The sequence below is a fragment of the Coffea arabica genome, chromosome 3c (assembly GCF_036785885.1).
Source record: "Coffea arabica cultivar ET-39 chromosome 3c, Coffea Arabica ET-39 HiFi, whole genome shotgun sequence".
Taxonomy (NCBI): Eukaryota; Viridiplantae; Streptophyta; class Magnoliopsida; order Gentianales; family Rubiaceae; genus Coffea; species Coffea arabica.
In genome coordinates, this window is record NC_092314.1 from 9,462,080 (window position 1) to 9,604,288 (window position 142,209).

A 142,209-nucleotide genomic window follows, 5' to 3' on the forward strand; every position below is an offset into this window, starting at 1 on the left:
AAATATATTAGATTTAATACTTAACAATTCAATAATTTAATGAATTTCAATTTCAATTTTGTCAAACGCACCTAACATTGAATATACACAAAGTGGACAAATCATGACATATACATGATCCAAGGACATTGGTTTAGGAAGTTTGTGCTCAGGAGAGGCTTGACTGTCGAAATAATCCTTGAAACGTATTTGAATAACCGGTCAAGTGTTTTTCGTTTTTCAAATTTGGACCAGCATTGTACATCTAAAATGCAGCATCAACTTGTCTTGTTCTTCGTTTGTGTTGGGGGCAATCTGGGTATGAATGAAGGTTTGAACTGATTAGATATACCTAAATAAGGTGTCTTGATCATCGGACTACAATCAAAATGGCAAAACCTTATGTTGCATGCAAACATCTGTAGAAGTTTTTATTCACATAAAATCGTTATACAATTTCTTAGTTTTATATCTGATAACGAGTTTTGTTGCTTCTCAATTTTAAAAGCAAAAGTTTTATCAGACCATATGGATCCTTTCTTTTAGGGAAAAAAATGCAATCCCATTTGGATGATCCTCAAATTTACTTACTAAGCATATCCATGATCATTTAAAAAAGATAAGCGATTAGAAGTTAACTTAGAATGTCAACAGATGTACAAAACAATTTTGAACAATTACTATATTTTTTATTCAGTCAAGAAGTATATTATTCGATAGCGAATCCATTATATTCATAAATTCATTTCATGATGCTATTTTCTAAATTTTTTATTAGGTTAAGAAATCATAATTTCATCTTAATTAGCCTTATCTGTTATTCTCCACCTTCCCTAAATTGTACACCAGTCCAAGGACTGCTCGACAAATGCACCACATCCTAAATTGTAATTTCATCTCCTCAACCTTGGACCCATATGTACTACAACACCCATTTCTTGTCTTTCTAAACTCCAATTCCCCAGTTCCCAACAACCCTTTATTTTCCCCCTTCTAAAAACTAAACCCTTTTTGATTTTTTTTTAATTTTTTCTCTGAATTTTCTAAATGCAATAGGTCACCGAAGGATTAACTTTCTGAGGAGAAGGCCTTGATTCAGTCTTGATTGATATTATGGGGAATTTGGCTTCATTGGTGAGATTTTGGGTATAAGTTCGATTCTTTTTGGGGAAAATTTTAATTGATTCCCTAGTACATTTATGATTTGTCTCTTTTTAGGTTGGAAATTTAGTGTAATCCATAATTTTTTTGTTAGGAGATAGAAAATCTTGAACTTTTTCAAAACAAACGTCCTTTGACCAAACCAAATATCCTTGCATGTTCAAATCCCTATAGAGTTTAACGTGAACGTGCACAACTTGTGCCATGCCGATTAGTCAATTGAAAATTAATTGGTACAAAACTAGCTAATGCAATTTTTTGCTTAAGTGCATAGCAATTAGGACATGACAACCAAAAGGGGAGATCAAGGAAAACAGACCTTTAAATTGGTTGAGATTGATATACAGGAGATCCATTTTGAATTTTTCTCTCACATATAGTGCAAAGGAATAAAGTTGGGTCAAGTTGCTATGAACGCGGGTTTAAGGTCCACGGGGTCTTGTTCTGTCACCAATTGGTTGAACATGGGTTCTTGGTGGGTCATCCTCTAAATTGCTTTCGAGTCGATTTATCCGTTAACTCCTGTGTTTGTTCTAATTAGATGTGTGTTACTTCCGTTCTTGGAAAAAAAAAAAAAAAGCTATGGTTGCTCGACTCCTAAATACGTTCCAGTGTAGGTCACTAAACTTTCGTACGACACTCACTAGCTAATTGATTTTACACAAGATTAGGGTCGGTATGCAGATATGTCCAAGTGAAGTACCTCTTTCTAAACTATTCGAATATTTAATGGACAATCGATAGCCTCATAGTACTTGAATGGACATTTTCTTCAAAAATTGAAAAGTTAGAGGTCCTTGTTTCTAATTTTTCTGTACCCATGCGGCTTCTTAAACTCCCCCCCCCCCCCCACAATACTAGCAAAATTTTTTTAAAAAAATTAATTATTAAGACCCACTGTTAGTTATTCAATATTTGCATGGGACCCTATCTTAGCTACATGTCATCCACGTGTCACTAATTCTACAGGGATGTGATGAGTTTTTTCGTTACCAATGCCAGCCTTTATTTCTTCCTCATAACTTTTGCGAAACTGCAATAGCATCTAACCTACATAAAGAAAAGCTAAGATTATAAATCCTATAAATAAAAGTCTTATCTCCTCCTGTGCCTGTTGCATTAAGATATATTTCAAACTCATGTTACTATTTCCTTCATGCTGGAATTTCGTGGACGAGAAATTGGAAATCTTAGTGCTTTTAAAAATCCTTTAGCGAATCATATGACAGTAACAGAACAAGAAAATAAAATCCAAAATATTTTGAGTGAGTTTGTTCTGAATGTTTTGTCCACATTTTGCAATCCATAGATATTGAATAATTACTACTCATTCCCAGCTAGTAGATCTAATTTTGAGTTTCTTTTCAACAAAACTCAAATTTGTTTGTACTATTGTTATTTTCTTTTTCATGCTAATCAAAAGTTTAAAAAAAAAAAAAACATTCTGCTACTAAACTGCACACCCAAATTAAACTCAAGAATTACATTAGAAAATCGATAGGAATGCGTGGCTGAGTATTGCTCGGGTGAAAATTCAGTGGACAGGGACAATTTGGTAATTGGACTATAATAGAGTTGATATTTTAAAGCCAAGACAACCTAATCAAATTTTAAAACTAAAACTACACGTGCAGTACACGTGAACCTAAATTTTTCAGAAGAAATATTAACAGAAATTTGTTTCTATTTGTAATGGCAGTTCTCCAGTTGTTTTGGACACAACATTTATAGTGGATTCGTGACAATTCCTGGACTGCGGAAACATGCTATCAAGGATCAATGGGGCAAATTATCTAATACCATTTCTTGTGTTATAACAGATGCACCGGAACAGAAAAACAAACAAGAATAGACAAGAACAATTTGGGGGAAATCAGATTTTATTAGGATTGTAATCAGAATAGTTTACAGACTAAAATAAGGTGTATATATATACAACCAAACAGACTGGACCCAAAAATAAGCCCAAAACAAGACCTGAAATAAAACAAACACGGTGATGATTTATCCCCCGTACAGCTCAGCGAAGGTCGAAAATCTAATTCAAGGCATCTCAATATCTTGAAAATGAAAGAGTAAGAGGAATCAATGATTCGCACGGCAAATTTAACAATTGATCACAGCCCGTGACCAAGAGTATTAGTTTTGGCCTTGAATTGAATGCTAGACAAGTGATGATTTATCATACACTTGGATGGTGAAATTAAGGGTGCATTTGATAAAATTGAAATTAGAAAACTTAAATCTGAAATAGAAAGTTTAAATTAATTAAGTTATTGAATAGTTAAATACTATATTTGATATATTTATGTGTATATCACATTAAGTGATAATTGAATTGCTTATCACTTATTTTTGGGAACAAATTTTGCCTAGAAAATTTAGTGCCGCATAATTAATTCAGATGTTCAATTTTTGGTTATCAAACTCGTCCTAAAATATTAAGATATAAATTTATTAAATTTAAGTGCTAAGTCGGATTATCATACAGAACCTAAGGAATGTCTGTCGATTAAAGGACAAGTTCCTGTAGTTAATTTGGACGCTAAAATTGAGTATCCACTGTTTTTCAAGAAATGGACAAGTCGTGATAGATACATGCTCCAAGGACATGGGTTTACAAAAGTTGTACTTGGCAGACACTTGACTATCAAAATAATCATTGGAATGTGAAATGGAATAGCAGGTCAAGTGTTTTTTTGTTTCACAAATTTGTTCAACTCTTGAACATCGAAAATGTAACATCAAGCAGTGCTTTTTTTTTGTTCCCCTCTTGTATTTTCTTTGGCCCCTGGAGGAGGGCAGGGGAAAGGAGGAGAGGCAGCAATTTTTGAAAGGGAAAGGGGCGTTTAGGTTTGAATCCGTAGGTTCTTTTTTTCCAGGTGGGTGGGGTTGGAGGTGTTAGAGGATGAAAGAAGGCTTGAGTCTATAGACATACTAGAAGGATGTAATGTTTTGATCATTCGACTATAGTGCAAGTGATAAAAGATGACGTTATCAAATATATGATGAATGTATGCATCTAAATAAAGTTGTAGAAAAATGTCACAGTTATTATATGCGTTCTATTGCTTCTCTATTGATCGTAGCCAGATAACAATAAAATTGCATGAATCACAACATTTGCTATCAGCATTTTAAATTGAGCAATTAAGAGTTCTTAAATATATGCTTGAAGCTGTAGATATGATTTTGTAAATTCTATTGCAAAGGAGCACTAATATATAATAATCTTGTATAAAAACTGATAGCATTTGCTAAAACTTCATTAAAACCTTAAGGAATTTCAAATATTTTTATCCTATTTCAGGTCATCAACTGTCTAAACAATTACTAAAAAAAATCCATATCCTATGGCTTTATAATGAGGATATAGATTCTTGAGGTAAAGCTTTCTTAAACAGATTAAAAAGAAATGAAAAACTTTAAAGTAGGTGGTGTTATACATCATATAGTACCAGAGGGTTGAATTGATAAAAGGCACAAGTTTTGGGTTGAAATTCCATGATATTGGTTGTCATTATTTATTTTCAATTGAGGGATGAAAATGTTGATATTAGGATGCAGGGAGAATAATAGCTTAACAATGTTTTAATATTTTAATGACCAGAAGTCACCATTAAATTAGTAAGACGTGCGTGCATGGTTGTTCCGAATTTGAAGATAGCTTAGTTTTCAAGTAAATGTTCTTACTTTGTATTCAAACACGAGCTCCAATTTACTTGTAGAGGTTTGATTAGATTGGAGAGGATAAAATGGCTTATTTGCCCATATATAATTAAGTAGCTGTTAAGGTCATATTTCGACTAATTGTGTGACAGGTCATCGAGCCTGTGCAATAATAATAATAAAATCCTAAATACCACTAAAAGCAGTCAATAATTAATCCTAAGTACTGGAGCAGGGACTCTAGGTGTGCAATGGGTTACTTGATTCACCCTGTTCCCGAAGAGTTTGCTTAATCCGATATACCAGAATTAATTAGGTGACAAAAATTACTGAAAAGTAGACAGTGGCAAGTAAGGTCGTCTCCTCAGGAACTGGAAATATTTGTGTCTTTTAAATTCCAATGGGTAGGGGGGATTTCACCAAAATAAAACTCAAAAACAATTAAACAACTCAACTAAAAATAAATAATTAACTAGCACGAATATAGCAGGAATTAAACCAAGAATAAATAAATTCTACCCAATGATACAACTACTCAGACACAGTCCATTTATCCGATCATTGATGCAAGAGAGGTTCACTTAATTTATTAATAGGCTAGTTATAGTCGCCGATGAACTCTAACGACCAATTTTTCCTTAATTTATTGATAACCAAGGTACGACCATTGATCACCCCTAACCAGAAAATACTCCTAGGTACGGCCGTAGGAATTAATTTTCCAATTGCATTAATAACTAGAAAAACCTAACCCTAATCAATAACACACTACGAGGGTTATTTAAATTAGATTGCACGTTCCCCTAATGTGTAAACACACCAGTTGCCACTAATATTAATCAATCAAACAATTACGGATTTAATTGACTAAATTGGCACGAGATTAATAATCACATTGAACATCGGGCCCTTGACATTCAACTAATAAAATAATCCCATGAAAATGCAAGCAGACAACGTGCAAATATTAATAAATTGAGAAACGCGTGAAAACTAATTAGATCTCACAGATTTTCAGGATTGCGCCATCGAGTTGACCCTTGACTAGATGGAAGGTTTAGCCACGCTGCATAATTAAATCACCACACGAATGAATGAATTGCAAAAACATTGCGGTTGCTACTAGAAAGCAAAGGATAAAAGGTGTTTTTCCCGTTAGGGAATATTGTCGAACACCTGGCGTGTGTCAGAGGCCAGTCAAAAGAAAGAAAAACTAGAACTAAAACTAAAAGCTAAAACTAAAGCCGTCCTTTGCTTCTGTACGTTGTCCTCTTTTAAAGCACCAAAAGAAAGATGACTAAAAGCTATCTAGGTGGTCCCCATACATGTGAACAAAGCCTCCAAATTACTTCTTCTTCCAAGTCTCTCTGCGTTGCCTTCTTTGAAGAGCCCAAATGACTAAATATCTTTCACTAGTTTTGTGGTCCCCCACCAATTCAAGGGCCCAAGGATTGAAGCCCTTAGAAGTCTCCATATTCTCCATAAAGTCCCTCCTTTTTGGTAGTTTTCTGTTTCATTCCTGAAATTAAGTCATGGTACCAAATATAAGTAGATATCAACAATTAACACAATATTTGGCAGGGATACAAGAGGAAATTAATAATAAAATTACTAACAAATGATACCCTATCATCGTGTAATTCTTTTACTAGTAAAAACTAAGGATTCATGACAAAAACCTAAAAACCTCAAGGCTAAAAAAAAAAAAAGAAAGAAAAAAATTAGTCTCTTTGCTAATTACTTCCTCCGTCCCATCAAATTTGTCATGCTTGTCACTTTTTCTTGTTCTAAATTAATTGTTATTTTAAAAAAGTCAATTCAACTTTTTTAATGAAATTTTATCTTTACCCTTCATTTGGCTCACCAATTATTTCCCACAATTATCAATACATCAAATAAAAAATGACTCATCACTGAAAATATTAGAGAAAAAAAATTCTCTTTTCTACTAATATCTGTATACATAAATTGCACGTTCTCCTAATAACGGCGAAGTCCTCCGCCTGTTTGTTCACCGTGCAAGGCTTTTGCAGCCCTTTTGCTGTGTCATTTTCTTTCCCTTCCAATACATTTATGTAACATTACATCACTTTTCTACAAAACAGCATGAATTTTACCTACACTTGATTCTCACATGGGAATAGCTGCACTTTCGTTAATAGCTCTCATGGGAAAACTCAAGGCTTCATGATACAAAACAGCATGAATTTTGCGTACACTTGATTCTCTCTTTAGACGTAATCCTATACAAATAGCTAAGATTGCATTTCCAAAACTGCTTCCTTTTTTTGGGTCTAGAAACAGACTGCCCAGTCTTTTGTTTGTTCCCTGTAAACTGCAATAGTAAGAATGTCACGCTTAAAATTAGTAATAATTTCCAAATGGGCATTCAGTCAAATAAATTTTTTGGACAGTTGTCCGTCCAAATTTAACAAATATTTTTTAAATTTTTTTGTAAATAGTCATTATTACAGTAATTAATTCACAAATTCTAATTTGATTTTGCTTCTTTCTTAGTAAGATAGACCGAGTATCTACAGTTTGACCTTGCTTCTAACATATTTCACCATAAAGTTTAAAAGTGCCAAACAATTTAAGAATAAAAACATTTCAATACATAAATTTGCCACAACTAGTTAGTTACCAGTTTCTAGTTTAGGTTATGTTGTTTTCTAAACTTCATCAAAATCGAAATTTCTATTGTATGGAAAGTTGTGCCTACATATAGTCAATCAGTTAGGTTCCACCTCATTGGTCATTCTAACATAGTTACATACAAAAAATTACTACTAATTACGTCAATTGGTATAGCATTTTCATGCAACTTAACTTTTTCTAGTTCTTTTATGACTCGAATATTGGCTAACATTGTTCATTTTGGCATTTTTATTCTATCAAAAAAATTCCCCCCCTGACAGGTGCCGAACCTGTGCAATAATAATTACTAAAAAGTCCTAATTACCACCTCAATTAAATAATTATAGAACAAATTCAAGTACTGGAGCAGGGACCCTAGGTGTGCAATGGGTTACTTGATTCACCCTGTTCCCGAAGAGTTTACTTGATCTGATATACCGGATTTGTCTATAAAAATATTAATTTTGCGTACAATGGCAAGTAGGGTCGATTCCACAGGGAGCGGGTAGGAAATTATTTCTTTCCAAATTGGGAGATTTTCAATGGGAGATAAATAAATAAAATAAAAGTAAAATAAAAATAAAGCGAACTAAATTCAAAACTAACTCACAAAGCACAATTCACTAAAAATAGCAATTAATAAGATTCCACCCAAAGGATCAACTGCTCAGGCACGGTCCAATTAAATGATCATCGACGCAAAGATATTTCATCCATTCATCACTAGGTTGGTTATAGCTATCAATAAGCTCTGACAACCAGTTCTTCCTTACTTTTTCGACAGTCAAGGTACGACCATTGACTGTTTCCCTAACCAGATAACAACTCTAGGTACGACCGTAGGAATTTAATTACCCAATTGCATTAAAATTAGAAGAACCCAACTCTAACCAATAAACACGCTAAGAGGGTTTATTTAAATTAGATCTTGTGTTTCCCCATCATAAAGCCAATTATGGTGATTGCCTCGGGGTGTTAACTAAATGAACAATTACGGATTCTATTTAATTAACGTGACAGTAGGCTATTAAATTAAATCAAATACTCGGCCATTGATATTCAATTAATAAAATACCCATGAACAATTAATTCAGGAAACGCACGAATAGCAATAATTTGAAAAAAATAACGAAGATTCGATTAGATCTCACAGATATTATGGACCGCGCCCTCGCGTCAACCTTTGGGTAGAGGAGAAGATTAGCCGCTCCTCATCATGCCAATCCCATGTGATTTAATTGAAAACATCCGCGCAAACATCACAGAATTTGGAACGATGAAGCACTGAAGAAAGAAAAAGGAAAAAGTCTTCCTTGTCTTTGCGTTGATGTTTGTACTGAAGCCCAAAAGCATAACGCAAAAGCCAACGAAAATTGTACAGAGCCAAAGTAAAAGCAATGGAGTCAAAAGCCTCCCAGCCAAAGGCAAAACGAAAGTTTTCGACGTCTGACGGCTAGGGAAAAAAACAAACTAAAGCTAATCTATTGCTTCTTAGTGCCGCGGGTCCCTTTGCTTGTTTTCTTATATAATGCCGCAGGAGAAGTCCACCCAGGAGCAAAGCTCTTGTTTAAAGGTTCTGATCCAGTGCTTCGAGTTCACGTGGACCGGCATCCTTAGTTGGTTTTTCTGCAATTAATCCCGCGGGTCCGTCCTTTTGATGTACCTCTTCCTTTCTCTGGCGTGGTCACGCCATGAAATAGAGAGTTTTCTGGAATTTTGCCTCAAAAGATCATTTTTAATGCTGACCACCTACAATTCACACAAATATCGAATATGAGTGAAATTTCAATTCTTAGCACCGTGAATAGCCGAAATTAGGACAAAATAACAGTGCAAAATGCGCCAAATAACTGCTCTATCAAATCCCCCCACACCTAGACAATGCTTGTGCTCAAGTATTTTGGAGCTCAGAAGTACAATCAAGAGAGCAAAGGTCATGGAATAGTCTATACTAACACAAGCATCTCAGGTCCCTGACAATATCGCTAAAATTAGAACACCGGACAGGTTGTAATTCAAAGAAAATATAGGAACACTAGGAACGCTCAAATCAACATCACGGAATGCCATTACCATAGGCTTGCACATTTATCACATCTCCACCACTCAAAAGTGAACTAAATACAAAAATCAAAGGGACTTTAATAGGGTTGTAATGGGATTCAGGTAAAAAGCGGGATAAGAAGGTAAAAATAGGGTGTAATGTGTCAAGAGAATGTCCAATATCCACTACAAAACTACAATGCTTTACCGGGGCAATTTCTCAAGTAGGGCATTTCCATTTGCTGTTTTCATTGTGCAAGTGTCGAAAATTGTTCCTCTTTTTTTTTTTTTTTTGGAGAGGACGTCTAGCAAGGCATAGGCACGCCCTGAAAGACAGAGTCTTCTGCTCACCAGCTTTTTGCCGATTTTTCCCCTTTTTTTTTCTTCTTTTCTTTATTTTTTTTCTTGGCTTTTCTTTCGATCTCAGATGTACAGAAACAGCACCATACAGCATCTTTTTGACAACACTTGCGCCCATAGATTTATTTGCCTTGCACAAGTAATGAATTTTAGACATCTCTTAATGACACAAGGTTGAACAAAAAAGTCTAAAAAGGTCATGGGTTATCAAACACGGCTAACAAGCAAAAGTAAAGGATAAAAGCTCAAGTTGGTTCACTATTGAGAAATGAGATGAATGCATGATTTGTAGAAAATTAAAGAATGTCAAATCTTAAATGCCCTTATCATTTCAAATGCATCCAGTTCAACAAAATGTGGTCTCAACATGTATAAAATAGCAAATTCTAGAATGCCGATACCATGTGTGATACCCACTCAATCAAACAAAAATAGAGCAAACAAGAATAATGTGCTCATACATGGCTCGAAAGCTCCCAAAAGTTTCAAGAATGGGTCAAATCCAGCGTATTCAACACTCAACAACACTGCCAAGGGAAAACAAAATGCATAACTAGTATATTTACCCACATACTCATGCACCTTGATTGTGTCATTCATCACAGCAACATGCTCCAGCATTAACAAGCATAGAAATAAACAAAAAACCGACTAACTACAATGTTTCCATTTTTTTTCATTTTTTTCATTTTTTCTTTTTTTTTTGTTTTTTTTTAGAGTAACAAAGCAAAAAGAAATAATGGAAGCCACTCCTCCACATCTAAAACCTACATTGTCCTCAATGTAGAAAAGACAAATAAAGTATTAGAAGAAAAGAAGAGAAACTTCCCTGACCACCGGGAAGGAAAAGCGAGACACTAAACCGGATGAGGGTGAGGCGGCTGCGTGCACAAGGTGATTTGGTGGTGGCGGACGCAAGGTGGAGTGGCGGCGATGGACGCAACACGAACAGGAAGGAGAAGACGTCAATTCCAAAACTTCATTCCTTAGGTGTGACGACCTAGCGTGGATATGTCTAACTGCCAGCTTCCTGCCACAAAATAACAACCCACTAAATGACACTAACACTTCACAAATACTTCAAAAATATAAGAAAACTAAAACAAAAGAAGCTTTAGGTTGCCTCCCAAGCAGCGCCTTTTTTTAATGTCTTTGGCTAGATATCGTCATATTTATTCACGGAGGATAAAATCGTGTAGCTCGTTTCAGTGCTTCATCTTCTATGTAATCCTGATAGCCCTCGTAAATAGAGTAATTCTTGAGTCCATGAGCTACGGTCTTTCATGGATTAATAGATGGCGCCAAACAAACAAGTAATGACCTTAACTCTTCACTCACTCCTCTATCACGAGCACTTATTGGTTCGAGATATTATGCCATCGCAACTCTTAACTTATTCCTGTCATGAAATTTAAAATCTTCTGGTATAATAAAATCAATTTCACTAATAGGAATTGAAGAATAAGAGTTAGAAAAATGTTGATTAAAGAATGGAGGAGATGTCACCGCATTTGGAGATTGTTCACTAGATTCAATCATTTGAACAATTTGATATTGGGGTCTCATGTCTTGTACTTCAACTTTCTTTTCAACTGTATCTTTAGATCCTTCTTCTTGAGAGCCTCGCAGTACCATGTCATTTGTCAGGATAATTGCATTCTCATCTTTCTCATGGTCGATAATAGTTGGTGAGGACAATTCTTCATAAACTGGAGAAATCAATTTGCTCATTTTAGATGCCCATTCACGCCTTCCTTCTTTCATTTCTTTACTCATCCTTTGTGTCTCCTGTTGTAGTTGATGTACCTCCTGTTGGATTTGATATGTGTTAGTAGCTATTAATTCAACTATTTCTTCAAGAGACATACCTGACATGGATGACGGTTCTTGAGACTCTAACTGTTGAAAATCTATTGGTCTTTGTTGATAATTAAAATTGGAATCATCCCACCATTCTTGCTCATACCTGTTTGAATAAGGGTCATACCACGTTTGATATTGAGGTGAAAAATCTCCAAAAATATCGATTGGAGCACTTAGACTATCTTGAAATGTATGGCATACGTCGATTGAATGATCTGAGACAAAATAAGTTTCACAATTTGCAGCAACCCATTGATCATTAGAAAAAGCATGAGTCTCATAACCCCCTTATAGAAATAAAATCCAGTCTATCGTCAAAATACGGAATGTTAGCAGTCATAAACTATATATATAAAAATAATAATAATAATAAGAGAAAAATAAAAAAAATGAAAACAAGATGAAATAAAAAAGAAACAAATTAATCAGGCACCAGTCCCCGGCAACGGCGCCAAAAATTGACAGATGCCGAACCTGTGGAATAATAATTACTAAAAAGTCCTAATTACCACCTCAATTAAATAATTATAGAACAAATCCAAGTACTGGAGTAGGGACCCTAGGTGTACAATGGGTTACTTGATTCACCCTGTTCCCGAAGAGTTTGCTTGATCTGATATACCGGATTTGTCTATAAAAATATTAATTTTGCGTACAATGGCAAGTAGGGTCGATTCCACAGGGAGCGGGTAGAAAATTATTTCTTTCCAAATTAGTAGAACAAAATTGGGGGATTTTCAATGGGAGATAAATAAATAAAATAAAAGTAAAATAAAAATAAAGCGAACTAAATTCAAAACTAACTCACAAAGCACAATTCACTAAAAATAGCAATTAATAAGATTTCACCCAAAGGATCAACTGCTCAGGCACGGTCCAATTAAATGATCATCGATGCAAAGATATTTTATCCATTCATCACTAGGTTGGTTATAGCTATCAATAAGCTCTGACAACCAGTTCTTCCTTACTTTTTCGACAGTCAAGGTACGACCATTGACTGCTTCCCTAACCAGATAACAACCCTAAGTACGACCGTAGGAATTTAATTACCCAATTGCATTAAAACTAGAACAACCCAACCCTAACTAATAAACACGCTAAGAGGGTTTATTTAAATTAGATCTTGCGTTTCCCCATCATAAAGCTAATTATGGTGGTTGCCTCGGGGTGTTAACTAAATGAACAATTACGGATTCTATTTAATTAACGTGACAGTAGGCTATTAAATTAAATCAAATACCCGGCCGTTGATATTCAATTAATAAAATACCCATGAACAATTAATTCAGGAAACATGCGAATAGCAATAATTTGGAAGAAATAACGAAGATTCGATTAGATCTCACAGATATTTTGGACCGCGCTCTCGCGTCAACCTTTGGGTAGAGGAGAAGATTAGCCGCTCCTCATCATGCCAATCCCATGTGATTTAATTGAAAACATCCGCGCAAACATCACAGAATTTGGAACGATGAAGCACTGAAGAAAGAAAAAGGAAAAAGTCTTCCTTGTCTTTGCGTTGATGTTTGTACTGAAGCCCAAAAGCATAACGCAAAAGCCAACGAAAATTGTACAGAGCCAAAGTAAAAGCAATGGAGTCAAAAGCCTCCCCGCCAAAAGCAAAACGAAAGTTTTCGAGGTCTGACGGCTAGGGGAAAAAAAAACTAAAGCTAATCTATTGCTGAGAAATTTCTAAAAATATGATGAAATTTTAAAAAATTCTACAAAGGGGGCGTTTTGTGTATCGTTTTCTATGTTGGGGATCTTCGCATTTAGTGAGCTCGCATTTGGTAAATGCGAAGTTGACATGAATTTTGAGCCAACCGAAATAAAATAAAAAAAAAGAAGCGTACCTCGCATTTAGTAAATGCGAGGTCATCTATACCTCGCATTTGCTAAATGCGAGGTCTACAACCACTCATTTTCTTAATTCTTTTTGACGTTTGATTAATACGTATTTGGACTTCTTAACTTTAGTAAATATTTAAAAGTCACTACCCCTAAATATGTCACAGTTATGATTTCTTGGCTGTAAAGTTGTGTGAATTTCATTTCACTCGACAACAGTGAGACTAACAATAATCATTTTTTGCATTTAAAATAGCGATTGGTGGATTCAAAAAATTTATGAGTTTTGTAGCTTATTTGGAATTAGTCGGAAAAGGGAGAAAATGTTTGGAAAATTGCAGTTGGTGTAATTAGTGCAGAATTGTGATGATCCGAGCTCGTATCCTATAAAACCCAGAAGGATCCGACCGCGGATGGTTTGAAGCGCAAAAAATTAAAACAGGAGATCCGAGCTCGGATCATTCAAGTTCCAGTTGGATCCGAGACCTCGGATAAACTTCAGCAGTTGTGGATCCGAGCCATGTAGGATTCGAGGACTACAAGAACAGATACGACCTCGGATCTTTTCGCGGATAAAGCAGAAACGAGGGTTCGTTTCTGCACTTTTCAAATATTTCTTCCCTCTTCTCACCGAAACCCTACCCCCTTTTCTCCAATCTTCTATTTAGTCTATCAAATCTCCAATCCTTCACCATAAACACCTCCCTAACCCTTGTATGATCATAAACCGTAAGCTATTTCACTACAAAACATCATCAAAAGTGGATTTTGATATTAAAAAGGCAATTTTGGGCCGCACGGAATTTGTTTTATTTGTGGGTAAAATTGGACTTGTTTCTCCCTCATTTTTCATCATTATCATCCTCCAGCATCCTCCTTTACATTTGAGGTAATAATTTGCAATTTCTTTTGAGATTTTATAATTCCTATTTTTGCATAATTTTTTTAGTTTTTGAGTAATTGTGATAAAAGCTTATTTGTTGAAATTTCTTGATACAATTGTGTTACATTGTGATAATATATACATTTAGTTATGGTTGTTAGCTTAGATTTGAGAAATTTGTTAATATGGTGAGAAATTTTATAATTTTTCTCATGAAAGCACACTAGACTTTTGTTTGCAATTTCTTGTTTTCGTGTATAATTTGCATTTGTTTGCTTGAAATAAGTGCATCTTTATGCAAATTGATGATAAATTGTGGTAAGTATAGTGGGTAGTTATGTATTGGTTTGAAGGAAAGTGCCAAAAGTTGAGAATTGTTTGAATTGAAGATGTTTTTCGTAGGCCTGATGTAAGACGCTGCGATGAATTGATGTTTGAAACTTAATGTTATAGCATAGTGTCATTGATAGTCTACTTGACTTTCAAATTTTATTCCAATCTTACAAATGGTTTTAATTGTCAAAGTATTGGAAGTATTTAGCGTATCATGACAACCTTGTTGGTAATATTCATTCTCAATGTGAGAATTGTATTTGTGAGGTCTTACGTAGATTTTTTGCTTGAATTTTTGGTAAATGTTGGCAGGTAGTTTAGCCCCTTTTCAAGGGGAAACTCTGCCGAAATTTTTTTAAATTCTTATTTAATACGTGCGAGCAAGTTTCTACGATTTCTAATGAACGTTCATCTTGCTTTTGGTATAGGTATTATGGCTCGCACAAGAAGGTCTAGAGCACCGACACCTCCATCTTCGTCGACAGAGGAACACACACCTTCCTTGCATGAGGAGTCACCTGAAGAGGAATCTCCGTCACCAAAGCCGCCACCTCGCTCTCGCCGGAAGACCGCGTCTACTAGCCGTGACGAGCCACCTCCGGACTACGATACCACTCGATTCACCTCACTTGAAAACCAACAATGGTATGAATTTGGCTTAGACAAGGAGATTATCATCAAGAAGCACTTGGCACCGGAAGTGGATGCACACTACCACATCTCCACAGCATTCAAGCGCCTTGGTTGGGAGAACATCTTACAACTTCCCAAGCATTACTACCCAACCTTGGTCCGGGAGTTCTATGCCAACGTGGAAAACAAAGAAAGCCACAGTGGCAATCTCATCGTCTCGTGGGTTCGAGGCAAGAGAGTGGCTCTTACTCGGGATACACTGGGACACTTCGTCAAACTCAAAGACGAAGGACAAGATATCAAATTGACGAAGGAGTTCAAGGCGCGAGACCCTTGGCAGGTGGGAGAGGCGGTTGGACGCCTCAAGGGCCAGTATAGAGAGAGAGGAACTGCGAAGAAGCTTACAGTTTACGCCGATTCATTCAAGCATAGGTACAACCTAATCTTCTACCTGTTTGCCTTCAATGTGGTACCAAAAAAAGTGAAAAACGGGAGCTCCGCAATAGTGATCTCTACTTTTTGGACAAAATGATGCATGGTGTGGGTGCGCAGCTGACCGGCATTCCTCTACCGTATAATCATCACCTAGTTAAAGTTTAACACGTTGAATCTGGAGGAAATGTACCTGAAGCAAAACTAATGGTCCCGCAATTGCCGATCTAGAGGGAGATGTGGCGTTACACAATGATCGATACAGAGTTGCTAATATCGCGCTTCCCCAACTATATTGCCCAACAGTTTCCAAATCTCGTAGTAATGGCATATACAATAGGGGGACTTTGTTATCGGACTTATCTGCTAATAAATGACCGCCTAATAGCAGGAGCAGGTATACACGGGCCCGCTGTATACATTGGACATCCGAAGCATCAGGTGTCAACTCTGTATCTAATACTCTAGCTAAACAGCCTAATTTGAGACGCTGCCCATCAAAATCTGACATCGCTGGATAAAATTCAATCAACTCCCCACATAAATTCCTCCACTCCTCAACACTATGAGATGTATCAATTCCTATAATTGGAGGACCGTCTATGGGTAGACCCCACAGAACCTCCACATCCTGCAAGGTAACCGTAGTCTCTCCGACGGGAAGATGAAATGTATGCGTCTCGGGCCGCCACCGCTCCACCAAACTAGTAATCAAAGCATGATCGAGCATCATATATCCACAGTCAAGCACCCCTTCAAAGCCAGCCAATCGAATATACTGTCGAACGATCTCAGGGATAGGTGTATGCTCCCAAAAGTGCCTATCACATCGCCTGACATCAAGCTGCTCACCTACAATGTGCCCGTGAAATATAGAATGTGCCCGGTGTGCAGTGCCTGCTGAGATAATATCATACACGAATGGCCCCGGATGCAAGACTGCATGTGTAGGAATGTCGGCCATACAGAAAACAATAGCTGCAAATGCATTATGTAACATATAAGGCTACTACACATTTAATTAGTAGACTGGTAGTTGCTAAAACTAATGCAACACTTGAAATATAGGGATGCTAAAAATGACACTGAAATATAACGAGTAAAGTACTGATAAACAGAATGACATAGCATAAATCATATTAATTCCATAATCCAACAAAATGACATAACAAACGTTTAGTACACTGGTTCCCATCCCTAAAACGAATGATGCCAAACTCTAAAATTAGGACAATTTCTTCTATTGTGACCCGACTGATGGCAATTTGTACACCTTCTTGGTTCCTCCGGATCTCTCTCGTCCATCTCATTCCAAATTCTTCTAGCTCGTACCCTCCCCGCCCAACGGGCAACATATTTACTGCGATCTGCCTGTAACTCCCAATCCGGTTGGAGCCAAGTATCCGGATGTGGCAAAGGGTAGAACTTTCCTGAATATTGAACTGTCCATCGCCTTTTTGTAAACTGCGGATCTACCAGCGCCCCCGGATTATCCCTGCGATGCCTGCACACGGCCAACACGTGGGAACAAGGAAATCGGTAGCACTGCCACTTACCACAAGAGCAAGATTTTTCCAAATACTTGATCGTTTGTATATTGCCCCCTTTGCCGTCCACACGGCGGCCTGTCACCACTTTATACACCCCTGCAGAGCCATCGAACTCAACAACCCGGTGGCTTCCCGCTTTCTGATCTGAATTCTTAAACTTTCGCCAAATCTTTGGAGGAAATGGATTACGGCAGTGTCTGGCATCCTCCCTTCTTGTTCTAAACAACTCTATTGTCTGATGAAAAGTCAAATCAATACAAGCCCGGATAGGCAAGTGACGTGCTCCTCTAAGTACATTATTGTAACTTTCGGACATGTTAGTTGTGAGAATACCCCAGCGATGGCCACCGTCATGAGTTAGACACCACTTCTCGGTTCAATGTTAGACAGATAGGTCCATGCATCTGGAAACGTGCTCCTTAATTCTCGTTTGAGTGCCCTCCACTTGCGCAACTGTCTGGCCCTTCCCATTGCCCAACACAACTTTTTTAGGTTCAAACCTTTGAAGTGAGTCATTAGATTACTCCTAACGTGTCGTAGGCAAAACCTATGAAAGGCCAAAGGTTCTTGCCAATAGTCAAAATTTTCCATAGCATGAATAATACCGGGATGCCGATCTGAAATGACACAAATGGGATAACGATCGCGGGCGACGTGGTATCTAAGTTGCTCCATGAACCAAGACCAACTAGAAATGGTCTCCTCGTCAACTATGGCATAAGCTATTGGAATAATGTGGTTGTTGGCATCCTGCGTCACGGTAACAAGTAGTTTGCCCTTATATTCGCCACGCAAATGAGTGCCGTCAACACATATTACCGGCCGAAACATGTGAAATGCATCAATAGCCGGTGAAAAGGCCCAGAACACATACTTAAATGTCTTCACGTGATCCGTACTATCAGAATGGTGTAACCAGCTGATAACGGTTCCCTGATTTGACTTCACAAGCGCGTCAAGATATTTTGGTAGTTCGGCAAAATTTGTTTCCCAAGAACCAAAAACAAGTTCAATAGCTTTGCGTCTGCCGTACCAAGCCTTTTTATAAGAAACATCCACCTTCAGCACCTTTTTAACATCACTGACTATGTTCTTTACTTTGTACCCAGGATCGTCTTCAATGCTATGAACAACGTGTCTAACAATAACCGAAGATGTTAGACTAGCATTGCTATTACTCATCAAATCACCCACACAATTGTGATCGTTCACCCACCTGGTTATTTGCCACAATCCGTGTGTCTTTTTCTTTACTGCTCGGACACACCAGTCGCATGGAGGTTCCGATGAGTCGGCTGCAGTGGTGAAGCTCCTTTCAATTGCGGATTTACATTTGGCAACCCAGGTATTTCTCTTGCTCTCAACAACCCTGAACTCCCTATTATGAGTGATAGACCACATTCTAATAGCCCTGCTCAGCTGTTGTTTGCTCTCAAACCTCATATGCAGCCTTATATTATTATTTTCTTCACTAAATGTCACAATGCGCTCCAACTCATCGTCATCTGTCATATACTCGTCATCATCTATGTTTCCAAGGTTAGAGAAGAATTTCAAATCTCGTGGAGCATACAAGGGGTTGCTAGATGCATCAAAAGGCCGTTGGTTCTCAAAATCCAGGTGGACTCCATGTTGTCCAATTTCGCCATCTGAGTCACTGCCTGACACATCAACCGACTCAGATTCCTCTACATCTTCTACGTCATGCTTCAAATCATCATCTAGGGGGCTGTTGCAATGGCTTGGACCGGCAGTGAAATCCAAGCCAGAACTACCAAGATGATCCGGCGATTCTGGATCTCTAAAACTTTGAATCGAGTCTAGGCACTGAACAGATTCAACATCCGTCCTTAAGCCTGATGTAAGACGTGGCTCTAACGAGTCCCTACCACAATATCCCTGTGCCCATTGTGATACCGATGCCGTCTCAGGTACTGCTGTACTAGAGTTTGGTTGAAATCTTGTCGGATCCATGCATGCATGGACAAGCGACATCATCGGACCTAAATTAGTATTTAGTGAAATGAATGTCCCAGTGACTCGAGGATTTTGGAATTTTTCATCCTTCTCGATATACAGTTCTGCGGTGTATGGAACAATTTCAGTCCATACATCGTACATTATCGCAAGAGTTTCATCATCAACCACTGGGGACACGTTATAAGAGCTCCGGCCACAAGGTTGGCGGAGAAATATATTCAACTTGAACAGCCCCCTATCGACCCCCATATATTCATAGATTCTATCCACCAACTCATCATATCCAATCCTGCATCGTAATGAGAATGTACGGTTGCAGGTACGAGGCAAGTAACAAATTGACCCATCCTCGTAGTGTATTTTACCTCCCCAATAAAGAGACACGCGCAGAGGTCTTTCTATAGACATGCGTGTGGAAAGAATCCCTATTTTGGAATAAAATAAGTTAGCTCATGCGGTACAAGAGTATACATTAGATAACAATCCCTATCCATTGTTACTGTTTCAAGTGTGATACTTAGGACAACTCACCTTAATCATTATGCATGTGCGTTTAAAGTACAAGTTAGTAATCGTGTGCTGTAGTCATCATGTCATTTTCCATGTGTGTTTGTGTCACCCACTGAATTTTCCAAACACATAATTATGTGGTCCAAATTTACCACTGAATTACCCAAGAAAAATGCAACACAATAGCATAGCCCACATTACGTTTTCATCCAAATAGATACACCAAATAGATAAATAAATACTCGGCATTTGTAGTAGTACAAGCAAATGTGATACATGTTTGTCTTGTATACAAATTTTTAGTCAACATTTTAAGTTAATGTTCCCTCTAACCGCCTATACATCATCATCATCCAAATGCCAAAAAGTTATTCAACAACTCCTAATTAAATTGAATAGTAGGTAATATCTCCGAGGATGTCTTGTTTTATTTAACGGAAAGAAGCACCCCCCCTTTTGAGTCCATATTGTCGCCAATTTGTCTTATTATACTCTAAAGGCAATCACTAACCAAAACACCCAAAAAGATTTTAAAAAAAAGTTGACAGAGTCCTCCCTGTAACTAGGCGAAAACTCCCTGCCAACCAACATAGGCACATCGATTTTCAAACAAGACATCAAATATGAGATAATTTACAGCACTACAACTACGGTAGAATAATTTGACATACAATAAGTATCTTATAGAAGACAAGCAAGTGCGAATTTTCCTGAAGCCTGCAATAATAATATAATGTACACAGTAGAATGTGAAACAACAATAATTTCGTATACTCCACTGTCAACCACCATAACATGCAATTAAAAAATATACTATACTACAAGGTCTCACATTATATTCATTAACACATTCAAAATAAAACGAATCCAAGCAAAGTTTTATAAAATAGAACATGTGCAAGTCTACAATTAAATCTACTTGAAAACTACATGACTTACCCAATGATATGCCGAAGATTCTGAAGATGCACTTGTGCAGACAACTTCCTAGCGGTACCAATCAAAGCCTCTTCAAGTCTCATGGCTTGTGTCGAAAACTCGAAGTGCACCTATATGAATATGATGGAGATCACACAGAACCAAGATAAGGTACTGGAGCAGAGGATCTGGGGTGCAATGAGGGATTTGTTCAAATGAACCACCTCGTTCCCGTAGATCTTGCTTGTTCCGATATACCTTTTTGGATCTATTCACCCAAATTCAAAGAAAATATGCGTTGGTAAACTAGATAACATAGGTATAGAAAACATACTTATACAAAATAAAAAAATGTCCACGCAAGGGGGTTACTTTGGTGTCCCATTCCGACAAGGGAGGTGTTCAAGCATTTTAAATGCGACCCCCATATATTCGCATTTCTCAGTTTATGCTCCTTACCAATTCCTTCACACATATTAACAACTTAAGAGTGTATATTTATCTCATTATTTGTTCTTACTTTGTAAAACCCTTTGTTTCCTTTCTGTTGATGCCAAGGACTAAATCTTGATGATTGTCTTTTCTTGTTTTTATCATTTTTTCAACTTTTCTATAAAATGCAGATGAACGCCCAACATTTAATCCAACCATAATGTTTTCACAAAAAATAAAATACCAAAAATCCCAACAAAGGTGAGTCCTCACATTCACCTTTTCTTTTTTAAAAAAGAATTGTGGATGAGTTTTTCTCTTCCCAAAAATGGGGTTTGTTTTTAAGGACTGTCAAGTTAAAACTAAATAATATCCTCCATGATGAAAAATTTGAACGCTAAAATTCCTTATATGAAAGCTTGGTATGATAGAAGAAGAGCTATTGAGCTTGTTTATGGCGTTTCGGTTACCGATTTAGTTGATTTACTCAACTATGTGGAAGCATTTGGCCAATTAAGTAATATTAGTCTATACTTAAAACACCCTTGTCGCATGGAATGTTTTTTAAATTCGTCATCAAATTTGCGAATTTGTCAAACACAAATTACACAAAGGCCTCCGGCTGCTTATTGTTTCTATACGTGAAAAGCATCATAGAGAATCCAATAGCCAATAGAAGTATTAGAATTGCAAAGATCAGACTGGCCGGACTGGTGCAAAAGTTCTATCTTGACATATTAAAAAATTCTGTAGTATGAAATTGGAACCCCCTCACTTTTGATGCCCACTAATTTAACTATGGCTTGAATCTGATATATATAGCATGATTTTCATATCGACAATTGGCAAGTAATGGTTATAGTCAGTCCATTAAAAAGAAAATAAACAAATCAACAGAAACCGCATATGTATAAACATTTTGTCTTATACACAAAAAGCTTTGGATAAAGAAAGAAAAGAACCTTCATGTACAGAAAATCAAATCATGTTTCATCATACAATCTTTGTGTCACGCCACTTTGGTTAATAAAGTTTTCTAATTATAGGATTAAGTGTTTACCTATAACAGCCAAAGATTGAAAGACCGGCAACTATGACAAATGGTAGCCAGAGATTTTTTTTTTTTTTTTACTCAGAATTCAACTTTTATTGATAAATAAATATCACGTTACATCAGCATCTGCCAAACAGAGGTGCAAAAACATCCAAACCAGCAAAAAGAAAGAATTGCTCAACCGGAGAGCAAAAAATAACAGCAGCAATAGCAAAACAACCGTAACAGCAACCACGCTTGAATCTGTGTGGATGAACTAGACCCCATTCCAGAAATCCAAATGATTAGTAAACCCGAAAATTAGGATAACCTAACCTATCCAACTTGAGGTCTCCACGAACCAATCGTGGCAATTCCAACCATGAATCATACACTATGTTGGACTTTAACTCAGTTCCAACCTTAGATAAGCGGTCTGCAGGCAAATTCGCTTGACGATAACAATGAGTGACGGATTGAAAGAAATGCCTAAAAGTGAGCAATTGGTCCAGCTCTCGTTGCAAACCCCATGGACATCTACTAATCCCCTTAACCAGAGATTATTATTGAACGAGTCATGCTTATTATATCTATGTTACCCTGTTATACTAACCTAGCAAGACAAACAAGAAGATGTGTTCAACAACTGAAAAACATGTTTTGGAAGATTCTGTCAAATTCTCACTTCACTTCACCAAGTAACCAATCGTGTCAAAATATCGTCCCAATGAACCAAATGAAAGTACTTGAAGCAAGGGAAACTTTCTACATGCTTCAATATCAGATTATAATATAACTCCACAATGGCATGGTTATCAATTACTGAATTAAGTGACAGAAGGGACCATTAGATAGGCTGTCGAACTTCAAGACCGAGGGCTTTTTTTTTTTTTACTTTACTCCACTTTTTCAGATAATACCAAAACAAAAAGGCTTTTACTTAGGCCTTTGGTGGAATTTAGCAGTGAAGTACTGGAATTTAACTGTTTAGTACCAACACCTAAATAGATCCGAGGTCGTATCTGTTCATAAAGTCCTCGGATCCGACATGGCTCGGATCCACTATAACAGAAGTTTATCCGAGGTCTCGGATCCACCAGGAACTTTAGGATCCGAGCTCGGATCCCCCTTGTTTTAATTTTTGGCGTTTCAATCGATCCGAGGTCGGATCCTTCTGGGTTTTATAGATTCGAGCTCGGATCATACGCCCAAAAATTACAGCAGTACATATTCATTATACAGAGGGCCGATGGGACGGAAGGGCAACCAAAAGCCAGTAATCAACAACTACATAACTTAAACAAACAAAGGGAACAAGGATAAACAAACCTGGTATAATCTGAGCTGGGTAGCAGCTGAGAAATGCAGCGGCGGCGAAGAGTGTGGTGCAGCGGCGAAGATGAAACGAAAATAGACGGACAAAGGGACAACCAAAATCCAGCTGCGACGAATTGATGGGTAGCAGCTGAGAAATGAGATTCGAAATTGTGCTGAAGCGGGAAACCCAAGAGTGTCTTGGAGGCTGAAGCCGGTACAACTGATGCTTCAACAAGTAAGTTTACACAATTGCGGTCAGAATCCAAATTTCGGTCAAAAAAGCTTGAGTACTTCGCATTTCTTAAATGCGAGCTCTTGAGCTCCCAACTGAAGACCGTAGCTTGTTTTTCTTTTTTTTTTAAAGCACCTACCTCGCATTTGTGAAATGCGAGGTACTTGAACTCGCATTTCACAAATGCGAAGATCACATTTGTGGAAGCAGACCAACTAATCACCCCCTTTGTAGTATAACTTTTGTTTTTCATCACAAAATAAGAATTTTCTCTTCTTAGTGCCGCGGGTCCCTTTGCTTGTTTTCTTATATAATGCCGCACGAGAAGTCCGCCCAGGAGCAAAGCTCTTGTTTAAAGGTTCTGATCCAGTGCTTCGGGTTCGCGTGGACCGGCATCCTTAGTTGGTTTTTCTGCAATTAATCCCGCGGGTCCGTCCTTTTGATGTACCTCTTCCTTTCTCTGGCGTGATCACGCCATGAAATAGAGAGTTTTCTGGAATTTTGTCTCAAAAGATCATTTTTAATGCCGACCACCTACAATTCACACAAATATTGAATATGAGTGAAATTTCAATTCTTAGCACCGTGAATAGCAGAAATTAGGACAAAATAACAGTGCAAAATGCGCCAAATAACTGCTCTATCACCCCCCCCCCAAAATTGAACTTGAATATTTTTTATTTTCCCCCAAAAAATTTACGCTTTATACAAACTCCTTCTTGTTCTATCTCAAAAAAAAAAAAAAAAGAAAGAATGATAGAAATTTTTTACATGCTTAGTGTCTACATATTTTGCACGCACGTAGATGTTACCATGCAGAAATTGTGTCAAGCTAATGCAGAAGAGCTAAAAAGTTCATAAAGTTTCGGAAATGGGATTCAAAATCATCAAGAAAATCAGTATTGTAAGTAATAACGGTAAAACAATCCTACAAATATTACAGTTCGGACAAAGAAATAATGAATACTTTATTTGCATCTAATTTTATACTGAGCATCTAATTCTTCCCCAGATTCCTATGTCCCTTTGATGGCATTACGAATCCAGGGGCGCACGCCCACAAGACATGGTCAGTTGGCTTTGGTGGTTTGTTTAGCAGTAAATACCGCATAGGATGCTGATTAAACTTCGCGGTCGTTTTGCTTAGTAACGAAATGATGCAGCATCAGTACGGCCGTAAACTAATGTGGAGATAGAGCTCAGTGAGTAGAATCCGTCTAAAGCTGAGCCTGAAAGTTTTTGGCTAAACCTGCATCAAGGAGGAAACTAGTCCAAATTCCAAAAGAACTTTGGGCACCAGCATCGATGCCGCACCAGTCTTGGCATCTGGCAAGCCCTTTTACCACGTTTCTGCGGCTGGTGGAAGGTCCCCTCCCTCCACAGCGAAGTCCTCCACTTGTTTGTTCACCGTGCAAGGCTGTTGCAGCTATTCCTCTTGCTGCATCATCTTCTTCCCTTCCAATACATTTCTGTAACATTATTCACTTTTCTACAAAGCAGCATGAATTTTACCTACACTTGATTCTCTCATGGGATTAGCTACACTTTAGTTAATAGCTCTCATGGGAAAACTCAAGGCTTCATGATACAAAACAGCGTGAATTTTACCAACACTTCATTCTCTCTTTAGACGTGATCCTATACAAATCGCTAAGATTGCAGTTCCAAAACTGCTTCCTTTTTTTGGGTCTAGAAACAGACTGCCCAGTCTTTTGTTTGTTCCCTGTAAACTACAATGGTAAGAATGTAATGCTTATGTCAGAGTAATAATTTCCAAATGGGCATTCAGTCAAGTAAAATTTTTTGGACAGTTGTCCCCACTGTGGTCCAAATGTATCCAATATTTTTTTTAATTATTATAAATAGTCTTCATTACAGTAATTAATTTACAAATTCTAATTTGACTTTGCTGCTTTCTTAATGAGGTAGACCGAGTATCTACATTTTAACCCTGCTTCTAATACATTTCACCGTTAAGTTTAAATCCTTGATTAAAAGTGCTAAACAGTTTAAGAATAAAAAATTTCCAATGCATGAATTTGCCACAACTAGTTAATTACCCGTTTCTAGTTTAGGTTATGCTGCATTCTGAACTTCGTCAAAATCGAAATTTCTATTGTGTAGAAAGTTGTACCTACATATAATCAATCAGTTAGGCTTCCACGTAATTGGTCATTCAAACATTGTTACATACAAAAAATTACTATTCATTCCACTTAATCTGCTTATATTTTTTCCACCATTACTTTACTGAAACTGCATCTACATCTAGCCTACAAACTGAAGAAACAAGATTAAAGTTCCTCTAAATCATAGTCCATCGCCTCCTATGCCTAATGCCTATGGCATTAAGGTACGTATGACCTCACCTAGCTGAGCATCCTCTAAACTTGATTTCTGCTTTCCACCAAGTGCTTCCAATCTCCCTCGAAAAATATTCACACTATACAAACTCCTCCTTATTCTATATCAACAAAAAAGAAAAGGATAAAAGTTAGAAATTTTAGACATGCTTGATGGTTACGTATATTGCACGCACGTAGATATTACCATGCAAAAATTGTGCCAAGCCAATGAGTCAATTCAAAATTAATCTGTATAGCACCGAGTATAAAACTAGCAAATGCAACATTTAGCTAAGTCAAAGCACAACTAGAAAGGGACGTAAAGGAAAGAAAACACATTTTCTAGTGTGTTTTGCCAACCGTTTAATACTTTATTCTTTGTTCTGGATTTTAATGACCGTGATCCTTATTGATTTTGATTCATTAGAGAGAAGGAGAGATTTTTATGCAAGTATCAAAAATAAAGCTAAAGATAGAAAAGTATGTAAAGTACTCATTGAATAAATTTGAGTAATTTTAACATCACTAGTGTAAAAACTTTTACCAGTAACCAATATAGATACATGATATGTAATTTTCATTAAAGTTCTAATTTTTCTTTTGTACATATGCTGTGTTTTCCAATTTTAAATTTGTTTGCCGGAATTTTTTGTTTGTTATAATTAAGTAAAGAATAAAAAATACGTCAGAATGATCCTAACAACCCTTTGAGTACACCACCAATACTATCTGGCCATGTCATAAAAATTTTCCTTAATCTATATCACAAAGTGAAGGTCATCTCATTAGACGTGTAAACATATTTTTATCTTTTTCCTTGATATTTGTTTAGCTGATTTTCACTCTATTTGAACTAGCTGTATGGACTCCACGCGAGTGGCATCTCTCCTCTCTCTTTTAATCTCGTGTTCTTATTTCAAGGAGCTGTAAGGTTTGTGAAGGAACTTTTGTATTGATATTTTTTCCCTTTTGGTCCCTTATGCTTTTGTGTCAGTATAGTTCTTTTCTTTTAAGGTCTTTTATGTATTATTTACTTCTCTTTCGTTTTTTTTCCCTTCCTGTATTCTGGGGTTGTCGTATATGATCTTTTGTCAACATATATGTCATATGTTCTCTGTTTCCTATAGTTCCTAGTCTCGTCTTTCCAATTTGACAAGGAAGTATATTTCTTGCCTCTTGCAAGTGATTAACCTATCTGCATATGCACATCTAGACAAGATATGTTTGTGTTATCATACAAATATAGATGTCCATATTCCATAGCCTCTGATCAAGGTAGCTGCGGAAGTTTAATAGTTTCAGTTACAATTTTAGCACTTATTTCCAATGATTGATTGGCATGTGCTCCCTGGTATTTGGGGCATCTATAGTGCAGGGTAAGGATCTAAGTGAGTACAATCCCTCTGATTCAAATACAAGCAAGGTAGTAACCTTGCAGCCATCAGTTATGTGAAGGCGGTTCAAGTTGCAAAAGCCCAAAGGATCCATGTCCATATAGAATTAACTATGATACAGCTGATACATCTATACTTCTGGGCTACTTATTGAAGAAATTTTGCATCTCGTTTCAGGAGGCACTGCTGCATCCAACAAGTTTGTGCGAGCTCCAATAATGTTAGGGTGTGTCCTGTATCCCTAGTACTTAGAATTTCAGTAGGAATTTCTGTAAAATTTTCGTTATTTTTCCTCTATCATCCAATAAAGCTATTTCATCTTCTTTACTATTTTAGATTATGTAGTAGCAAGCAAAGTGGTAGCTACCTAAGTGGAGTTGCGCCTGATGGGCTTACGGGTCTTGGACTTGGAAATATTTCAGTTGCAAGTTTTCTTTCAAAAGCAGGGTTCAGTCGGAACACACTACCCCTTTCCTGCCTTCTGATGACATAAAGTACGCAATATATGTCTTATGGCTATTAACATCCCTTCTTTATGTATGTATATACATACATATATATAATATGTATGTATATATATATATATACACATATATATACAAACCATTAGAGAAAGGGGGAATAGACATTAAATATTAAAAACTAGTACAAAGCATCATAGACGATGTCTGATATTACATTTTTCCACAAGAGTTGATATTGTAAAGCCAAGGACAACCTAATTATGAAGCTTAAAATTAAAACTACCCGTGCAATAATCGTGAAAGTAAATCATAAAAAAAAATCATAATACCCGTGCAATAATCGTGAGAGTAATAAATTTTTCTCATGCCTCAACATGCATTCCTCACATTCAGCTTGACAGAAATTAAATTGATTTCAAAAGAAATTATGACTAAACTTATTATACAATATTGACACATCCAGATTATTGTCAAACAATAAACTGCTAGTCGTGTTTTATCTTATTATTGTGGATATCGAAACATAGTTAACCTTTCCCCAAAATTAAATATAGTCCCCTGTTGGCTTTTTGTACCCAAATTTTAAATTGAGAATCTTCATTTTCCATTTGCTCTTTTCCAACAATGAGGAATGTTACCTACTAACACATCTTGGAAACAAAAGAACAAGCTGAATAACAGACTAGGCATAATTTTCTTTTCCTTAAGCCGGAATTTGCGATGAAAAAAAATCTCAGTCTGCAACTGTTGCATTAATTCCCATGATAAATTTGGAAATTAACTAATCACAGCCTGCCGACCAAGAGTATTAGATTGACATTGAATTGAATGCTAGACAAGTGACGCCTTCTCATACACTGGGATATCGAGACTAAAGAATGTATGCTTAGTGGAGAACAAATTTCCGTCACTAAGATTGAATACCCATAATATTACACAAGGTGGACAAATGGTGACATGTACATGATCCAAGGACATTTATCAGACCCCTATGGACAAACCTCTAGATTTATTTCAAAGAGATCTTCAAAAGCAAAAGTTTTATCAGACCCCTATGGATCCTTTCTTTTGGGAAAAAAAAAATGCAATCCCATTTGGATGATCCTCAAATTTACTTACTAATCATATCCATGATCTTTTATAAAAGATAAGCACTTAGACGTTAACTTAGAATGTCAATATATAGATATACAAAACAATTTTGAACAATTAATATTTTTTTATTTAGTCAAGAATTATATTCTTGGATAGCAGATCTATTAGATTCATAAATTCATTTCATGATTCTATTTTCTAAATTTTTTATTAGGTTAAGAAATCATAATTTCATCTTAATTAGCTTTATCTGTTATTCTCCATCTTCCCTTAATTGTACACCAATCCAAGGACTGCTCGACAAATATATGACGTCCTAAATAATAATTTCATCTCCTCAACCTCAGACCCATGTGTACTACAACACCCATTTCTTGTCCTTTTGAACTCGAATTACCCAGTTCCCAACAACCCTTTATTTTCCCCCTTCCAAAAACTAAAACCCTTTTTGATTTTTTAATTTTTTGTCTCTAAATCTTCTACACGTGTTGTCCTTCGATGATCCAAAAACTAAAACCCAACATCCTTCGATGATCCTTTCTACACATGTTGTCCTTCGATGACAACATCCATTTTTTGGTCATCGAAGGATTGACTTTTTCAGGAGAAGGCCTTGATTCAGACTTGATTGATTTTTATGGGGCATTTTGCTTCATTGGTAAGTTTTTGGGTATAAGTTTTCGGCCTTAATGTGAACGTGCACAACTTGTGTCATGCCGATTAGTTCAAAGTATGAGGTGTCATTTTAACAGATTCAATCATCTTTACAATTTAGTTCAAAGTATAAAGTATCACTTATACATTTTGAAATTATTGGGGATTTTTCTATATATTAGGTTTATCACAATGAAGTTTTTTTGTTTTTTACCCTTAGAAAATCAATAGGAATGTGTGGCTGAATGTTGCTCCAGTGAAAATTCAGTGGATAGAGGACAATTTGGTAATTGGTAGTCCTCCAACTGTACATACGTTGGGCAACTAACAGTGGTCTATAAATAGGGGCGGGGCGGGGGGTCCCTCCGCCCCATTGCCTATTAATTACCCCCGTCCCCCGCCCCGTGCCCCATCCCCCGCCCCGTGCCCCATCCTCGACTTCCCCCGCCCCACCCCGCTTCCCCCGCGGGATTAAAAAAAATTTATTATTATTAAATTTGAATAAATAATCAAATACTAAAATATGAACACATCACCAAATTATTATTCATTGTAACTTCATAATTGAAACTCATAAAAATAATCAAACAAAAGTTATTTGAATACAATCTAATATGATAAAAAAATATAACTAAAATAATCAAATTTTTACTTTTGATACAAATACAATCACTAAATTATTATTGTATTTTTTTAGAAAAAAGTGTAATTGTATTAAGTGTAGTTAGGAATTTAATATAAATGTATTAATAAATTTAGGATAAATAATTAATAATTTTTATTAATAAACATGTATAATTAGTAATATAATTGATAATATTATTATATATATAATTATATACATATATATATATACATACATATATATATATATATATTGTTTTGGGTGGTAGGGTGGGGGAATATACCCCCATCCCCCGTCCTGTTTCTAAACGGGGGGAAAAATTCCCCCCGCCCCCGCCCCAATAGTCCTCCACGGGGTGGGTGCCCACCAGTCACCCGCCCCATTGCCACCCCTAACTGTAAACATGCCATCCTCCTTCAATTTTAAAACTAAAACTACACGTGCAGTACACGTGAACCCAAATTGGCGAGAAATTTCCAGAAGAAATATTAACAGAAATTTTTTTTCTAAAGTAGGTTATACAACTGTTCTCGTTGCGATAAAAAAAAATGCACTATGATGGTGAAACTAAAGAACCTATGCCTATTGGAAAGCATCTTCTGGTTATTAATTTGGACAATAAGATTGAATATCCATTGTCTTTCAAGAAGTCGGCAGGTCATGACAGAGAAATAATACAAGGACATGGGTTAAGAAAGTTTGTGCCTAACAGAAATTTGACTGTTAAAATAATCATTAGAATGTGAAATAGAATAGCAGGTGATCAAGAGTCTTTCTTTCTCAAGAATATAACGTTTTTAATCGTTGGACTACAGTGCAACTGACTAAATATTATGTTGCAATCAAATACATGATTAATGTTTATATCTAAATAAAGTTGTAATAACTTAGGCCACCAGCATCGGTGCCCCACCATTCTTGGCATCCGGCCGGCAAGCCTTTCACCACGTTGCTGCCGCAGCTGGAAGGTCCCTGTCCCACCTCCAAAGCAAAGTTCTCTGCCTCTCTGTTCACCGTGCAAGGCTGTTGCAGCTTCTCCTCCCGCTACAATCATCTCTTTTCGCATCCAATCCATTACTGCATTAGTATTTCACATTTGTGAAAAAGTTTTCCTCTTTTCTCTTTGCTTGAGATAGGTTAGTTTGCCTGGTTTGAGGCGTCCGAAATTTTATGGGGATTTAAGAAAACTAGTTAGTTCAAAATTAATTAGTACAGCACCAAGTACAAAACTAGCTAATGTAAACATTTGGCTATGTCAATGCATAACTAGTTAGTTGTGACACAGGAAACCAGACCTTTTATATTGGCTGAGATTGATAAACAGTGAGAGAAAGTGAGCAATAGGCATAACCCCCATGATTCAAAAATCTATACATAAACCCCCTGTAATTTGAGTTGAACTGTCAAATAGACGGAAAGCACCCATCGTGTGACGATTCGTCGGCAAAACGCGCTTGTACTACTGATATCAGTAAAAAACATTCTCATATTACCCCTGACCACTTTCACACACCCAATAAAGCCTAGCTATGTGATTCTCATCTCTTTCCAGCTTCCGAAAGTACTTTGTTGGTGAAGGCTTGCGCATGGATGGTGGTTTATATTTGAGGAAAATGAAAAACATTGAAAAAAGCTTAGGAGTCATGAAGATTTGCATGGGTGTGGGCTAGAAAGTGGGTGTGGGCTAGATTGCCTTATTCACCATAAACAACAAGCAAGAAACAGCAAGATGGATCAGCTCCAAGAATTTCAACTTGCTCCTAAATGATGATAACAGGCAGAAATTTCATCGTTAGATTTTATATGTATGCAGCAGGTTTCACTGTCTTTTTCAGTATTGATCTTTTGGTCTTGTATGTGCATGAAGATTGAAGGGTGCTCAAAAAATGAAGTTTTTTTTGTTTATTTATTTGATATCTATTACCTAGTCCAGCAGTGACATTTATGTGAGAACTAAATCACAAATTAAGGTCCAGGGTACTTTTGGAGAAGAGCATTTACTGATTTTCATCATTTCAAAACTTAGTAGCGGACTAAAGATTGTATCACAGTAGATATTCCTTCTGGGTTCCTCATACTTGGTTTTTGGTGTAAAGGCATCAAGCTAACAAGCAATAGTACACATGTAGTGCACGTGAGTGCTGTATCTAGTATTCTGAAAAGTTCTGCAGACAAAAAAAATTGTTTATCTATTAAAAGCTTAAATATTCTCCCGCGAGTAATCCGACTAGTTCTATAAATTGTTAGTTTCCAACAAGTCTTGTAATCGACTCCCGTATGCTATCTCGCTGTGTATTCTTCGGGCAAGACTCTACACAATTTTAGGGGATTAGTTTGGTCAAAAAGTTGAGATACCCTAAGTAACAAAAAAAAAAATTTAGGGCAAATTCCATTTTACCCCCCTGTGATTTAGCGTTTTTTCACATAACCCCCCTATGGTTTCAAAAGCTATACATAACCCCCTTATGGTTTGGATTAAAGTGTCAAAGTAACGGAAATAGTCACTCGTAACGGCGTCACCTAAAATGTCAAAAATACCCTTATGAAAGGTTGAAATTTATGTATTAACCAAGGGGGGTTATGTGTATATTTTGAAAATCATAAGGGGGTTATATGGTAAAGTATTAAACCATAAGGGGGTTATATGGTAAAATATAAAAATTATAGGGGGTTAATGTGTCATGTATTTATAAGGGTAATTTCGACATTTTTAGAAGTTCCGTTACGAGGGACTATTTCCGTTACTTTGACACTTTAATCCAAACCATAAGGGGGTTATGTATAGCTTTTGAAACCATAGGGGGGTTATGTAAAAAAAGGGTAAACCACAGGGGGGTAAAGTGGAATTTGCCCAAAAATTTAAAAGCTTAAATATAACAAGGGCAAATTCCACTTTACCCCCCTGTGGTTTAACATTTTTTTACAAAACCCTCCTATGATTTCAAAAGCTATACATAACCCCCTTATAGTTTGGATTAAAGTGTCAAAGTAACGGGAATGACCATTCGTAACGGAATCATCTAAAATGTCAAAAATACCCTCATGTAAAGTTAAAAATTATTTATTAACCAAGGGGGATTATGTGTATATTTTAAAAACTATAAGGGGGTTATATGGTAAAGTATTAAACCATAAGGGGGTTATATAGTAAAATATAAAAATCATACGGGGTTAATGTATCATGTATTTACATTTTTAGAAGTTCCTTTACGAGTGATTATTTCCGTCACTTTGACACTTTAATCCAAACCATGAGGGGGTTATGTATAGATTTTGAAATCATATGGGGGTTATGTAAAAAAATGCTAAATCACAGAGGGGTAAAATGTAATTTGCCAATATAACAAATAGAATATAACTTCATATAGTTTGCTCTAATTGTAAAGCTTTACAAAGAATGATTTTTATAGAATGCATGTGCGAGATTCTTGGTGGGCAGCAAACTATAATCAACAGGTAATTTAGACAACAATTTTTTTTTTTTGAACACTAGAGAAAGAAGCACCGGAATTCAGTAGGCTGTCTATATGCATTAAGTTCTCGTTTTTATTTGTCAAAATTATCTATTAAATTCAATCTAGTCAATATCCAAATAGTCAAATTTCAAATAGTTTCAATTTGTTACCTCTGCTTAGATTACAAAATTTAAACTTATGTTTCTACTAGACTATGATAAGATCGAGTAATGATCAATATATCCTCTGTTACTATAGTACATTGCAGTTGCCTATGATAACGTAGAAAGAAAAATCCACCAACGTATATGATTGGTATATTGAAACAATCTATTATGAGTTTCACCTTGTTGATATCATTTTCTTTCTTTCTCTTATGTTGTCTGGACTAATAGTTATGGATGGTGATGGGCACCGGGCTGCTGGCTAATTGATTGTCTTCTATGTGTTATTTGCAAATGTCCGTGTGTGCAACTTTTCTTGTGCCCTTGCGATTTCAGTTCTATTTTCTGCCTCATAAACATTTGAAACTGTATTGGAAATCATGGTTGGTGGTAAATTAATTGGTAAGAAAAGAATATAACACCAATGATTCGACTTGCTTTATTTCATTCATTGGTACTTTGAAACAAAAATAGGTACCAAAACACTAATTTTGGTGCTTCATTAACTAATTGAATTTTCAGAAGATTAAGTTCAAAATCTCAAGAGCTTATTAGAACCAAATCAAGCTTCAAAGCAATGCAACAGGTGCAACACATGTGAATATTGTGTTTTGTATTGTGAGAAATTCTGCAAAAAAAAAAAAAAAAAGAAAAATCTTCATCACTTTGTTGCTGTTTTATCTAATGGGATTATATGTAATCCACTATGGTGGAATTGGGAATAATACAATTGAAATAACATCTTATGACTCATTAAGAGTACTACTAATCCACACTCGGTGAGACAAACACTAATAGATAAAGTTTGAGTAAATTCACAAATATATTGAGTGTTAAGCATAATAACTAGCATATAGATTTTTTAGGAGAAGGTTGGGTTGGGTGATAAGGTGGAAGAGATTGTAAGTAAAATGTCTTGAGTTCAAAACCTCCTACTTATAAAAAAAATAAAAAATAAAAAATTAGAATATAAATTTATATTGTTCTTTAATTATTTGATTTTTTTAGAAAAAATGCTTTTTAACATACGTAACTTTAATTACCTCCACCTGCTTACACTTGATGTTGAGAAACCTCGGTGTTAAAAGGATTATTTTATTTAACTTCTTGTAAATGATAAACAAATAATTTGTCTGACTCTTTATAGTGGCTGCATGTATACTGTTTGTCTGTTTCGTACTAAGTTACATGTATAAAACCCAACTGTCCTATAGAAAATCAATACAACCTAGTAATCAGGAGACCTGGTTGTTTCATTGCAATAAATTAAGGGTCTCATTCTTGGTTTTCCTTGATTTTTCTTTAAATTTCCTTTCATTCTGCCGTAGTTTGATGTTTTACAATATAACCTCATATGGTTTAAAAGGTTATATGTAACTCTCTCATAATTGAATTAATGTATCACCATTAGTTTTTTCATTAAAACTAACAGTCAATATTAAAAAGTCAAAATCAAACTAATAAATTGATAAATTTACCCTTTAGTAACTTCTTTTTTTCCTCCAAACATAAAAAGGAAGAAACTGAAATAAAAAACATATAAATACAAAATAGAAAATACCATTAAAGATTTGGTTTAAAAACTATAATAATATTTTTGGTGAAAAAAGATTTGATAGTGTTTTTTCATTTATTTGGTTTATATTTCGCTTCCATCTTTTTTGTTTCTTATTTATTTATTTTTTATTTCCCTTCAATCTCTTTTATATTTGGAGAAAATTAAGATTTTGTTGGCCAAAATATAGATTTTCAAAATAAGCTCTTCTCTTCCTAGAGAGAGAGAGAGAGAGAAGGAAAAAAAAAAAGTAGTGAAAGGGTGAATTTGTCAATTTATTATATTCATTTTGACTTTTTACTATTAACCATTAGTTTTAACGAAAAAACTAATTGTAACGCTTTAACTCAACCATGAAGGGATTATATATAAGCTTTGAAACCATAGGACAATTATATGATAAAGCGCCAAACTACAGAAAGGTAAAATATATTTTACTCAAAATTAAATAACCTAGTTATGAAGAGTCTTAATCCATTGTTTGAAATTAAGGATTGGATTCTCCGTTTTCCTTCTCATTTCTTCCATTCTCGCTTCTGTTCTGAAAACAAAAAATGAACATATGGGAAAGTAGCATAAAGTCATTACAAAGCTTTCAGTAATTTAGAGTCACTCTCTTCTAAACTTTAATTGGTGCCAATGTAACCATCCTTACACTGTTTTTTTTTTTTTTTTTTTTGTGTCAATTACTCAACTTCCAAGACTCTCTATTTCCTGGATTATATGGGAAGCCATATCTTAAAATAACAATAATGAGCAGCTTTAAGTGCATACAACAGATTTAATCATTTAAACTATCAGAGTATTATCATTTGATAGGAAATTGCAGGACTGCATTTCTTTTTTATTTGCATAAGCAATTCGCATGTAACCAATTAGACCCTAAAGATTCACAACAAGCACACAATGTCTAAAAGGCCAAAACACTAGTAAAGAATAAAAAAAGATGAAGAAAAACAAGAAGCATAAACTAGATCAACAACTATAGAAAACTGAAAAACCCAAGGGATCCCCATAAGGGAAACTACAATACTAGATTAAATCAACCTAACAATCTTTTCAGACATCTTTAAAAGCAAATGCTTTTAGATTTGTGTCTGATAATCCACCTTCCACCATTGCTTCCCCAGCCAAACCTTTCCACTTCTTGGCATTCCCAGCAAATTCTAGCCCATTTTCTCCACCATCCATGACCAATTCTATGCACCTTTTGATCTCATCACTCTCAACAAGGCCATCTTCATTTGGGACCACCCTCACTCCAATCCTCCACACATCTTGAATTAGTTTGGCATTTGTCCCTTGATCAGCCCACAGAGGAAATGCCACCACTGGCACTCCCAAAGTGATAGTCTCCAGAGTTGAGTTCCATCCACAATGCGTAACAAAACATCCTAATGAGGGATGTTTTAAAACTTCAATTTGAGAACTCCATGGAACTATCAACCCCTTTTGTTCTAATTCCTTAATGCAACTCAGCTTCTCTTCTTCTCCATCATCCCTTGCTCTTATCACCCACAAAAACGGCCTTTTACACTCCAATAACCCTCTTGCAATCTCCTCCATCTGATGTTTCGATGGCATCAAAAGACTGCCAAATGCTACATAGACAACTGATGATCTAGGCTGTGATTCCAACCACCCCATATAATATTCCTCCTCCTGCATAACATCACCACTTCCTTCTGAAAAAGGAAAGTCAATCAACGGTCCAATTCCAATCAGGTTATACTTGTCAATCGCTTTGAGAGCACGAGGCTCAAGTGCATCAAAAGTATTCACCAGCACATACGGATTTTCTTCTTCATCTATCATCTTCATTTGCTCCTTAACCATTAAAAGAGCAACATTTTGTGTACTTGAGCTTGAGGGAAGCATAAAAGAAGGAAGATCTAGTGTTGTGAGCAATGGTACTCCCGGCATTTGAATGGACCAGGAGGGCTCATAACAATTCCTGATCTCATCTTCATATCCATTGAAGTAATAGTAAGTTATTCCCAGAACTGTGGCTGGTTGAATCCAAAGGAGAGTCCATGGAATGTGATATTCACGCGCCACCTCTGCAGCCCATGTGAGGATTAAAGTGTGGACAATGCAGGTAACAGGACGGCCTGTTTCAGCGCTAGCTTGGATTACATTTCGAAGGGTTTCTGGGCCGTATTTTTTGAGTGCATTGACATGATCAACATCGAGACCTTGAGGTTTGAATCCATCAGGATAACCATCTGAAATGGCTGCAAAATGGAAGTCGTTAGATACTTTGCATGAGGCTTTGGGGACAACCGGCGGGGCAAAATGACTGGTGGCGAAGGTAACTTCTACTCCAATTTTGATGAGTTTGTTGGCTAATTGAAGGGACGGATTAATGTGGCCTTGGGCTGGATAACTCACAATCAAAATGTGGGGTTGTGCCATTTGTCAATGTTTTTGTTTTTCGAATGATTTATTTAGGCCTATGAAGTTTTTAACTAAGGATATGAATGATTAGGCAGCGCTCAGATGTGTAGACTGGAGAAAGTATTGTATTCTTGGCTCAGGTTTGTGCCTGAGAAGTTTGCAAGAGCCTTTGAAATGGTGAATGTTGGTCTGTGTCCTTCCTTGATTGCTCAACAAGGGAAGAAGCTACTTGTTTATAACATGTATGTATAGGTCTAATTTCTAAAGGCTTATACATACAAAAGGTTGGAATTGGAAGGGAATTGCAGAGAATAATTTGGCTAAAAAATGGTAAGTCTACTCCTACGAAAGCATCTACTCTCAATACAAAGAACAGAATTAAGAGTAAGATATAATTAACCCTACATGGTAAATCATTTGCAAATCTCAAGATTTCTCAAAAATCCACAAAGTAATGAATTTTAAAATCCTTCTATCATTACCCTTCCCAAGCATATATTTTACTATTTTTTTTTTTGATGATAGCATATATTTTACTTCAAAAATCTCACCAATTGGCTTCTTACCTTTTAAGCATTGCATTCCAAGATTTTCTCAAAAAACCAGAAAGTAATGAATTTTAAAATCCTTCTATCATTAGCCTTCCCAAGCAAATATTTTACTTCCTAAATCTCACCAATTAATTGGCTTCTTACCTTTTAAGTATTGCATCTCTAGAAACCATATATTAAGTACAGTGATATATACTGTAATTCCTAAATCTCATTCTCCTCTGGACATAGTTCATGATCCATCTTCTCAGCCCTGGGTCAAGTTCAGACCTATGATTCAAGTTTTGCTAAATAGTAATTAAGAGCATTCCTCAAATGGGTAAAAAGTTTGACCCAGTTCAAAGCACCTTAATATTTGTCCAGATGATCATCACAGTCATTATTCGTTAACCCGGCAAACTTCAGCACAGCCTTCAACTTCAAACTTACCATCATCATCAATCATATTGCCTTGTCCGGGTCGAATAGAAACATGCCTCAATTAATTCATTAATTGGAGTTAAAACCAAATTCAAATCTCGATAATGAATAAGATATGGGGTTTGGACAGTTGTCAGTAACAACCGTTCGGAACAATATAATTTTTTTGAATAAGGTGTGATTCTACGTGAATTGCTTATAAAATTTAACAACAGAGACGCAATTATTATACATGGGACTCACATGAACAGTAATAGAATATCACACTTATATTTAGGGATGGCAACGGGGCGGGGTTGGGGCGGGGTACCCCTCTCCCATTCCCCGCCCCGCTGCCTACAAACTCCCCCCACCCCCCGCCCCATCCCCCGCTCCCCCAGCCCCATCCTCGCCCCGCCCCGCCCCGCCCCGCTTCCCCGGCAGGTGCCCGCGGGGTTAATAAAAATTTGTTATATAATTTTATTATGGTTAAATTTTAGCAAATAATCAAGTACTAAAATATCAACACATCATCAAATTATTATTCATTGTAATTTTATAATTGAAACTTATAAAAACAATCAAACAAAAATTATTTGAATACAATCCAATATGATGAAATAAATATAACTAAAATAGTCAAATTTTCACTTTTGATACAAATGCAATCACTAATTCATTATTGTGTTTGTGCTTTTTTTAAGAAAAAATGTTATTGTATTAAGTGTAATTAGGGATTTAGTATAAATGTATTAGTAAATTTAGTATAACCAATTAATAATTTGTATTAGTACACATATATAATTATTAGTATAATTAATAATATCAATTATATTATATATACTAATAGACATCATATAATACATATAACTAATAATATCATTATCATAAGTTTATAAATAATTAAATTATATATTATATATATAATTATATACCTATATATATTTTATATATTTATTTTTTTAAAGCAGGTGGCGGGGCGGGGGATGGGGCAGGGGTACACTCCCCCGCCCCCGCCCCGTTTCTAGGTGGGGGGGAAAAATTCCCCCCGCCAGCGCCCCATCCCCCTCCCCATTAGCATCCCGCGGGCACCCGATCCCGTTGCTATCCCTACTTATATTATAAGAATGTACAAAAAAATTTACATAAAATTATAAAATATTCAAAAATATTACTATGTTCAATGATGGTTAATCAAATCAACCGTCCCCGTCCGGTGCCGGCCAATAGCCACAAGAGCTGCAGCTAGAGACTCCCCATGACCAAGAGTGGAAGTGGAACGGATACCTTTATGGTAGGAACGCATTGACCGTTCCTACCGTAGGAGGACAATATGGGCGAGACACGTGTGAGAAACATTAATAATGGCCACCTGCGGAGAGTAGTGGTAGTGGAAGTTGGACGCGCATGAATGAATGGGTAGGAGGAAACAGTTTGGACCAAAGCATAAGAAGAATAAAAAGTTGAAAACAGTGCGTAGATTATAATGGGACAAATACGAGGAAATCTATTATACTAGAAATTTATTAGTCCATATTTTCTAAAAGATTTCTAATAGTATGATGTATTCTTGAATTATTTTACTCTTTCATCAATTCAATTAATGTAATTTAATAGTTATTAGTTTGTTTAGTTCAAATGTTTAAATCACTATATTTTAGTTAGAAAAATATTTTGTTAAACTAACTTATCAAATAGCCTCTTTAAGTAAATATTTTATTTTAACATTTCCTTTACACATAAAAATCCTAGTTAAACTAACTTATCAATAGCCTTTTCTACATAACATTTACTATATTTACTACTTTCAACTTTTCCTTTTGTTGCAAATGACAAATAGCATATATATACTTCAATATGTGTCATTTCTCAAGAATTTTGAATTATTTTATCCTTTAATTAATTTCAATTAATGTCATCTAATGATAATAGTTTGTTTAATTTACATGTTTAAATCCCTATATTTTAGGTAGGAAATATTTTTGTTAAATTACCTGATCAAAAACTTGTCTTTATTTTAACGTTTCTTTTAGGCAGAAAAGGCTTGGTTTAACTAACTTATCAATAATTCTCTCCAAGTAAATTTTTTTACTTTAATGTTTTCCTTAGCTTCAAATGACAAATAGCATGTATTGTCATTTGTAAATTTTTTTGTATATTAGGATATTATAAATTTAAATAAATAGTTTGACAAACTGATAAATATCAATACATGACTGTTGTAAAAATGTAAAAACGATACATTTTTCCTTCAATCCTATTGTACAAATTGAGAATTTTACTTATTGTCTTATATTTATATATATGTAATAGATTGAGGGTTTTTCATCAGAAACCTTCACATATCTCCAAAATCCCAATCCCTTTTTCCTAGAATTTTACATTTATTTTAATTCACACACATTGGCTCCACAATTTGGTACAATCAAACCATTTCAAATTCTTTTGTTTGTCACCGGTATGCAAATTAAATTTTCACGATTTCCAATTCCTCCACATGTCTACTTGACCCTAACTCACAGTTTCAAATTTATATAAACTTATCCAAATAACATTTGCAAAATTTTAGACTAATAACACAAAATTTAATTACAATTCCCACGACTCTATATTAATTAACTATTAACACCAATTATTTACAATTTTAGTGTAGACCTATTTAGAGAGCTCCCAACTCTCCATCTTTTTTCTTATTTTTTTTATTTATTTTTAATTAAATAAATGACTTTCAATCTTTGCATTACATAGTTACCATGGATGCGGTCATAAGTTAGTTACATTTTCGAAATATTAACAACATTCAAAATACTAGCACAATTTGAAATTACATACTTCTCATATAGGCATTTATGAATGAGTAACATTTCTAAAAAAATTAACAAAACTTAACTTACTAACACAATACCAGACTTATAAATGATTATTGCTAATAAGGAAATAATACTTGAAATCCTTCAAATTGGTAATAACAAAATGAAAACAACTTATCAAGTATAAAAGATAAAACAAACTATCAAATTCAAAAAAGAACTAACATTTACTCCAGTCATTCTTTTAGGTAATTCCAACATAAACATATATTATTACCTTTGGTAATTCTAACTTAAATATGTAACTGCTCTTTAAACATTAAATTGAAATGTCCAATTTATAAACATACAATATTTATATTGTCTAAAGTTAAAAATCGAATGGAAGTATTAGGGGGATTAATTTCTTTGATTCAATAATTTTTAGAGATTGTAATTGTGAAAAGAAGAAAGAATTTTTTTGAGATTCTAACTATATTATTAATATATGTAATAAATTTGATATTTGTGCGAGTTTTCTTGTCTTTTATTTTTGGCAACGAAATTTGCGCAAATATGGTAAAACATCCCTCATATGTATGTCATGGACATTTGAGACTTTGAAAAACAAAAAGTGTTGTTGTTAAAATAACTTTGTATCACAGTGCGCTAATTATTTTGGACCGTTGTATACGTGAACTGAATTTAATTTAAATTATACAAAACATTTGTACGTGCAAGTGAATTTCATTTAATTGTTGGATCTTTTTTTATATGAACAATCTGGTAAGGAAAAAAGTCCAGAACACAACAAATTTCTTTATATTGCGTATTATACCAATTTTGTCAATTTGTTATTGTTGTACTATTTCTTACATTGTTTGGGCTTTAACTCTTATTAATTCTTGTGTCCAGATGTAAATTTATTAAAATTGTATCATCTTAGTTTATTCGTAGGTGTTAAAATATAAAAATTGTGATATATAAACAAGTGATATTCTATATATAAGTATGAAAATTTGTTGTAATTGGTATTCAAACCTTCAAATAGAAAATTATTAAAAACTTATAATGTGACACGTTGTTAATAATTTTTGTCCAAGGTTATCAACAAAGTGAAACTTCTTTTCATAGAATTTAAAAAAAACAAAAAAATTTAATTAATATCTAAAATCATTTATTATATAGGTATATTACGAGTACTTACTAAGTTAAGTACTTACAGCCTTAATGACTAGTAACCTCTTATCATTATTTAAAATAAACTTCATAATATTAGTTTGATAACAGTTTTTAATGTAAAACTGTATATGTATTGCAAAAATCAGTAAGTGTTAATCGTTATAAAATTTACCATGTTACTACTAAGATTTAGTATCAATGAATAAAAGCTTAATGTTAGTTGAAGTAAACTTACTTTCCAAAATAGTGTGAATTTACCGAAACCGACTAACAACCATTCGTAATTAAATTGGGTTGAATCTGGTGTTTTATTGGAAAATGGGTTTATTTTGTATTTTATCCCATAAAATAAAAATTGATCAGGGGTTTATGGGCACTCTGTTCTTATAATGGAGGAAAGCCATAAAGATCTAGTGTTTTATTGAAAAATGAATTTTTTTTATTTTATCCCATAAATAAATGTGTTTACGGCTTGATGGACACTCTGTTCTTATAATGGAGGAAAGCCATAAAGAGCTGGTGTTTTATTGGAAAATGATTTTTTTATCCCATAAATAAATGTGTTTATGGCTTTATGGACACTCTGCTTTTATAATGGAGGAAAGCCATAAAGAGCTAGTGTTTTATTGGAAAATGATTTTTTTTATCCCATAAATAAACGTGTTTACAGGTTTATGGGTACTCTATTTTTATAATGAATGAAAGCCATAAAGAGTTGGTGTTTTATTGGAAAACGAGTTTTTTTCTATTTTCTCCCATAAATAATCGCGTTTACGGGTTTATGGGTACTCTATTCTTATAATGGACGAAAGCGTCTATTATGGGAAATTGATACTTTACAGAAAGTGACCGCGATTTGGTTTATGAAATTATCCCAAAAAAAAATTTATAACGAATTTGTTTGTTTTGAAAATTGTAAAATGGTCGTTAAATTTCAAATATCTCTTCCTTACACTTGAAATTCATCTCCACACAATCACACACTCCAAACCTGTCCGTCTCTCTCCCTTTATTCCTTTCTCATGAAATACCAGTTCTTTATGAGTTTCCTTTATCGAATAAAACGTACCAGCTTTTTATGGGCATGATTTTCTAAAATGAGACCATTATCAAATTTTCAAATATCCTTTGACTACTAAATCTGCCATGACAAAGATTGAAGGTGACAATATGTTTGTTTTCATAGTTTAATCCGTCATGATAAGAAGTAAATCAAACGTGTAGAGAAAAAGATGTATGACATTTAGACCAAGAAAGTGAATATTTTTATCAGGCCTCATGGGACAAAAAAAGTATATGTTCGGTTGCCTCCAGGCAATAATGCTTTTGACGTGGCAACCAAGATTGGAATCATATGATTTTAGTCATTGTTTTGTTGTAATTAAACCATACAGTTACTAACAGAAAGAATTAGGTGTATTGTTCACAAATTTCTGGACCACCATTAAATGGAAAAATGTACCAACTCCAATACCACCATCAGTGCTGCCATAAAGGGCCAGTGTTTTATTGAAAAACGGGTTTATTTTTATTTTATCTGATAAATAAATTTGTTTATGAAAAAATGGGTTTTAACGAGCTGGTATTTGATGGAAAAATAATACTCTAGGATACCAATGGATAACAATGCCAACACATTCATAGATTTGGTATTTTAAATAATGAAGATAATGGTTCCATTTGGATAATATGTTTTTGGGGGTGTTTTTCAAAAACAGCACTGTAGCACTTCGAACATGAAATACAAGTACTGTACATATCTGCTATTCCTTTCCCTTTTACACCAATCCTTTTGACTTTTGTGCTTTCTGATACAAAATTTGAATTAATTTTTTGTGGAAATGCAAAAAACTATAATTTAATTATGTATAAATCATCAAAAATTACTAATTTAATTATTGGCACTTTGCTCATACGCATGGGAGGACTGGTAAGAAGGCTGAAGGGCTGGTATTTTTATTAATGAAAAGTTTTCCCGTAAATGGCTTGCTCTTTATGGCTTTCCTTCATTATATGATCAAAGTACCAGTTTTTAACGAGCATTTTACATCTATTTATTTAGTACTTTAAATAGTAATATTCAGCTGTTTCTTTCCCTTTTAGACCAACTGTTTTGACTTTGTGAATTTTTGTGCATAGGGAAAACAATTGTCGATGAATTTTTTTAAGAAATGCAAAAGAAATAAATTAATTATGTATAAATTTCAAAATTACTAAATTATTCACCGGACAAAATCACAGTAAAATTTCTAGTGAATAAATGGGATTAATATATAATACTCGTGTTCCAAAAAAATTACTATTTATTTTTGGCTTTCCTCCATAAAGTGCTCATTTTCCCCTTTTCCATATCATTTTTTTAGTGGTTGAATCTTATATTCGTGAACTATCGATCTGCAGATGAAAAAAAAATTCCAGACTATACTAATTTTATTATACTAACTCTGTTATTCTTATTATTTTATTAATTGTTATGCTATTTCTCTCATTTTGTTAGGTCTACATTAATACAAGTTTAATTCTTATTATGTCTCGTGTCCCAGAAAATACATATTATCCTATTGACGTGGATACGTCCAACAGGTAATCAAATGGATGCTAAAAAATTTAGAATGAATAAGTTGCTTTGTATAACGGTTCTAAAGGTTCCTTCAGACTTTATAAATTAGGTGTCTTGAGTTTGCAAAGACAATTTCTTGCATATCTTTGTAGTGGAAACGGAGTTTAAACTTGCTATAGGTTAGTTTCCTGTTTTCCATTGTATCCTAAAGGGTAATTTGCCATTCAACCTGATAGGGTATAATTTGTTAGTAATTTTATTATTTATTTCCCCTTTTATCTCTAATAAATATTGTGTTAATTGCTGATATTTACTCATATTTGGTATCTGGACTTAATTTCAGGAATGAAGCAGAAAACTATCAAAAAGGAGGGACTTTATGAAAAATTGGAGACTTCTAAGGGCTTCAGTTCTTGGGCCCTTGAATTGGTGGAGAACCACAAGTTAGTGGAAGGCATTTAGTCATTTGGACTCTTCAAAGAAAGCAACGTAGAGAGACTTGGAAGAAGAAGTCTTTGGAGGCTTTGTCCACATGTGTGGGGACCACCTAGATAGCTTTAGTCTATCTTTCTTTTGTTTCTTAAATAGGGATAACGTAGGGAAGGAAGACACCACCTTTTAGTTTAGTTTTTAGCCTAGACTTTAGTTTTTCTTTCTTTCTCCTGACTGGCCTCTGACACACGCCAGGTGTTCGACAATATTCCCCAACGGGAAAAACACCTTTTATTCCTTGCTCCCTAATAGAAAACGCAATGCTTTTGCAATTTATTAATTCGCGTGGTGATTTAATTATGCGGCGTGGCTAAACCTTCTATCTAGTCAAGGGTCAATTCGACGGCGCAGTCCCGAAAATCTGTGAGATCTAATTAGTTTTCACGTGTTCTTTTATTTATTAATATTTGCACGTTGTCTGCTTGAATTTTCATGGGATTATTTTATTAATTGGATGTCAAGGGCCCGATGTTCAATGTGATTTATTAATCTCGTGCCAATTTAGTCAATTAAATTCGTAATTGTTTGGTTGATTAATATTAGTGGCAACTGGTGCGTTTACACATTAGGGGAGCGTGCAATCTAATTTAAATAACCCTCGTAGCGTGTTATTGATTAGGGCTAGGTTTTTCTAGTTATTAATGCGATTGGAAAATTAATTCCTACAGTCATACCTAGGAATACTTTTTTGGTTAGGGGTGATTAATGGTCGTACCTTGGTCATCTATAAAATAAGGAAAAATTGGTCATTAGAGCTCCTCGATGGCTATAACTAGTCTATTAATGAATTAAGTGAATCTCTCTTGCATCAATGATCGGATAAATGGACTGTGCCTGAGTAGTTGCATCCTTGGCTAGAATTTATTTAGTCTTGATTTAATTCCTGCTTTATTTGTGCTAGTTATTTGTTCATTTTTAGTAAATTGTTTAATTATTTTTAGTTTTATTTCGGTGAAATCCCCCCTTACCAATTGGCATTTAAAAGAGACAAATATCTCCAGTCCCTGAGGAGACGACCCTACTTGCCACTGTCTACTATTCAGTAATTTTTGCCAACTAATTAATTCTGGTATATCGGATTCAGCAAACTCTTCGGGAACATGGTGAATCAAGTAATCCATTGCACACCTAGAGTCCCTGCTCCAGTACTTGGGATTAATTATTGACAGCTTTTTAGTGGTATTTAGGTTATTATTATCATTATTATTGCACAAGTTGACGCCCTGTCAATTTTTGGCGCCGTTGCCGGGGACTGGCGTTATTCTTTGTTTCTTTTTTAAGTTCATTTTTGCTCTAATTTTCTGGTATTTTTTTTCTAGTGTATGCCTAGGTCTTCTCGTACAGGTGAATTAATTTTTGACCCTGAAGTAGAGAAGACCGCGCGTAGAATGAGAAAGGAAACCAGACAGCTCAGAGAGGAGCACTCTAGTGCTGCATCTCAGAGATCTGAGCCCGAAGTTGAACCATCAGATTCGTTTGGTGACACTTCAAGTGATTCGTACCAAGAGAACGTCGCCATGGCAAACACACAAACATTAAGGGAGTTGGCTGCTCCAAACTTGACCAAACAATCTCTTTGCATAACTTTTCCTCGCCTTAGTGAGAATGCAGCTTTTGAATTAAAACCTGGTTTAATACATTTGTTGCCTGTTTTTCATGGTCTGCCAGGAGAGGAACCCCACAAACACATGCAGGAATTTGATGTGGTGTGTTCGAGTATGAAGCCTTCGGGAGTAACTGATGAACAAATTAAATTAAGGGCCTTCCCTTTCTCTCTAAAGGACTCGGCAAAGGACTGGTTATACTGTCTACCTGCAGGCATTATCACCACGTGGCCAGAGATGCAGAAAAAAATTTTTGAAAAATATTTCCCTGCATCCAGAGCTGCGAAAGGAAATATGTGGCATCAAGCAATTTCACGGGGAATTCTTGTATGAATATTGGGAGAGGTTCACCAGGCTGCGTACCCGATGCCCGCATCACCAAATAAGTGATCAACTGCTCATTCAGTATTTCTACGAGGGACTACTGATGAACGATAGAAATATCATTGATACAGCAAGTGGTGGTGCACTGGTGAATAAGACTACCCAGGAGGCATGGGACTTAATCGAGCGAATGGCAGAGAATTGCCAGCAGTTTGGTACAAGAGCAGATGTTCCTACGAGAAAGGTCAACGAGGTAAGTTCATTTTCCATTCAACAGCAGTTATCTAAATTAACCTCATTTGTTCGACAGATAGCTGTAGGAAATGCACAGCAGGCCAAAGTGTGTGAAATTTGTACGAATATTGGTCATACCGCTGACTCATGCCCACAGTTGCAAGAGGAGAGAACTGAGCAAGCACACATGGCTGGTACCATGCCCATGCCACGTAGACAGTATGACCCCTATTCCAACTCATACAATCCGGGTTGGAGGGATCATCCAAATCTGAGCTATGGGGGAAATAAGCAACAAAATTTCATCCCCAATAGACAGCAGGGCTTCCAGCAACAATATCAAACAAGGAATCAACCCTCCTCTGCCTCAGGTATGTCCCTAGAAGACATGGTTAAAATCATAGCCTCTAATACTATGAAATTTCAACAGGACACTGAGGCCAGCACTCAAGAGATGAAAGCACGTATGCAAAACTTGGAAAATCAGATGAGTCAATTAGCCTCAATTGTCAACCGACTAGACTCCCAGGGAAAGGGAAAACTTCCATCCCAACCTGAGGTGAATCCCAAGAATGTAAGTGCAATGACCCTCAGGAGTGGGAAAGAGGTTGAAGGACCAGTACCAGTAGCTCCGAAGGACAAGAATGAGGACGGCATTGAGAAGGAGCTTGAGGAAGAAGGAACGCCCGGCACAAATAAAGAGGTAATACGTAACCCAGTGGTTCCAGTTAAGCCTAACCCACCACCTTTTCCTAGCAGGTTGGAAAGGCCTAAAAAGCAAGACAAGGAAAAGAAAATTCTGGAGATGTTTAGAAAGGTGAAGATAAATATCCCCTTACTTGACGCAATTAAGCAAGTACCCCGATATGCCAAATTTTTGAAGGACCTATGCATCAATAGGAAGAAATTGAGGGGAGATGAAAGGATAATTGTGGGAGAGAACGTATCCGCAGTGCTTCAAAGAAAACTTCCACCCAAGTGCGGAGACCCAGGTATGTTCACTATTTCTTGTAAAATAGGGAACACTAGCATTAGGAATGCCATGTTAGATTTAGGAGCCTCTATAAATGTGATGCCCAAGACTATTTATGCTTCTTTAAATTTGGGTCCCTTAAAGGAAACTGACATTATAATTCAATTGGCTGATAGGACTAATGCTTATCCTGATGGGGTGATAGAAGATGTGTTAGTACAAGTGAACAATTTAGTGTTCCCTGCTGATTTTTATATTCTTGATATGGGTGATGAACGTTCTCCAAATCCATCACCAATTTTGTTGGGGAGGCCCTTCTTGAGCACGGCTCGTACAAAAATTGATGTTAGTAAGGGCACCCTAACGATGGAATTTGATGGAGAAATAGTTCATTTCACTATATTTGAGGCCATGAAATATCCGTGTCATTCTAATGCTGTTTTTGCTGTGAGTATAATTGACCCTTTGGTGCAAGAAGTATTTGAGATTAATGGCAGGGATGAATTGGAGGTAGCAATCACCAAACATTTGGATCTGGAAGCAACCTGTGAAATGGAGTTAAGCATCAGTTTGCAAAGAATGGTTGGAGCCTTGCATTCACTAGGCCAAAGTCCTCTAAGGTATGATGTTGCTCCTATATTTGTGCCTGAACCACACCTAAAGCTATTACCTTCTATCGTGCAGGCACCTGAAATGGAATTGAAACCCCTGCCCGAGCATTTAAAGTATACCTTTCTAGGTGAAAAAGAGACGTTACCAGTGATAATCTCATCCAAATTATCACCCACGGAGGAGGATAAGCTGCTACGGGTTTTAAGGGAGCATAAGGAAGCTATAGGTTGGACAATTGCGGACATCAAGGGTATAAGCCCGTCCGTGTGCATGCATCGAATTCGCCTGGAAGAGGATGCTAGGCCGATAAGACAACCACAAAGGAGATTGAACCCCATCATGATGGAAGTGGTCAAGAAAGAGGTAATCAAGCTTCTGGACGTAGGAATTATTTTCTCTATCTCAGATAGCCCATGGGTGAGTCCGGTCCAAGTGGTGCAAAAGAAAGCAGGGGTAACTGCGGAAGAAAATCATGAAGGGGACCTTGTTCCAATTCGCAAGCCTACGGGTTGGCGCCAGTGCATCGATTACCGTAAATTGAACGCAGTGACCAAGAAGGATCATTTTCCCCTTCCATTCATCGATCAAATGGTTGAAAGGTTAGCTTGTCGTGCCTATTATTATTTTTTAGATGGTTTCTCTGGTTATTTTCAGATAGCAATTGCGCCAGAGGATCAAGAGAAAACAACTTTCACCTGCCCCTTTGACACTTTTGCCTATCGAAGGATGCCTTTTGGATTGTGTAATACCCCTGCAACATTCCAGAGGTGCATGATTAGCATTTTTTCTGAGTATGTGGAGAGAATAATTGAGGTATTCATGGATGACTTCAGTGTCTATGGTGATAGTTTTGATTATTGCTTAGATAACCTGACATTAATTTTAAAGAGATGCATCGAGACTAATCTAGTGCTCAATTGGGAAAAATGTCACTTCATGGTTGAGCACGGGATAGTTCTAGGACATATAGTGTCATCTAGAGGAATTGAAGTTGATAAAGCTAAAATAGATGTGATATCTGCTTTACCTTACCCCATAACTGTACGGGAAGTTCGTTCTTTTCTAGGACATGCAGGTTTCTATCGCAGATTTATCAAGGATTTCTCAAAGATCGGGGCACCACTTTTTAGGCTTTTGCAAAAGGATGTCGGTTTTGAATTCAACGAGAAGTGCAAAGAAGCGTTCGAGAAGTTGAAGAAATTACTCACTTCTCCACCTATCATCCAACCTCCTGATTGGAATCGCCCATTCGAAATTATGTGTGATGCCAGCCACTACTCCGTGGGAGCAGTTTTGGGACAAAGGGTGGAGAAAGCGGCGCACGCAATATATTATGCCTCTAGAGCTTTAAATGGCGCCCAACTCAATTACTCTACTACGGAGAAATAACTCTTAGCTGTTATTTTTGCTTTAGAAAAGTTTAGACCTTATTTGTTAGGTGCTAAAGTAATTGTGTATTCTGACCATGCAGCTTTGAGGTACCTACTGACCAAGAAGGACGCTAAACCCCGCTTGATAAGATGGATATTGCTCCTGCAGGAATTTGACTTGGAAATCAGAGACAAAAAAGGAGCAGAGAATCTAGTAGCTGACCACCTAAGTCGAATACTGGTAGCGGAGGAAGAATTACCATTAAGGGAGTCTTTTCCTGAAGAGCATTTACTTTCTATCAATCCATCCCCTCCTTGGTTTGTAGATATTGTGAATTATTTGGTTACTGACAAATTGCCCGCAGGTTGACCCAAGGCAAAAAGGGACAAACTAAAAAGCGATGCAAAGTACTATGTTTGGGATGATCCCTATCTGTGGAAACAAGGTGCTGACCAAATAATGAGGCGATGTATAAGTGAAGGTGAATTCCAATCTATATTGACTTTCTGTCACTCTTTTGCATGTGGGGATCATTTTGGACCTAAACGGACTGCTAGAAAAGTGTTGGAAAGTAGATTTTATTGGCCTACCTTATTTAAGAATGCTTATTTGTTTTGTAAGGCATGTGATAAATGCCAGAGGGTAGGTAATTTATCCCGAAGGGATCAACTGCCACAGGTGCCCATGCTTTTCATTGAAATTTTTGATACTTGGGGTATAGATTTCATGGGTCCCTTTCCAAATTCTTGTGAATTTTTATACATTTTACTAGCAGTGAATTATGTCTCGAAGTGGGTAGAAGCAAAAGCCACCCGCACTAATGATTCTAAGGTGGTTGCAGATTTCATAAAGTCTAACATTTTTGTACGATTTGGAATGCCACGGGCAGTTGTGAGTGATAGGGGGACGCATTTTTGCAACAAGACAATTGCTGTTTTGTTCAGGAGATATGGTGTACTTCATAAGGTTTCCACTTCCTATCATCCACAGACCAATGGTCAGGCTGAAGTCTCGAATAGGGAAATAAAGTCTATTTTGGAAAAGATGGTCCGCCCTGATAGGAAGGACTGGAGTTCAAGGTTGGAAGATGCTTTGTGGGCATACTGAACCGCTTACAAGACACCTATAGGAATGTCTCCTTATAGGTTGATATTTGGTAAGCCTTGCCATCTTCCAGTGGAGTTCGAGCATAGAGCATTTTGGGCGGTAAAGCAATGCAATATGGATATTGAGGAGAGCGGAATTCAAAGGAAGTTACAGTTATAGGAGTTGGAGGAGATTCGCAATGAGGCCTATGAGAATGCGGTAATTTATAAGGAGAGGAATAAGATTTTTCATGACCAACAGATCTCAAGGAAGACATTCGAGTGTGGGCAAAAAGTTCTACTGTACCACTCAAAATTGAAGTTATTTCCAGGAAAATTACGTTCTCGTTGGATTGGTCCTTTTGTGGTGACTAATGTCTTTCATTATGGTGCAGTGGAGATCCAAAGTTTGAGAACTGAGAAGCAATTTGTAGTGAATGGTCACCGTCTCAAGCCATATTATGAAGGTTTTCCAATTGAGCGGGTGGAGATGATGCACTTGGAGGACTCGATTAGCTTAGTTTAAGCAAAGTTTTGGACAACGTTTAGCCAAAGACGTTAAAGAAAGACGCTTTTGGGAGGCAACCCAAGACTATTTGTTTCAGTTTTCATGCATTTTTTAAGTTTTAGTTAAGTGTTAGTGTCAATTAATAGTTTGATATTTGGTGGCAGGAAATTAGTAGTTAGACGTGCCCACGCCAGGTGGTCACGCCTGAGGGAAAGAAATTTTCGTTCAGGATCTGCGGACTCCATGGCAGTTAGGCATGCCCGCGCCTAAGACAGGAGTCCCTTCCAGAAAAAAAAAATCCATGGAAACGGAGTTTAAACTTGCTATAGGTTAGTTTCCTGTTTTCCATTGTATCCTAAAGGGTAATTTTCCATTCAACCTAATTTTATTCTGATTTTATCCAACTAATAAATTAGCTAATGAAAAAAATGGGAAAATGGATAATTTATGGAAGAAATCCATAAATAGCTGGCGTTTTATTGGGAAATAGGTTTATTTTTATTTTATCTGATAAATAAATTTTTTATGAAAAAATAGGTACTCTGTTCTTATAATGGAGGAAAGCCATAAAGAGCTAGTGTTTTATTAGAAAATGAGTTTATTTTTATTTTATCCGATAAATAAATTTGTTTATGGGAAAATGGGTCTTAAAGAGCTCGTATTTGATGGAAAAATGATAATTTAGGATACCAATGGATAACAGTTAAAACACAATCATAGATTTGACATTTTAAATAATGAAGATTGGTTCCGTTTGGATTAAATAATGAAGATCATAGTTAAACACAATCATCTTCATCATCTTATTACATTCATAGGTTTAAAGTTATAGAAATTATATAGATAAGTGATATTCCATACATAAGTAGGAACATGTGTTGTTATTATTATCCAAACTTTTAAACTTTTCAAAAATTATTCAAATGTATAATACGACAAAATTTTATTACTTTATAAGGTTTTGTCAATGGTCGAAATATTTTAAAATAAATTGACCCCAAATTTTTTTAAATTATACATACAATCAAGTATGTATACAAGTATATTAAGAGTACTTACTAGGTAAGGTGCTCAGTTTTAATCATTAATAAAACATTTTAGTGTTATTTCAAATAACAATAAAATATGGGTTTGGTATAAGTTTTTTAAGCAGAATAGAATATTTGTGCCATAAATTAGCATGTTTTTGTCATTAATCAAATTTACTATGTTATAAGTAAAAATCACTATTTATGTATAAAAACATACTATTACTTGAAATAAACTTACTCTCTCAAAAGTATATTTGGGATATAAAATTATAATTTATCTCTTTAAAAAGTATGTTTCATATTAATTTCAATTTACCTTTTGGACTCACATAAGTTACTAATTTATTACGTTAACTTACTATTTTAGATGAGAAACTTACTTCCTTATTTTTACCCATAATTCTATTCAAGTGGATAAATCCAACAGATAATCAAATGGTCGCTAAAATTATTATAATCTATTATATCATGTCTAAAAATGTTTTTTTTTTATCATAACGATAGTTACTATACCATTTTCCCGGATGCTTAAGTTGAACACTTGAGTACTAAATTTATATATGTATATAAATATAATGAAGGCTTGAATCCTTTTGTGTTTCGAATTACCGCGGAACTACTACGTTTACCTCCACTTTTCCTTCATCCAAATTATTATCCCCCGTATATGTGAGATTTATATTTATTATTTGTTAAAATTTCGATACTTTCTTCACGCACATTTTTTGTCGAATACCAAAATGGGAGAAGTGAAGACAAAAGTTACTTAAATTCAAATGAAGAATTGCTGTGGTGTAGAATTTTTCTCAGGCCTGGCGAGTACTCCTTGCCAAGCGCGTGGTGTGTGCTTCTTAGTCCAAATGGTTTTGGACCACAAACAATTCAACCATGGCCAGACCATGATGTGTCGATTTCTCGTCTGGCCACGCATAGCAGGCCTATGATAGGAACGGTCAATGCGTTCCTACCATAAACGTATCCGGAAGTGGAACCACAAAAACCTAACCTTTTCGAGTTCCAGATAGGTCAAGTTGCTAAACCTTGCAAGTTGCAACTGAACAACATAAATGCGAGGGTTTTAGGTGTGTCAGTGGGTAGAAGTGTGGGCCACTGCAGCTGTGGGGAGACTTTTTCAATAATTGGATTTACATGCATATCATGGACAATCTATTAAAATTCACCCAACTTATCTGGATTTAAATGGTCATCCATTTAAATTCTTACCTAGATTTTTTAAGTTATCCAAATCCATTTAATTTAGGTTTCTATGGATGGATAATTGGATATGGATCCTAAATATGAGTAATTTATTTATGCACCGTCAGTGCATAAATAAATTAGTGCATACACAAATGGCATTGAATGTATGTCACGTAGTAAAATATTAAATTTAAAATTTAATTTTTACACATGTGACATATATATACAACTATTAGTGTAAAAAAACTTTACACTAACGGTGTATAAAAGGTTAATCTTATAAATATAGAGAATATATATATATATATATATATAGGATTCACATTAAACAAAACTAGAGCGGATAAATTTAAAATACCGGAAGACTTTAGGGGTAAATGTCTAATATCCCAACTCTTCCTTTTCACCACGTGATTCATGCCGAAACCTGCCAGCACCACCGACAACTGCTCTCCTCTCAATGGTGCATTTCAAATCCGAATTTGGACCGAATCCAAACAGCCTACAGTTTTCACATGGGGACTCAGGAGAACGCCGCTGCTTCTGTGGAGATATCCGAGCCACTGCTGCAGCCGGTGGATGAAGAAACCAAGAAGCGCGACGGGGATCTTCTGGACGAGGAATTCATCCCCGATTGGAAAGATCAGATCACACTCCGGGGCATTTTGGTCAGCGCCGTCTTGGGTGTTGTCTTCTGTATCATAACTCACAAGCTCATTCTCACGAGCGGCATCGTTCCCTCCCTCAATATCGCCGCCGGTTTGCTTGGTTTTTTCTTCCTCAAGTTCTGGACCACTTTTCAGTCCAAATTTGGACTTTCCGGTCGGCCCTTTACCCGTCAAGAGAACACTGTCATCCAGACATGCGTTGTTGCTTGTTATGGCCTCGCGGCTAGTGGTACTAACCCACACTCTGTACTTAATTTTAACTTGCTTAATTGTTTTTTTTTTCTATTTTTGCTCTGGCAATTTTGGCTCTTCAGTAATTTTTAGCTAGCAATTTACTTCTGCTGGAGACGAATTATGGTTTACTAGTTAATGGGGCTTCATGCGTTGCTTGAGGTTGCCCGGGGAGTTTTTTCGTGTGGTATGTAAAATTCATAATCTAAAAGGGATAAAATTAGTTGGAGAAGAGAGACATTAGAGAGATTCTATAGGAAATGTTGGCTGGATTTTTACCCAAGCAGTGATGTAGAAAGATGAAGGGAAGATCTTATACTTGTTAGTTCATACAGGGTGAGTTATGTTTACAGATGAGGCCAAGTTAGATAGCTGTGTAATGGTAAATCAGAGTACAAACAAAAAGATTAGCAGGTTGGCAAATTATTTGCTGATCACCCTAGAAATTGCCCAAGCTTATCTTATGTTAACAACAATAGTCAAAGAGTAGACTATTTACAGATAGCAGCCATTCTGAAATCACAGTATTGCAGTGCCTGCAAATGAGCATAGGAAATGTGAAGGCATTTAAGTTGCTCATTTAACAAAGCAATAGTAGTTGACAAAGAAATTGTATATGTAATGGACAACAATAACAAAGGCAGATGAACAATTTCTGGACCAGAAGAAAATACCTCAACATGATTCTCTTGCCTTAAATCTAATGACCAAAAACCATCTTTTCCAGGAAACCAGATCTTAATGAAAAGTGAAATTATTTTCTTTTTTACCTTTAAAGTTTGTACATGCCAAAAACCAAATTTGATCACGCCAAAGCATTTAAATAGCTTGCAAGCAGTCAATCCCTTTGCACATGGTAATCTAAAGGATGATAGTACAATCATAGCTTTCACAACCAAAGTGTAAAACTCTCGCCCTGTACATGCGATGATTTAAGACCTCTATAATGACACCCCATAATCCCCAATATATACATCAATATGCCATGAATCCAGCCACAAATATGACTACTTTGACAAAGTAAGGATACTGTCCTCCCAAAGAATTTAGTGGCAATAAAATTTAGTTTTCACAGGTTATAGGAAGGTCATAATTCTGCAATAGAATGTCAGTAGAACAGAGTATGGTAATATGATTGGATGGACAAGAAAAAGATCAATTTAGCTAGACGTTAACTCAGACGTTAAGAATTACAAAAGTCAAGAAGGCTCCAGCAATTGCGTTCATTGAGCTTGTCATTCGTTTACTGCTTTGCATCAATACTGTGCCTATAACTGCATATAAAGCCAAGTTTTGTTCATAAGCAGATGAAAGAAATAAGAAATAGGAACTTGGAAAGTCAGGAAACCATGACAACTTCAATAGGTAGGTAGATATTCTCGTTCAAGATCTAAGTAATCAGTGACTCTAAAAAGATATACAATATTTAAAGTGACAAGAGTAAAATAACACATATACAGAGATGGAAAAGTGCAAGTATATTTAACGTGTAAGTAATAGATTTAATGCAGTATATTATATATTTGATCATTATAGATCAAAGTACAGGTGAAACTGCAGAAGCCGAAACTGGAACAGAGAACAAGAGCTAGATCAAGATCATGGTGAAGTATTCTACAGCCACATGAGCAAGCATTCTAAAAGGAATATAGAACTATGTTATAAGAAGCCAGAGACCAAAAGGGCAATAAGAAAATAATCAGGATAGAAGAAGGCAGATCAGTGGCAGGTGGGTCTGGCTGTTGGTAAACAAATCAAGAAATGGCCAGAAAGCATATTCATTAAGAAGTTTAAAAAGGTAAAAATACCAACCACAGAACTCAACACTCTATCACCAATGTAGGGGTATTTTTGGAATGAGAGGCTAATGTACTAAAAACCACTCCAATTAGTGGGGGCAGCTATAAATTTCCACAATTACCCAACAGTGAAGGTGTTGATAGGGGACCATAAAACACTGTTCATAACATCAACTCCCACTTTTAGATTGTTAGGATTAGGACTTGTAGTAAAAGAACTGCTTATAGTAACTTCTATGCCATGATTTCTGTAAAGAGCATGTGAACATAGTTTCTGATTCAGATTTTTAACTGGAATCTTTTCCCCATATCGTTTTATATTTGATTGGTCTTATTAATTACCTATTTTGTGCTCATACCATCTGATATTTGGTGCCCTTTTTTTTTACATGGCTGTGACAGGGGGTTTTGGAACTTTTCTGCTTGCAATGGATGAGAAAACATACAAATTGATAGGCGAGGATTATCCTGGTAACAGGGCAGAAGACGTTAAAAATCCAGGATTGTTGTGGATGACAGGTTACCTGTTTATTGTCAGTTTCCTAGGCCTTTTCAGCCTTGTCCCACTCCGTAAGGTGACTTTCAATGGAAAAAATTCCTTCGGTCTTGCTCTGCTGGTTCTAGGAAAATAGCTCATACCTTGCCACTAGGCTCTGACTTCTAGCTCAAGTCTTTTTAATTTTTCCAGTCTTTTTTTTACATAATTTAAACACTGTTTCGTTGTCTATTTCATGACCTACTGATATATCAGTTGGTCCTTTCCTTTTTCTTAAATTATATGTGTTAGGAAATTGACAATGATGATTTTAATTTGCATTATTATTATTGGCTTTCTAGATAGACTCTTGCTTATTGAAGTTGGGGAGTGGAGTCCTTAATTCCCTCCCATCCCCCCTTACTTGTCTTGTGTGTCATTCATTGTTAATCTCTGATTGCCTCAATTTTAGGTTATGGTCATGGATTATAAGTTGACATACCCCAGTGGAACAGCCACAGCAATGTTGATAAATAGCTTCCACACAAATGCTGGAGCTGAACTTGCAAGGCAAGCTCTGCTTTCTTAGTTCTCAAATGTCTTTTGCTCCTGTTGGTTAAAAATTGAGAGAAGCCCTGTCCTGTATTTGTGTAGCACAGTAAGCAAATTACAATAATGAAAAATGACTATAATGTTAAAGATAGGTGGAGGCATGTTGCTGTGTGGTTCTTATTTTGTGCAAACAGTTGTGTCTTTCAATCTTTAGTCCTAATTTCTGGAATGTTATATCACTTTGGGCTTCTCAGGAAACAAGTGAGCTGTCTTGGGAAATATTTGAGCATTAGCTTCTTTTGGAGCTGCTTCAAATGGTTCTTCAGTGGTATTGGGGATTCATGTGGATTTGACAAATTTCCTAGCCTTGGGTTGACATTGTTTAAGAACACGTAAGCTTCTCTTCTGGTGATTTATCAATGCTAGGTGCGGTTGATTTCAAGTCCACACTGCAATTTTTAGTGCAGCAAGTGAATTTGATTTTCAGTCTTTGCCTCTCCTTTATAAGTCCCGAGAAAGGTAGCAAATACTTGAAATAGTTTAGTGTAAACACATATAATTTCTTATTCTCATTGTTTCTCCTGACGTTGAATCGTAAGATGGTGCAAGTCCATTGGAGACGTGGCACATGTTGTAGAATATGTAGTTGCCAAGCTAGAAAATGCCTGACTGAAAATGCATAGCTGTACAAGTGACTAGTTGCTTTGATAGTACAAATAGGTGTTGAAGCCACGCTATTCAGTTGGTGAGTTAGTTTGTTCTCAATATGTGGTGGTATACACATATATCACACTTGTTAAATGGAACAACTCTTTACCCCTAGGAGGGTGGTACTAGCTGTCATAAATGTATCGAGATATCTTGTATTCCTGCATAGCTTTATGCCTGATCAGATGATATTGAAATAAGCATCAATTTTTTTCTTTTCAATGGTAAAGAGAAGAAAAAGTGAAAGAAAGAGGATGCTGTGGTTCATCCACTTTTGTCTTATTGAACATGTCATGGTTGACGTTACTATTATCCTTTAAATCAAGAGCCCTTTGCTGGGGCCATATGCAAGTGTTAATTTAGGATCACGAGTGCAGATTCCTTGTAGCACATATTACTGATGCTTGTGTCTTGCTCTTGTCATGCAGGTTTTATTTTGACTTTAGTCCTATCTATGTAGGATGTGGTTTGATCTGCCCTCATATTGTCAGTTGCTCTTTTCTTCTAGGGGCCATTATCTCATGGGGTTTTCTTTGGCCCTTCATTTCTCAGCGTGCTGGTGATTGGTACCCAGCAGACCTTGGCACCAATGACTTTAGAGGTCTTTACGGCTATAAGGTAGCTCAAGACATTTTTCTTTAAGGATGTCATAAGCTATGTGATTAGGCAGAGCTTAACTAGTAAAGGCAGTTTTAACTGTGGCGGCTAATAAATGTGCTCTACGTTGTTAAAGCTTCCATTTTTATCCGCCCCTGATATTTAATCTTTGGAAGTTTACAAGGGAAGAAATATCTTTAGAAATATTTGAGGATCCAAAAGATAGTCTGATTAAAGGTCACCACGAATACTGTCTTTAAGCTTTACTGTTCCTATGATGATATCAAGCAAGATCAAGGGATTAGTATGTCCCACAACCTTAGTACCTCTACACTTGTGCAGTCCTACTCTATAGACCATAATTGCCACAAGAAAAGGCTGAATTTGTTTGATGCATGACTCTGCAACTGCCACACTTTGCAGTTGACATGCCCTGCTTATAAAGCTATAATGAAGCATAATGAAGCTCCATCAGACATACTTTCCCCTCTTCCTCCGGTAGATTAATAAATTTGTGTTTGAAGTATGTCACTGTGACCTCTTAAGGCTTTATCAGGACTTTGGGGATGGTACCATAAAATGAATGGAAGTAGATTTAGTAGACAGAGTCTGACTTTGCATACTTCATTGATCCATTAGAGGAGTTCAGTAAGGAGATTTTATAGAGGCAAGAATTTCAATCTCAAAATTTTTTTTTTGTATTTTGATAAAGTCACTATCAAGCTATTTAGATTCGCATCATTGCCAGACATCCATTTTGATTATGATATACAGCAGAATATCCTATATAAACTAAATAAGATTTTCATGATGAACTGGGATGTTTTGTGTCATAATCTTATTCTATTATTATGTTTGCAGGTTTTCATCGGTATTTCACTTAGTTTGGGTGATGGGCTTTACAATTTGATTAAAATTACTGCAATCAGTATTAAGGAAATGTGCAAAATTATCATTAGCCAGAAGGATCTTCCCATTTTAGAAGAGGTCTTAGGTAAGAGTGGTAGTCCGTATGGTTATTTGACATTTCTCATTTATATTGTACTAGCATTTTCTTTTTATCTTTATTATATCTTTCCATTTTGCCTATTTAAGTTGTTTGTGGCATGAGCTCTGCAGTTGCAGGCGCAATCATAGAAAAAGAAACTTTATCATTTCTCCTTTATATTGTACTAGCATTTCCTTTTGATCTTTATATCTGTTTCATTTTGCTTATTTAAGTTGTTTGTGGCTTGAGCTCTGCAGTTGAAGAAATAATTCTTCTGACACTATCCTTATGTGGTTCCCTTCCAAGCACCATACCCCACCCCACCAACCCCCCCCCCCCCCCCCCCACCCAAAAAAAAAATAACATTTCCTAATTTGAGTTTGTACTAAAACCATAGATGGTCTGCACATTCCTTGACTGCTATAGTATCATGAAATTGATATCCTATAATAATATTTAAACAGATAACAAGAGTTCCAAATCATTGCTGGAGGGGAAAAAGAGGGATAGAGTATTCCTTAAAGACAGGATTCCATTCTGGTTTGCTGCCTCTGGATATGTTGGCTTGGCTGCAATATCCACTGCTACAATACCAATCATGTTTCCTCCTCTTAGATGGTATTTGGTAATTTGGTCATATATCATCGTTCCTGCTCTTGCCTTCTGCAATTCCTATGGAGCTGGGCTAACAGACATGAGCATGGCCACGATATATGGCAAGATGGGCCTTTTCACTTTTGCTTCATTAGTGGGAAGTAATGGTGGTGTTCTCGCTGGGTTGGCAGCTGCTGCGGTAATGACGTCCATTGTCGCAACTGCAGCTGATTTGATGCAGGATTTTAAGACAGGCTATCTGACTTTGTCATCAGCCAAATCTATGTTCGTTAGTCAGTTAATTGGAACAGCCATGGGGTGTGTCATTGCACCGCTCACATTTTGGTTGTACTGGAGCGCTTTCGATATTGGTTCTCCCGAAGGTCCATACCAAGCACCGTTTGCCGTGGCGACTAGGCAACTGGCTATTTTGGCGATTCAGGGCTTCTCTGAACTTCCTAAGCATTGCTTGGCATTTTGCTTGGTTTTCTTCGCTGCAGCTCTTCTTATAAACTTTTTGAGGGATGTCGCCCCTAAAAAGGTGTCACAGTTTATTCCTATACCAATTGCAATGGCATTGACATTTTATATTGGAGCTTCCTTTGCAGTTGACATGTTTGTTGGTACTGTAGTACTTTTTGTTTGGGAGAGGCTAAATAGAAAGGGTGCAGAAGATTATGCACCAGCTGTTGCCTCAGGTTTAATATGTGGTGACGGAATTTGGTCAATTCCTTCAGCAGTCCTTTCTATCTTTAGGATTAATCCACCCATATGTATGTACTTTGTCCCTTCGTAGAAGTAGCTAGAACTAGGGATTCTTAGCCTTGGTTGGGCAATCCCATCTTTGCCGTTGACTTCTGGCCATAATCCACCAAGGATTAACTATTTGGATTAGCTATTTTTAAGTATGTTTTTAAAATATTTTATTGTAACAGTATATATGAAAAACTTTTGTACAAGATTTTTTTGAGTTATTTTTGTTTGTTTATATGTTACTGTAGCATTGTATTTGAAAAATTTGTTTTTAAAAAACAGGGAAATCGAAACAGTTTGTTTACACAATTTCACTTGGGATCTATCTTTCACTTAATTTTTTTTTCCTTTTTTTATGGTTGAGTATCTACTCCAAAATTAGCTACTAAACTTGACATATCTTATGCATGAAAAACAAATGTAAAACCAGTTCCCCCTCCCTAGCGTTACTTGCAAGAGAGTGAAAACAAAAATATTTTAGCCAGTCTCAGTCTCATTTTACATGTTTATTTGACTTTATCCAGCCTAATCTAAATAATGCATAATATTTTATATAAATGCCATTCCAAGGTGCCTGGCTGCCTGCTGAAAGATTGAAGAAATTATTTCCCAATTTGATTGGCAGAAATCAGAATGCTTTTGGACAGGGTTGTATTGTCGAGGGACTATCATAAAGAGGGTAATAGGTCCAGATGTGACCTTAAAATATATCACATGCATGAATGAATGCATATGACATTTTGTTGCATGGAATTTTCTGTTTGACATATTATGGAGTTGATAGGTTTCCTTCTACTTTTTTTAGGTTGGATGCAGAATTGTGTTCAAACCGCCTCCTTTTCTTTGTAATGGATGATTTTTTTTTCTTTTTTTTTTTAGGATTCAGACGAGATGATCCTACTAATATATGAAATGTGAAAACCTGATTTATTTGTTCTTCTTGATTCTACTAACATATGTAATTAGTTTGAGATCCTTAGATGTACTTTTGCTGGTGCGACATCTTGCTAGCCGATAACTTTTGAGCAGCATCCACGAGTTCCAAGTTATTAATTGATAGAAAGTAACCTAAGTAATGTCGTTAATTAAACTGTCATTATTACCAAGAAAAAAATTCCAAGTCACTGATAGCCCAATGGACCAGAACATATGTACCAATCCTGGTTCCTTCAAACCAATATGGGATCTCTCAACTCTTCTCAACAAAGGATTATCAGTGCTTGGCGGACAAAATCACTTTCAACAGTGAAGATTCAGCTATGGAGTTCGACTACAATTAGCTAAATCCATGCTATCTAGCATTCAACTTTGTTAGACTAGTTTTTTCATCTTACTTAAAGCTGTCTATTGAAGAAGACTGAAAGCTTGCCGTCCTCATCTTTTTTAACTGGTCAAAGAGGCAAGTAAGCTTCCTGCCAGAGTTTCATGGAAGTATGTAACATGTATACCCTTTAATTAAAGCAGGAGGGCTTGGCATTAGAAGCTTGGTGCTCCAAAAAAATATATTAAAAACTCTCTTTTGGATATTTTGGGTGCATCCTTTGGGTATATTGTCTAAGTTTCTCCTGAAAATTTATTTATTTATTTTTTGATTAAATAGGATCAACAGTGATTCTTCACTTAATTCATCGACAACTCGAATCCGTGACCTGTTGGTTACAGATGAAACGCCTTACCAATTAAGTTGCGCTTCACTGTCTTTCTAAAAAATTTTAAAGCACTGGGTTGTACTAAACAAAGTTATGTAGCTGAGATCATTGCAGATAACTAGTCGAAATGGTCCGAGGGTCCTAGGAGGATCCCTGAGGTAAATGAAACTTTCCAATTATGGCCGGCCTATGGCTTTTAACACTAAAAGAAGACTTGCAAAATGCAGGTTGCCTTTTGATTTTTCGAGTCTGTGACTGGACTTTGAAAACAATTGCAATGTGTTTTTGTGCCCAAACACTAACTGAAAATAATCAATGGTGCATAGTATTTTATTTGGTTTCCACTTACATTCGTCTAGAAATTACTCTAATGATAAGATTCGATTCAGATGCAGGATAATGCCACCACATCTCCATGTGAAAAGAAAGAGTATGACACATCGCATTGGGAATGGCCAAAGAATTTTTAATACCACTTGTTGACCACAATTTTAAGTATTTATTTGAGGTTTGCAATCAAACCATACGCTATATATATTATAACAATGATCGTAGAGGCTAAAACAACAAAGTTTATGGACGTTTAGATAATAACACAAATAATTATAACTTTCAATGCGCGCTAGTTTATGTATTTGAAGTTACTAATATCTATTGTTGAGATTTGTTAAGAGATATATTGGCAAAGATTATATTAGTTTGCTTCTTGTATACTCTATAAATAGAGAGTTCGTGAACGAAGAATTAAAAAATTTTTCATCTCTTCTATACAAGATTTTATTATAAGCCCCTTTTTTAATATAAAGTGCTGGTGTTCTTTCTTAGTTTATACTCTAAATTTCAATAAATTGGCATCAAATGCCAATAACTTGACACTAGTATAGTTTCTTTTTTCTCTGTGATAATATTTTAGTACTCCCTCCATCCCATATATTTAGTCATGTTTGGGGATATGTGCTTTTTATCTATAGTACACTTCACAAAAAAAAATTTCCTTAGTTTCACTTTTGCCCTTAATCATGTGCTGATCAAAGTAAAAAGTAGAGAGCAATCTCATTACATTTGTCTTTATGCATCATTAATGAAGAGTATAAGGGAAATTTCAGAGTATAAACTAGTTAAAATGGCAAATATGATAAATATTTTGGAACAGCCAAAAAAGAAAAGTATGATACATTCAGTAGGACGGAGTGAGTGTTAGCATTTGTTGTCTAGCATCTGGACCTGCTATATTAATTCACATACTTTATGAAGCAATTATTATTGACCATTTTCTGCAGGGAACCCCACCCCAACCAGTGAATTTACACCTGTAAAATTTTTATTGCAATCTGCTGAGTGTTTGCCAACGTGAGCTTCAACCTGCATTTGCAGATGTTCATGATGAAATATTTGAATTGTTACTTTCCATGTTTGCTTATTCATTTTCTCCAGGCTTGCTTTGCCTTGACTACCCCACCCAATATCACAACTGATCAATCTGCTCTTCTTTCATTGAAACCTCTAATCACTTCAGATCCCTTAGCCAAAAACTGGTCTGTGGCATTTCCTGTATGTCAATGGACAGGAGTCACTTGTGGTGCTCGTCGACAAAGAGTCACTTCTCTGAATATTTCAAACATGGGTTTTACAGGGATGATACCTCCAACCCTTGGGAATCTATCTTTCTTGGTTTCTCTCGACCTGGGTGGAAACGATTTCCATGGCCAACTACCCCATGAATTAGCACATTTACGCCGATTAAGATTCCTTAATCTAGGAATCAATGACTTCAGTGGAGAGATTCCATCATGGTTGGGGTATTCTTTCCCGAAACTCCAATACCTGAACCTTGCAAACAATAGTTTTCTCGGTTCTATTCCACCCTCAATATTTTCTAATATATCAACTCTACAGCAGTTGCAGTTGTCATTCAATAATCTAGAAGGGACTATTCCAAAAGAGATTGGAAAGCTTCACAATCTGAAGAAATTGATCTGCCAACGTAACCAGCTTTCAGGTTCTCTACCATCTGAGATCTTCAATATCTCCTCCCTTGAAATAATTGCATTACGAGCCAACCATCTATCCGGTAGTCTTCCTAGTGATATGTGTCGCAGACTCCAGAAACTCTTCTGGCTTAACCTATCGGAGAACAAGTTCAACGGTGAAATACTATCAACGTTGTCTCAATGCTCGGCACTTCAATCGCTATCCTTGTCATACAACAATTTCACTGGGATCATACCAAATGAAATTGGGAACTTGACGGAACTCAGCTTCTTTATCTTGGTTCTAACAATTTAGATGGTACGCTATTGTTTCTTGCCTCTAGGGAGGGGATCGGGGTTGTCTGCAGTTTGCAGAAGCAATTTCATGGTGTGGTCTGTAGCCGGCTCTGGTTGAATGACATTGCCTTGATCTAGAATGTCCATGTCAAAATTTTAATGAATGTTCTGGATCGAGTAAATCTAATTCAGCCCACACCATTTTTTTTTTTTTTTTTTGTAAATTTATGGATGATAAATATCTATACATCAGCTTGGATAGGAGATTAATTGGGAAAAAAAAATATCTAAAATAATATCTTAGTATTTTTTATGATATGATGTATATGAAATTTAAAAAAAAAATGATTGAAATTTATGCTTATGATGTAAGTATAATAAAATTTGATTTTTTTTTTGGTTGCAAACATTGATAACCGAACAAACTAAATATTTTATTACAAACTTTTTAGGTGAACTTGGTAGGCAGCTTCAACTCTAGACCTTTTGGCTATTCAAGTTTTAAGATAATCACTGTGACACTATATAATATTACTCTACCTCAAATTGTTAACATCATTTGAAATTACAATGATGATTAGGGCATTTAAAGACCACAACGTATTTGTCCAAAAATTTGCCATATTTGCTATAGTTATTTTGCAGGATAGTTATTAAACACAACTTGACCACCAACCTAGCAAGCGGACTGGTTCAATGAGTTTGCAGTTTAATTATTAGTTTAATTATTGGTCGACTGGTTGAATTGGTGGGTTCTACGGTATGATAACTAGTATGTTTGAATAATTTTATTTACTATAAAATAGATGAATAATCTAAAATAATATTGTGGACCAAGAGCTGCTAATTACTTTGTAAGCTCTAGCATACGAACAAAGCTAGAGGTTGCCTACCGGAACCTCATCAATGGAAAAATGGGAATCTTTTGAAGATTGTCGGGTCACACTAAATTGAACTGACCCGGTTATTTGTTTTTTACGGATTGAACCGATAATTTTTTGACTTTTCAATAGGTTTCTTTCTATTCAATCAAATTGGAAATCTGAATCAGCGAAGTGGTTGGTTTATTAGATTGATCGATTGAATTGTCAAGTCAAGCCGTTTTAATGTTTTTTCACCTACTTATCACCACTAGTCCTGTGCAGATGGGAGATTGCATATTAATGTGTCCTAGTATTTTCTGTCTTAATCAATCAAAAATTTTTCCCCCAACTTTCCACCCCTATTCTTCTCCTTCCGTCATCTATAAGATCATAAAAATCCTTCAACTGGTTAAGAAACTAGGCATATTCACTCCCTTTAATTTAGATAGGGTTTATCTAATGAATGTTTAGTGAGTACTAATAAGTAAAACTTCCTGATTTAGTGGTCGAGAAAGTGTCAAAATACAAGTGGTGCAATAGACTTAATCCGTGCCTCTGCCCTCTTATCCTATGTGTTATTCTAAAGTCCTTCAATTTCCTTTAACCCATACGATGCCTTAGGATGAGGAAGGGAAAATGTAGGTTTCTTGATGAGGTATTCCCATAATTTCATGTAAAACCTTCCAGCTAAATCGTATTTCAATTATTCAACAATCATAGCTACTGTTTCTTCTTTTAATATATATATTTTTAGTGTAAGTGAGATGTTTCAAATTCAGAACTTCTCATTTAGACTCTTTCACCCGGTATCTAACCACTGTTAAACATAGTAAAATTGAGGTAAATGTATGTATTCAAATTTGAGGAGAATTAGGTGTCATTTTAAGATACCTCAGCTGAGGTTTGTTAAAATATCACGTTTAACTTTTTTGCTTAAAAGTTACTTAGACTAGAAAAGTCTCTCAAATTGCACAAGTAATGCGATGCAGAGTCAAATACCTGTATACTTTCTTCCTTTTCTATTATGATTTTCTTGTTCATATCAAAAGTCGATTGTGTTGATGGGTCCCTAATAATTCTTCATATCAAGGTGTAAACATTCCGTTTCTTCCTTTGTCCTCGATGATCTTCTTGTTTATGTTAAATCTCCCCTGTAATTGTTTATGCAATTAGCAGTTTAGCCTAAACTTCATGTAGTTTCGTCCGTGTTTTTCAGGCACAATTCCAGGAGAGATTGGTAAATTAACCATGCTTAATGAACTAGGGCTTTCAGGGAATAATCTAACAGGTGAAGATGCAACCCCAAGCCATAAAAGTTGCATTAATAGTTCATTCTGAACCTCAACTTCATGTAGTTTATTTCATGTTTTGCAGGCAAAATTCCAGGAGAGATTGGTAACTTAACCATGCTTGTGTCACTATCAGCTTCATATAATGATCTTATAGGTAAACATGCAATCCAAGCATCAACAGATGAGAATCAGTTTATATATCCTTATGTTCATACCAGTGTGATCCTAACCATCCAAAAATTTTCATCTATTTCTATCTTTCCTGATTCATTTCTAAAAGAATCTCTAAAAGACAGAAATGTTTTACAAAAACTATGAGCATCTTAGGTTCTGTATGTCTCGTTTTGATATGAAGGCCTACGTATTTATGGTTCTGCACTCCCAATCTCTTCCCTTCTCTGGTAACAAATTGCATTTTTACAGGATTAATACCTCAAGAGCTTGGCAATCTATACAACCTTGAAATCCTTCAGATCAAAAACAATAGTTTAAGCGGTTCAATACCAGCAGGGATATTCAATCTCTCCAGGCTGATATCCCTTTTTTTTGCAGCCAATCAACATTCTGGAAATCTTCCACAAAGTATGGATTTTGGTCTTTCCAGTTTAACAGAACTTGTTCTGTCCATGAATAACTTAGGTGGAGTTATACCAAACTCAATCTCCAATTGTTTTCAACTTAAATTCCTTGAACTATCATCAAACCAATTCAGAGGATCTATTCCTTGCTCCCTTGGGAATTTAAGCTTTCTTCGATATTTGGGCCTTCATATTAACAATTTAACAAGTGAACCTTCACCTCCAGAACTGAGCTTTATCACCTGTCTGGCAAATTGCAAGAACTTGAAGGTAAATGAAGTAAGCTATAATCCGTCGCTGATTGGCTATTTGCCTGATTCTATTCAAAATCTTTCTAGTTCCCTGGAAATGTCCTCGGTATCAAGTTGTTATATCAAAGGCATCATACCAAATGGAATTGGAAACCTATGTGGTTTGACATCATTATATATAGACAATAATCGGGTTGATTGGTTCAATTCCTGATGCTATTAGTCAGTTGCAAAAGCTTCAAGGATTGTATGCCAACAGCAACAAATTAAGCCATATCCTGTCAGATAAGCTCTGATCTTTACAGAGCTTGGCTTACCTAATTTTAAGCCAAAATCAATTTTCAGGGTCGATTCCTGAATGCTTGGGGAACATTACTTCTTTGAGATCACTTTACCTGGATTCAAATTCAGAGGTCCAACAGCCATCAGCTTCAACTTCTCAACAGCCTTAAGAGTCTCAGGTTCCAAAGCATCGAACTTATTTACAAGAACTTTTGGTGTTTCTTCTTTTTCCAGTATCTCAAAATGTTTGTAGATCGTGGGCAAAGCAAAACTGTAAATGCCAGGATTTGAAGCCAGCAAAAATGAAGGGAGATCTCTGCTAGCTAGAGTTGGCAATCCAGGTAAATGAATTGTTTTACTGCTAGCACTATCTCTAATAGTTTCTCCACAGCCATTGGAGAAACAATAGTAGATATCAAAAAGGGCTGCTGCCTGAATCCAAAGAAGAGTTGATGGAATCTGAAGCTGATGAGAAAGTTGACCTACCCAGGATAAGAGTGTGGTGTAGACCACATGAGTGATTGCTTGTCCCTTATTGCTCTGAGCCGCGATGAGTTCTTTCAGGGTTTGAGAGCCATGACTTTTTTGAGACGTCATATATTCTATAAAATCATCGTTACCCGTCCAGCCATGGTCATAACCATCAGAGAAAGGAACAATACTTAATTTTTCTGGTAAGGAATCTGAGGTATTATTCATGCGCTTGATTGCTCCAAGACTGGTTGAAAATGTTGTCTTAACACCCAATTTTGCCAGGCGTTTTGCAAATTGGAGGGTGCGATTGATATGGCCTTGCGCAGGAAATGTTACAACAAGAAAATGGCAATTCTCCATTGATGGAGTCTTTTGACTTGGAGATACTTGGTTTTTCAGTGCATTCGAAGAGAGAAGTTGTTTGTAGGTTCAAGAAGGATTGGTATGCTGAGTTACAAGTATGTGATGCTCTGAATCTCTGATTATAGATATGGTACAATGGTCGTTGTTAGAATTAAATTATGTAGGGCCAAGGCAGTGAATTGTGATGTTTGTGTTGACGCTTGGGAGGAGTATCCACAGTACTTCATTCTGGACAAAGCGTGGGTACAAATAGCACCTTTGTACAATTGTACTGAGATCTTAAATTTTATGCATGTATATCAATTCAATGTATAAATACACCTTGATCTATAAATTTACATCAAATTCTAGCACAACAATTGTGCACCAAACCTTCTATACCAGTTTCTATCCCTATCAACTGAGATCTTACTTTGATGTTTAAAATGGATGCACAACTTCTTTTATCTTGTATTCAGTCTAGAATTTTTACCAAGCATACATTATTCTCTTATTGGATTGCTATGACAACCAATAATACTAGCTAGTGCCCTGAAATCCAATTGGAATTAAGGTACATGCATGTTTTGTTTTGGATTCATCTGAAGTGGAAAGTTCAACAAGCGCTAAATAATGCATATATAATCTTACTCATTGTAGAGCTATCCAACAATCCTCAAGGAATCTACTTCTGAAAATAAACAACATTTGGTATGTGACAATTCGGTACTTCAGAATATCTGGTTTTAATTGGTCTAATTCCTCTTTTGTTTGAAGAATACCCAGTTTTAATTGGTCTATTGTCCCCTTTAATGCTATACAAGTTAAAAGAGAAAAATATATTATATTAATTAATTTTTAGATACGTATATATTTGTTTCATGTTTTACGTTTTTTTTAATACTAGTGTAGATATTCCAATAAAATTATATTTTTATCAACAAGGATAGCCAATGGATCTCCGACTTGGGAATTGAAAAGAAAAACTATGAGAAGAAGATGAAGCTGATAGGCAAGTTAAAGCTTTAAGTTTCAGTCTAACAACTCTTACACATGATAAATTAAATTCAATATCAAAAAGGAATATCTGACCTTATCTTTTAAATATTTTTTAATCTTATAATAGTCCAAAATGATCCCATGATACTTTTCAAGATTACTCCCTCCATCCCAATTATTTTATCATGTTTCAGCTATCCAATTTTGTAAAAAAAGTGATTTGAATTTGAATAGTGATATGCATAGGTTTCTCACGATTTCACTGGCCTCCCTTGAAATTTGTAAAATTACACTTATCTCCCTTGACAGAATTGTGAGCCTAGTTACTTATATCACATGGAGAGAAACTACTCATAGACCCTAAGGCATTATGCCAAATTAGAAACTAATATCTAATGATTGAGTAATTAGAGCACTAATTAACTATTAATAACCAACTAATGGAAATAACTGTTGGAAATTTCTTTAATGATGAACGATTACTTGCAATTACAAAATAATGTCAATTGATATATCAAATGGCACTATCTTATGATTGATAAAACTTGACAATGACTAGAAATAAGTTGTATACACTATGAGAAGAAAGGCTTTGGTAGAACAAAAAAAACATAGGGCAAAAGAAGGTTGTTAATGAGGAAATTTTCTTTGAAACTCTTAAAGTTGTGATAGTTGTAAAATAATTTCGTGGAAACAAATGATAAAGGAGGGAAAAGAAAGGCAAAATTCAAAGTTATTTTCTGTTCAAAATTATAAGAATCATAACAAACCTCATGTTAAGGACGATGAGTGGTCTATTTTGCTAAATCTTGTGATCATTAGTATAGTTTTGTTGCTTATTTGTGTTGTCTAATGTATTAAATGTGAACTTTTTGAATAGTGAAATGTGCGTGTTGATTATTTGTAACTTTTAATTATTTTCATTCTTTTATTAGCACAACTTATATACATGTTTAAGGGATATTTATGAAATAAAAGTTTCATAGATATTTATAAAATAAAAGTTTCATCTCTCATCTTAAAATACTTTTTAAATGTTTTTTTTTCCTGACTTGGACTAATTTTGTTGTCAAGACTTTAGACTCGATCGAGGGAGGTTCATGTAATTTAACAAACCACATAGGAGGCTAGTGAAATTCTTAGAAATCTTAGGAGAGATTTCTGAAGTTATTCCAATATGCATATGATTAAAGGGAGGGACTATATTAAAAGGAAAGACTAAAATATGTTTTAACTTTCTCAACGTAACAAATATTTTGAAACATTCTAAAATGGAACACTTTAAGAGGAGTACATGATAGCAGTAACATTGCTCAATCATTCCCGTACTCATGTCACTAAAAGGTCATATATACTGTCATGTGATGGAGGCTTTCAATTCAGTGGGATCAGCAAAATGATGCACAGCCCTGTAGGTCATGTTCAAAGAAGAGCACAAAATTTTAGCATAGGCAATTGTGATTAATTAGAGAGGAAATAGGATTAGATTAAAGAGTGATAAGTAGGAGATTAAGCTTAGAATCGTAAATTAAAACAAAAAATCCGTAAATTATTGAAAATAAAGAATGGATAATAAGAAGGTAAATGGTTTATGAGAATTGAAAAGTGCTTAAACTTGTCATTAGAAGGTATATCCAGAGCTACTTGGACACCTCCATGTTCAAACTAAACGCGGTACTCTTAATATTCTGTGTTGAACCTGAATACAGGATCTAAGTTGCATAGGTCGAACATTGAAATACGGCCCGGTACAAAGAAATAAATTAGGGGTGGACTGAATCTAACAAGCCAAAACTCTAATATTCAACTATGTTTGTTCATTTTGACAAATTTAAATTGCGACTTGACAGGAGTCGTGCCTGTGCAATAATAAATACCTGCTTAAGAAAAATAAATTTTCTGTGTATAGTAGTAAGCAGGGTCGAATCCACAGGGACTGGAAAAAATTTGATTCTTTTTAAATTCGAGACACGGGGGATTTTTATCAGATAAAACTAAAAATAAATAATTAAACAATTTAACTAAAAATAATTAACCAAAAATAAATAATTAATTAATACAATTGTAAATAGCAATTAAATAAATGATAAATAAATTCTAGCCAAGGATACAACTACGCAGACACAGTCCATTCATCCGATCATTGATGCAAAGAAGGTTCACTTAATTTAATTAATAGGCTAGTTATAGTCGCCGATAAGCTCTAACGACCAACTTTTCCTTAATTTATTGATAACCAAGGTACGACCGTTGATTACCTCTAACTAGGAAATACTCCTAGGTACGACCGTAGGAATTAATTTCCTAATTGCATTAAAAACTAGAAAAGCCTAACCCAAATTAATAACACGCTACGAGGGTTATTTAAATCAGATTGCATGTTCTCCTAGTATGTGAAAATACTAGTTGTCACTAATATTAACCAACTAAACAATTACGGATTTAATTGATTAATTTGACAAGAGATTAATAAGTCAAATTGCACATCGGGCCCTTGATATCCAATTAACAAAATAATCCCATGGAAATTAAAATAGAAAACATGCAAATATTAACAAATTAAGGAACACGTAAAATTAATTAGATCTCACATATATTTGGGATTGCGTTTTCGCGTTGATCCTTGACTAGAGGAGAAGATTACCCACGCCTCATAAGAAAATTCCCACGCAATTTAATTGAACTCAAAGACATTTATCTCTTACTAATAATTAAAAATAAGAATTGTATTCTCTGTAGTCTAATACAATAAAAATAGTCTCATGGAAGAGACGGAAGAAAACAAGACACACGAGAAATCTTCACCCCAAAACTAAAAACTTCTCTTCCCAGACGGAAGAGAAGAAGAAAAACTGATTCTGTAAAAAATGTCCGGCCCTCTCTCATTCTCCTCTGCACTAGTTTTATATGAGAACTAGTTACGTAGGAAGCAAATAGAAAAGCTACTTTCATCATCAAAGTCCACCTTTGGCTAATGAGTACATCTTCCAAAAGAAGAACACATTTTCTAAATCAATGTTACGTGGTCCCTGCAGAATTCTCTCCTTTTGACTTCTTATTGCTAGTGGACTTGTCAGGACTTAATAATAGGAAGGCAACTCTTCATCAGCAATTCCATTGGTTTGCACAATTTGGGCTGATTGTGGAAAGCTTTTAGAAGCTTTCACGTGTGGAGAGATCTTCTCAAGAAGGTTCCCTTTTAGCACTTTTCTGCTCCACTTTCTGAAATTATATCCAAATACCAAATATAAATATATATTGACAATTAAAGCAATATTTGGCAAGGATAAAGAGGAGAATTAACAATAAAATTACTAACAATTAACATCCTATCAATTCTCCCCACACTTAAATCATGCTTGTCCTCAAGCATGGGAACAACTAAATTCAACAATGGCTAACTCTCATTTCATTTACTGCCAAGCTATGCTTATCCCAAAATCAAGTTTTAGTGGCTAAGTGTCAAGACATATTTCTCCCGATTAGCTCCTGAAATCATAGACTCGTCCAATTCATGGCTAACTCGTCTAAGAAATTAAAATATTAAACTAGCAAAAGTTAGCAATTGGGTCAACTGAAAATCAAAATCTCAACATTGAAGAACAAGGATCGGCAGGCCAATATGATCATAAGTTTACACATTATTTTATTCTCTGTCTTTTTTTCTTTTTTTTCTTTTTTTTTTTTAACAATAATTTTTTTTTTTTTTTTTTACATAAATGCTCAGTCCCAAGCTATTCAAGTCTTTTGACGTGAACTCTGACATTTTTAGATGAAAGAACCCAGTTACTCAACTTTTCACAGCTTCAGGACTAACTACTCATAGATATCGCCACTTTTTGACGCGAAAGTCGACACTTGTGGTGAAGACTCCCGGTTACTGGGTGACGGCACTAGCGGAGTAGAGTCATTTATTAATCACAATTAAAGTATCAAAATACCAGATAATTAAAGATCATGGCCCACGTCATCTCCTAATATGGAGAACTAAGATCAACAATTGCCCAATCCACATAACAATTGCTAATAAAATATTTAAATTGCCTAAACAAGTTAACCACAATTTGCACCAAGTCATTAAACTCATGATATTCACCAAGATAACATGCGTTTACTTGCCATCTAAACAAAATTCATAGGATAAATCACAACCAGCAATAAACGAATGAATTGCCATATTTATTCATCAAAACACTAGTAAGAAAGGCAGTAAATTAAAGAAACACCAATCAAAACTAAACCCAAATCCCCCCCCACACTTAAATCACACATTGCCCTCAATGTGATAATGAAACATTAAAAATAAGAAGAAGGACAACGAAACTCCCCTGAAGCTGGTGCCAGCTATTAGCACCTGTAGTTGGAGGAGGCGGAGCGGAGGTCAAAGGGTCGGGATCGTGGTTTCACCATTCTTTCCAAATTGTACTAAATAAATAAAAATCAAGCAAAGTAAAAAGAAACAAGCAAAGTAACACAGAAGTATCCAACTAAGGATGAATAGAAATGTCAGGTAGTCCAAACACGCAAAATTTTCAAAAACGTACTGTAATAAAAATAATAAAAACATACTGCAATAATAAAATAAGAAAATAAAAAAAAATAATAGAAAAAGATTGAGGCAGGCGCGTGCATACGAAGCCAGTGGTGCGATGAAGGTGGTGGCTGTGAGAGAGAAGAGTTTGCGGCAGCTGGATCTAGTGGTGCTCAGCGACTGCGGGTGGTGGGCGGCGGGTTGGGGTAGCGCGCGCGAGGGAGCGGCGGGGGTGGCGCGCGAGAGGGAGCGGCGGGCTCCAGGTGGCGCGCGAGAGGGAGCGGCGGGCTCCAGGTGGCGCGCGAGGAGGGGAGGAGACCTGGGGCGGCGGCGGCTCTGGGTGAAGGAACCAGAGAAAAAGGGAAAGCAGGGAAAGAAGAAAGAAAGAAAGAAAGAAGAAAGAAAAAGAAAAGAAGAAAAAGAAGGATTTTTTTTTTTGTTTTTGTTTTTTTTTTGTTTTTGTTTTTTTTTTATTTTTTGTTTTTTTTTATTTTTTTTTTTTTAGGTCGTCAAACACCGCGTGGGCATGCCAAGATTATAAAACATCCACTGACCTCAGGAGACACCAACGCCGCGTGGGCACGCCAAGATTATAAAACATCCACTGACCTCAGGAGACACCAACGCCGCGTGGGCACGCCAAGATCTCACTTCCTGATTTCAGTAAAGGAAATATGAGTACTGATACTACCCAACGAGTAAATGACCCAATGCAAAAGAACCAACTAGAAAGAACAAAACAACTAGAAATAACAAAACTAATATTTGGGTTGCCTCCCAAACTAGCGCCTTTCTTTAATATCTTTGGCTAGACGGAGTCCAGAATTTGCTTAAACTAAGCAAATCGGGTCTTCCAGTTGCATCATCTCCACCCGTTCAATTGGAAATCCTTCATAATACGGCTTGAGACGGTGACCATTCACCACAAATTTCTTCTCCGTTTTCAAACTTTGGATCTCTACTGCACCATAATGAAAGACATTAGTCACAACAAAAGGGCCAATCCAACGAGAACGTAATTTACCTGGAAATAGTTTCAATTTGGAGTGGTATAGTAAAACTTTTTGCCCGCAGACGAATGTCTTCCTAGAGATCTGTTGGTCATGAAAGATCCGATTCTTCTCTTTATAGATCACTGCATTCTCGTATGCTTCATTTCGGATTTCTTCCAACTCTTGTAATTGTAACTTCCTTTGAATTCCGCCTTCCTCGATATCCATATTGCATTGCTTGACCGCCCAAAACGCTCTATGCTCAAACTCTACCGGGAGATGACATGGTTTTCCAAATACCAATCGGTAAGGGGACATGCCAATAGGTGTCTTGTATGCCGTCCTATATGCCCATAGTGCATCCTCTAGTCTCACACTCCAATCCTTCCTATCGGGTCGGACCATCTTTTCTAGAATTGATTTGATCTCTCGGTTCGATGCTTCCGCCTGACCATTTGTCTGAGGATGGTAGGATGTAGAGACTTTGTGCAAGACACCATATCTCCTAAAAATTGCAGCGATCGTTTTGTTGCAGAAATGAGTACCCCGATCACTTACAATTGCTCGCGGCATCCCAAAGCGAACAAAAATATTAGACTTAACGAATTCTGCAACCACTTTGGAATCATTAGTGCGGGTAGCCTTTGCTTCTACCCACTTCGAAACATAATCTACAGCAAGCAATATATACAAAAAACCAAAGGACGAAGGAAAAGGACCCATAAAATCAATGCCCCAAACGTCAAAAATTTCAACAAAAATCATTGGGGTTTGAGTCATTTGATCCCTACGAGAGATATTACCCACTCTTTGACACTTATCACATGACTTACAAAATGAGTAGGCATCTTTGAATAGAGTTGGCCAATAGAATCCACTCTCTAGCACCTTACGAGCCGTTCTCTTCGATCCAAAGTGACCTCCACATGCAAAAGAATGACAATAGGCTAGAATGGATTGAAATTCAGCTTCACTTACACATCTACGGATGATTTGATCGGCACCCCGCTTCCAGAGGTAAGGATCATCCCAAATGTAGAATTTTGCATCGCTTCTCAACTTATCTCTCTTTGCCTTAGGCCATCCTGTAGGAAATTTGTCAGTGACTAGAAAATTAACAATATCTGCATACCAAGGCAAGGATGAATTAATAGAAAATAAATGCTCCTCAGGAAATGCTTCTCTCAATGGGAGGTCCTCTTCGACGACTTGTACTCGACTCAAGTGATCTGCTACCAGGTTCTCTGCCTCTTTCTTATCTCGGATCTCCAGGTTGAACTCTTGTAACAACAATATCCACCGTATTAATCGCGGTTTTGCCTCTTTCTTGGTCAACAGATACCGCAAAACTGCATGATCAGAAAAAATAATAACTTTAGCACCAAGTAAATAAGATCGAAATTTCTCTAAGGCAAAAACAACTGCTAAAAGCTCCTTTTCGGTGGTTGAATAGTTCAATTGAGCTCCGTTCAAGGCTCGAGATGCGTAGTAGATAGCATGAGCTGCCTTTCCTACTCTTTGACCCAATACCGCACCCACTGCATAGTCGCTGGCGTCACACATGATTTCGAATGGGAGGTTCCAGTCAGGGGGTTGGATAATAGGTGAGGTGGTCAATAACTCCTTTAACTTATTGAATGCCCCCTTACATGTTTCATCAAATTCGAAGGATACATCTTTTTGCAAAAGTTGGAACAAGGGTGCTCCAATTTTCGAGAAGTCCTTGATGAACCTTCTATAGAAACCTGCGTGACCCAAGAAAGAACGAACTTCCCGCACACTCGCGGGGTAAGGTAAAGTAGATATAACATCTATTTTTGCCTTATCAACTTCAATACCTGTAGATGATACAACATGACCCAAAACTATCCCGTGTTCAACCATAAAATGACATTTTTCCCAATTAAGCACGAGATTAGTTTCTATACACCTTACTAAGATCAATTTCAGGTTATCTAGACAGTTTTCAAAACTTTCACCATATACACTGAAATCGTCCATGAAAACCTCAATAATCTTCTCAACATATTCTGAAAAGATACTTACCATGCATCTTTGGAAGGTAGCAGGTGCATTGCACAATCCAAATGGCATCCTTCGGTATGCAAATGTTCCAAATGGGCAGGTGAAGGTAGTCTTCTCTTGGTCTTCGGGTGCGATGGCAATTTGAAAATAACCTGAAAATCCATCCAAGAAACAATAGTAAGCTCGACATGCTAATCGCTCCACCATTTGGTCAATGAAAGGGAGGGAAAAATGGTCCTTTTTCGTGACGGCATTTAGCTTTCGGTAATCGATACACTGTCGCCATCCGGTGGGCTTTCGAATTGGTACGAGCTCACCCTCTTGGTTTGATTCCACTGTCACCCCTGCCTTCTTCGGGACCACCTGTATTGGACTTACCCATGGGCTGTCTGATATTGCAAATATAATTCCAACGTCCAGCAGATTTAAAATCTCTTTCTTTACGACCTCCATCATGAGAGGATTTAATCTCCGTTGAGCTTGCCGTATAGGTTTAGCATTCTCCTCGAGTCGAATTCGGTGCATACACACCGCGGGGCTAATTCCCTTGATATCGGCGATGGTCCATCCTATCGCCTGCTTATGTTCCCTAAGAACTCGAAGTAGTTTCTCTTCTTGAACCTTTGATAAACCCGCGGAGATGATCACTGGAAGTGTCTCCTCTTCACCTAAGTATACATACTTTAGGTGTTTCGGCAGTGGTTTTAGTTCCAAGACAGGTGCCTGCACCACAGATGGAAGTAACCTTTTGTGAGGTTCAGGTATAAAAATGGGTGCGAGGTCATACCTTGTCTTCATGGTTGGTAACGTTTGCAACGATCCAATCACGCATTTAAACTCTTCACTCAACTCTACTCCAGAGGTCGTTTCGGACTCGAAGTGCTTGGTCAGAACGACCTCTAGCTCATCCCTGTCTTCAATTTCAAAAACCTCCTGTATAGCAGGGTCAATAACATTTATCGAGAAAACAGAGCCAACGTCTGAATCGGATGGATATTTCATGGTCTCAAAGATGTTAAAGTGAACAATCTCACCATCAAATTCCATAGACAAAGTACCCTTATTAACATCAATTTTGGTTCGGGCTGTGCTCAAAAAGGGTCTACCTAACAATAGAGGTGACGGATCACGGGAGTGTTCATCCTCCATGTCGAGCACATAAAAATCAGCTGGAAAAATCAATTCATTAATTTTTACCAAAACATCTTCAATCAACCCGTCAGGGTATGCATTGGTCCTGTCAGCTAATTGGATTATTATCCCAGTTTCTTTCAAAGGGCTTAAGTTCAAAGAAGCATAAATAGATTTTGGCATGACATTAATCGATGCTCCTAGATCTAACATGGCCTTTCCAATCAAAATATTACCTATCCTACAAGGAATAGTAAACATACCTGGATCTCCGCATTTCGGTGGAAGCTTTCTTTGTAGAATTGCTGAAACATTCTCCCCAACTATAACTCGTTCATCTCCCTTCAACCGCTTGCGGTTGGCACACAGGTCCCTCAAAAATTTTGCGTACCTGGGTACTTGTTTAATTGCATCCAGTAGGGGTATATTGATCTCCACCTTGCGAAAGATCTCCAGGACCTCTTTTTCCTTATCTTGCTTCTTTGGTTTCTCTAACCTGCTAGGAAAGGGAGGTGGATTAATTTTAGCTGTAGAAATTGGGTTCGAGGGTACCTTTGCATTTTTGTTGTCTCTGCCCTCCTCTTCCAATTCTTTCTCAATCCGTTCCTCGTCCTTGTCTTTAGGAATCACCGGTTCGGGTCCTTGGACTTCCTTGCCACTCCTTAAGGTCATTGCGCTTACATTCTTTGGATTTGCCTCAGGTTGAGATGGCAACTTTCCTTGAACTTGGGACTCCAAACGGTTGATTGTTATAGCCATTTGATTCATTTGATTTTGCAATGATTGTACCTGTCCCAGTTGATTTCTCATGCTTTGCAGGTCTGAATCCGTCTTTTGTTGGTTAGCAAGTAATTGCTTCATCATCTCTTCCATGGACGGACTTGAGTTTGAAGGGGGTGGTGGTGGTGGTGGGCGAGGATGGTACTGCTGTTGGTGTCCTTGCTGTCTATTTGGCACAAAGTTAGACTGCATATTTCCTCCATAGCTAAGGTTGGGGTGATCTCTCCAACCAGGATTGTAGGTGTTTGAGTACGGGTCGTACTGCTTTCTTGGCGCGGGCGCGTGGCCAGCCATGTTCACCTGTTCTGCAGTTTCTTCTTGAACCAGTGGACACATTTCCGTAGGATGACCCACGGCAGTGCACACCCCACACACTTTGACTTGTGAAGCACTCCCCACAGCTAATTGTCTTACGAAAGATGTTAATTCGGAGATCTGCTGTTGGATAGAGGACGTTTCCACCTCATTCACCCTACGCGTCGGGATGTCCTCTCTTGAACTAAACTGCTGTGAGTTCTCAGCCATCCCTTCAATCAACTCCCATGCTCCTCGAGGGGTTTTGTTCACCAACGCCCCTCCACTTGCAGCATCGATTATGCTTCTGTCCCTGAAAAGCAACCCCTCATAGAAATATTGGATGAGCAGTTGCTCACTTATCTGATGTTGAGGGCATTTGGTGCACAGTTTCTTAAACCTCTCCCAGTACTCATAGAGAGACTCGCTTGGGTGTTGTTTGATGCCACATATCTCCTTCCTTAAGCTTGCAACTCGAGATGCCGGAAAGTACTTGTCCAAGAATTTTTTCTTCAGTTGGTCCCACGTGGTGATACTACCAGGTGGTAGGTAGTAGAGCCAGTCTTTTGCGGAATCCTTCAAAGAGAAGGGGAAAGCCCTCATCTTTATTTGCACTTCTGTAATTCCCGGAGGCTTCATACTGTTGCAAACGACGTCGAACTCTTGCAAGTGCTTGTAGGGCTCCTCACCTGGTAGACCATGGAAAGATGGCAAGAGATGAATTAGACCAGATTTTAGTTCAAAGGAAGTGTCATCATTTAAATTTGGAAAAGTAATGCACAAGGGCTGCTGATTTAAATCAGGAGCAGCCAACTCCCTTAGTGTTCGTGCATTTGCCATAGTGACTTCCTCTTGGTCTGAATCACTCGAATTGTCACCAGACAAATTTGTCGGCTCAACCTCTGGATCAAGTCCCTGAGGTGCAATACCGTATTGCTCTTCTCTGAGCCGCCTGGTTTCTTTCCTCGTTCTACGCGCGGTCTTCTCTACTTCAGGGTCGAAAATTAATTCGCCTGTACGAGAAGAACGAGACATAAACTAGAAAAAAAAATACCAGAAAATTAGAACAAAAATGAACTTAAAAAGAAACAAATAATTAACGCCAGTCCCCGGCAGCGGCGCCAAAAATTGACAGGAGTCGTGCCTGTGCAATAATAAATACCTGCTTAAGAAAAATAAATTTTCTGTGTATAGTAGTAAGCAGGGTCGAATCCACAGGGATTGGAAAAAATTTGATTCTTTTTAAATTCGAGACACGGGGGATTTTTATCAGATAAAACTAAAAATAAATAATTAAACAATTTAACTAAAAATAATTAACCAAAAATAAATAATTAATTAATACAATTGTAAATAGCAATTAAATAAATGATAAATAAATTCTAGCCAAGGATATAACTACGCAGACACAGTCCATTCATCCGATCATTGATGCAAAGAAGGTTCACTTAATTTAATTAATAGGCTAGTTATAGTCGCTGATAAGCTCTAACGACCAACTTTTCCTTAATTTATTGATAACCAAGGTACGACCGTTGATTACCTCTAACTAGGAAATACTCCTAGGTACGACCGTAGGAATTAATTTCCTAATTGCATTAAAAACTAGAAAAGCCTAACCCAAATTAATAACACGCTACGAGGGTTATTTAAATCAGATTGCATGTTCTCCTAGTATGTGAAAATACTAGTTGTCACTAATATTAACCAACTAAACAATTACGGATTTAATTGATTAATTTGACAAGAGATTAATAAGTCAAATTGCACATCGGGCCCTTGATATCCAATTAACAAAATAATCCCATGGAAATTAAAATAGAAAACATGCAAATATTAACAAATTAAGGAACACGTAAAATTAATTAGATCTCACATATATTTGGGACTGCGTCTTCGCGTTGATCCTTGACTAGAGGAGAAGATTACCCACGCCTCATAAGAAAATTCCCACGCAATTTAATTGAACTCAAAGACATTTATCTCTTACTAATAATTAAAAATAAGAATTGTATTCTCTGTAGTCTAATACAATAAAAATAGTCTCATGGAAGAGACGGAAGAAAACAAGACACACGAGAAATCTTCACCCCAAAACTAAAAACTTCTCTTCCCAGACGGAAGAGAAGAAGAAAAACTGATTCTGTAAAAAATGTCCGGCCCTCTCTCATTCTCCTCTGCACTAGTTTTATATGAGAACTAGTTACGTAGGAAGCAAATAGAAAAGCTACTTTCATCATCAAAGTCCACCTATGGCTAATGAGTACATCTTCCAAAAGAAGAACACATTTTCTAAATCAATGTTACGTGGTCCCTGCAGAATTCTCTCCTTTTGACTTCTTATTGCTAGTGGACTTGTCAGGACTTAATAATAGGAAGGCAACTCTTCATCAGCAATTCCATTGGTTTGCACAATTTGGGCTGATTGTGGAAAGCTTTTAGAAGCTTTCACGTGTGGAGAGATCTTCTCAAGAAGGTTCCCTTTTAGCACTTTTCTGCTCCACTTTCTGAAATTATATCCAAATACCAAATATAAATATATATTGACAATTAAAGCAATATTTGGCAAGGATAAAGAGGAGAATTAACAATAAAATTACTAACAATTAACATCCTATCACGACTTATTTATGTATTTATCAAGCTAAATTCATTTGTGAGCCAATTTCGAATTGAGCTCTGCTAGTTTAAATTTTGTTAAGAAATAATGCAATTTTGATCCTCAATGTGTATCAAATCTCTTTGGTTGATTACCAAATATTGTGAGTTTCCTCACATTTTAAGATTCCACCGAACCTTACTTTTAAAGGGTTGATTGTGTATCACTATTAGTTTGTACCAATAGGCCTGAGTTTGGGCTGAACTTTAAATTTCGTACCAAGACACCGAGCTTGCTCTCATTTCATTTAGTTTTTACAAAAATTGATTGTGAAAAGTGATTATAGCATTATAAATTTGAAAATCTTAACAACGCAATAAATCTAAAGTTTACTCTAGTATAAAGTTTAATACTATTGTAGAAGAACAAAGCGAATCCAAATTACACGATTCAACACAAAATCAATTGAAATATTTAGTAGAAAAGTACATCTAAAGTTTTGATCTAATATGTTTATTCTCTAATAACACCAGCTGCAACCTCGTCCACAAAAGCTTTGACATTAAGACTTGAGGATCCTCCATCTTTGGCAGCTTCTACAGCCAACTCCCTCCATTTTTTAGCAGTCTTCCTCATCTCTTCACCTCTCACTCCACCATCCATGACAATTTCTAAGCTTCTTCTGATCTCATCAGCCTCAACGGTTCCTTCTTCGTTGGCCATAGGCCTTATTCCAGTCTTCCAAACATCTTGAATAAACTTTGCATTGGTAGTTTGATCTGTCCAGATAGGAATTGCCACAACTGGCACCCCAGAAGCCAAACTTTCTAGAGAAGAATTCCATCCACAATGACTCACAAAGCATCCCACAGAAGGGTGTGACAAAACCTCCACTTGTGAACACCAAGAAACTATCAGTCCTTGCTTTTCCAACTCATCTTTACAGCTTAACTTTTCCCCCAATTTCTCACCCTTGGGAGACTTCCTAATCACCCACAAAAATGGCTTCTTGCTTTGCAGCAACCCTTGAGCAATTTCCTCTAGCTGTTTTAATGGTAAATCTGAAAAACTCCCAAATGCTACATAAACAACAGATGCACCGTTCTTGGAATTCAGCCACTCGGCACAATCTTTCGTTTCCTGAAGCAAGTCCCCACCAAACGAAGAATCCGAAGAATCCCTTCCATCTAAGAAAGCTGAGGGAATCAAAGGTCCAACAGCTACCAGCTTCAACTTCACAGCAGCCTTGAGAGTCTCAGATTCCAAAGCATCAAACGTATTTACGAGAACTGTTGGCGTTTCTTCCTCTTGGAGTAGTTCAAAATGTTTATTGATCGCTGGCAAAGCAAAACTGTAGACATCAGGATTTGAAGCCAGAAAAACTGAGGGGAGATCTCGGCTAGCTAGTGTCGGTAATCCAGGTAATTTAATTGTTTTACTGCTAGAAATATCTCCAATAATTTCCGCACAGCCATTGAAGAAACAATAGTAGAGTTGGAAAACAGCTGCTGGCTGTATCCAAAGAAGAGTTGATGGAATCTGAAGTTGACGAGCAACTTGACCAACCCAAGACATAAGTATGGTGTAGACCACATGAGTGATTGGATGGCCCTCGTTGCTCTGAGCCATGATGAGCTCTTTCAGGGTTTGGGAGCCTCGAGTTGCTGCAGAGGTCATATATCGTCCAAAATCATCGTTGGGGTTCCAGCCATGATCATAACCATCAGAAAAGGCAACAATGCTTAACTTTTCTGGTAATGAATCTGAAGCTTTGTTCATGCGGTTGATTGCACCAAGACTGGTTGAAAATGTTGTTTTAACGCCTAGTTTTGCTAGGCGTTTCGCGAATTGGAGGGTAGGATTGATATGGCCTTGGGCTGGAAATGTTACGATCAGGAAATGGCATTTCTCCATTGCTGGGATTTTTTTTTTTGGGGCGGGGGCGTGACGGTGGGGGATTGGGGGAAGCGAGCTATGTAGTGGTGTTATAGTGTGTTGAAAAAGAAAGATTGGTTGTTTGTGTGTTTAATGCAATCTTGTTAGACCCGAATTGGATCGGCTGGTTGGACCATTAATCAGCCTTCTTTTTTAATTGGTTTGTTGGTAATAAAATCAGTTAAAATCATCGAAAACTAACTAAATCAATGACCTGATTCGATTAATTGACTTGTTTTAAAACTTTCTTTATGATTTTTTTCAAACATAATTTGATTTATCTAAATTGTAAAATTTTTATTTATTAATAGGAATAAGAAAATGCTACTCACTTAATATAAATATCAAAATCATTGAATCTCCTAAACGATTTCTAAATCAAGACAAGAAGATTTCATCTATATCATTTTATCAATTTAACATTAGTGATTCCAACTTGCATTAATTTAATTTTTCAAGTAATTTTGAAAAAAAGACATATTTTAATCATGAATTTATGTTTTTATATATAAGTTTTAGGTGTATATTTGATTGTAATTCTAATATTTTTAGAACATTTTGTATCTTGGCAAAACATAACCAAGAAACTAATTTCAATATTTTTAAAATTGATAAAAATATAAAATAATTATAACATCAAATTAACGTCAAATAAATTTTTAAAAATAGTCTGATCGATTCGATCAATTCATATCTAATCTAATAATTTAATCAAATCATTATCCGGCCTGATTTTACCAACATTGGTTTAATGTGGGTTGATGTAGAGAGTCATCGCTGTACGATGCTCTGCTCATGGATATGGTAAGGTACAATCAATAATGATAGTTGCAAAAACAAAATCATATACGGCCAAGGCATTGAAATGTGACGTTTGGGATGACGCTTGAGAGGCGCATCCGCCGTACTTTATTACGGACTAGGGACAAGTATAATTAAGATCTTTGTACGGTAGTAGTACTATTGCATCATTGAGTAATTTGTTGCATCATTGTCTAACCTTATTATGAGAAAATCGCACCAATCTTGCGTCACGTATTGTGCAGATGAAATTTTAATTTCTGAGATTACAAATAGCGAAAAAAATTTAAGAATTATATCACAACACTTTCTTAGTTTAGTAAGATTTATGTATCTATTAATCCTCAATACAAAGTCTCTTTAGATTCCCCCTTCCCAATAGTCTAGAATAGATAGGCTATACAATTGTCGTCTCAATAAAAAAAAAAAAAAAAAAAAAAGAGAATATAAACGAGGGATCTTGGTCCTTATCATATAAAATGTGCGATTCTTTTGTTCTTCGTCAACTTTCTAGTTATTTTTTGTAAATGAGTTAAGAATCCATCATGTGCTTTATATTTAAAAAGTAAATTTGATAAATCACTTATTGCCCTAACCCAAATGTAAAGACCAATTTATTTCAGACAAATTCATCATCTTTCCTAATTGTTTTCTATCCAAATCATAATTTCACATTATAAAAACACATGCACCCATTTTCTTCTTCCACCACCACTCTCCTCTACAATTCTGACTTCCACCGTGGCCACCACCGCCCATGACTTCCTCTCATTTCTCCTTCGGTGAGTCCATCTAAAACTTCTTTAGGAACCTACTTCTGAAAATGAATAGTATTTGGTATGTGACAAGAAATTTCCCTTGTTTTATGTTTGATTATGTAGAAATTTCCCTTGTCCTATGATGCTGGTAAATGATCTTCTCTTTTCTTTTCTTTTTTTCTTTTTGTAAGTGAGAGAATTTGAATTTAAAATCTCTTACTTACAATATTTTTTATCTTACCATTCAATCCAATTTTTCACCTTCTTTCTTTTTGGGTTTTGTGCAATAAGTTTGTATGTTTTCTTTGTTTTTGAGGTTAATCCTTTTTTCTTTCATCTTGTACTTTGTTCAAAGGGAAGAAAAAATAAAATTTGGATTGCGCCTTTAGAATGGGGAAGGGGGGAAAAAAAGAAAGAAAAAGAGTTCTACTAAGAAGCAAAGTGGAATAATCCAATTTTTTATACAATTAGCAAGTTCAAATTCCTCTTTTGTTTGTAGAATACCTTTGGAGTTTGTTTGGACAACAAGAATTTGGAATAAAAATTTCAAATTTTGTTTTGCTTGCATCATACACATAATTTCCAATCACCTTTTTATCTCACATACATCATATCACAAAAAGTGTTACAGTAAGTAGATCAAATAAATTCTTATCCAAACAAACTCCTTGTTTTACGTGGTCTATTTTATCATGTAATGGTACAAGTTAAAGGAGACGTGACATGAGTAATTTCAATTTTGAAGGATAGCAAATGGATTCTTCCACCTGGGAATTGAAAAGACAAAACTATGAGAAGAAGATGAAGCTGATACGCAAGCTAAAGCTTAAGATTCGGTCTGACAACTCTTACGCATGCTAAATTAACTTCAATAGCAAAATGGCATATCTGACCTTCTCCTTTAAATATGTATTTTTTTAATTTTTGGGAGCAGCAACGTCCACTTCACTCCTATTTTAACCTATGATATAAAGAAAGGAGAGGTCAATTGAATTTTGAAAAATTTATGAAAATTAAACTATTATCAGATCGGATAAGTGTAATAGGCATTCATATGAATTTGAAGAAGTCATGTGTTAGCGGCAAAATAATTAGAGTCAAGATTTGAATTTTTAAACTTTTTTTAATTATAATTTTTTTTAAATTAATATTTTTTATAAATATATTTATCAGTTATTTTTTTAATTTCATATACATAAAATCACTACAATAGACCTTTCTATAAAAACTCTAAAAATAACGATCCAAACAGGGAGTTTTGGGTGGTGGCCTGTTAGTTATATATATTTTTAATTTCGATAGTCCAAAATTGTCCCATGATGCTTTTCACAATTACTCTATATGAGAGCCGTTGCATTGCCCAATCATTTCAGTACTCGTCTCAGTACTGAAATGTCACATGTACTGTGGATACGGGGCAGGAGCGGTCGTCAGGCCGACCGCTCCTGAACGGTCTCCTCACAATAAAAAACGTGAGGAGACAAATGAGCCAAGTCAGCAAGGCTTTCTCTGGGGTAAAACAATGCCGTGTTGAGGAGAAACGGGAAAAACAAAAAAAGAAAGAGTTGACGGACCGTTCCATGAAACGTTGGTCTGTTCCCGCCCAAGTGAACCCTCAAAACGAAAAGGTAAGTCGCACTCCCTCCAAAATAGTTGCCCATATTCGTTGATGCACAATTGTAAAAACAAAGCAAGAAAGAAAAGTAAGGGGAAAATAACATCACAGAATTGGAAATCGCCAGGTAGTATACAAGTGATAGGAAGAAGTAGTAGAAATAGAGTGGGTGCGAAGGAAAATCACGGTGAGGAGAAGCAACAAGTAGTGGCAGAAGGAGAGAGTTTAGGGTTGGTACTCAAATTTCAGAGCGGTTGAGAAAGGTGAACGGGAAACCAACGAAGTACAAGTTTGGGAGATCCGGAGAAGAGACAAAGCAAAAGAAACACAGGTAAGAAAACATCAATGGTATCATATAAATTGTGGATCGATTTGACTTGTAGTTGCGTTTTGTTGTATACATCGTTGTGAACAAGTGGGTTGATTATACTTGTTGCAGTTTTGGTTGAAATAATTGTGTAATACAGTGGAAAATGGATAACAAACTGGAATCTTCGGTTGCACATAATAGGTATTATAACTACCAACATGGGGGGAAGAAAGGTATTGGAAATTTTGCACACCAAGTGCTTGCAAAATCGCGTGCATGGGTTGGGGATTGTTATGGTTATTGTGCATGAAGTTGGTGTAGGCTTTGTTACGTAATGCTTCCTGAGTGGAGACTAAACATGACATGGGATTCTAAGATGGTACATACTGTTAAGGGAGAAGTTGGTGTAGGCTTTGTTACGTAATGCTTCCTGAGTGGAGACTAAACATGACATGGGATTCTAAGATGGTACATACTGTTAAGGGAGACATACAAAGTGAAGTGAAATGGTTACAAGATATTTCATTTAAGGGCGTCGTTTATAGCATGTTGGAAATGTATTAATTTATGTGAAAGAATACTAACACGGAGTGAAATTGTTATGCAGATGTAGAGTGAAATCCCTTAATTGAATGAAATTAAATCAAGGTCCATCCACCAAACAATAGAAGGAAATAGAATAAAAAAGTATGAAATAAGAGGGGCTAGGGAAATGAACATGCGTACAAAGCATGAATGTGATGCTTCATTTTTTTTACTTCATGCTATAAACACAAGAATGAATAGAAAAGAAATGAATAGTGAATCGCATCGAACTTCATAGGTAGGAGAGTATTTTGAATTTCAAGAATGATAGGTAGAATAAATAACAAACTATGTAGTTTGGCATACTTAGTGTCGAAAAAAGGTTAAGAGTCATGATAGATATTGTGTTTGGACATGAAGTTGGATAACTGTTGCATGCAATGAGTCAACGGTGACACCATCAGAAGTGGTGTGTGAAAATGTCACAAAATTATGCGAATTTGGCACCCTGTGTTTGTTACTTTATTGAAATTGTACAATAGCACGGGGAGTAGAAGAAGAAGTCGCTTGCATCGAACACGCTAAGTAGGATAGAAGATTATAATTTGACAATAACAGGTAGAAAGTATGCCAAACTGTGCAGTTTGGCATACTCAATGTGGAAACAAGTTTACAAGTCTTGATAGGTATTGTGTTTGCACATCATATTGGATAACTCGTTTATGCAATGAGTCACTAGTGACACATTGAGAATGGTGTGTCAAATTGCGCTAACATAATCTGAAATTGCAAGAAAGTGATTGTCACTCCACTGGAATTGTATACTAGTATAGTGCTTAGATAGACAAGTTTATTGCATGAAACTCAATAAGTAGGAGAGTATGTTATAATTTGACAATGTGTGGCAGAAAAAATAACAAATTGTGAAGTTTGGCATGCTTTACGAATCTTGTTAGTTAATGTGGGTGCACATAATGTTGGATAATTGTTACACGCAGTGATGCAGTAGTGACACTATTAGAAGTGTTCTATGAAATTGGCTGAACATACTTTGAAATTGTTCCACGGGTTTGGTACTTCATTCGTATTGCTGAATAGGGTGATAAATAAAGGAGAAGGGGATTGCATCAAACTCGATAGGTAAGAGAATAGATTATGGTATGACTAAATGAGGCATAAGTAACAGAAACTTTGGTGATGTGGCAAAAAAATTGTGAAAATGAAGATTACTAGTACAGTAATTGTTGTGGTTAGACATCATGTTTGATAGTTGGTACGCACAATAGGTCAGAAATGACAGTAATACAACTGGTCTCTAAAATTACATGAAGATACTGTAAAATTGGCTGCTTCCTATTTCTACTGCATTGGTATTGTACAATAGCATAATAAATAGAAGAAGAAGTTGATCCGAAGTAGAAGTTGATAGGTAGGACAACAGATTATGTAGATTTGTGGTAGTTGAAATAAATAACAAACTGTGAAGAATGACTTACTCAGTGTGGGAAAAATTGTTACAAGTTGTATTACAGCTAGTGTAACTAATATTTGATGCTCATATATTATGCTTAGCAGTACTTCATCATATATTATGCCTGTGGCTGGAAATGAAATTTTGGAACTGAAGTACAATTTATTTGTAAAAAACATTAGTTTACATGGCAAGAACGCGAACAGGAAACAGACTTCAGGAAGGAAACAGAGAAGAACTCGCTGAAACAAATGGTGCTACAGAACACGGGATACCGCCCAATTCATTGAATAGGTAAGTGGCCAGTACTTATGTATAGTCGTGGCAGGTTAGATTTGTCATCATTATAATGTATTACAATGTTGATTATGCAGGGGCCGGATAGGAAGGAAAAGAACCAATAAAAGAAATGATCGTTTAGATGGAGAGGAAGAAATGCAGGCAGCGAAAACAAGCGAGATTGCAGAACCAGTCCCACCATTGAATCCATGGATGAAGTTCAGGTAAAAGCATTGAATTTGAGGAAAAAATAATGCTGTTAAATAACACAAATAACTTTGGAATTTTGAATGTGGACAGGAAAGAGTATCAACGCACGGTTTCGGCAAAAGGTGTTAAGTTGACAGAGGTATGCTGTCCTAACAAAATAAACACTACAATCATTGAACTGATGGGTTGCCTAAGAAAAAAATAGTGAAGCGAGCAATTGTTTTATGTTTTAGTTTAACGTGTCTTTTGATTTTGATTATTCAATACAGTACAATGACATTGTCCGGGCAGCATATAATAAGTTGAGTGAGGAAGAATTGAGCAAACAAAAGGAGGAGTATTTGAAAGAGAAAGAAAAGTACGAGAAAGAAATGGAACGTCTTGGAAAGCCAATAGTGCGAAAGGCACGGGTTCAAATTAAGGTAAATACACGTCACGATTCGTCAAACACTTATTCAAACTTTTCGATTTTTCTAATGCATATATCTAAAAAATGGTGTAGAATCGGAAGTACATTATCCGTTGCTCGCCAAAGCAGATGTCAAGCTTAGTTTCACGAATCGATGAAACAAAGAAGCAACAGATTAGAGACATAGGGTTTGAAGGGCTGCTAGACATACAGTGTCACTGGATTCCTAGTGGCATAGCTACCTAGTTCGTCGATAACTTTAATCCGACATTGAGCAGTTTGAATGTACATGGAGATGGTGTACTGCCTTTAATATCAAAGGATATTAGTTTAATCTTGGGGATCCCAAACGAAGGTCACGTTCCAGTTGAAGACACTGATACAACCGAGGTTGGGGGAACCGGACCAAGTCGTAGGACATACAAATGGAAAGAACTGCCAAATGAGTTGGTAGCCATGAATGCAGAGGATGAATTCATACGACTATTGTTGCATTTGCTTGTGGATGTCTACTGGTTCCAAGTACTAGAGTCGAGCACAAAATAAAGCTTTGGATGTGTACGCATTTGGTTGATAGGGTGGCTACATTGAATTGGGTTAAGTATGTCAGGATCGTACTGTGCAATAAGGTGCTAGAGGTGCAAAAGAAAAGTGAAAAGCAGCACCAATACGTTGGCGGTTGCATCTTCGTTCTGCTGGTAAGATTAGGTAGTTGTAGTCATGATTGAAACATGCTTTAATGGTTAGATAATGCACCAGAGATTAATCACTTTTGAGTGTATGTAAACTATTGTATGCATTTTCATGTTCTGTTGAATTTAGTGCGACGGACTGATTAGATTATGTTCAAATGAATGTGTGTACAACGATGCTCATATGCGGTAAAATTTATCTGTAGTTGAATTAATTGCTCTATTGTATTGCAGATTCATTATCTTGACCGGGTGCAAATACTGAAGCATAAAGTGCCAAGGACTACGCCACGAGCAACAGCATGGACAGATGCTCTAATCTTTGAAAGGGATGCATTGGAAATTAGAAATCTTGGGGCTTATGGAAAAGAAAAACTGGTAACATGTTATTTATTATTTACCTCATTTCATATAAAAAGTATTGGTGTATGTATTACGTGACTTTGGTATTGAAATGGTTGGTTTAATTTGATGTTAAAGATTGGACGAAATGATCCGGAAGAGAATGAATATGGTGTGTGGAGTACTGAACTACACCCTGATTTGGTAGGGATGATGATGAACAGCGGGCATGCCGATATCGGTGTAAGTGGACCTGTTTCATGATTAGCGAAATTTATTGTTTGATTTGACGTAATTACTGCATATTATTGTCAACATTATGGATCATTAATAGGCCTATGAGCTTGTAACTACATACAGTTACATGTTAATATATGAAACCAATCCCAATATTATATTGAACAAATAAGTTATCTTGAATTAAGTCACATGCGTGTAAATAAATAAATATAGTGATCTTTTGGATAATCATGTTATAAATAAATGAACATTCAATCTTCACGGTGACCATTTTATTTATTGCCATAGAACTTACAGTTATAGAACGTATGCCAGCAGTACAAATGTTAAATTTATAACTTTCACTTAGATGTACTATTGCATGTGATTCATTTATGGATTGGTAATGTCGTCATGTAACTGCAGGCTGAACTGAATGAGCTGTATAACAATGCTGTTAGTAGCCAACAAAGGATATTGAAGATTGCAGAAATACTCTTTTCTCAGCCGAGAGCAAAAGCTTCCACTTCTGGGTCTGAAGCATTGGACAAAGGAAAAAAACCTGTACAGGAGGACTATACAATGCACCAGAGTCCTGATACCGAAGAAGAGTTGGAATTTCAATCTGCCGAAGAAGGGGGTAATGATGAGGATGATGATGCTAATGAAATTGATGCGGAAGGGTCTGAAGAAGACGAGCATAATGCAGCGCAGAATGAAGAAGACGATGCTAATACGAGGACAAATATTGAAACCATCCCAAACCCAGAGCTAAATGAAGATATAATGGACATGGAGAATCCAATTCTTACCTCATCAGTCGGGCCCAAAAACATCAGTCAGGGATTGCAACAAAGGGCCACCATGACAACAACTAAGTATGGAAGCATTATACACCTTCAAGAGCAAGAGCAGGAGCAATATAGGTCAAATGTCACAGAACCTGCAGAAGAAGGTCAATCTACGGGGCAACTACATTTGAACGCTAGTGCATCGACGCCACATCTGTATGAGCCAGAAACACCACGTAGGTTGCTATCATATGGACGAAAGCGGAAAGGTTGGTACAGTTGTATTATTTATAAGATTCTAATTCAAGTAACATGATGAACAGCTATACACACATACGGTAAGCGTATTTATACCATAATGATACTACCTATATGGGTTTGAAATGTCGCTGTAAAATTGGTTGCCCCCTATTTTTACTGCATTGGAAATTACAGTGTGTTTGAAAAACTGTTAGTTATACTTTGTTTGAAAACTGTTACAAAACTGTTATTGGAAAGTCACAGTGTTTTTCAAGATTGTTACCAAAAAATTTATTTGGAAAGTTACATATTGAAAATTAATACAAAACTCCATATTTGAAGACTGTTTACAGTGTGTTTGTAGGTTGTTACAAAATATTTATTGAGAATTATGCTGTATATTCGAAAACTGTTACAAAATATTTATTTGAGAAGTTACAGTTTCAAAATTAATACAAAACTCCATATTTGAAAACTGTTAGTTACGAAGTGTTAGTAGGTTGTTACAAAATAGTTTTTGAAAAGTTACAGTGTATTCGAAAACTGTTACAAAATAGTTGTTTGGGAAGTTACAGTTTAAAAATTAATACAAAACTCCATATTTGAAAACTGTTAGTTACGACGTGTTTAAAGGTTGTTACAAACTAGTTATTGAAAAGTTACAGTTTGTTCGAAGACTAATACAAAATAGTTGTTTGAAAAGTTATAGTTTGAAAATTAATACAAAACTCCATATTTAAAAACTGTTGGTTACGAAATGTTTTAATGTTGTTACAAACTAGTTATTGAAAAGTTATAGTGTGTTCGAAAGTTGTTACAAAATAGTTATTTGAAAAGTTACAGTTTAAAAATTAATACAAAATTACATATTTGAATACTGTTAGTTACGACGTGTTTGAAGGTTGTTACAAATTAGTTATTGAAAAGTTACAATGTGTTCGAAAACTATTACAAAATAGTGATTTGGAAAGTTACAGTTTGAAAATTAATACAAAACTCCATATTTGAAAACTGTTAGTTACGAAATGTTTTAAGGTTGTTACAAACTAGTTATTGGAAAGGTACAGTGTGTTCAAAAACTGTTACAAAATAGTTATTTGGGAAGTTACAGTGCAAAATTAATACACAATTCCATATTTGAAGACTGTTAGTTACGACGTGTTTGAAGTCTCCTCACAAAATAGTTATTGGGAAGTTACAGCGTGTTTGAAAACTGTTATACAATAGTTATTTTAGCAGTTATAGTGAGGTTTAAGACTGGTACAAAATAGTTCTTGGGAAATTATAGTGTGTTTAAAAATTAATACAGAACTGTTTGAAGAGTGTTACAAAATGATTTACAATGTGTTATACAACTACAAAAAAATTGCATTTGAAATGCATGTTCTTTACTTTTTAGGAGGTCTTGACATTGAGATAAAGCACAAGTCTACACGTGCAACAAAGAAGAGCATCGTTCTGCGATCAGCGGAGTACATTCTAACAGCACGTGTGACAGTAAGTATGTATGAAAAAAATGTAGCTGCATATGCATGGGACCCTGACAAAAATTCCAAGTAAGATTCTTGACAAAACTATTAATTCGACCTTGTTGTCCATTCACTTCAATAACTACGTATGTGGTTCATTGTAAGATGGCACAGGAAAACTGTATGAAAATGGATGAGCATTGACTTCATATACATTACATATCTGTTTGTTGGAATACGAATATTAATTATTAGTAAATCGTTAAATTGTGTCCCGGATCTGATAGGGACATACTTATTCAAATGTTTCAATTCTCGCTGACGCGGCTTCACTTGAAGACACTTGAAAATGGCATGCATGTGTCGAATCGGGTCAGTAGTTTATTACGTTTATTCAAAAAGTTTGATTATGAATTTATTGATCCGATTAGTGATATGTAAATGCAATTGTAACAATCAATTACATCTTTTGGACACCCTTGGATATTGATTAGCCCGTCTCATGAATTGGGGTGGAAGAACTGCCAAAAGTAGGAAGTTTGAACGCTACATCGTTGAACCTCTCACTATTGTGAGTTTGAAATTTGGACTGCATCCTATTATGTGTTACAATTTTTTCTGCATCATATCTAAATTGGTATTACGAGCCAACGCATTATTACTGATGTCATCTACACTGCTCCTACTCGCCCATATTATTGGTTGCAGGAAGGAATTTTAAAAATGGAAAAATTTGACAAGCTGTCTAATGCCAGCTTATCTGCTAAACTGAAAAACTATTCAAAGTTCGTAATAACAATACGGGGGTTGATCCCGCGAATTGTAATTGGGTATGCAATTACCACCTTTAACCGAAAGCTTTTTTTTATTAGATGTTGAATATGCAAAAATGTAGAATCAAGTTACATACCTTTTGTGTGTTACCTTTTTTATACCTCATTCATTTCAGATACTTGTGCCAGTATGCACAGAGGGGTATTGGTTTGTCTACAGCTTTGATGTCTCACAGAGAGAAGTGCACCTGCTAGACCCTAATAGCGATCAAGCAAAGAGCAAAGATATTAGTGTACTGAATCGACTGGTATGTTGGACTGTCACCTAAATGCATTACAAGAGAAGAGGATGACACATTAGTGCTTCTAATCTGTTTTACATAATCTTTGGTGCTACAGAAACGTGCGACAAAGTTTGGCAAGGAAATTGACTTCTCCAGTTTCTCGGAGGCACTTGCCGATGTACCTCATCACTCACCAAATAAAATGTAAATAGTTTCACTTCTCACACCATTATTGTTAGAGATCCAAATATTTTATTACAACACATACACTCTAACTGACTAATGAGAAGATAACATGAACAGATGTGATAGTGGTGTCTTTATTATGATATTCTTAGAGCATTGGAACGGAAGGTTGGCTGTTCGGCTTACAGAGGTATTACAATGACACAACCTTTTTTTCTAGTTTACATTTGAAATTGTGGTTTATAGTTGTTGCCTTTGCTTTCGAAAATATTTATTACGTTTAAATTGGATAGGAAAATGTTGGCAAGTATCGAGTGCTGTACACAGCTCGATTGTGTACCTCAGCGGAGAACTCTAAGTTTCCGGATAGCTTTGCAAACCTACAAGTACCAAAACGGGCGCAGTGACTCTGTTGGTATTGCCTGAACTTCAATTAGTCAGATGTGACTGTAGTTGAACAAAATTGGATGTTCTTCCATTTGTACATTGTTATGTGTCTAATATAGCTTTTGAATTGGTGTAGACTACGTTTTGGGGTATATTGACAAGGACTATATTAACCTTATTGTAGATTAATAGAACTTTTAATTTGACAGTCATCATATGTACATAAGTGTACCTGTTGTTAAATTTCGATGATGAACACATTGCAGTATGGGGTCCATAGATGTCTCCCCATAAATTAGGGACCGAAGAATAGTTTTCGTAGTTCAATATTTGTTACAAAGAGTACATATAAAGTTACAACATAGCACATATAAAGTACGGAGTCCATACAACATCCTTCATATAAACTTGGACCCAGTATGGGGTCCATACAGGTCACGTTTGGACCCAAGAATAGTTTTCGTAGTTCAAAATTTGTTACATTGAGCACATATGAAGTTAGTGCACGTGCATTGTTATACAACATCGACCCGAACATGTCGACTAACAAACAGGTTTTATAAAATTTGTTTGCATTATTATCATAGTTATTGGGAACAAAACATATGTGGCCTTAGTTACACTGCCTTTTCTGTATCTTTAACAACAAAATCGACTAGGATTCCATGACTAATCTTTTAATGCAAACTGAGTAATTATAGATGTTATTTGTTTGTAAGTTGACCTTTTACCATGACCACTTAACCTCAAATGATGGCACGACTAATTAAGTTGAAGGATTGGTAAATGTTACAATTACATAGTAACTTTGTCCAAAATTTAAGTTCAGATTTTAGGAGACCTACCCTTTTAATGCATAGGAGTCTTTACATAATATTTGGTTCTAAATTTTACTTTTATCACGAACGCATACCCTTTTGTTTGTTGAAGCAAGCAGGACTAAACCTTATCCTCTAATCTAATTTTACAGATTTCAAGAGTAATTACTTACACAAACAAATTGAACGTGGGCACGATTACATTATTCGTAACTAGTTGACCAACAAATATTAAATACTAAAGCACATTCGTAACACTACAGTAACTCATCGTAACACTGTTCGAATGTCTTGTAATGCCGCTTTCACGGTTTGTACGTAAAGACTTGCAGCAAACTTGACTCCATGGTTGCTAGTTTATAATCTCTGGAGCTACATATTAACTGCCACCCGTGTGATACTCACCCGGTGAACCCACAACCATTACTTTATCCTCTCATACCCATATTCTCTCATACCCATTACGTTGGCCCCTGATATTTTAGGACATTGGGAGGGTCCTGCGGACTATAAAAGAGCGTGGTTGCAGTTTTATATCCCACAACAACAAAAGTTTGGTTGTAACACATTCTGTACGCTTCGTTATGAATACTTGTTGTATTATAAAACTTAGTTTTAACTGTTGGAAATTAGCCTATCCCTTGTACTATTACCTTCCCATTATTGGCCTGAAAGTTTATTTTATCATAATTCAATTTGAAAGATTCTTGTAAAACCTATCGAAGTGCCTGTAGTACATCATTACAAATGGTGCGAACCGTTCGTTCTGAAAATCTGACCCGTATGTAGTGCCAAAAGTAATTTTTTTGGTGACTAAATGGCACATAATAATTCAGCAACGCATACTTATCCAAAATAATAATAATTTGTAAAGGCCGATTGCTATATGATACATCTAACCATTCTAAGTGCCATCAACGAGCAATAAAGATGTTATTTACGGTTGTAACTGAATGCTGGACAATGGTATATATATCACAACAGTCATTTGTTATGGTATTCAATGAAAAAATACCATAAACATAGCGAAGCACGTTCAATCGTATTGAAAATTGTTACTCTAATTTTCAGTAAACTTTATAAATTCTTAATAACTTTACACAACACATTACAGAATACTTGATGACTATTAACACTGGACATTATTATAAACTTTCTATCCACTTGTCTAAATTTGAACACAGTGAAATATTGAAGGTGCCTGTACAAGCACATGAATAACTTGTAACACCTTATTAACTGCTTGTAACGTAGATATGCAGCATTCCCAACCAGGACGATATGGAGGTCCAATCACAACTGAGCTTCCAAAAACGCCGCAAATCTCATTCAAGACATGCACTAATTCATTTCCAAATTGTCTATTAAAAGAAACTCACAATAGCGAAGCGATTGAAACTGAACAATATCTTCAACAGAGAAGTACTAACACCAAAAAATGAGGTCAACTTGATGAATGGATAATTAGAACTCAATAGTTTGGTCAACCAATTAATGTGTCGTTAAAAAATTAGAGGTACACATCATTCATCAACCTGCATCTGAGGGGTGGCGACGTCAACAGTTAGTCGCAATCCCTGGGTGTTATTTCTTTCCTGAAATATGTAACGATGGCAAATCAGCTAATACACCTAATGGTACATACGGTTAATAATATACGATATCCAAGTCGCCAAATATCCAATTAACAGTACTACATAAAGATGTGATATAATGATAAATGTTTGTCACCTGTGGTGATGGTGAAAATACATTATATCCATCAATATCACAGTGTGTTGAAATTGCCGCACGCTCCTCCTATATGATATAAAATAAATATTCAACTGTTAACAAATCATTACCAGTGCCTATATTTCTCGGTTCAAAAGTTAAATTGGAGTAGACATTATAACAAGAAACGATATATCAAACCGTTAATATATCTCTGACGGAGTTATGCTTGAAAAAAATAGAAAATTTGAGGTGCATTCATTCTGTAGGGACTGTTGCAGGAGGCCCCTGATTAGCCAAACGGTGAACTTTCGGATAATACAAAACATTTTGTTATAGAAACAAGCATACGTTAACTGAATAATATACATGCTTTCAAACGTCCGGGTGTCGACCATGACAAAACGCCTAAAGGAGTTATACGATACGAATAACAAAGTTTTTATTTTTCCTACTAAATGTATGCATACCATTTCACTTTCTTCGATTTCGGGAGCAACAGCATTTGGAGGGCCATTCACTGACTGGCTCCTTGAATGCGCCTACGAGTTTTGAAGAACCAAATAATTGTATAAAACAGACAAAATAAATATATCAGGGAGGATGACAGGCGTAACAAAATTATCACATAATGTAATATCCATATAACGAATTATGCTGTTAGAAACATTTAAATAAAAGCTAAAGCTTTGATCATTTTATACTAATCGAAACTGAGTCAGTAGATGAGCGACATCCCATAAATATGTGTTCATCAAATTCAATCGATGTCGGCTTCGATTCTGAGACCTGTATATTTGACACGACATTAATGTTATTTCATACTGAATGGTACCTAAACTTTACTTAACGGTTATATAATAAGAATTTTTTCCCATAAATATTTACCATCACAAAAATTGGATCCATACCGTAGTCTCTGTAGTTCTTGACAATTTAGATTTTCTTTTTACTCTATCAAATTTATCGACCCAACTTCGCATCACTCTACTTCTCTTCTCACAGCCTCGTTTCTTAATGCCTCTTGCGACTATTGCCTCTCCCATTTCATTTACAATTTCAATTTTATCTCGTTCCTCCACATTCAGATTTTTATGATTTTGTGAAGGTTGCTCTTCACTTTCTGAGAGGAGGAGCTCAACTCTCTTTGCCAAATTGGATATGACGGTGATTACTACTTTGCTGGTGTCCTCCGACATTGCTGCTCGAGTTGCGACCTTAATCATGGTTGGAGCGAGTTCCCGATAACGAGTTGAAATGATTACTTTTGGATCAACCACAATTTCCCGTCCTCGCCGATCAAAACAGTCCCCAGCTCGAGGTCTTTTTGTCCATCGCCTCTTAACGTATTCCGGAGGAATTGTCTTTATGCCCACGGTATCAAACACCTTCAACGCATGCCCACATAAAATTTCTTCATTCTCGTATTTTTTGCAACTACTGCGTACACTTAGATCAGTCCGATTGAATACCACTATTCTTTCAGGTCCTCCATCATACCTCATTACCGCAAACTCCACAAACATCCTTGGATCTTGTTGTCTCAATATAACCATAGATGTTGACTCACCATATTCATTTTGGAATGCAACAAATACGGTTGGTGAATACGTCTCTGCTGCATGCACAAGCATAAGTGTTTGCCTCAACCCTACCATGGGAAGCTTTTGCCTCATTTCATATTCTGCAATGAGTTCATTATGTCTCTTATCATCAACCACCAGATTGAAATGTCTAAAGAACTGCACAAGGTCGTGATCCAGTTTCAAATAATTTTTTATTGCTGCATTTAGACTTTCACTAAGTTGGGTGCTTCGCATTCCCGCAGTCCATCTTTCTTTCATCATGCACCTTGCCCATTTATCACGAATTCGATACAGCCCGGAAAGCCATTCATTATTTTCAAGATTGTGCTTCTTCACCATCGCCTCCCACAACTTGTTGAATTGTTTCACTTCTTCAATGTCATACATGCAGGCACCAAACATGTATGGAAGGTCACTATTTTCCTTGTAGTGATTGTCAAGATGTTTCATAAAATTACATCTTATGTGAAACGTACATAGATCGTGAAATGTTTCAGGCATGACAACTGAAAGAACGGCTGCCATGGCGTGATCTTGGTCGGTTAGTATGGTACTTGGACGCTTTTCGTACATTACTTCTAGAAATGTACCAAACACCCATTTGAAAGAATCTATAGTCTCATCATACATAAGGGCAGCACCGAATATCACAAATTGCCTATGTTGGTTAAAACCCACAAACACTCCAAAAGGCCGGTATTCTTTATTTGTTTTGTAGGTTGTGTCGAATGTGACTATATCTCCAAAAAAAGTTGTAGTCAATTAATATTCCTGCATCAGCCCAAAAAATATTCGTTATCTGCTCTTCACAATCCAGCTGTACGGCATGAAAAAAAGATGGATTCTTGAGTGTTTGCTCTTGAAAATAATTCAGCATGCTACCTGCTTCTCCGTATTTCAAACTCCTTTCCCGTCGAGTACGAAGATATCGTTTTAGATCTTCCCGAGTATATCCCACATTTCCCAAGCCACCTGCCTCCTTTCCCATAAGCTCATGGCTCTGTTTCAATGAAAGCCCAGCATCCTCGCTTATTTCAGCTTGGAATCCTTAAGCCTCACTCACTTTTCTTTGTGATGGTATCATGTGCGAACATTGAGTAATGTGCAACTCATGGTTATGTTCTAAAACAAGGTCATGCACACGGTATTTCATTGTCCCTCTAAGTAACACGATAATCATTTTAGCTCCACACCCCGTTTTCGTCGGTGATCGTGTCCTCTTTGGCATCACATCACCTTCGTACTTGCGTTTTACACCTTCCTTGTAGCAACTATATCTCCTAAACATGGTCACACCATCTTTATCTTTATTTAGATAGTACACTAAATCCCATTTTAAAGGCATATTTGTTGTAAAATGTGTACGCATCCTCTTCATTGTTGAATTCCATTCCTAACTTAGGGGTCCGATCTTCTGCCAATTTACTGCAATCCATTACTTCTGCTCCTGCTAATTATGCATCAAACACCCTAATTTGCAACACTTCATGAATAGTATGTACATAAATGACAACATAAATGTATATTACCATTCATAATGTGTTATAAATCACACATTACTCGTATACCAAATTCTATTATTACGCTTATCAATATGATTAATGATTCACATCACCTTACTTTTACTCTAAGACAACGGCATTATCTATGTACAAATACAACTCCATGTACACCAAGTTATACAGACTGTAATGTATTGGTCACATGATGTAAGTTTATTTTAACTGAATGTACATCCACGCTGGTGATTATATTTTAATTCTAGGTTCTTTAGCACACTGGACCTTATGTCATTCATTACTGTCAACCGCATAAGCCAACTCCGCATTTTCTATTATTTCTACATTTTGAGAGCCAAACAAGCACTTTCTACTCATTATAATATATTTCTTACATCATGTAATTTACTTACAACACAAGGTTCACCCATTTATTATTCATATATATGTCTTTTCCTCTACTTCACCTCATTCAACTCTACGCCTCCATTTTATACACACTGCATGGTCACGAGAGGGGCAAACTAATATTGCCCCATGATCATGAACCAACTACTACATGCACAATGATTCATATCAATTGTAATACGGTAGCTATAACATGTAACTAATTTACAACAGGATGTACATTAATTCACTTGTTAAATGTGACTTTGTTTCTCTCATCTTTCCCTAATTCCGTTCGACAGTTTACTTGAAAGGTCTTCCAATAACTACTATCCCAATATAGTCCATCACTGAAAAGTTGAATGCTCACACACACACACAGATACGATACGATACACACACACAAATATAGTACAATTTCACTATTTTTCTATCATCTTCATATTATGTCTTCAATGACTCTAATTTCATCATTCATTTAACAGATGTGCATTTGGGTGACAAATTATTGGCCACAGTTACTAGCATGGTTCACTCACATTACCTTGGTCTGCTAATACGCTTTACGTTTCACCGAAGTCGGAGAGCGTAGCTGCTTCTGCTATTAAGTTGAAGGACAAAATCTGGCTTCATGAAATGCTCAATTTTCTCTGTTTGCTTTTACCTTACCGCCTGCCTTGGTTGCATTCAAAATGGATACAACACTCTCATACCCAGTTGAAGACCATAGCTACTTCTGCTATTCAGTTTTACGAACAAACTCTGATTTCGTCTCTGTTTTATTCTCCCTTGCCGCCTGCCTCTCCACCCACTTTTCTGTCAATTACTACTTTCATCAGAGTAGACTTCACCCACTTCACCTAGAAACACCCAGTAGGTTGAAGCCCAGCCGAACTTCAGCTTTCTACCTTTAGTGAGCGGTCGGTCAGAGTAGAGTACCTTCACAAGCACGCCAAGACTCTCCGCTGAAGTTTTGTTTTCTGCGGCTAGTTCAAAATTTCAACTTGAATTTCAAAATCACGAATCTTCCGTTTGCTCCGTCTGCTCCCGTTTGGAAGTCAATATTTTTTTATTTGAAACGGCGTCGTTCCTTGCCCTGCTGAAGACTTGCTGACTTGGCTCATTTGTCTCCTCACATTTTTGATTGTGAGGAGACCGTTCAGGAGCGGTCGGCCTGACGACCGCTCCTGCCCCGTATCCCATGTACTGTGGCCTGATAAAAGCTTTTCAATTCAGTCTATCGTCAGTAATGCACGGCTCTGTCGGTCATGTTCAACGAAGTGATTAATTGTGGCATACCCAATTGGGATTAGAGAGTTAATTACGGTGTTCTGTTCCGTTGTACTTTTTTTTTTTTTTTTGTCGACGGAGTGGGTGTCCGGATCAAGTCCGTAAAGGCGGCCCGACTAATCCCACTTCAACCCGGCCCAGCGCCCCAACCAGACCTAGCACGTTAGATGCACGGAGAAGCCGATGTTGCTGCGGAGGTTCGACCCCAGGACCTGACGGTCCCGAGGAAGAGGCGCCAACCACCAGCCCATTCACGTGGGGGCCTGTTCCGTTGTACTTGTATGGGCAGCTTTTCTTGCTGTTGGGGACCACTCCTTACTTACATATTGAAAATTTTTTTAGACACAATAAAATCTATTTTGGACGTACTCCTACTCTATATTAGGTTAGGACGAGAGCGGAGCTAAAGAGATTTAAGGAAAACTCGAAAGGAACTAAATTATCACTAGCCCAAATGAGTGCCTACGCACTTGCCAGTAAACTTTTCCAGGAAAGCCTGGATTTTTTATAATGCGGGCCAAGAGATTTGAAGCTATATCTTTGACCCACATCCAAGTAGAGATTCAAAACTTTTTTAGTAACAAACTTTTTCACGTTTTACCATTTCTTGCTTATACATTGTTTAAATTGGAATTTTTTGCAGAAAAATTTTATGTTTTTAATGAACATATTTTTCAGTCGCCTTTTTATCACACAAATATTATTGCTATAGTATTTTTTCTACAAAAATTCCAAAAAAAATAGCAATCCAAACGAGAAATTGGGATTAGAGAGGAAATATGACTAAATTAGAGAGTGACGAGTATGATCTTAAGTTTAGAATAGTAAATTATCAAAAATAACGAATGGTTTAAAGCAAAAAAGGGTAAATGGTGAATGAAAATTGATAAGTAACTGTTATTAGAAGGTTTTTCAGAGCAATATAACAATCGACTTTTTTATGAAAACCTGCATGGATTCCTCCAAATTTTTAAACCAGTACTCCTAATGTTAAACTATTAGAATTAATAGTTTCAAAACTAAAGTGCAAATCGATAGTAGTTTGCAGTGCATGTTGCAATTAATCCAAAACTTGATCGCGCCGTGTGATTTCTCTTTGTTATACATGTGAATATACAAATACCTAATTGTTTACGCAATAATTTAGAACATCAACGTGTTTCACCTTCTTGGGTAATTACTGTTGGAAAAATGGCTATATCCATTGTAGAGTGAATGAGAAAATTGTTCTCATAATGACACTCTTAAAAGAATCCAAGGATAATTATCTATCATTCATGTACATAAGATTCATGTATATTAATTATTGATACATGATTTTGGATAGGATTCATGTACTTAATACATGATTTTGGAGTTATCTTATTGAGATACATGTATGTACATGAATGTGGTACTTTGATAAACGTGAAGAAGTTCGCTGTGGTGAAGAAAGTTTGGTACTGACATATTCACCTTTAATCCGTTGTATCCTGGGAGACAGACGCCTACTTAACCTCGAGCACTCTACCTGGAGGGGGCGAATCTATTTTAAGGAAATTGTGCTCACAAGTCTCGGATTGTTATTATTGTTATTTTCGATTATTTCTTTCTTTCTAGGTTGTATTTACTCTTCTCTATAGTGTATCAGCCTATTTTTTATTATTTCACTAACAATTACTAATTAGTGTAACACTTTTCTTCCAAAGGAAAACGACAATAGATGCGACACAACATCAATGAAATACTAAAAAAGATAAGGAGAGGACCTGGCCAAGAAAGTCCTTTGCTGCGGGAGATGTCAATTTCTACCCGCATTTTGCATTCTAGCATTTACATTTGCTTTCCAATTAAGGTAGTGTAATTTAGGGGTGGCAATTCGGGTCCAAATCAGGTTGGCAGGTCGGATTCGGGTCAACCCGCCAGAAAATCTGTTGACCCGAACCCGACCCGCCAACCCGTGACGGGTCAGGTATGCTGACCCGAACCCGAAAATTTCAGGTTGACGGGTTGGCGGGTCGACCCGAAATGACCCGAAACTTAATTTTAATTTATTAATTTATCACTGTAATTTCTAATAAAATCAATTTCTCACAAAACTAATTACATAATCAAGTAATAAAATTTTAAATAAGTAATTCCAAACCAAATCTAAAATAAATTAAACACCGTAAAAGTGTTTTATCCCAAACAAAATATAAAATAAATTAAAACAGTATAAAAGTAAAAAATAATATAATATATTATTTATCCAAATATAATAATTTCAACTTCACACAAATTAAATAAATTCATTTATGATTAAGTAATTAATGCCTTTGAAAAAAAGAATAACTTAGGTTAGTTAGATAAAATTATTTTTATATTTATTAAATTATTTTTAATTCGTAAACGGGTCATATCGGGTCATATCAGGTCACCACGGGTTGACCCGAAATCGACCTGTTTTCTTTTCGGGTGCATCGGGTCCAACCCGATTCTGACCCGAATTCCCAAAACCTCAACCCAAACCCATTAATTTCGTGTTAGATTCGTGTCGTGTTTTCAGGTCGTGTCGAAAATTGCCACCCCTGGTGTAATTAGGCCAAGAACAGTGAATTAGTTCAGGATTTTTCCGTTTAAAAACACCTTCTGATTAGTCGGCCTGTCCTTCATTTTATAAGAGGTATGATGTAGGAGCTAACCTTCCATAACATTAAAGGTGTCAAAATGGGTGGCTCAAATGGGTTTGAACCGGTAATAATTTGGTAATGAGTATAATTAGGTTAACCCATTTGTATTGATTAAATAAATGAGTATGGGTATATCCAACAACCTATTTATGAGTCAATTAAAATTTTAATTTTTTTATTTTTTGCATATTGCTTAATAAGAAATAACTATATTTTATTATTGTTAGATTGATAAAAAAAAATTCAAATTTATTTGCTTAATGCTCACTAAGAGTGCGGATTTGGACAGGTTATTAGTGCACAGATTTGGACAAGGTCAACATAATTGGATTGTAACTGAGCATTGGTTTACATGCCTAAATTCCACTTAATTTATTATGTATATACACATATTAATAATTATTATTCTCTCTTATATTTATACACTTTCTATAATTGGTTTTATCTTTCCCAAAATCTAACATTTGATATATGTCTTAACAAGTCTCCAATGACCACCCATTAAACAGACCTTACTATGTTAGTGTGCCTCTTGTCATTGTGAAGCAAGTCAAGCATGATTATTGAAAGTCCATTTTCTTGTCACTTTCTTTTTTTCTCATTCATACACTCAAATGTATAATTTTGATTGACAACTGACAACTAATTGAAATAATCTTTTTTAGTTTACACTAATAATAAACTGCCTCTTACACTTTTAACTTATGTAGATTTATGCTTAATTACATTTCTTTTTTTTTTTTATCTTTTTGCATATTTTGCATAATTACCTACCCATATCTTATTTTTATTCCAATATCTAAGTAAGCAGTACTCGAAAATATACAAAAAGATAAAAATAAAAAATTTTGATTAAAATCAACGTAAGTCAAAAGTATAAAAAAAAAGGTCTATTATTAGTCTGAAATTAGCGTCTTCTTAAGATGATGTTTAATTTTTGTCCATCTTGTTTGTTTTAAGAGTTTGCAAAAGGATTAAAAAAAAAAAAGAACATAAGAATTTGAAGAGAAGAAAAAAAGAGAAACAAGGAGCAACATGTGGAAAATGTTTTTTTGAAAAAAAGGAAGCTATGGGAAATAATGGAATGCTAGAGCGTGCGCTAGGAAGTGGAGTGAAGGAATTAATGTGATAGCCAACAACTCCAACCCCCTTTCCAAGAAGTGTATATTAAAACTCCAAATTTTGAAATTGATGTTCTACATTAGTTTAGTTCTTAAATTATAATCTTATACCTCAAGGACTATACAAAAAACCTATCAAGATAGAACCCACAAAGTTACTTTCTAGAAAAGTTTAGTCTAGTATTAATGTATTATTCACCATAAAAAGGTTCACTAATACTGTAGAAGAACAAACGCCATCAAAATTATATCATCCAACACTAAATCAATTAAAATCAATATTAAGTAGTTGAAAAGTACAGTATAAAGTTGTGAGCTAATATGTTTATCCTCTAATGACACCAGCTGCAACCTCGTTCACAAAAGCCTTGACATTAAGGCTGGAGGATCCTCCATCTTTGGCAGCTTCTACAGCCAACTCCCTCCATTTTTTAGCAGTCTTTCTCATCTCTTCACCTCTCACCCCACCATCCATAACAATTTCTAAGCTTCTTCTGATCTCATCAGCCTCAACAGTTCCTTCTTCATTGGCCGTAGGCCTTATCCCAGTCTTCCAAACATCTTGAATAAATTTTGCATTGGTAGTTTGATCTGTCCAGAGAGGTATTGCCACAACTGGCACCCCAGAAGCTAAACTCTCTAGAGAAGAATTCCATCCACAATGACTCACAAAGCATCCCACAGAAGGGTGTGACAAAACCTCCACTTGTGAACACCAAGAAACTATCAGTCCTTGCTTTTCCAATTCATCTTTACAGCTTAACTTTTCCTCCAGTTTCTCACCCTTGGGAGACTTCCTAAGCACCCACAAAAATGGCTTCTTGCTTTGCAGCAACCCTTGAGCAATTTCCTCTAGCTGTTTTAATGGTACATCTGCGAAACTCCCAAATGCTACATAAACAACAGATGCATCATTCTTGGAATTCAGCCACTCGACACAATCTTTCGTTTCCTGAAGCAAGTCACCACCAAACGAAGAATCCGAAGAATCCCTTCCATCTAAGAAAGCTGAAGGAATCAAAGGTCCAACAGCTACCAGCTTCAACTTCACAGCAGCCTTGAGAGTCTCAGATTCCAAAGCATCAAATGTATTTACGAGAACTTTTGGCTTTTCTTCCTCTTGGAGTAGTTCAAAATGTTTATTGATCGTGGGCAAAGCAAAACTGTAGACATCAGGATTTGAAGCCAGAAAAAATGTGGGGAGATCTCGGCTAGCTAGTGTTGGTAATCCGGGTAATTTAATTGTTTTACTGCTAGAAATATCTCCAGTAACTTCCCCACAGCCATTGAAGAAACAATAGTAGAGTTGGAAAAGAGCTGCCGGCTGTATCCAAAGAAGAGTTGATGGAATCTGAAGTTGACGAGCAACTTGACCAACCCAAGGCATAAGTATGGCGTAGACCACATGAGTGATTGGACGGCCCTCATTGCTCTGAGCCATGATGAGCTCTTTCAGGGTTTGTGAGCCACGAGTAACCAGAGAAGTCATATATTCTTGAACATCATCGTCAGTAGTCCAGCCTTGGTCATAACCATCAGAAAAAGCAACAATGCTTAATTTTTCTGGTAACGAATCCGAGGCTCTGCTCATGCGGTTGATTGCACCAAGACTGGTTGAAAATGTCGTTCTAACGCCTAGTTTTGCTAGGCGTTTCGCGAATTGGAGGGTAGGGTTGATATGGCCTTGGCCTGGAAATGTCACAACTAGAAAATGGCAATTCTCCATTGGAGTGAGGAAGCTTGTAAGGTTTGTATTGAAAGAGAAAGATTGTTTGAATGTTTAATGTGGATTATTTGCCTATAGACTACAGAGTTATGAGCATGTTTATTTATATAGGGCCAAGGCATTGAAAGGTGATGTTTGTCATGACGAAGGGTTGTCTTGCATACTTCAGTACTTACTTCAGCACAAATATTGCTTTGACCAAGTTTCACAACTTCTTTACTTCTCCACCAACTTTTCAATCTTGACAGCGGACACTATAAACCTTTACGATTTGATTATTATCCGTTGCTAACAAGGGCTAATCTATATATCTATATAATAATAAAATATCATATATTATTATTATTATTATCTATAAAAGTGCCTTGAATAGTTTATAGTTGGATGTTCCTTACTTTTTTTATTTGCCTGATATGCCCTTAAGATAATTTGTCAACATATAGGTGTTTACAATTTGACTACAATTTGAACTTTATTCAATGATGTTCTATTCAAATACAAACACTAATCATGCAAATTACAAATCCTCGGGCTTCTTCCAATTACTTGAAAAGGTGGAAATAACCAACTGCAGAAAAAGCATCTCTAGCTTGAAAAAATGATTAATTTGACGGGTTGGAAAAGTCATATATGGTTCTCTCAAGCATTGACAGCTACTTTTGTTCGTGCCAGAATAACGCACCTCATTAGTTTGATGTCTCAAGCATTGACAGCTACTTTTGTGAACAGTGAGTGCAGGAAACCTTTAGAGTTGGAATTGTAAAGACTCTTTTTTTTGGTTGGTTACATAGTTACTAATCTTGGTGTGGTAACACCCATACAATCAAGACCTTGAGAGAATTCTCCCTTGTTTAACCTCTGAATTTCTAGCAATGTAAATATTATGCGGGTAAATGAATTCTGTTCTTACCTAGTTTTATTTAATGAGTTTGTCAATTCTTTCATCGTTTACTTCGTTGATTAAAATTTAGCTAGCACCTTTGAAGCCCCAAAAAAAAAAAAAAAGACGGAGTTCTTCTAAGTATGCAAACGTGAATTAATTTACTTTTTCATACCAGTTAGCAAATTCTAATTACTCATCTGTTGGTACAGTATCTGATATGACTGGGTCAATCTTCTCGTGGCATAGATTAATTACACGCTTTTGCAAGTAGAATCTTCAACCAAGAAAATATAATTTGAGAAGAACATGAAGCTTGTACGCAACTTAAGAGCTTAGGTCTGAGTGTCAACATGCTAAATTAAGTTCAACATAGAGATGGATTATCTCACTTTATCTCTTGAATATTCCTTTAATTTAAGGACTAAAGAGGAAACATGATTGGCATTAGACACTGATAAGTATGAAATTATGCTTAGGACCATAAGATGTCAAAAATAAAGAATGGGGGAAACCAAGTAAATGGTGTATGAAAATTGAAGAGTACTTCAACTTGTCACTAGAAGGCATTTCAGAGCGGGTTTATGGCAAGTACGGTTTAACTTCCGAAATGATTGGCATTATTATTTTATTTCTTTCAAATATTGATATATATATATATATATATATACACACACACACACATATGTGGACATGATTCTATTCGTATATGGAATTGATGTACGTGAATTGTGCTGTTTTCTCTTATTTTGTTTTTAGATCTGAATTTATTAGCAGATCTGGTGAATACAACATGCGCGGAAAGTAGCTACAACGATTTATTTTTTGGAAAATAATTTTGAAATTTCTTACATTTTTCAGATCTGTTCATAATTTTTTAGATTTATTGAATCTGTTAACTTACATATGTGTAATTTCTAATGCATGTTTTGTAATTCAAATAATACTGAACGATTTTCAACAATCCATTAGTGAAATTTACTTTTAATCCAAAAAATAATATATATTAATAAAAGGGATAATTTCATAAACCTCACGTCCCCTGAGGTTTCTGATAGTCTCACTACGCTCTCTTAAGGTTTCTAAAATATTAGATACCTCCCTTAAAACTAAGTAGGTGACAGTAAAATCAGTCCAATTCAAAAATACAAATGATATAAAAGTAATTAGTATCAGGGGAGAGAATATAAAAGGATTTCACAGCTGCCCTCAAGTGTTGCATTAGTGAGTTAATTTGATATGAATAGTACATAGCTATTTGAACAAGAAATAAAGTTCAAGGGGTGTAACTTATGGCAAAGGCAAGGTTTCAACTTAAGTTTGGAACTGGAAACTAACGGCTCTTTCTGCAACCATTTCTAACTAAGGGTAGCAATGGGGCGGGGGACCCCTCCCCCACGTCCCGCCCGTTGCCTATTAATTTCCCCCGCCCCCGCCTCGTCCCCCGCCCCCAACTTCCCTTGGGGGCACTCGTGGGGTTAAAAAATTTTTTTTATATAATTTTATTATAATTAAATTTTAGTAAATAATCAAGTACTAAAATATCAACATATTATCAAATTATTATTTATTGTAACTTCACAATTAAAACTCATAAAAATAATTAAATAAAAGTTATTTGAATATAATCTAATATGACAAAGCAAATATAACTAAAATAATCAAGTTTTCACTTTGATACAAATACAACACTAAATTATTATTGTGTTTTTTTGAGAAAAAAAGTGTTATTGTATTAAGTGTAGTTAGGAATTTAATATAAATGTATTAATAAATTTAGTATAAATAATTAATAATTTTTAAGAGACATGTATAATTAGTAGTATAATTGATATTATCAATTATATTACATATACTAATATACATTAAATGATACATATAACTAATAATATCATTATTATAAATTTATAACTAATTAAATTAAATATTATATATAATTATGTACATATATATATCTTTATTTTTTTAAACAGGTGGTGCAGTATACCCCCGCCCCCGCCCCGTTTCTAAATGGGGGAAAAAAATTCCCGTCGCCCCTACCCCAATAATCCCCCGGGGGCGGGTACCCGCAGGCCCCGCCCCCATTGCCATCCTTATTTCTAACATCTATTTGAGACAGCAATTGCATGAGACTCTGTATAACAACAAAATCAACCAGCAAGAGAGGACAATTTAACGGTTTGGTGTTAGATGAGCTAAAGCGACACATTTCTATGAATGAAATAAGCAGCAGCAACAGATAGAAACACATAGAGATGGCTCGTTCAAGCAATGGAGGAAAAAGTTGGAATTCACCAACGTTATTTGCAATTAGAAACAGATATTGCAACTATAATCCCAAGGAGACAATCAAAATTTCTAAGAGTGAAAAGAATCCACATAAACTGTACTTTTGCTGTTCAAATTGCAAATACTTTCAATGGTATGAATGTCTTACAGATGAAGAGGTAAGCAGGCAAAGAGAAGAAAGGCATTCAACATTGCAAAGGAAAATTAATTAAACTAAGTCCATTGGCACCCTTTCTATGATGGCATATTAGAAATTAATTTAATGTCCAAATGGTAGTTAACTTAGATAAGCATACTTATTAATGATTTAATTAATTCTGTCAACATAATTAAGTCATTTCTTTATGTAAAGTGTAAGAATTGGGCTCCAACAACCTGACAGAGGAAGTGTCTAAATTTTGGAAACCTTAATTAAGGGCAATGAAATTGTTAGAAACCTTAGGGAGGTTTCTGAAATTATCCATAAATAAAATGGATAATAACAGCACAACCACACAGAAACCTCAACCGTTGCTAGCTATCCCAAATCCTTTCAAAGCAATATGACATATTATGAACCTTTGGACTCCTCCAATTCTAGAACGGGTCACTAATAAATCAGGTACTCCTAGTATTCTATATTGGACCCGAATTGCAGTCTAAGACGGATAGGTCAAACATTTGGACGTAGCCCAATACATAAAATAAGCTTAATTGATCCGAAACTTATTAGTTTCCAAGTTTGTTTCTATAGTATAATAAGTTTCAATTATGTTTTAATTCAATATATTTATTTTCATTATTAAACTGATCTCTCATGAAGTTCTAGTAGTTTGGATTTTTACATAATAAATTTTCAAAAATTTATGCTAACAGAACCAAATTCGAGTTGACTTCGAAAATTTAATAAATGATAAATGATGTTCATGTTTGGTTTAATTAGACTGGTGAGTCAAATTCAAATGAGGTTTTACCTTTTCAAACTTGATCTTGAGTAGTGAGTAATAACTCAGTCCTTAATTCAACTCTAGATGGGGAAATACAGGGAAAGGGACACAATGCATAGAGAGAAGTTGAGTCCTAACAAATGCTATATGGTGAGACAATTTTTTTTTTTTTTTTGCCTGAGCACCAAGGTTTTGACATCTAGCTATGAGGTGGAAAAATTACCGAGTCAAGAGTCAGTGGTCAAGCCATTGGACTAATCGTTATTGAGCCATAATTGATTTGTAATGTCATAAATATATAAAAAATAATTAATATATAATTACTAATAATCTAATCTAATATTATATAATGTACTAACCGGAAATGTAACTCCATTAAAAAAAGGGTTTATCTCTAACTAACGGCACTCATTGAGTACTCATGAAGCAGATATATTTCGGTGACATAATTTTAGAAATGTAAAATTAATTAGAGAAAGTAAATAAATACAAGGAGGGTAGGAAACATTTAATAGAAAAAGTATATAAATGCAATGGAGAGTAATAGTTATTAGTATGTGTGTGTACATATATATATATATATATATATATATATATATATATATATATATATATATATATATATACGGTAAGTTAGGTGAATTTTATGTGTATTAACGAATGACTATCGAACACCCGTAAGGAAAACTCAAAAAAAAATAGGGAAATCACAAACATAAATTTAACAAAACCATTGATTCTATCACAAGTAACAACAAATCCAAATAATAAAGTTAAACCACTAACATAAATCATAGGCAACCTAATAGCAATCTCAACTGGATTAATAATTAAAAACAAACTTTCTAATCCAACTCATTACTGCCAAAGTCAAAACCACTCGTGCTACTATTTCCATCACCATAAAAAGCGTTAGAATCTCAAAAAAGGCCTAGCTCATTTGTAGTAGTAAAATTTTTTTTAAACAAAATTTGTAATATATGCTATCTCTTGAATTTTCCTTCAAATTCCAAAAGGTCTAGAGAATAACGACTAAAAAGCAACCACGTTTTAGCATGAAAATAAGGTTGAAAAAAAAAGATAAAGAAAGATGAATACTCGCCTGTGAAATGTAAGTTTTTTAGTTGCCAAATTTCTCAAAGTATAATCACCGCAAAAATTAAAGCAAATAAAAAGTTACATGATAAATTTTACTTGAATAATTTAGTAAGATGCAAAGTGAAAAAAAAAAGGACAAAAAAATTGAAGAGATTTTTTGGTAAAGGGAAAAATTAAACCTTCGGACAGAGTTTCAGGTATGGGATTAGATTGATGTTGGAGGAAATTGTGAGATGATGAAAGGGGGAGAATTGGTATGAAGAAATTAGGTTGGGAATTGAACTTGAAAGAACAGAGATAGCAGCAGCCGCAAGTGAGCCTTTGAAGAATTAGGTCCCGAACTCACGGTTTCGTTCTTCAATTATTTTCAATTTTGAGTTAAAATCTAAATTTTGATGAATGGCAAGAATCGGATCAGTTTAATGAAAATCGTTTTGGTTCAACAATCCAATGATCAAATCGACCAAGTTAGCTAGTTTTCACAAAAGAGGGCGATTTTAGATTTCTCTGAGTTATGAGGAATAATTTGGCTCACCTAACAACTCGATTGACGATTCAACTAGTCTGATCGGACGGTCCGGTCCACTCTGAGTTTCAAAACCTTGCTGAGTACTATGCAAATACGCAGGTCTATTTTGTTGTAGACTACAACATTGCGTTACTGATGAGATCAATACTTCCTTGAATACCGTAACTATTTGTACAATAACATAATAGCTACTTATCATCATGGACCATCAATACTTAGAATGCATTGGGATATACTCTGTCACGCCTACTATCCCACATTAAACAGAAAAGAATTTGTCTAACAGATGTTTTATGGGCACTCATTAATACGTCTAGATTTCACGTAACTCATTATATATGTACATATATTAATAATTATTATCTTTCTTTTTATTTATATGTTTTCTCTAATTAATTTTATATTTTTAATAAATTAACGTCTGAAATACATCTTAATGAGTGTGCAATAAGTATATGTTAGATAGATCTAAAAAATATAGAAGTTTATATTGATGAATACTACGAATAAGTTGACAGACTACCAATAAGTTGATTAAACATTTTAAACCCGTTGTGCTAAGGACCCTCTCACAACTTTGCAGATCAATGATCAAGTTGAGTCCTGCAAACGATCTTCCCATTTGATTCTAGTCTTAGCAGATTTTTCTCTATTTTTTTTATATGTGTTATTGCAGATTTTTTTTTTTTTGAAGAATTTTCTCCCTACTACATATAGAGTTCTCTCAAGCTATATCTGACGGAAATGTTCGTCTTCCCCTCAGTTAATTATCTTGCCGGACTCAAGTATGCTTCAAAGATCCTTGAAGCAATTTTCAAATAGGGTGTATGCTACACAAGTTTAGATAAATGTTCATATGAGAAGCAAGGGAAAACAAGGGATCATTAACATGTTTTGCAATCGCTTTTTTATTTTCTCAACCATTTTTTTATCTCAAACACGTTATATTATATTACAAAAATATTGCAATATATTTTCAAAAAATTATTTCAAAGAATCCCCTGTTCAAATTCTTTTTTCCTTTTCTGCGCAAACATTTGCTTTTATGGATCAACAAAGAAAGCTCATGCAAGGCTATGAGACCGTGACAAATGAAAAGCCAAAACCATCAACTAAAAACATTTGTGAGATTGTTTCCGGAAACTTTTCGTTTATTGGATTGAATTTCTTGGGTTGGATAATGAGTTTGGATCATGGGTTGCCTCATTTGATGTTTTTGCCCTTTTAAAAACTATCACGTGGTGGCCCTGTTACAATTTCATGTGAAAATTTGTTCAGAATTGGAATTTGGTCCATATGAATACATTTTAATATGTGACCATATTGTGAATTATTTTAAATGTAAAGGTTGAAAAAATCAACAAGCGAGATGTGAGGGACGTTTGCCTTTTTTTTTTTTCCCTTCAAACAAATTGTAATGCATTTTTCTATTTCTTTTATATTTTAATAGCCACTTGACTTACACATGACTTATTCTATTAGCAATTTACAGAAATTTGTCAATTATCTACTTCTATCAACTTTAGGAACTATAATTGTTTTGGTTGAAACTCTAAATCCTTCCTAAAGACCGAAATTGCAAATTTTCATTTATTACATTATCATCTCATTTATAGGTTATTTCTTAAGCACTTATTTAATTTGCCACATCCATTTATCACTTGATGTCTTTATTACTTTTATTTTGTCTCCAACTCAAGCATGTATATTTTGTTTAGCATATATGATCGACCTTCGTTTGTGCTATCAATTCAAGTGAAGCATTAAGCAATGTTTGATTGCTTTGTAACGCATTTCATAGTCTATAACCAATAATATTATTAAGCATTTTGCACTAGACAAAAATAATTTGGTTCCAATTTCACTTTCATAACCAAGTATATGAAGCAAGTAAGCCTCTTAAGATATCTAATTAGACTGTAGCTGAATTTGTAAACAATCCAACAGAAAATAAGCTGCATGCATGTATACTCTTTGGTTTTTTTTTTTAATGTTTGAATTCTTATTCTTATTAACAAAATTCAATATGCTATTTGACACTGTTCAGTTTGGTACTATTTTGTCCCTAGTGCTCTCTAACTTGTAATATGTGCGTTGAATATATATACGATGATTCAATTTGTTTTGAAGCTAAGCTTTACAATACATTTTAGGGAGAACTGCTGTTTTAATCCCCAATTTATCACACATGCACGAAACTAGCCCCCAATCTATTTCAAAAAGCAAATGTAGTCTCCAATCCATCCAGTTTTGTGCAAAAGTGGGCACTTGACAGATTTAGTTCAATTTCCTAATAGAATTATGACACATGTAGTCATGTGCTGGGACTTAAAAGCTTTTTTTTTTTTTTTTTGTAATTAAAATTCTCTTTAAAAACTTGACGATTGTATTCCCTTTTTGTCTTTTCTTAATTAATCAGGCTAAAATATACGAATACCTATTGAAATAACAAAAGAAGAGGAGGAAAAACCAAGATTAGTTGATAAACCCAATAAAAAGAGAATAAAACCCCATTGCATCCAACTCTCCCTCAATCTAGCTTCTCACCATATCTCAGGAAAAAAACCCAACGATTGATCTAGGGACAGAGATACCCTAAAATCAAGAAAGTCTTCAACAAAGATTGGGTTCCTTGTTCATGGTTTTGTTTTGTAGGAGATTTTTCTATTTCTTAATTAGGGCAAAAACCTGTATCCCTTGAAGCAAGAATTAAACTCATGGTGCCAGAAAATTTTGCAATTGTGATCAACTTACAACAATGATTACCTTGTGGACGAGCTACAACCCTAGGAGAAGTTGCTTCTCTTGTGCCATAAAGGTATGGATTTTTTTCTCTATTATTGTGGTTATGAAATATAATTTTGTATTTATTCTCCCTTCAATTTTCTCTATTTTGTTGATTGAGAAGGACAACAGAGGTGGTAAAGGTTATAATTATTTTGAGTGGCATGATCCAATTATGTGTAAAAAATCTACTACATTGCTAAGAAGCATGAACAATAAGGATATAACCTTTGAAAGGTTAAGGTCAAGGGAACAGAAATCAACAAACGAGATGTGAGGGATATTGCTATTTTTTTCCCTCCCTCCAAACATATTGTAATGTGCTTTTCTATTTCTTTTAGGCACCGTTTGGATTGAAGGACAGGAAGGAAAAGGAAAAGAAAGGACAGCGATGGAAAAGAAAGGAAAAGATATTAGAGAAAAGTGGTTTCCATCCATTTTATTTGGATTAAGTACAAAAAAAATACACTGAATTTTTGTTTGGATTAAAAAGGAAAAGACAAAAAAAAAAAGGAAAAGATCAAGTGTTAATAGCCACATAACTTGCACGTGACTTATGCTACTAGCAATTTATGAAATTTGTCAATTGTCTACTCCTATCAAAATTCAGAATTTTAGGAACTATAATTGTTTTGGTTGAAACTCTAAATCCTTCCTAAAGACCAAATTTGTAAATTTTCTTTTATTACATTACATCTCATTTATAGGTTATTTCTTAAGCACTTGTTTAATTTTTCACATCCATTTAACACTTGATGTCTTTATTACCATTATTTTGTCCCCAACTCAAGCATGTATATTTTGTTATCATATATGATCGACCTTCGTTTATGCTATCAATTCAAGTGAAGCATAAGCAGCTTTTGATTGCTTAGTAACACCTTACTTAGTCTATATCCAATAATATAATTAAGCATTTTGGGCTAGACAAAAATAATTTGGTTCCAACACTACGTCGCTGAAAGTCTCATGACTTTCGTAACCAAGTACATGAAGCAAGCAAGCTCCTTAAGGTCTCTAATAGCTGAATTTCTGAACCATCCAACAAAAAATGAGCTGCCGACTTAGCATGCATGTATATTCTTTGTGTTTTTTTTCTTTTTTTTTTTTATGTATGAATTCTTATTCTTATTAACAAAATTCAATATGCTATTTGACATTGTTCAGTTTTTTGCTATTTTGTCCCTAATGCTCTCTAACTTGCAATATGCGTGTTGAATATACAATGATTCAATTTGTTTTGCAGCTACGCCTTAGAATACGATTTAATATACTTGAAAGGCCAAAAGCATGAAGGAAATAAATCTTTCCGTACTATTTCATGTGGCCCTGCGTCAAAACCTTTGCAAAGAGTTACTTATTAATAATTAAGTACTTCATATGAGAATATTTTAACAAAAAGATTTGGGATATGCATATTTAAAATTTTCTTGTTAGTAGATTTAAGAGATGCATGGATATACACTTATACACATGTCTGATTATCTTAAAAATTTCCACTACGTAAGCATTTGCTATAAACTTAATTTCCTCATTCATAAACCTTTTCTTTCTTCTTTCCAAGTATCTACCTATATAGTGCAATATTTACGCAAGATCTGTGTACTATCTAATATTAACCTTTACTTAAGGAAATGCACCTGTTTTATCCCTTCAAAAAAATTAAGTAATTTTTCTATTTTAGAATATCCGTGCATAATGAGAAAGTCTTTTACTACTACTTAAAACATATTGGAGCCTTTCTAATGAATCCCTCTCTCAAATAATACTAAGTTCTCAATAATGTCTAACATTCTTAATAATTAGCATCATAAGACAAGACTGCCTAGATTTATTTGGCAATACCTAAAACCCTACCATTTCCCAATTTCACCACCCATCCTTCCTTGCAAACCTTCCATTTTGTACACCAAGCAAAACTTCTATAATCCTTAGGGCACACTAGAGAAAAAACATATATATATCAGGACTATAAATGTCTATGTCCAAGTATCAAATATCTATTTCTCATACACTCTAAGAAATTGACTTCAAAGAGCTGAAATCCGTGAAAACAGTAGGATGGCATCCTGTTTTGGCCTTTTTGGTCGAGGCCCTGAAAGAGCTCAAAGGCAGCCTAATGATCGCAACATTCCTGCTTCTGGCCTTGTACCTCAACCAACTATCAAGAGGCCTAGAACTGAATTTTCAAGGAAACCCAATAGAAAATACGTTGCTTCAAGTTCGCAGGATCAATCTAGTCATTCGGGATCTTCTAAGGGGAATGAAATTGCTGAAGCCCCTTGTCTGTGCTCTCAACTGCTATCAGAATTTGAAGTTCCTGGGCCTATCCCTGATGTTGATTATACTCTATGGGATGTAAGTCCTGAAGAAATTTTTTTCAAAGGTGGCCCCAGTATTGAGGAGTGGTGTAGGTCATGCAAGAAAAAAAAAAAAGAAGTACCAGTGCTAGAGGCACACTTATTTGCGTGCAGTTTACAAATATATTAAATTTGATATGGAAAATTTTCTTTATTGAATTCATTGCTTTCTTCATAGATATGTCTGGGAGCAACCATGTTGGCAACATGTTCTTAAGTAGTGATGGTAAAAATTATGTTGGTTATATTGTGAAAACAAAAATAAAAGTTTATAAAGTTGCAAAATATGTTTATATGATGCCCTTCCTCTCACTTTATATGTAGTATAGATACTTTTTTTATTTCCTGATTTGCTTTAGTTGCAATACGATTTTTTTTTTTTTGCATCCATTAATGTTGTTATCAATTTAATTTATAACAGGTTAATGATATTATGATTCTATTCGATTTGACTGTGAATAAGGTATGACCATCCGTACTAAGTCTTGTACTATACTAAACTTTAATAGGGATGAAGCCGATCGTTATTGGATTAGTATTTCTTTACTTTTGGGAGGATAAAAACAAATGTGGGTGGATTATCGATGGGTAATATGTTAGGGTTTGATATTGATGAGGAGTAATTGACGAATAATTTGACATAATTTGATAAGAAAACCCTAAAAAATTGAAACCCAAAACTCCACACACACACATATATGTATATGTATGCATATGTATGTGTGTGTATATATATATGTATGTATGTGTGTGTATATGTATATTATGGAATCATATGTTATGACTTAATTTGATCATCCAATAATGGCAACACAATCATATGATTCTTTAAAACCATAAAATGTCTAACTTGGAGAATATCTTTTATTTTTCTAAAGGATAACTAATGGGCACTCATTAACATATATAAATCACATTTAAATCATTATCTAAATATACACTTACATTTATTATACCCTCTTGAACTGTGACACTTTTCCGAATTAACTACATTTTTAAAAAAATTAATATCTAAATTCCAACTACTACAAAAGTGTCCTTTTATGACATTCAAAAGCGTCATTATAGATCTATGTCATAACGTTTAGGCTATTATGATGCTCTACTAAAAGCGTCATCCATTCTAGCATCACGATAGGTTTATGGCAGTTTTAAGTGTCTCAATTTATCATTATTATGACATTATTAAATGTCATTATCTATGTCTATTATGACACTTTCAAATGACAAGAAATGCTAGGGTACAGTAACATATCACGACGCTTTTTTAGTATAATTAGATAGAAATATTATGACACTTTTGAAGAGTAACTAGATCAGACTTTTATGACATTTTCTACTTGTCAGTATAACATCCAAATTAAAGTGTTCCAACTTCCTATTGCATATCATCTAACGTCAGAAACCACATTTCATCCTGCTGCACAAGCATCTCAGATCCTAAATTTTGAAGGATTGTAATGTAGCTAGTACAATAATTTAAAAGAAGCAATACAATCATCCAAACTTGAGCAAAAGTACATCATTCAAACACTCCACACCAAAAGTGTCTATAAATTACATACTAATTTAGATGGTTTTAAATCAGTTGTGTACATATAAAGGACGCACAGGACAACAACTCAACTACAAAGCAAGGAAGATGCCTTCAAAAAACTGCCACTTGACCCAATGTTGCTTTAGTTTTCTGCAATACTCACCTACAAGTGTCATAAAACAAACAAGACAAATTACAATTCACACAGGTCTTGTTTTACACTTTTAACATTAGAAAACAAATAATAACTGACAGGTGTCGAGCCTGTACAATAATAAATACTTACTCGAGAAAAATGTAAATTTTACATATAGCGGTGAGTAGGGTCGAATCCACAGGGATTGGCGATAACTTATTTCTTTTAGAGTTCGAAGTATGGGGGGTTTTCAATGGGAGGCAAATAAAAATGAAATAAAACAAACAAAATTCAAAACTAACTCACAAAACACAATTTACTAAAAATAGCAATTAATAAAAGTTCTACCCAAAGGATCAACTGCTCAGGTATGGTCCAATTAAATGCTCATCGATGCAAAGATTTTTCATCTATTTATCACTAAGTTGGTTATAGTTATCAACAAGTTCTGACAACCAATTCTTCCTTACTTTTTCGACAGTCAAAGTACGACCATTGACTGCTTCTCTAATCAGATAACAACTTTAGGTACGACCGTAGAAATTTAATTACCCAATTGCATTAAAACTAGAAGAACCCAACCCTAACTAATAAACACACTAAGAGGGTTTATTTAAGTTAGATCTTACGTTTCCCCAACATAAAGCCAATTATGGTGGTTGTCACTAGGTATCAACTAAACGAACAATTACGGATTCAATTTAGTTATTGTGACAGTAGGCTATTAAATTAAATCAAATATCCGGCCGTTGATATTCAATTAATAAAATACCCATGAACAATTAATTCAGGAAACGCACGAATAGCAACAAATTGAAAGAAATAATGAAGATTCGATTAGATCTCACAGATATTATGGACCGCGCCTTCGCGTCAACCTTTGGGTAGAGGAGAAAATTAGCCGCTCCTCATCATGTCAAACTCGCGTGATTTGATTAATATCATCCACACAATTGTTCAGAAATTAATTGTCGAGAAATTAGGGAAGGTGAATTAATCGAAATAATAATAAAGAGAAACCTGATTTCGTTTTCGTATTGGAGCCGCAATTACAAAGCAAAAGGCTATTCTAATTGCTGCCGAAGAGAAAAAGGGAAAAAGCGTCCGACGGTGAAAAGAAACAAAAGCTAGCCTAATTGATTGCTACCTAAAAGAGAAGCAAACGTCTGACAGATCTGGGAAAAGAAAACTAAAGCTGATGGCCCTATTAGACGTGAATCTGGCCTTTTTATATCTTCAGTAGCCGCCGCAGGAGAAGTCCACCCAAAAGTCCTCTTCAAAGCTTTTCTCTTTTGGGGTTTAATCCTATGTGTCTGGTCCACGTGGACCACTTTTGGTTTCCTGATATTTCACTTGTTTTGCCAATCCCGCGGGTCCGGCTTTTAGGTGTAACTCTTCAGTTTCTGGCGTGGGCACGCCATGAAATAGAGAATCTTCTGAAAATTTGCCTCGTGAAAGAATTTTTTACACCAATCACCTACAATTTATACAATTATGAAATATGAACAACATCTCAATACTTAGCACGGTAGGTAGCCAAAATTAGGACAAAATAACAGTGTAAAATGTGCCAAATAATTGCTCTATCAAATCCCCCCACACCTAGACAATGCTTGTCCTCAAGCATTTTGAAACTCAGAGATACAACCAAGAAAGCAAAGGTTATATAGAAATTTACACTAGCACCAGCATTTCAGATCCCTGACAATGTTGCCAAAATTGGAACACACCAGACGGGTGGTTATCCAAAGAATATGAACAGTAATACACGTCACCTTCAAGAAAATGTATAAACACAAGGAACGCTCAAATCAACATCACGGAATGACATTACCATAGGCTTGCACATTTATCACATCTCCACCACTCAAGAGTGAATTAAATACACAAATTAAAGGGATTTTAATAGGTTGTAACGGGGCTTAGGTGAAAGGCGAGATAAGAATGTAAAAATAGGGTGTAATGTGTCAAGAGAATATCCAATATTCACTACATAACCACAACGCTTTACCGGAAAATTTCACAACAAAGCATTTTTCATTTGCTATTTCTGCTGTACACGTGTCTAAACTTGTCCCCTTCTTCTTCTTTTCTCTTTTTGTCTTTTTTTCCTGAAAGGGGCGTCTTGCAAGGCGTGGGCACGCCCTGGAAGACAGAGTCTTCTGCTCACCAGCTTTTTTGCCGATTTCTCCCCATTTTTTTTCTTCTCTTTCTTTCTTTTTTTCTCTTTTCTTTTTTTTTCTTTTCTTTCGATCTTAGATGTACATAAACAGCACCATACAGCATCTACTCTAACAACACTTGCAACTACAGATTTATTTGCCTTGCGTAAGTAATGAATTTTAGATATCTCTTAATAACATAAGATTGAACAAGAAAGTCTAAAAAGGTCATGGGTTATCAAACACGGCTAACAAACAAAAGCGAAAGATAAAAACTCAAATTGGTTCACTATTGGGAGACAAGATGAATGCATGATTTTTAGAAAGTGAAAGGAAGTTAAATCCTAAATGCCCTTATCATTTCAAATACATCCAATTCAACAAAATATGGTCTCGACATGTATAAAATAGCAAATTCTAGAATGGTAATACCATATGTGATACCCACTCAATCAAACAAAAATAGAGCAAACAAGAATAATGTGCTCATGCATGACTCAAAAACTCCCAAAAGTTACAAGAATGGATCAAGTCTAACATGTTCAATATTCAACGACATTGCCAAGGGAAGCAAAATGCACAACTAGCATATATGACCACATACCTGTGCACCATGATTGTGCAATCCATCATAGCAATATGCTCTAGCAACTAACAAACGTAGAAATAAACAGAAAGTCGACTAACTACATTTTTTTCATTTTCCTCTTCTTTTTTTTATTTTTTGTTTTGTTTTTTTTTTTAACAAAGCAAAAAGAAATAATGGAAGCCACATCCCCCCCCCACACTTAAAACCTACATTGTCCTCAATGTAGTAAAGACAAATAAAGCGTAAGGATGAAAGGGGTGAAACTTTCCTGACTACCGAGAGGATGTAGTGAGACACTAAAACGGATGAGGGTGGAGTGGTTGAAATCGAATATGAGCAAAGAAAACTGTCTGATGAGAGAAATAGCGACGGTGGAGCGGGCATCGGCGTGCGATGGGTGGCACGAGGAGGAGAGAGAGAGAAAGTTTCTAGTGACGGTGGACAAGAGGGAAACCTTGGGAAATTCAGACAAAACAAAGGAAATTGAAAAGTAGAAGCTGAGACAATGGAAATTGATAAGACCATACAAGATAAGAAAAGAGAAAAGTAGAAAGTGGGATTAGAGAGGGTTCTGGTCAATCTTTGACTTTTGTTGGCACAAAGGCTGGAAGGCGTGGGTACGACTTGGAAGCTATAGTCTTCTGACCGTCAATTCCAAATCTTTATTCCTTAGGCGTGACCAACTAAAGTGGGCATGTCTAACTGCTAGCTTCCTGCCACAAAATAACAACTCACTAAATGACACTAATACTCAACAAAAATTTCAAAAATATAAGAAAACTAAAACAAAAGAAACCTTGGGTTGCCTCCCAAGCAGCGCCTTTTTTTAATGTCTTTGGCTAGACATCGTCATGTTTATTCACAAAGGATAAAATCATGTAATTCGTTTCAATGCTTCATCTTCTATGTATCATTGATATCCCTCGTAAATAGAGTAATCCTTGAGCACACGAGGTATGGTCTTCCATGGATTAGAAGATGCCCCTAAACAAGTCGATAAGAATCTTAATTCTTCACTTACTCCTCCGTTACGAACACTTAATGGTTCGAGATATTTTTCCATTGCAACTCTTAACTTATTCCTGTCATGAAACTCAAAATCGTCTGGCACAATAAAATCTATTTCACTAACAGGATTTAAAGAATAAGAGTTAGGAAAATATTGACTAAGGAATGGAGGAGATATCACCGCATTTGGGGGTTGTTCACCGAATTCATTCACTTGAACAATTTGATATTGAGATCCTATTTCTTCCACTTCAATTCTCTTCTCAACTGCATCTTTAGTTTCTTTTTCTTGAGACTCTTGCAGCTCCATGTCATTTGTCGGGATAATTACACTCTCATCGTCATCATGATTGATAATCGTTTGTGCGAGTAATTCTTTACTCATTCGAGAAGTCAATTGCGTTATTCTAAATGTCAATTGATTCACTTGATCTGCTAGGTTACGCATGCTCGCTTGTGTCTCCTGATAAAAATCCATTGTCTCCTGTTGAAGTTGACGTGTCTCCTGTTGAATTTGATATGTGTTAGTAACTATTAATACAACTATTTCTTTAAGAGACATACCTGACATGGATGATGGCTCTTGAGACTCTAGCTGTTGAATATCTATTGGCCTTTGTTCATAATTAAAATTGAAATCATCCCACCATCCTTGGTCATACCCATTTGAATAAGAGTCATACCATGTTGGATATTGAGATGAAAAATCTCCAAAAGTATCGATTGGAGCACATAGGCTATCTTGAAATGCGGGACATATGTCAGTTGAATGATCTAAGGCAAAATAAGTTTCACAATTCGCAATAGCCCATTGGTCATTAGCAAGAACATGAGTCTCATAACTCCTTCTGAAAATAAAATTCAATTTATCACCAAAATACGGACTATTAACAGCCATAAACTATATATAAAAAAATAAGAGAAAAAATTTTAAAAAGAAACCAAGATGAATTAAAAAAGAAACAAATTAATCAAGCACCAGTCCCCGGCAACGGCGCCAAAAATTGACAGGTGTCGAGCCTGTACAATAATAAATACCTACTCGAGAAAAATGTAAATTTTACATATAGCGGTGAGTAGGGTCGAATCCATAGGAATTAGGGATAACTTATTTTTTTTAGAGTTCGAAATATGGGGGGTTTTCAATGGGAGGCAAATAAAAATGAAATAAAACAAACAAAATTCAAAACTAACTCACAAAGCACAATTTACTAAAAATAGCAATTAATAAAAGTTCTACCCAAAGGATCAACTGCTCAGGTACGGTCCAATAAAATGCTCATCTATGCAAAAATATTTCATCCATTTATCACTAGATTTGTTATAGTTATCAACAAACTCTGACAACCAGTTCTTCCTTACTTTTTCGACAGTCAAAGTACGACCATTGACTGCTTCTCTAACCAGATAACAACTCTAGGTACGACCGTAGGAATTTAATTATCCAATTGCATTAAAACTAGAAGAATCCAACCCTAACTAATAAATACGCTAAGAGGGTTTATTTAAATTAGATCTTACGTTTTCCCAACATAAAGTCAATTATGGTGGTTGTCAATAGGTATCAACTAAACGAACAATTACGGATTCAATTTAGTTAATGTGACAGTAGGCTATTAAATTAAATCAAATACCCGGCCGTTGATATTCAATTAATAAAATACTCATGCACAATTAATTCAGGAAACGCACAAATAGCAACAAATTGAAAGAAATAATGAAGATTCGATTAGATCTCACAGATATTATGGACCGCGCCTTCGCGTCAACCTTTGGGTAGAGGAGAAAATTAGCCGCTCCTCATCATGTCAAACTCGCGTGATTTGATTAATATCATCCACACAATTGCCCAAAAATTAATTGTCGAGGAATTGGGGAAGGTGAATTAATTGAAGTAACAATAAAGAGAAACCTGATTTCGTCTTCGTATTGGAGCCGCAATTACAAAGCAAAAGGCTATTCTAATTGCTGCCGAAGAGAAAAAGGGAAAAAGCGTCCGACGGAAAAGAAACAAAAGCTAGCCTAATTGATTGCTACCTAAAAGAGAAGCAAACGTCTGACAGATTTGGGAAAAGAAAACTAAAGCTGATGGCCCTATTAGACGTGAATCTGGCCTTTTTATATCTTCAGTAGCCGCCGCAGGAGAAGTCCACCCAAAAGTCCTCTTCAAAGCTTTTCTCTTTTGGGGTTTTAATCCCATGTGTCTGGTCCACGTGGACCACTTTTGGTTTCCTGATATTTCACTTGTTTTGCCAATCCCGCGGGTCCGGCTCTTAGGTGTAACTCTTCAGTTTCTGGCGTGGGCACGCCATGAAATAGAGAGTCTTCTGAAAATTTGCCTCGTGAAAGAACTTTTTACACCAATCACCTACAATTCATACAAATATGAAACATGAGCAACATCTCAATACTTAGCACGGTAAGTAGCCAAAATTAGGATAAAATAACAGTGTAAAATGTGCCAAATAATTACTCTATCAATAACTATATTAGACAAATGGTAAAGGTATAACAAAAAAAGTATCAGATTTATTGGCCAAACAATAGCCACTCCAATTGCATCTCTAATTTTTCGAAAATTATGGTATGGCCTCATCAACTCCTCATTACTCTCCACAGGCACATTCACATGAACTTCATACCAACGTGACTCCAAAGGTGTGTCACCAACTTTAGCCGTAGGATCCAAATTTCTAACCTCTCCAACAGCCAAAATTTTGTTTGGATCAATCATGCTCCTTATTGTAACTTCATCCCCAACCTTGAAAATATCAATTTTATAAAGTTTGTGAAAATCATATACAAGAGAGCAACTCCTAAACAGAAATTCATTACATAATACTACAAACCAACCCAAATTTCAGTGGTTTACACTCATCAATTAGGTACTCTTTTGCAATCGAACCATCAGTCCAACTTCTATTTTGAACATAATTCTTCAAGGTGCATAAGTACCTGAGATAATTACAAAATAATATGTTATAATAAGACTAATCACATTAAGAAAAAAAAGATGAAAATTTAAATTTATAATAATTACCTTTTAATTGGATACATCCAACGATAGTATGCTGGACCAATTATCCTTGCCTCAGTTGCTAAATGAATGGTCAAACGAACCATTACAACAAATAAAGATGGTAGAAACGCACGCTCCAACTGGCATAGCACAATAGTAATTTTACTTTCCATTTGAACAAGTTCCCTAGGACAAAATGTTTTAGAACACAAATCTCTAAAGTAGTTGGACAACTTTATCAAGGGAGACCGCACCGATTTTGGAAGAAGTTTTCTGTAGCATTATGGTAACAGTTGTTGCATTAAAATGTGATTGTCATGGCTCTTAAGGCTGGATAGTTTAGGAGGTTTCAAGTGCACAGACTTTGAAATTGTGGTTGAATAACCATTAGGAACTTTAACTTTTTTCAGAATTTTGCAGAATAATTCTTTCTCTTTCTTAAGTATGTTACTGCACTTTATTAGTCTCTTGATGACTCTCTACCTTCCTAACCAAACCCCAAAATCCAATTACAAGGAAGAACGAATAAACTAAATTTCAAGAGCCATCAAATGAAGAATGAACAAAGTTGAAAATAAGATGTTTAAACTTGACTAATAAAGTTTCTTAAACTCTATTTGGTTTCTTATTACAATCCGAATCCGAATCCAAGAACTTGGTAATTACCAACCACTCAAGTATCGTCCAATGCTGCCTTGTTTAGGAGCACATAATTTAAGCATCTTCAAGTTCAACCAGCAACATTAAAACTAGTTAAACAACTATTCAAATAGGGCAGCTATATTTTGAAAGTTTCTTTCTAGCAAAACAGCAAATACATAGCAAATATTATTAGACTTCATGTTTTTTGCTGAAAAAGTATAACACTAAATGCTTGAAATCAGTCAAACTCATGAAAAATAGAATAACCCACTTAATATCAGGGTATTAGCCTTACAAACTTAAATTTCTAACCTAATTTTGAAAGGAAAACTCAACAGAAAATTGAATCAAGAAATGGAAAAATTAGGCACAAAAAGCAAATAAGTTTCAAAAAACCAAATGCAGACTAACCATTTGTCTGCCACCACAATCTTACCTTCCTCTACCTTCAAATGTCTTAATTATCACTAGGTTCAAATGCCCTAATTCCTTTTCGCAATCAAACCACGGATCCAAGAGTTACTTAGAGAGATGAAAAACGGTGCGATAAGACAAGGTGCAAGAGCATGAGAATGGATGTTATGTATGATGATGCATGATTGGTTCTCTGGCTCAATTGGGATGATTGATTCTTTCCGGAGAGGAAAAATTGGGGGAGGAAAGAGTAGAGCTTGAGGTTGGGTAGGTTTTGGAGAGGGGCTTACAAATTTTCCTGAAAAGAAAGGCACCTTAGTGGAGCGCCATTTTGTTTCAGCATTTTTTGTTTTTTTTTTTCAATCTGTTTCTAATATTACAATGTCGTTATGGTGTCTTCTCTTCCTTTTTAATGACCATTCCTATTGCATGTCATATTAAGATTGTATTATGACATTTTGCTAAAAGTGTCATAATAGGTGTGTCACTAAAGACTATTTTTGTAGTTGTGTCCCTCTTATAGAGTGCCCAATCGACACTCATTAGCCAAACCATTCTTAAAATAACAAGAATGTAATTAGGCATAAATGTGCAAAAACAGCCACTTGTAAATGAGATATTTAAGAGACTAAGGCCCCATTTAGGGTTGTGGTACTTTTAGTAAAAAAAAACACTTTTAGGTGCTAAAAGTACTTTTAAGATATTTGGTGAACATTATCCCATAAAATTAATAATAGAGTTTTTGGTGTTAAAAGCACATTTAGCAAAAACTCAAAATTGGTACTTTTAGAGTAGCTTTTGTGATTTAAAAAATAAAATATTATATTTAATCATTTTATGTTATATTTTGAACTAAATAAAGAGATAAATATATTTAAAATTTTCAAATTTATGCATTATCCAATACAATAAGTATTTATTAAACTAATTTCTCCAAGCAACATACTTAAAAGCACTTAAGCACCTAATAAGTACTTTTATTATAACATCTATTGGAAAAGTACTTTTCAATAAGTTACTGCAACCCTAAACGTGCCCTAAATGTCCCATATACAAGTTCCAAGGATTTTCAATTATATTAATAAGATTTTGTGCTACTCCACTCACTCAATTAATTTGGAAATGGATGCCTAAATTCTTTATCATGATATCAAGAGTTGGGTCTTGGATTTTTTAGTTACCCATTTGTAAGCCCAATTTCTTTATTAGTAATTAACCTTTTTCCAAAAAAAAAAAAAGTACTATATTGATTTTATCTTATATAAATAAAGGTACAAAATGGACTTCATCGGCACAAAGATAAAATAAGGAGATGGAGAGCCTATAGGTTGAATAAAAGCAAATTATCCAAGTAACCACTAAACTTTTCGAATAATTAAGTTTTGGCCACTTAATTATTAATGGTATGTTTTTATCTATTGAACTATCAAAAGTGTAAATTTTGGTCCATTTCATCTGATTTCACTGTTAACTTTATCAAATTTAACTATTAATAGTATGTCGTGTGAATCGTATGGACCCTAAATTTAGTAGAGTTAACAGTGGAATTAGACTGGATAATCCAAAATTTACACATTTGATAATTCAGTGGATAAAAACATACTATTAATAATTGAGTGGCCAAATATTGACTATTAAAAAAAATGCAATGACTACCACGTAATTTGCTCGTTGAACAAATAACTTTATCATGCCATGTTTAATTAGTTCAAGATCTCTTGATATTATCACAATTAGCTTTCAAATGACTATTAGACTTAGTTATAGTTTCATTTCATAATTTGAAATAGGAAATTATTAGAAGTACAATAATGAAATATACACCATCAAAAGCACAACCACCCACGTAAGAGTGGACAACTATCTCACAATTGGTAGTAACTATAGTAAAACATGGAGCACAATGAACCTTTTTCAGGACACATGAGGACATCAACCTTGGACCCTTTAGTTTATTACTAGAAGTACAGTAGTATTATAGCTTTTCTTGTTAAAAGAAAATGTGATATTTAAAAAGCATATCGTCCCAATTAGCCTTCAATATCACTTACTTGAAGTGATTGACTTTCCAAGCGAAATTTGTCCTATTAACTTCTATATTGTGACAGAGAAATAGATCCTACAGTTATTGTGTGTTTGTGTCCTTTTCTATGGATTCGCTTCTGTACAAATACTCGTCTTCAAATGCATCCAATCAAGTACGATTCGCTACTTATTGTACATGGTGATCAGTAATTCCTCAATAGTCAATTTTTGTTGCTACAAACGGAAAACTAGGCTTCTTGATCTTACGAATGAATCTTGGATAACCAAAGTTTTCCTTTCTTTTTTATTTTTAGGTTTGGATAATAGAAAGGAGATGGTACCAACAATTGAAAAATCTTGAAAACATGAAATTAATTGGAAAAGAAACATTTGGAAATAAAATCCCTTGAGCATAAATCTAGAAACTGACACCATAAGTCCTCAATAACCAATTTAATTATTAGGGATATTAGCCAGGTGGTAGGGAGCTCTATGATTCAATTATCAAACCTTACCCTTTCTCTGGTAAGATTTAAAGGCTTCCATTGAATAAAAACAAAATAATAATAATAATAATAATCATAACAATAAAAGAAAATCTGGAGAACTTTTCTATAATTTGCAACTAGGCCCTTAACATATCCAACAACTGCAATTTGACATCCATAAACTATCCATCAAAACCGATAAAAATGTAGAAAATCTATTGAATCACCTTTCAGCTTCATAGAAATGACTGTATCATAGCTTGAATAGATTTAAGAGATATATATTTATACCTCTAAGTTCATAACGTTCATAATTCAACCCCCAAACTCTTGGATAAAGTCAAGCAAGGGCCATAAAATCCAAAAATCTACTGAAAAGACACCCACAAGATTATGCATTTTTGAGCCTATTACTTCTCAAAGTTTGTGAGTGTGATTCCACACTAAAACTTGAAAAATTGATACAAAAGTGAGATTGCAAATTGTCTATCTAGACATGGACCATGATAGAAAAGTGTACAATTTTTTTTGTTTTTTTACATTAACAAGTGTGGATCATGCCACATCACATGAATTCAAATTTGAAATTCAAATAATACGCATGTGTCATGCATTCAAAGCTATTAGTATAAAAAAAATTCACTGTACTGTCAGTACATAAAAAATTAATCCCTTGTAATATACTTAGATTTATAAGAAATGAAAGGAGCGATTCCCATTCATCAAACATATAATCCATTAAAAATATCAAAATCACATGAAATGGAATACTAAAGAGGACAAACTCATGAAAATTCTTCAGATAGTAGTTTTAGTAACACCATCTCCAAGCTCATTCACGAATGTCCTAAGATTCATGTTAGATGGCCCTCCATCTTTGGCAGCTTCTCTAGCCATGCCCTGCCATTTTTTAGCATTGATTCTCATTTCTTCACCTATCTGTCCACCATCCATGACAAGCTCTATGCATCTCTTAATTTCATAAGCCTCAAAAACTCCTCCATCATTTGCGATAGCTCTTACACCAATCTTCCAAACATCTTGAATAAACTTTGCATTTGTAGCTTGATCATTCCAAAGTGGAACTGCCACAACGGGTACCCCAACAACCATACTCTCCAAAGATGAATTCCATCCACAATGAGTCACAAAACATCCCACACAAGGGTGTGATAGAACCCTCATTTGTGAACACCATGGAACTATCATTCCTTGCTTTTCCAATTCATCTTTACAACTTAACTTCTCCTCCAATCTCTCACCACTATATGATGTTCTAATCACCCACAAAAATGTCTTCTGGCTTTCCAACAAACCATGTGCAATCTCCTCCATCTATTTCATAGACAATTCTGAGTAGCTCCCAAATGCTACATAAACCAAAGATCCTTCATGCTTCGAATTCATCCACTTGACATAATCTTTCAATTTAGGCAGCATATCGCCTCCAAAAGAAACACCCAAAGGATATTTACCATCCAAAAATTCTGAAGGGACTAAAGGCCCTATAGCCATCATTTTAAACTTCTTCATAGCCCTTAAAGCCTCGTACTCTAGACCATCAAAACTGTTAACAAGAATTGTAGCATTTTCTTCCTTTTCAAGCAGCTCTAGATGGCCCTTCAGCTCTCTTGCAACAATCCTATTTACTTCAAGGGAGGGATCCAGCAAGAAGGAGGGTAAATCACAATCACTGAGCAATGGCAGCCATGTTAATTCAATGATATCGCCTCTCATAAGGTTTTCAATTTTCTCCCTGTATCCATTGAAATAATAGAAGTATATATCCAAAATAGCAACAGGTTGAATCCAGAAAAATGTGGCTGAAATTCCATATTCATAACAAATTTTAAGTACCCAAGACATGAATGGAGTGTAGACCACATGAGTGATCGGATGACACTCATTGGCTTTGGCCATGATAAGTTCCTTAATGGCATGAGAACCATTAGAAATCAGAGAAGAGATAAAATCTCCAATATCATCATAACCCCAGGCAAAGCCACTGTCATAGCCATCAGAGAAAGGAACAATGCTTAAATCTTCTGGCAATGAACCGGTTAGTTTGACCATGCTTAGAGTTACTGAAATACTAGTTGAAAGGGTGACTTTCTTGACTCCCATTTGAGTAGGGATTTGGCTAATTGAAGGGCTAGATTGATTTGTCCTTGCCCTGCAAAGGTTACCAGGAGAGTATGGCAATAGGCCATGTTTTTGTTGGCCAGCTACAAGTTATTGTAATTGAAATTTTGGGGGATTCTTGTGAAAGGTTGATTGTTCTAGTAGTCAGCTATATAGAAGCTAGGATTTGTCTAAACTCGTCTAACAACTGCGGGCCCAATGGCGGATGGCCACTTGTTAAAAGGACTCTAGTGGCTATCCTTAGGTAAAAAAAAAATGAATTCAAATCAGAACAAGTGCTTGAAATGAGGTACAAAATGTGAGTATTTACATTTGAATGAAAATTTGTGTGTAAGTTATCTTTGACTACTAATTAGTGCCTAGTTAATAGTGGTTGGATCAAGTGGTAAGAAATTTGATACCTTTTAAATAAAGTAAAACTATCCCCGAAAAAAATCAAGTGGCAAGAAACTTGATACCCTTTAAATAAAATTATTCTGAAAAAAAATTTGACGGTATTCAACTCCAGATAATTAGATCACAAAACTGGACGACATAACTCATTTATGGTAGGGTATGATTAGTATTAGACCACAAATGGCAGTATCATGTAAAGCATTTGACTATTTAAGTTTGTGGTTGAATTGAATAGATCACTCTTTCATACATTGAATCCGAATTTTTCCTGTGAAGACAACTAGCAACTGAGTGCAGAAAGAAAAGTGAATCCGACGTAGGAAATATTACAGCCAAATTTTTCCACCGATGGGAGAAATTGATGGTTCGATGAATTGATCTCAATTTTAATTGTGTTGATAATCTCTGCATTTATTAGATGAATGACCCTTATTATGTCATGATCACTACTAAACTTGACTAACACTCAGAAGTGTCTAAATGATGGTGCATTAGTTATAAATGCATGTATTCATATAGTAAATTTAGTGTAATTTAGGTGCACTAACGATTAGTAAGTGTTCTAAGAAATCCTAATTCCTTTTACCTATACATGAACCATGAAAGTTAATTAATCACCTACGAAATTTTTGTTAGATTTTGAAAACTTAATTTTGTGTGTTTTGAATTAGTTAAACAATAAGAATGTTAGTAATCTAACTTTATTACAAATCTTCAAATGGATAATGATCTTTTACATTAATAAGATAGCCAAGGGAAAGGAATCAAAACTAAGCAGTTTTTAGTATTAAAATTGTCTAATAATTTCATGTTTAATTATGTCAGTAGATGCAGAGTCATCGACATTAGCTGGCATGCCAAGGATCACCTATAAAGTACGTAAATAGCGATGATGCTTCTCCAGAAGTGAGTGCTAGATCATGGTTTTGGTACACGGAAGAGGAACTATGCTAACGAAGTCACACATGTAGTTCGTTTTTTATGTTGCTTAGAATAAACGACTTTCAACGTCCTTTAAGGCTTTAACTTTCACTCAATATTCTATTCAGTCCCTTGATTTCAAAAAGGGCTAAGTTACTAATTAAACTTGGACACTTTTTTCTTTTTGGTTAGATAGTGTGTATATTAAGTCGTAATAGTATATGATGGAGAGAATATAAAAACTTACTTTATAATCTACATGAAACACATCACAATGAAATGAAGAAAGCAAATGCGTTGCAAAATTTGACTTGAAATTTTGTCATGTTCGCATCATTTATTAATATTTCAACAGCTCTTTTCTCCTTTCAAACCTTTTTTTTAAGTAGTCTTCATCTTCATTGCTTGGCGAGAGGATTCGAGATTGTCTTCTTTGCCTCAAACATGGATATTTTGTTTTAAGTGGTCCTTCTCCATATTTCTAATCAAATTCCTATAAAAAAAACTATAATATTATAGATAAATATAGGAGATAAATAGACATCTTCTGTCTTTAAGGCTGAATCTTATACAAGTCCTAATGGAGGGGAAGCGAGGAGAAATCAATTAGCCATATGAGAGGTATATAACTAAATATAAATTAAAGATCTCGAACTCAAAAATTCAAAAACTCTCGCTTACACTAAAAAAAATAAAACAGAAAAAGTTCCAGTCCGCCAACACTATTTATAATAGGCCAATGGAAAAGCGTGGCTAGGAAATGTTCTGTTGCTTTTGTGACTCCATCCACTGTAAATGTACTTAGGTGCAGAACATGTTGGCTGCTAGGAAGCTAAAGACACAAAAGTACTTGTGATGCATTTTTTGACAAGTCAACTACATATGATGCTGATGAAACTACTAGTTTGACGGCTGTCGGGAACAAGATCGATTATGGGGCAGTATACGAATACTTCCAAGCAGTGTAGACTGAGAAGGGTTTAGGGTAGTATATTGATTCCTATCAGGAGTCTTGCCTTAGCTACGAATCTTTGGTCCATTATTGCCTACGTCTGCAAACAAAAAAGATATAGATACACCAGTGGGGTATTCTTATAATGCATTCGTCTTAATTCAGATGAAACTTTGAGGAGCTTGAATGGGCATTTTTTTATTTTTTAAGAGAATTTTCATAGTTGAGATCTACAACTATCCATGACTGATAGTAAATTATGCATATGTGCGAGCAAGAAATTGATAGAGCCGAGCTATCTAAGCTGAAATTCTTGCCTGCTGAACACAATGAGATAGAAAATATCCCTTGAAATAATTTTGATGCCTAAGTTGGTGATCAAAGTAATAATAGAGCTGGGGAGTTATGGGAGTGAGAAGCAGTTAGTTAGTTACCTTCAAGTATGACTGTATGAGAACGGACTGGCATTTATAGTCCAAGGGATTAGTTCGAATTATGGGAAATCGAGGAGCATTTATTGTTATAAGAGAAATCTTAAATCAGCCCCTAAGTAAGTCCCATTTGAATTGTTATATTTAGGAAATTTTGTAAAAATATATATATTATAACAATTTGATATATAGGAAATAAAATAATATTTAAAAAAAATTTTCTAAAAAAATCATAATTCAAAATCACTGTCACATTAGGTAGCAGAGCATTACATATTTACATCAGCCAGCCATAGTCTGACAAGAGACACATCTCAGCTATGCCAAGTTACCATGGGCATCAATTTGTCACAATTTGTGACGGTTTTCACTGACCAATTTTGATGGAGTTTCTACTCACATCGAATCCCCTCTCCCTATCTCCAAGAATAGACTAGCTTAGGTTATAGGAAATTCTATCGTATCGACAAAAAAAAAATTACCATGGGCAACAGATGATAGCCTCGGAAAGTAATGGTAGGTGAGACTATGGTTTGGATCCTACATTGCATGTTTACGAAAGTCGTAGAAGAGACATGCAAAACGTTCATAGATACTATTCTAATGGTCTTTTTTTCTCTTGCTCCATAAACAAAGACAAATATGTTAAACATGCTTTGGAGCATGTTTGGACATGACGGAGGAAAATTAAAATTAAGCAAAGCAACATTATTATGCTCTTTGGAGCCACCTCTCATCGTTTGATGCACTTGTGAAAAGACGTAGTTAGACAACTATCTACTTGAAAGAGAAAATAGTGCAACGAAAAGCTAAAAACACAAAAAGAAAATTAAATGTAGAAGCATTTCAATTTGGATAGCACTGTGCACAACTTGTTTTACAAGATTCATACCAATCATTTCGAGTCAAACGTACACCCAAAAGAGGGATTGAAAAGCTTTGTAATTTTGTTTTTACCACAAAGTAACTGAGATTTCATTATAGCAAACTTAAGAATCTTTATACAGTAATTTTTTTTTACGGCAACGATAATATTTCTATAATCTAATCTACTCCTGATTTAGAGGGAGGGGAGTCTAAAGAGACTATATATAAATGACTAGTATGTAGTAATGCTTGTACAAAATTTGGAAGCTCCAACTCCCACTCTATACTAGGGGTGAGCAACTATGGTAATTACCGAATTACCGACCGAAATCGATTTGAATTTGGTAATTTGCAGTCGGAAATTTAGGAATTTGATCCGTAAATCGATTATCCTGAATTAGTAAGAATCGAATTTGGGTCGAAAATGGTTGTGGGGTTTCTGAATTCGGATTTACCGAATTTGAATTTATTTTAATAAAACGGTAAATTATACCGTTTTCAAATTCAAAATTCTGAATAAAGTTTAATATGAAATAAATATGTTCCATACCTTAAATTGAAGCATTCGTTCTATTTCTGCTTTCTCGTTCCTTTGCACTGCCACTACTTAGTCTAAGCCTAAGCCTCCTCAACTGAAGACACTACTTTCTCATTCTATTTTTGCTTTTTGTTTCTGGTTCCTCAACTGAAGACAGAAACCCTAAACCTCCTCCAGCCGGCAGCCACCACTTAGTCCAACTTCCTCACAAGTCACACCTCACTTAGTCTGGCCTATCTATCTTTCTCTATTTCTGGTTCTCTTCATACTCACTAGCTCACTCACCACACCTGTCTCTCTCTACACCACTGATTACCATTGCTGACAGAGCCTCCACCATTACCAGGACCACGATTCACTAATGCTGAAGGTAAGTTTAGTGCTTTACTTTGTAGATTAATAAGTTGCCCTAATTTCGAAATTTAATCGATTTGAAGCATGTGTAATTTTGGGTGTAACTGAAAGAATTTTATTGCCATTGACTCACGTACAAACACAAAATTTTGTTGTCATTGATCCTACATTGCATGTTTATGAAAGTCGTGGAAGAGATATGAAAAACGTTCAAAGATACCGTTCTAATGGACTTTTTTTCTCTTGCTCCATAAAGAAAGACAAATATGTTAAACATGCTTTGGAGCATGTTTGGACATGACGGAGGAGAATTAAAGTTAAGCAAAGCAACATTATTATGCTCTTTGGAGCCACCTCTCATCATTTGATGCACTTGTGAAAAGACATAGTTAGACAACTACCTACTTGAAAGAGAAAATAGTGCAACGAAAAGCTAAAAACACAAAAAGAAAATTAAATGTAGAGGCATTTCAATTTGGATAGCACTGTGCACAACTTGTTTTATATGGTTCATACCTATCATTTCCAGTCAAACGTACACCCAAAAGAGGGATTGAAAAACTTTGTAATTTTGTTTTTACCACAAAGTAACTGAGATTTCATTATAGCAAATTTAAGAATCTTTACACAGTAATTTTTTTTACGGTAACGATAATATTTCTATAATCTAATCTACTCCTAATTTAGAGGGAGGGGAGTCTAAAGAGACTATATATAAAGGACTCGTATGTAGTAATGCTTGTACAAAATTTGGAAGCTCCAACTCCCACTCTATACTAGGGGTGAGCAACTATGGTAATTACCGAATTACCGACAGAAATCGATTTGAATTTGGTAATTTGTAGTCGGTAATTCGGGAATTCGATCAGTAAATCGGTAATCCCGAATTAGTTAGAATCGAATTTGGGTCGAAAATGGTTGTGAGGTTTCTGAATTCGGATTTACTGAATTCGAATTTCTTTCGGTAAAATGGTAAAATTATACCGTTTTCAAATTCAAAATTCTGAATAAAGTTTAATATGAAATAAATATTTTCCATACCTTAAATTGAAGCATTCGTTCTATTTCTGCTTTCTCGTTCCTTTGCACTGCCACTACTTAGTCTAAGCCTAAGCCTCCTCAACTGAAGACACTACTTTCTCATTCTATTTTGCTCTTTTGTTTCTGGTTTCTCAACTGAAGACAGAAACCCTAAGTCTCCTCCAGCCGGCAGCCACCACATAGTCCAACTTCCTCACAAGTCACACCTCACTTAGTCTGGCCTCTCTATCTTTCTCTATCTCTGGTTCTCTTCATACTCACTAGCTCACTCACCACGCCTGTCTCTCTCTGCACCATTGATTACCATTGCTGACAGAGCCTCTACCATCACCAGGACCACGGTTCACTAATGTTGAAGGTAAGTTTAGTGCTTTACTTTGTAGATTAATAAGTTACCCTAATTTCGAAATTTAATCGATTTGAAGCATGTGTAATTTTGGGTGTAACTGAAAGAATTTTATTGCCATTGACTCACGTACAAACACAAAATTTTGTTGTCATTGATCCTACATTGCATGTTTATGAAAGTCGTGGAAGAGATATGAAAAACGTTCAAAGATACCGTTCTAATGGACTTTTTTTCTCTTGCTCCATAAAGAAAGACAAATATGTTAAACATGCTTTGGAGCATGTTTGGACATGACGGAGGAGAATTAAAGTTAAGCAAAGCAACATTATTATGCTCTTTGGAGCCACCTCTCATCATTTGATGCACTTGTGAAAAGACATAGTTAGACAACTACCTACTTGAAAGAGAAAATAGTGCAACGAAAAGCTAAAAACACAAAAAGAAAATTAAATGTAGAGGCATTTCAATTTGGATAGCACTGTGCACAACTTGTTTTATATGGTTCATACCTATCATTTCGAGTCAAACGTACACCCAAAAGAGGGATTGAAAAGCTTTATAATTTTGTTTTTACCACAAAGTAACTGAGATTTCATTATAGCAAACTTGAGAATCTTTACACAGTAATTTTTTTTTACAGCAACGATAATATTTCTATAATCTAATCTACTCCTAATTTAGAGGGAGGGGAGTCTAAAGAGACTATATATAAAGGACTCGTATGTAGTAATGCTTGTACAAAATTTGGAAGCTCCAACTCCCACTCTATACTAGGGGTGAGCAACTATGGTAATTACCGAATTACCGACCGAAATCGATTTGAATTTGGTAATTTGCAGTCGGTAATTCGAGAATTCGACCGGTAAATCGGTAATCCCGAATTTGTAAGAATCGAATTTGGGTCGAAAATGGTTGTGGGGTTTCTGAATTCGGATTTACCGAATTTGAATTTATTTCGGTAAAACGGTAAAATTATAACGTTTTCAAATTCAAAATTCTGAATAAAGTTTAATATGAAATAAATATGTTCCATACATTAAATTGAAGCATTCGTTCTATTTCTGCTTTCTCGTTCATTTGCACTGCCACTACTTAGTCTAAGCCTAAGCCTCCTCAACTGAAGACACTACTTTCTCATTCTGTTTTTGCTTTTTGTTTCTGGTTTCTCAACTGAAGACAGAAACCCTAAGCCTCCTCCAGCCGGCAGCCACCACTTAGTCCAGCTTCCTCACAAGTCACACCTCACTTAGTC

The 142,209-nt window shown here is 35.5% G+C and overlaps 7 protein-coding genes, 1 non-coding gene and 1 pseudogene across 9 annotated transcripts; 2 read left to right on the plus strand and 7 right to left on the minus strand.

Moving 5' to 3' along the window:
- Positions 1 to 36,626: 36,626 nt before the first annotated feature.
- Positions 36,627 to 37,982, minus strand: LOC113735542 (crocetin glucosyltransferase, chloroplastic-like). Its single transcript, XM_027262541.1, has one exon. The coding sequence runs from the start codon at positions 37,980 to 37,982 to the stop codon at positions 36,627 to 36,629; it is 1,356 nt and encodes a 451-aa protein (XP_027118342.1).
- Positions 37,983 to 55,286: 17,304 nt separating this feature from the next.
- On the plus strand, positions 55,287 to 62,465 carry LOC113734545 (probable metal-nicotianamine transporter YSL6). Of its 2 annotated transcripts, XM_072082203.1 has the most exons (8): positions 55,638 to 55,776; positions 57,327 to 57,576; positions 57,980 to 58,152; positions 58,525 to 58,627; positions 58,864 to 58,996; positions 59,741 to 59,930; positions 60,771 to 60,903; positions 61,362 to 62,465. In XM_072082203.1, the coding sequence occupies exons 3-8, from the start codon at positions 58,006 to 58,008 to the stop codon at positions 62,285 to 62,287; spliced, it is 1,632 nt and encodes a 543-aa protein (XP_071938304.1). In that variant the 5' UTR covers positions 55,638 to 55,776; positions 57,327 to 57,576; positions 57,980 to 58,005; the 3' UTR covers positions 62,288 to 62,465. The 2 variants fall into 2 exon arrangements, with proteins under 2 accessions (XP_071938303.1, XP_071938304.1); XM_072082202.1 differs by lacking the exon at positions 57,327 to 57,576 and having other exon boundaries at positions 55,287 to 55,776.
- A 7,051-nt stretch (positions 62,466 to 69,516) lies between these two features.
- Positions 69,517 to 70,260, minus strand: LOC113735546 (crocetin glucosyltransferase, chloroplastic-like). Its single transcript, XM_027262544.1, has one exon. The coding sequence runs from the start codon at positions 70,258 to 70,260 to the stop codon at positions 69,517 to 69,519; it is 744 nt and encodes a 247-aa protein (XP_027118345.1).
- Positions 70,261 to 76,382: 6,122 nt separating this feature from the next.
- Positions 76,383 to 82,029, minus strand: LOC140037791 (uncharacterized). Its single transcript, XM_072082915.1, has 5 exons — positions 80,184 to 82,029; positions 78,744 to 79,769; positions 77,985 to 78,602; positions 76,797 to 77,888; positions 76,383 to 76,426 (listed from the first exon to the last, which is right to left on the minus strand). Exons 1-5 carry the CDS (start codon positions 82,027 to 82,029, stop codon positions 76,383 to 76,385), a joined length of 4,626 nt encoding a protein of 1,541 aa, XP_071939016.1.
- Positions 81,356 to 81,462, plus strand: LOC113720376 (small nucleolar RNA R71). Its single transcript, XR_003455292.1, has one exon. It is a non-coding gene; the product is annotated as a small nucleolar RNA R71 (small nucleolar RNA).
- A 1,941-nt stretch (positions 82,030 to 83,970) lies between the features above and the next one.
- Positions 83,971 to 85,625, minus strand: LOC113720374 (UDP-glycosyltransferase 75C1-like). Its single transcript, XM_027245252.2, has one exon. It carries the CDS (start codon positions 85,505 to 85,507, stop codon positions 84,107 to 84,109), a length of 1,401 nt encoding a protein of 466 aa, XP_027101053.1. The 5' UTR covers positions 85,508 to 85,625; the 3' UTR covers positions 83,971 to 84,106.
- Positions 85,626 to 99,630: 14,005 nt separating this feature from the next.
- LOC113704559 (protein FAR1-RELATED SEQUENCE 5-like) lies at positions 99,631 to 102,751 on the minus strand. The gene is made up of 7 exons (XM_027226452.1): positions 102,470 to 102,751; positions 102,289 to 102,406; positions 100,732 to 102,140; positions 100,535 to 100,609; positions 100,291 to 100,362; positions 99,839 to 99,907; positions 99,631 to 99,702 (listed from the first exon to the last, which is right to left on the minus strand). Exons 1-7 carry the CDS (start codon positions 102,749 to 102,751, stop codon positions 99,631 to 99,633), a joined length of 2,097 nt encoding a protein of 698 aa, XP_027082253.1.
- A 5,792-nt stretch (positions 102,752 to 108,543) lies between these two features.
- On the minus strand, positions 108,544 to 110,140 carry LOC113702770 (UDP-glycosyltransferase 75C1-like). Its single transcript, XM_027223906.2, has one exon. The coding sequence runs from the start codon at positions 110,078 to 110,080 to the stop codon at positions 108,680 to 108,682; it is 1,401 nt and encodes a 466-aa protein (XP_027079707.1). The 5' UTR covers positions 110,081 to 110,140; the 3' UTR covers positions 108,544 to 108,679.
- Positions 110,141 to 133,764: 23,624 nt separating this feature from the next.
- Positions 133,765 to 135,090, minus strand: LOC113704561 (crocetin glucosyltransferase, chloroplastic-like; annotated as a pseudogene).
- Between the last annotated feature and the right edge of the window lie 7,119 nt (positions 135,091 to 142,209).

Bases quoted from the DNA above. Each gene is read 5' to 3' on its own strand.
- LOC113735542 (XM_027262541.1), bottom strand. From the start codon at position 37,982: ATGGCACAACCCCACATTTTGATTGTGAGTTATCCAGCCCAAGGCCAC.
- LOC113734545 (XM_072082202.1), top strand. From the start codon at position 55,395: ATGGGGACTCAGGAGAACGCCGCTGCTTCTGTGGAGATATCCGAGCCA. The intron at 55,777-57,979 runs GTACTAACCCAC...TGGCTGTGACAG, and splicing joins TTATGGCCTCGCGGCTAGTG to GGGGTTTTGGAACTTTTCTG. The intron at 58,153-58,524 runs GTGACTTTCAAT...CCTCAATTTTAG, and splicing joins GCCTTGTCCCACTCCGTAAG to GTTATGGTCATGGATTATAA.
- LOC113735546 (XM_027262544.1), bottom strand. From the start codon at position 70,260: ATGGAGAATTGCCATTTTCTTGTTGTAACATTTCCTGCGCAAGGCCAT.
- LOC140037791 (XM_072082915.1), bottom strand. From the start codon at position 82,029: ATGTCTCGTTCTTCTCGTACAGGCGAATTAATTTTCGACCCTGAAGTA. The intron at 78,603-78,743 runs GTGAAAGTTTTG...TATCATCTACAG, and splicing joins GGACGATTTCAGTGTATATG to GTATTGAAGTTGATAAGGCA. The intron at 77,889-77,984 runs GTCGAGTACAAG...CTTGGTATGCAG, and splicing joins CCTGGTAGCAGATCACTTGA to ATATTGTTAATTTTCTAGTC.
- LOC113720374 (XM_027245252.2), bottom strand. From the start codon at position 85,507: ATGGAGAAATGCCATTTCCTGATCGTAACATTTCCAGCCCAAGGCCAT.
- LOC113704559 (XM_027226452.1), bottom strand. From the start codon at position 102,751: ATGCCTTTAAAATGGGATTTAGTGTACTATCTAAATAAAGATAAAGAT. The intron at 100,363-100,534 runs GTTTCGATTAGT...CAAAACTCGTAG, and splicing joins GTCGCTCATCTACTGACTCA to GCGCATTCAAGGAGCCAGTC. The intron at 99,908-100,290 runs GTATGCATACAT...TATATCATATAG, and splicing joins AAATCGAAGAAAGTGAAATG to GAGGAGCGTGCGGCAATTTC.
- LOC113702770 (XM_027223906.2), bottom strand. From the start codon at position 110,080: ATGGAGAATTGCCATTTTCTAGTTGTGACATTTCCAGGCCAAGGCCAT.